Here is a 144,179-nt window from a genome sequence, read left to right as displayed (position 1 = left end):
GCGATATGACAAACGATATAGAGAGAGATGAGCTCAGAGAGAGACACAAGAAATGAGATAGAGAGAGGTCAGAGAGAGCTTAGCAAGGAAAGAAAGATGATAAACGAGAAAGAGATGAACTGAGAGAAGGAGAGGCGAGACGAGCTAGAGAGGGATAAGAGAGAGTCTAGGTACAAGAGAGACGGAGAGCCAAGAAACGAGAAAGAGAGAGAAGGGAGATATATGAGCTAAGAGAGAGGAGAGACCAGAAACGAGATAGAGGGAGACAATAGAGAGTTTAGCTGATAGATAGAGATATGAGAAATGAGAGAGATAAAAAAGAGATACAGAGAGAGAAAGGAGAACAGAGAGAGAGATTGTAAGAGAGAGAAAAGGAAGAAACAGAGAGAGAAGAGAAAGACGAGGAGAAGAAATTAAGTGCCGACGGCGGAGGCACCAAAATATTCGTCCGTATCTTTCGTCCATCATCCGAGGCCTCAGAACGGGACGTTTTTTCGTCCAAGTGCAGAAAAACCATCTCCTCCTTTCGCTCTATGACGAAGTTTTTGCCGTCTTCGTCCGACCTCGCGGACGGGACGATATTTTCATCCTGGGACGAAAAACCGTCCCTTCCGCGTCCCCGCACTATTGTTCTATCGGGCGTCGGGGCGTAGATTGAGGTTCCAAGGTACCCCGTCGGTGGTCGAAGCCACTCTTTACTCCGAACAAGATAAAGTCCTGAACGCGCGGATAAACCGATTGTTTGAAATGCACTATTTGGGTCAACACAAAGTATGAATTTCCCAACACGGTGAGCTCGGGACAGGAGATTTAGTCTAAATTTCTTGTCCCGTCGTTTATTGTGGGACCCTGGAAGGGTGAGCCTGTTCCTCAATTATTCGGCGTACAACACAAGCAAGAAGCCCAAAGTAGGCGCGCCTAGTAAGGTCGTTGGCCGACGTAGTTGCCGGGGACTGTAGTTGCAGGTGATAAGTATGGCTCCGCTGTTGCACCTGACGCGGGCGCAGCCGAGCCTCACAGAGTTACGCCAGACCACCTGAGTGTAGTGACCGCAGACTCTTCCCGGTGTGCAGGTATTTGTGGCGTAATTGTAGTCCTTGCGCTCGTTCACCCAGGACTGGACTGCCTCTCTGGCCGTCCACCTTGCCCGATCCCCAGAAGAGGTTCTCCCGTAGTTGCTTCCGGTGGAATGGACGAGCCTGCAGTCGGCGCGCCTCTGGTTGGCGTAGCTCTGGGCGTATGCCGCGACCTGTGCATCCCACACCATCGGACCCACCCCTACGGCGGCTCGGGCCGCGTTGTGCGCAGCCAAGTAGTCCTGAGGGGTGTTTTGCGCTTGGACCGAGCATGCAGCGGCAAACGCAAGGACGCAGGCGGCCAGTGCAAGGGGAAGACGTCGAGCCGCCATTTTCTGGCCTTGCGTCTAAAGCGTGTGCTAGATCTTGGCTGCGATGTAGCTCTACTCAAGGGGAGAAAGGCTCTTTGATGGTTTTGTGGGCGCCGGAGGAATGTTTTATACTGGATCAGAGCGGCAAGGTTCTCGCGGACCAGGTCGTATGGAGTATAGCTAATATCTAAGACAAGACTGGTTCTTAGCCGCCGCGGAGCATTTAGATTGATTGTTCATCGCCATGGGCGTGGTGTTGCAATACGGAAAACTTGTATTTTAATTGCCAAGTGGCTGGGGCCAAGCTTTCAACGACCGGATATTCCACGAAACCAAAACTCGAACGGGCGACTTGTGAGGATAAGATTGTTTCGACTTGTGAGAACTGGCGACTCGAACTGGCGACCAGGTCGTATGGAGTATTTGACTTATTCTCTCGGCCCTTTTGGATGGATTGTTTCGCGGGCTGAGTCTACCAAGAGAATCGTCTCACCCGCGTTCATCAAAGGAGCGTCTTCTGCGAATGTAGGGGCAGCGCAGATATCTTTCCCGTGTGAAGGGAGGCGCAAATCACTGAACGCACCCTCTGTGTTTGTCAAGGTGATGAACAAAATTATGCCCCGATTTTCTTACCAGCTCGTTGTGTTTAAGAAACTAATAAACTAATAACGAAGCTGTGTGGCTGGCCCCACGCCGGCTTGGACGAAGCCTCGAGCTCCCTCAGCAAAGAAGCAACGGACGACTGGAGGAAAGTTCCCGCCGCCTCGCCGATGTAACTGCTGGAAAGTTCTTGTTACATTCTCTTCGCTTTCTGTGATTTCGTCAAATCAGCCTGCTACCGGACGTTCGTGGGCGTGACAACCACATTTCTTGCGGTCTGAGCCCGAAGCCGCCGTGACTGTAGGCTAGGGAAAGCGGGCCATGTAGAATTCTGATTGTGATTGTTCCGTGTGATTGTTCCACGTCTAGTTTTGTTCGCGTCGCGACATGCAGAATTCTGAAATTTCATCAGCATGATGCCATACTTGTTCGTCTTCGCATGATGCCAGAGGACAGTAAATCACATCGCTTGGTTCCTTTTTGTGTAATAGACCAAGGTGGTTCGGCAGCGATACGATGTTCGTGCGAAGTATGCAATGCGCTTGACGATCCTGTGTTTTTTGCTCAGAACGCGAGAGAGCTGGCTCCCGACGGAGTTCGAAGAGTATATCTCCCTATCCGTTTAAATGGACCGTCAGAAATTAGTGTTCCACGGGTCTTAGAGGAAACGCACGTTGAACAGTGTCTCAGATCGAAAGGAGATTATGTTTGGGATGTCGACTAAATCCAGTTAGAGCAGATTTAGCGTACCAACGTCGTATTTTTTTATTGAGCGATTAGACTTTGTTTGGTATGTCATCCCACCTGCATCGCAGAGATCCTTTGGTGTTTCAAATATTGAAAAAGATTAAGCGAAGTCTAGTTTATAGACGTTTCAAGACGGTAAGTGTAGTTTCTTATTAAATACAATTAAGTGTAGTGTTCCATTGGTCCGCTTCATTGATCCAGGTTCATAGCTTGTAATACATATATAAGGGAAACATGCTGATGAATTTCAGAATTCTACATGTCGCGACGCGAACAAAACTAGACGTCCAAGTATTAGGAAAAATCGAGACACGATGCACAGATTTTACTTGTGAATTTATTAACGCCGACTTATCCTTGTTAATTTCGTGCGACCAACAAAACCCCCGTGCCTAACGGTTGTTATCCTTTCTGCCCTCTTAGCTGAATTATGCGGCGGCGTTATTCAGCCGACGAAATTGCCTCAATCCATGAAGAAGCGGCGCAAAGATCATTGTGGGATTGAAAAACGCGGTGTAGCGGGCGACAGAAAATCTATGAACCCTACGACTCCGCGGCGAAGTCTTTAACCAAACGTTCAAAGCACACTTTGGCCGGACGGTAATTTTTCAAAGGCGATGATGAATAAGCATGGATGGCCCCTTGAATTCTTGATTCTTGGACCCAACCTTTACCTTCGCCGGCAAAACGACACGCAAGAATGTGGTTGAGTTCCTCCTGCCTTTGGGTTAAACAGGTTGAGCCGCCGTAACTAGTTACCGTCTTAACTTGCCGTCGCGCCATTGAGCGCGCGGGAGAGAGACCGAGAGACAGATATAGAGCAAGCGAGAGCGAGAGAGAGAGAGAGAGAGACTGACACTCAAGCGAGCGACAGAGAGAGAGAGAAAGAGAGAAAGAGAGCGAGAGAGAGAGAAAGAGAGAGCGAGAGAGAGAGAGCGAGAGAAAGAGAAAGAGAGAGCGAGAGAGAGAGAAAGAGAGAGCGAGAGAGAGAGAGAAGGAGGGCGACTAAGAGAAAGAGAGAGAAGTAGAAACCAAGAGAAAGACGGAGACTCGGCGAGCGACGGAGAGAGAGACTAGGATAAAGAGAGAGAAAGAGAGAGACGGAAAGGAAAAGAGACTCAGCGAGGGAGAGTAAGAGAGACTGGGGGAAAGAGAGAGAAGGGGAGACGGAAAGGAAAAGGGACTCAGCGAGGGAGAGAAAGAGAGACTAGGAGAAAGAGAGAGAAAGAGACTCAGCAGAGAGGGTAAGAGAGACTAGGAGAAAGAGAGAGAAGTAGAGACGAAGAGAAAGGCGGAGCGAAAGAGAGACTCGGCGAGAGAAAGTAAGAGAGACTAGGAGAAAGAGAGAGGAGGGACGAAGAGAAAGACGGAGAGAAAAAGAGACTCCGCGAGAGAGAGTAAGAGAGACTAGAAGAAAGAGAGAGAAGGAGGGACGAAGAGAAAGACGGAGAGAAAAAGAGACTCAGCAAGAGAGAGTAAGAGAGACTAGAAGAAAGAGAGAGAAGGAGGGACGAAGAGAAAGACGGAGAGAAAAAGAGACTCAGCAAGAGAGAGTAAGAGAGACCAGAAGAAAGAGGGAGAAGGACAGACGGAGGGAAAGATGGAGAGAAGAAGAGACTCAGCGAACGATAGTAAGAGAGAGTTTTGTTCTTAACAGGCTGTCCTTTCCCACTTATGATACGTGGGGACACCTGACTTGTGAACACACTTGATTTCTGTTCTTTAAAAATTATGAATTATATATAATAATAATCCTAACAAGTGTTTTTTTAAGAGAGGAGAAAGAGGGAGAAGGAGAGACGAACATAAAGACGGACAGAAAAAGAGACTCAGCGAGAGAGAGTAAGAGAGACGAGAAGGAGAGAGAATGACAGACGAAGGGAAAGACGGGGAGGAAAAGAGACAGCGAGAGAGAAGGAGAGACGAAGAGAAAGACGGAGAGAAAAAGAGACTTAGCGAAAGAGGGTAGGAGAGACTAGGAGAAAGAGAGGGAAAGACGGAGAGAAGGAGAGAGTACGAGAGAGAGAGAGACGCTTGGAGAAAGAGAGACAAGGAGAGACGAAAAGAAACGCGGGTTGAAACTCTGAGAAAGAGAGAGAGAGAGACGCCCAGAATGTTATTTATAGATATGCCCCTCCGCTTCTCTCTCCTCTATATTTTCCCAAGTAAAACCATAGGAAAAACGAAATTAATTGGATAAGACCCTTTAAACATTTCTTAAAATTCATTTTTTCTTGCAATAAATTCGGAAAACATTGAATAAAATTCAAGAAAATCGAAAAGACTCGTAATTTATCCACACATTATGAAAAATTAATTTTTGTTTTCGAAACTGCCAATTTGATTTAAAGATAGCTATTCCAACCAGTAATAAATTCTATAAAATTCACAAGATAACCTAAAAGTTAGATTGACATCTTTATTGACTTGGAATAATGATTAACGTGTTACTAAAATACCATAAAAGGGATAAAAAAGAGCTAACTGCTTGGATTACTCGCTGAATTTACACTCGAATTTGAATTGGTACGACCTTCAAATAATGAAATAAACACTGAATCTACGAGAAAGAGAGGGAGAGAGAGACGAGTGTAAAACGGAGAGAGACGACGACCGAGATATAGAGAGAGATACGAAGAGAAAAACAGAGAGAGAGCGAGAGAGGGAGAGAGTAACTGTCTAAAGTTGATAGCAGTGAAGTGGTAATACAAACTCTCAAGGTTGGACGAGGAATGCATTGGAAAAATAAAATCAGGTCAGAGATCAGAACCATATTAAGGATTTGCAGCACTCCATCGGGTCTCAACCCAAGCCGCTTTAAAGTAAACACCTCAAACGCATCAGAGCATGTCAAGTAATGGTCAGTGTCAATGACCGTATGGCTTTGCGTGTGCTATTGTAAGGTTTTGTTGGTTTAACCTAGTCCAGTGTTCCCTAGGCAGCCGTGTGAGAGGACGCTGTGATACTTGGCTGTGGAGGGAGGGCCATTAATGGTACCTCATGACTAGCATATCCGGACTGCTTGGGTGACAAGGGGGGCGGCAACTAGGCACCCAATCAATCGCCATATCAGCATCAAAGGACCAAGAGGATTACGTAGCCAGGCGCAATACCAGCATTAGCAGCGCTATGGTTGCCAGGTAAAATTGAGTACGATTTGCTATGAGAATTAGTGGCCAGGAGACAACACGTGTTCAGAGGTAGGATTATATCTATATGACGAGGATCAAATGTAGACAGGAAAGAATGAAACGGCTATGATTAAGTCATAGAAACTACGTATTTTGTGTCTTCTATATATATTAGTTTATGTATACATCCCGAACTGTTTTAGATAAATTTTGTGGGTTAATGGAATCTATTCACTCCGTGGCCCTCACTCAGTTTCTCTCTGCTTCTCCGCTTATTTCTTAGTGTTCTTTAGCCAGTAATGCCTACTCTTTCACGGTATCAGTGCCGCGGCAAGCGTCAAGAGGAATGGAGGAAAATCTTATGCTGCTGCTTCTTGTCGGTCTTTCGATTTCTGTAGCAAGATCTGTATGGCAGCCGTGGGAAACGTCCCTATGGTAGCATCTATTGGACCTATTGCTCAAATGAAGCTCAACAATGACGACTATCACAACAGGAACATCGCAATGTCACCTCTTCTCAACAGTGATGATAGAATGGGGTTATTTAAAGAGTTTCTTCGGCCAATCTCAACCGCACATTATCAAGCAAACACAATCGAGAATCCTACATTGAGGGAATGGTTGATAACATACAGACAGCTCCATGGACTATCTCAACGGACAATTATAGAGTGTGTCGCACAGCACAACAACGAGGCATAATCAACGAGACAGGATTCGATTGTGTTCACGGCCCCCACAAGCGCAACTACCAAATGAGGCTTATATCGCGTTCACCTTGCTGAGTGAACACGAACCAACATACACTCAGCGCCAACAATTGGGAACTTGAAATTTGACAAAATTGTTGCCAACCTCAAAGCACACGATGCATTTCTTATGTTCCCCGTGAGAAAGACAAAGCCCCGTATCCACCTGCAGCCAACAATGGCCAAGCATTGATAGCTCAATCACCAAACTTTACCAATGAAGAGAGCACTGCCAGAACCGTGGATCTATTCAAAATATGTTTAATGAATTATTTTAAGGGTCCCAGCGCTACCTGCAGTAAAATCACTGGTACTCATCGTAAGTATGATTCCATATCGCTATTGGATCGTAACATTGTGATATTCAAATGCATGTCATCGGGCACCCCTAAAATACCGATGTATTAACTAACCTGATTAAGATTTCGGAATCAAAGTATCGAAGCACTTAGAAAAGTCTGTTACCGAAATACTTTCAGCGCCCATGCTAAGTGCAGTGCGATCACTGATACTCGTCGTAGGAGTTTGATAATATATATTTAGCCTATCCAATTATTTTGGCATCGCTTAAGAATATCATGTAAATAACGATGGATAGAAAGCATTGTTGAATAGTACCGATCATTGTACTGGGATCCTATCATAAGTCGCTTCTCGCATTGCCTGCCTTCGAAGACTTGCTTATACATCTCACATGGGTGTTAAAGAATATTGTCTATCTCGATGTACCGAAAGAAGCCAAAGGGCTGTGATTGGGTTGTCTCCCACACAATTTTATTGGAGCATGTTGATATCTTTTAACTCCGACTGTGCTTTGTTAACCCAGTCCCGAACGATGCCATGGACGTTGTGCGCATCAAGAGAACCACACCCCCGATGAAATCCTGAGAGCAGGAAATAGCAACATCAAAGAATCCTGATGCAATGTGAATAGCATTTCACATTTTATCCGTCCCGCAAAGTCTTTATTTACTGAGTGGCGATAGCCTCTGCTCTATTATGACTTAGATTATATCCTGAGTGTCCATAGTTCTATGATTGTTGGAACTGGGAAGTGCATGTCTCACTTACGAACGCAAATTTGTGAGACATAACTTTCTACGAAATGATAAATAAGTGGAAGGAGGAGAAATCGGTATGAGGTTGATATCCAGAATTGGCCCAGCACTTTTGATTGGAATAGATGTTAATTTTGACCATATGAATCACATGTCATCATTTTTTATGTTATTGATCTTAAATTATAAATTTGATTATATTTGTGGGCTGATTGCCTGAAAATTCTTCTATTTGCCCTCGGATTTGTGGATCCTAAACGATTGGACTTCTGGACGGATGAAATACCCTGGATCACCTGCATTAAAATAATTTACTAGTTTCAATATCTTCCTACGGAAGGAACCATCCTTTGCACGCGTTTGCGTATTTTTCTCAAGCGGGCAGAGTAAGTGACCCCTTTTTGGCTTGCTGTAACCAAAATCGTTTTAATAAAACTCTTTATCTGTTTATTACGAGAAACACAATAAAATGCCTCCATACTGTTTTAATAAGACATGTAATTTATCATCATTTGGCAACCGTAATGATTCACATAAGGCATCCTACCATTGATTTGATCAATGGGTACACTAGTGAGAAAACACTAGTGAAGCTATCCATTAATATGACGAGTGCTTGGGGTTGTTGTATAATTTTAATGGTTCAAAATTTGGATCTGATAAATATTGGTTTCTATTTCAAAACATATATACTTTTGTATCAGAATAATTATAATTGCTTATCTTGTGATTTCCGGCGCTTATTGGATATGTGCATTCGTTTGGCGAGCCCTGGACTGTTCTCTCTATAGTTCCGGACTGTCCGGGACAGGATGAAGGTTGTCCCGTCCGTATACTTCAGCTTCATCCGAACCGTCTCGTCCGGGGATTCGTCCAAGGTGAATAATTTTCGTCCACGTCCGGGGTCAGATCGATTCTTCCCGTCGAGTTATAATTGGTTCGTCCCCCATCGGGGATGAAAAAAATAGTTCATGAGGCTGCGACTCCTGCTTTATCTTACCCTCCGCGTTAGGAGTCATGTGCCCTGCCCTGTCCGAGTTGTCTCCTACCCTCTCCCTCCTCCGCACCCTCCAGCCAACCGCCGCCGGCCCTTTCATCCGTTCTCGTCGTCGAAGCCCGCTCCCCCGACGAGGAATGAGATAGAGAGATGGAAGAGAGTGTTTGGCAAGGAGAGAGAGAGAGAGAGGTGAGCTGAGAGAGAGAGACGAGAAACGACATATAAAGAGGTAAGAGACAGCTTAGCAACAAAAAAATATGAGGAACGAGAGAGAGAGAGAGATGAGCTGAAAGAGAGAGACTAGAAACGAGATAGAGAGAGGTAAGAGAGAGCTTAGCAAGGAAAGAGAGATGACAAACGAGAGAGAGATGAGCTGGGAGGGAGATAGACGAGAAACGACATATAAAGAGGTAAGAGACAGCTTAGCAACAAAAAATATGAGGAACGAGAGAGAGAGAGAGATGAGCTGAAAGAGAGAGACTAGAAACGAGATAGAGAGAGGTAAGAGAGAGCTTAGCAAGGAAAGAGAGATGACAAACGAGAGAGAGATGAGCTGGGAGGGAGATAGACGAGAAACGACATATAAAGAGGTAAGAGAGAGCTTAGCACGGAAAGAGAGATGACAAATGAGAGAGATAGACGCGCTGAGAAAGAGAGAGAGAGAGAGAGAGAGAGAGAGAGAGAGAGAGAGAGAGAGAGAGAGAGAGAGAGAGAGAGAGAGAGAGAGAGAGAGAGAGAGAGAGAGAGAGAGAGAGAGAGAGAGAGAGAGAGAGAGAGAGAGAGACGAGAAACGAGATAGAGAGAGGTAAGAGAGAGCTTCTGCAGGAAAAGAAAGATGACAAACGAGAGAGAGAGATAGAGATGAGCTTATAGAGAGAGAGACGAGAAACGAGATAGCGAGATGTAAGAGAGAGCTTAGCAGATAAAGAAAGATGACAAACGAGAGAGAGAGATAGAGATGAGCTCATAGAGAGAGAGACGAGAAACGAGATAGCGACATGTAAGAGAGAGCTTAGCAGATAAAGAAAGATGACAAACGAGAGAGAGAGAGAGAGGGAGAGAGAGAGACGAGAAACGAGATAGAGAGAGGTAAGAGAGAGTATAGCAAGGAAAGCGATATGACAAACGATATAGAGAGAGATGAGCTCAGAGAGAGACACAAGAAATGAGATAGAGAGAGGTCAGAGAGAGCTTAGCAAGGAAAGAAAGATGATAAACGAGAAAGAGATGAACTGAGAGAAGGAGAGGCGAGACGAGCTAGAGAGGGATAAGAGAGAGTCTAGGTACAAGAGAGACGGAGAGCCAAGAAACGAGAAAGAGAGAGAAGGGAGATATATGAGCTAAGAGAGAGGGAGAGACCAGAAACGAGATAGAGGGAGACAATAGAGAGTTTAGCTGATAGATAGAGATATGAGAAATGAGAGAGATAAAAAAAGAGATACAGAGAGAGAAAGGGAGAACAGAGAGAGAGATTGTAAGAGAGAGAAAAGGGAAGAAACAGAGAGAGAAGAGAAAGACGAGGGAGAAGAAATTAAGTGCCGACGGCGGAGGCACCAAAATATTCGTCCGTATCTTTTCGTCCATCATCCGAGGCCTCAGAACGGGACGTTTTTTTCGTCCAAGTGCAGAAAACCATCTCCTCCTTTCGCTCTATGACGAAGTTTTTGCCCGTCTTCGTCCGACCTCGCGGACGGGACGATATTTTCATCCTGGGACGAAAACCGTCCCTTCCGCGTCCCCGCACTATTGTTCTATCGGGCGTCGGGGCGTAGATTGAGGTTCCAAGGTACCCGTCGGTGGTCGAAGCCACTTTACTCCGAACAAGATAAAGTCCTGAACGCGCGGATAAACCGATTGTTTGAAATGCACTATTTGGGTCAACACAAAGTATGAATTTCCCAACACGGTGAGCTCGGGACAGGAGATTTAGTCTAAATTTCTTGTCCCGTCGTTTATTGTGGGACCCTGGAAGGGTGAGCCTGTTCCCTCAATTATTCGGCGTACAACACAAGCAAGAAGCCCAAAGTAGGCGCGCCTAGTAAGGTCGTTGGCCGACGTAGTTGCCGGGGACTGTAGTTGCAGGTGATAAGTATGGCTCCGCTGTTGCACCTGACGCGGGCGCAGCCGAGCCTCACAGAGTTACGCCAGACCACCTGAGTGTAGTGACCGCAGACTCTTCCCGGTGTGCAGGTATTTGTGGCGTAATTGTAGTCCTTGCGCTCGTTCACCCAGGACTGGACTGCCTCTCTGGCCGTCCACTCCTTGCCCGATCCCCAGAAGAGGTTCTCCCGTAGTTGCTTCCGGTGGAATGGACGAGCCTGCAGTCGGCGCGCCTCTGGTTGGCGTAGCTCTGGGCGTATGCCGCGACCTGTGCATCCCACACCATCGGACCCACCCCTACGGCGGCTCGGGCCGCGTTGTGCGCAGCCAAGTAGTCCTGAGGGGTGTTTTGCGCTTGACCGAGCATGCAGCGGCAAACGCAAGGACGCAGGCGGCCAGTGCAAGGGAAGACGTCGAGCCGCCATTTTCTGGCCTTGCGTCTAAAGCGTGTGCTAGATCTTGGCTGCGATGTAGCTCTACTCAAGGAGAAAGGCTCTTTGATGGTTTTGTGGGCGCCGGAGGGGAATGTTTTATACTGGATCAGAGCGGCAAGGTTCTCGCGGACCAGGTCGTATGGAGTATAGCTAATATCTAAGACAAGACTGGTTCTTAGCCGCCGCGGAGCATTTAGATTGATTGTTCATCGCCATGGGCGTGGTGTTGCAATACGGAAAACTTGTATTTTAATTGCCAAGTGGCTGGGGCCAAGCTTTCAACGACCGGATATTCCACGAAACCAAAACTCGAACGGGCGACTTGTGAGGATAAGATTGTTTCGACTTGTGAGAACTGGCGACTCGAACTGGCGACCAGGTCGTATGGAGTATTTGACTTATTCTCTCGGCCCTTTGGATGGATTGTTTCGCGGGCTGAGTCTACCAAGAGAATCGTCTCACCCGCGTTCATCAAAGGAGCGTCTTCTGCGAATGTAGGGGCAGCGCAGATATCTTTCCCGTGTGAAGGGAGGCGCAAATCACTGAACGCACCCTCTGTGTTTGTCAAGGTGATGAACAAAATTATGCCCCCGATTTTCTTACCAGCTCGTTGTGTTTAAGAAACTAATAAACTAATAACGAAGCTGTGTGGCTGGCCCCACGCCGGCTTGGACGAAGCCTCGAGCTCCCTCAGCAAAGAAGCAACGGACGACTGGAGGAAAGTTCCCGCCGCCTCGCCGATGTAACTGCTGGAAAGTTCTTGTTACATTCTCTTCGCTTTCTGTGATTTCGTCAAATCAGCCTGCTACCGGACGTTCGTGGGCGTGACAACCACATTTCTTGCGGTCTGAGCCCGAAGCCGCCGTGACTGTAGGCTAGGGAAAGCGGGCCATGTAGAATTCTGATTGTGATTGTTCCGTGTGATTGTTCCACGTCTAGTTTTGTTCGCGTCGCGACATGCAGAATTCTGAAATTTCATCAGCATGATGCCATACTTGTTCGTCTTCGCATGATGCCAGAGGACAGTAAATCACATCGCTTGGTTCCTTTTTGTGTAATAGACCAAGGTGGTTCGGCAGCGATACGATGTTCGTGCGAAGTATGCAATGCGCTTGACGATCCTGTGTTTTTTGCTCAGAACGCGAGAGAGCTGGCTCCTGACGGAGTTCGAAGAGTATATCTCCCTATCCGTTTAAATGGACCGTCAGAAATTAGTGTTCCACGGGTCTTAGAGGAAACGCACGTTGAACAGTGTCTCAGATCGAAAGGAGATTATGTTTGGGATGTCGACTAAATCCAGTTAGAGCAGATTTAGCGTACCAACGTCGTATTTTTTTATTGAGCGATTAGACTTTGTTTGGTATGTCATCCCACCTGCATCGCAGAGATCCTTTGGTGTTTCAAATATTGAAAAAGATTAAGCGAAGTCTAGTTTATAGACGTTTCAAGACGGTAAGTGTAGTTTCTTATTAAATACAATTAAGTGTAGTGTTCCATTGGTCCGCTTCATTGATCCAGGTTCATAGCTTGTAATACATATATAAGGGAAACATGCTGATGAATTTCAGAATTCTACATGTCGCGACGCGAACAAAACTAGACGTCCAAGTATTAGGAAAAATCGAGACACGATGCACAGATTTTACTTGTGAATTTATTAACGCCGACTTATCCTTGTTAATTTCGTGCGACCAACAAAACCCCCGTGCCTAACGGTTGTTATCCTTTCTGCCCTCTTAGCTGAATTATGCGGCGGCGTTATTCAGCCGACGAAATTGCCTCAATCCATGAAGAAGCGGCGCAAAGATCATTGTGGGATTGAAAACGCGGTGTAGCGGGCGACAGAAAATCTATGAACCCTACGACTCCGCGGCGAAGTCTTTAACCAAACGTTCAAAGCACACTTTGGCCGGACGGTAATTTTTCAAAGGCGATGATGAATAAGCATGGATGGCCCTTGAATTCTTGATTCTTGGACCCAACCTTTACCTTCGCCGGCAAAACGACACGCAAGAATGTGGTTGAGTTCCTCCTGCCTTTGGGTTAAACAGGTTGAGCCGCCGTAACTAGTTACCGTCTTAACTTGCCGTCGCGCCATTGAGCGCGCGGAGAGAGACCGAGAGACAGATATAGAGCAAGCGAGAGCGAGAGAGAGAGAGAGAGAGACTGACACTCAAGCGAGCGACAGAGAGAGAGAGAAAGAGAGAAAGAGAGCGAGAGAGAGAGAAAGAGAGAGCGAGAGAGAGAGAGCGAGAGAAAGAGAAAGAGAGAGCGAGAGAGAGAGAAGGAGAGAGCGAGAGAGAGAGAAGGAGGGCGACTAAGAGAAAGAGAGAGAAGTAGAAACCAAGAGAAAGACGGAGACTCATGAGCGACGGAGAGAGAGACTAGGATAAAGAGAGAGAAAGAGAGAGACGGAAAGGAAAAGAGACTCAGCGAGGGAGAGTAAGAGAGACTGGGGAAAGAGAGAGAGAAGGGGAGACGGAAAGGAAAAGGGACTCAGCGAGGGAGAGAAAGAGAGACTAGGAGAAAGAGAGAGAAAGAGACTCAGCAGAGAGGGTAAGAGAGACTAGGAGAAAGAGAGAGAAGTAGAGACGAAGAGAAAGGCGGAGCGAAAGAGAGACTCAGCGAGAGAAAGTAAGAGAGACTAGGAGAAAGAGAGAGGAGGGAGGAAGAGGAGGACGGAGAGGAGAAGAGACTCATGAGAGAGAGTAAGAGAGACTAGAAGAAAGAGAGAGAAGGAGGGACGAAGAGAAAGACGGAGAGAAAAAGAGACTCAGCAAGAGAGAGTAAGAGAGACTAGAAGAAAGAGAGAGAAGGAGGGACGAAGAGAAAGACGGAGAGAAAAAGAGACTCAGCAAGAGAGAGTAAGAGAGACCAGAAGAAAGAGGGAGAAGGACAGACGGAGGGAAAGATGGAGAGAAGAAGAGACTCAGCGAACGATAGTAAGAGAGAGTTTTGTTCTTAACAGGCTGTCCTTTCCCACTTATGATACGTGGGGACACCTGACTTGTGAACACACTTGATTTCTGTTCTTTAAAAATTATGAATTATATATAATAATAATCCTAACAAGTGTTTTTTTAAGAGAGGAGAAAGAGGGAGAAGGAGAGACGAACATAAAGACGGACAGAAAAAGAGACTCAGCGAGAGAGAGTAAGAGAGACGAGAAGGAGAGAGAATGACAGACGAAGGGAAAGACGGGGAGGAAAAGAGACAGCGAGAGAGAAGGAGAGACGAAGAGAAAGACGGAGAGAAAAAGAGACTTAGCGAAAGAGGGTAGGAGAGACTAGGAGAAAGAGAGGGAAAGACGGAGAGAAGGAGAGAGAGAGAGAGAGAGAGACGCTTGGAGAAAGAGAGACAAGGAGAGACGAAAAGAAACGCGGGTTGAAACTCCGAGAAAGAGAGAGAGAGAGACGCCCAGAATGTTATTTATAGATATGCCCCTCCGCTTCTCTCTCCTCTATATTTTCCCAAGTAAAACCATAGGAAAAACGAAATTAATTGGATAAGACCCTTTAAACATTTCTTAAAATTCATTTTTTCTTGCAATAAATTCGGAAAACATTGAATAAAATTCAAGAAAAATCGAAAAGACTCGGTAATTTATCCACACATTATGAAAAATTAATTTTTGTTTTCGAAACTGCCAATTTGATTTAAAGATAGCTATTCCAACCAGTAATAAATTCTATAAAATTCACAAGATAACCTAAAAGTTAGATTGACATCTTTATTGACTTGGAATAATGATTAACGTGTTACTAAAATACCATAAAAGGGATAAAAAAGAGCTAACTGCTTGGATTACTCGCTGAATTTACACTCACGAATTTGAATTGGTACGACCTTCAAATAATGAAATAAACACTGAATCTACGAAAGAGAGGAGAGAGAGAGACGGTGTAAAACGGAGAGAGACGACGACCGAGATATAGAGAGAGATACGAAGAGAAAAACAGAGAGAGAGCGAGAGAGGGAGAGAGTAACTGTCTAAAGTTGATAGCAGTGAAGTGGTAATACAAACTCTCAAGGTTGGACGAGGAATGCATTGGAAAAATAAAATCAGGTCAGAGATCAGAACCATATTAAGGATTTGCAGCACTCCATCGGTCTCAACCCAAGCCGCTTTAAAGTAAACACCTCAAACGCATCAGAGCATGTCGAAGTAATGGTCAGTGTCAATGACCGTATGGCTTTTGCGTGTGCTATTGTAAGGTTTTGTTGGTTTAACCTAGTCCAGTGTTCCCCTAGGCAGCCGTGTGAGAGGACGCTGTGATACTTGGCTGTGGAGGGAGGGCCATTAATGGTACCTCATGACTAGCATATCCGGACTGCTTGGGTGACAAGGGGGCGCAACTAGGCACCCAATCAATCGCCATATCAGCATCAAAGGACCAAGAGGATTACGTAGCCAGGCGCAATACCAGCATTAGCAGCGCTATGGTTGCCAGGTAAAATTGAGTACGTACTTGCTATGAGTATTAGTGGCTAGGAGACAACACGTGTTCAGAGGTAGGATTATATCTATATGACGAGGGTCAAATGTAGACAGGAAAGAGTGAAACGGCTGTGGTTCAGTGATAGAAACTACGATTTTGTGTCTTCTATATATATTAGTTTATGTATACATCCCGAACTGTTTTAGATAAATTTTGTGGGTTAATGGAATCTATTCACTCCGTGGCCCTCACTCAGTTTCTCTCTGCTTCTCCGCTTATTTCTTAGTGTTCTTTAGCCAGTAATGCCTACTCTTTCACGGTATCAGTGCGCGCAAGCGTCAAGAGGAATGGAGGAAAATCTTATGCTGCTGCTTCTTGTCGGTCTTTCGATTTCTGTAGCAAGATCTGTATGGCAGCCGTGGGAAACGTCCCTATGGTAGCATCTATTGGACCTATTGCTCAAATGAAGCTCAACAATGACGACTATCACAACAGGAACATCGCAATGTCACCTCTTCTCAACAGTGATGATAGAATGGGGTTATTTAAAGAGTTTCTTCGGCCAATCTCAACCGCACATTATCAAGCAAACACAATCGAGAATCCTACATTGAGGGAATGGTTGATAACATACAGACAGCTCCATGGACTATCTCAACGGACAATTATAGAGTGTGTCGCACAGCACAACAACGAGGCATAATCAACGAGACAGGATTCGATTGTGTTCACGGCCCCCACAAGCGCGCAACTACCAAATGAGGCTTATATCGCGTTCACCTTGCTGAGTGAACACGAACCAACATACACTCAGCGCCAACAATTGGGAACTTGAAATTTGACAAAATTGTTGCCAACCTCAAAGCACACGATGCATTTCTTATGTTCCCCGTGAGAAAGACAAAGCCCTCAGATTCCACCTGCAGCCAACAATGGCCAAGCATTGATAGCTCAATCACCAAACTTTACCAATGAAGAGAGCACTGCCAGAACCGTGGATCTATTCAAAATATGTTTAATGAATTATTTTAAGGGTCCCAGCGCTACCTGCAGTAAAATCACTGGTACTCATCGCGTAAGTATGATTCCATATCGCTATTGGATCGTAACATTGTGATATTCAAATGCATGTCATCGGGCACCCCTAAAATACCGATGTATTAACTAACCTGATTAAGATTTCGGAATCAAAGTATCGAAGCACTTAGAAAAGTCTGTTACCGAAATACTTTCAGCGCCCATGCTAAGTGCAGTGCGATCACTGATACTCGTAGGAGTTTGATAATATATATTTAGCCTATCCAATTATTTTGGCATCGTTTAAGAATATCATGTAAATAACGATGGATAGAAAGCATTGTTTAATACTACCGATCATTGTACTGGGATCCTATCATAAGTCGCTTCTCTCATTGCCTGCCTTCGAAGACTTGCTTATACATCTCACATGGGTGTTAAAGAATATTGTCTATCTCGATGTACCGAAAGAAGCCAAAGGGCTGTGATTGGGTTGTCTCCCACACAATTTTATTGGAGCATGTTGATATCTTTTAACTCCGACTGTGCTTTGTTAACCCAGTCCCGAACGATGCCATGGACGTTGTGCGCATCAAGAGAACCACACCCCCGATGAAATCCTGAGAGCAGGAAATAGCAACATCAAAGAATCCTGATGCAATGTGAATAGCATTTCACATTTTATCCGTCCCGCAAAGTCTTTATTTACTGAGTGGCGATAGCCTCTGCTCTATTATGACTTAGATTATATCCTGAGTGTCCATAGTTCTATGATTGTTGGAACTGGGAAGTGCATGTCTCACTTACTTAACGCAAATTTGTGAGACATAACTTTCTACGAAATGATAAATAAGTGGAAGGAGGAGAAATCGGTATGAGGTTGATATCCAGAATTGGCCCAGCACTTTGATTGGAATAGATGTTAATTTTGACCATATGAATCACATGTCATCATTTTTTATGTTATTGATCTTAAATTATAAATTTGATTATATTTGTGGGCTGATTGCCTGAAAATTCTTCTATTTGCCCTCGGATTTGTGGATCCTAAACGATTGGACTTCTGGACGGATGAAATACCCTGGATCACCTGCATTAAAATAATTTACTAGTTTCAATATCTTCCTACGGAAGGAACCATCCTTTGCACGCTTATGATTTTTCTCAAGCGGGCAGAGTAAGTGACCCTTTTGGCTTGCTGTAACCAAAATCGTTTTAATAAAACTCTTTATCTGTTTATTACGAGAAACACAATAAAATGCCTCCATACTGTTTTAATAAGACATGTAATTTATCATCATTTGGCAACCGTAATGATTCACATAAGGCATCCTACCATTGATTTGATCAATGGGTACACTAGTGAGAAAACACTAGTGAAGCTATCCATTAATATGACGAGTGCTTGGGGTTGTTGTATAATTTTAATGGTTCAAAATTTGGATCTGATAAATATTGGTTTCTATTTCAAAACATATATACTTTTGTATCAGAATAATTATAATTGCTTATCTTGTGATTTCCGGCGCTTATTGGATATGTGCATTCGTTTGGCGAGCCCTGGACTGTTCTCTCTATAGTTCCGGACTGTCCGGGACAGGATGAAGGTTGTCCTGTCCGTATACTTCAGCTTCATCCGAACCGTCTCGTCCGGGGATTCGTCCAAGGTGAATAATTTTCGTCCACGTCCGGGGTCAGATCGATTCTTCCCGTCGAGTTATAATTGGTTCGTCCCCCATCGGGGATGAAAAAAATAGTTCATGAGGCTGCGACTCCCTGCTTTATCTTACCCTCCGCGTTAGGAGTCATGTGCCCTGCCCTGTCCGAGTTGTCTCCCTACCCCTCTCCCTCTCCTCCGCACCCTCCAGCCAACCGCCGCCGGCCCTTTCATCCTGTTCTCGTCGTCGAAGCCTGCCTCTGACGAGGAATGAGATAGAGAGAGGGAAGAGAGTGTGTGGCAAGGAGAGAGAGAGAGAGAGGTGAGCTGAGAGAGAGAGACGAGAAACGACATATAAAGAGGTAAGAGACAGCTTAGCAACAAAAAAATATGAGGAACGAGAGAGAGAGAGAGATGAGCTGAAAGAGAGAGACTAGAAACGAGATAGAGAGAGGTAAGAGAGAGCTTAGCAAGGAAAGAGAGATGACAAACGAGAGAGAGATGAGCTGGGAGGGAGATAGACGAGAAACGACATATAAAGAGGTAAGAGACAGCTTAGCAACAAAAATATGAGGAAAGAGAGAGAGAGAGAGACGAGCTGAAAGAGAGAGACTAGAAACGAGATAGAGAGAGGTAAGAGAGAGCTTAGCAAGGAAAGAGAGATGACAAACGAGAGAGAGATGAGCTGGGAGGGAGATAGACGAGAAACGACATATAAAGAGGTAAGAGAGAGCTTAGCACGGAAAGAGAGATGACAAATGAGAGAGATAGACGCGCTGAGAAAGAGAGAGAGAGAGAGAGAGAGAGAGAGAGAGAGAGAGAGAGAGAGAGAGAGAGAGAGAGAGAGAGAGAGAGAGAGAGAGAGAGAGAGAGAGAGAGAGAGAGAGAGAGAGAGAGAGAGAGAGAGAGAGAGAGAGAGGAGAAGAGAGAGAGAGAGAGGAAAGAGAGAATCACAGAAAAAGAAAGATGACAAACGAGAGAGAGAGATAGAGATGAGCTTATAGAGAGAGAGACGAGAAACGAGATAGCGAGATGTAAGAGAGAGCTTAGCAGATAAAGAAAGATGACAAACGAGAGAGAGAGATAGAGATGAGCTCATAGAGAGAGAGACGAGAAACGAGATAGCGACATGTAAGAGAGAGCTTAGCAGATAAAGAAAGATGACAAACGAGAGAGAGAGAGAGAGGGAGAGAGAGAGACGAGAAACGAGATAGAGAGAGGTAAGAGAGAGTATAGCAAGGAAAGCGATATGACAAACGATATAGAGAGAGATGAGCTCAGAGAGAGACACAAGAAATGAGATAGAGAGAGGTCAGAGAGAGCTTAGCAAGGAAAGAAAGATGATAAACGAGAAAGAGATGAACTGAGAGAAGGAGAGGCGAGACGAGCTAGAGAGGGATAAGAGAGAGTCTAGGTACAAGAGAGACGGAGAGCCAAGAAACGAGAAAGAGAGAGAAGGGAGATATATGAGCTAAGAGAGAGGGAGAGACCAGAAACGAGATAGAGGGAGACAATAGAGAGTTTAGCTGATAGATAGAGATATGAGAAATGAGAGAGATAAAAAAAGAGATACAGAGAGAGAAAGGGAGAACAGAGAGAGAGATTGTAAGAGAGAGAAAAGGAAGAAACAGAGAGAGAAGAGAAAGACGAGGGAGAAGAAATTATGCCGACGGCGGAGGCACCAAAATATTCGTCCGTATCTTTCGTCCATCATCCGAGGCCTCAGAACGGGACGTTTTTTCGTCCAAGTGCAGAAAACCATCTCCTCCTTTCGCTCTATGACGAAGTTTTTGCCCTGTCTTCGTCCGACCTCGCGGACGGGACGATATTTTCATCCTGGGACGAAAACCGTCCCTTCCGCGTCCCCGCACTATTGTTCTATCGGGCGTCGGGGCGTAGATTGAGGTTCCAAGGTACCCGTCGGTGGTCGAAGCCACTCTTTACTCCGAACAAGATAAAGTCCTGAACGCGCGGATAAACCGATTGTTTGAAATGCACTATTTGGGTCAACACAAAGTATGAATTTCCCAACACGGTGAGCTCGGGACAGGAGATTTAGTCTAAATTTCTTGTCCCGTCGTTTATTGTGGACCCTGGAAGGGTGAGCCTGTTCCTCAATTATTCGGCGTACAACACAAGCAAGAAGCCCAAAGTAGGCGCGCCTAGTAAGGTCGTTGGCCGACGTAGTTGCCGGGGACTGTAGTTGCAGGTGATAAGTATGGCTCCGCTGTTGCACCTGACGCGGGCGCAGCCGAGCCTCACAGAGTTACGCCAGACCACCTGAGTGTAGTGACCGCAGACTCTTCCCGGTGTGCAGGTATTTGTGGCGTAATTGTAGTCCTTGCGCTCGTTCACCCAGGACTGGACTGCCTCTCTGGCCGTCCACCCTTGCCCGATCCCCAGAAGAGGTTCTCCCGTAGTTGCTTCCGGTGGAATGGACGAGCCTGCAGTCGGCGCGCCTCTGGTTGGCGTAGCTCTGGGCGTATGCCGCGACCTGTGCATCCCACACCATCGGACCCACCCCTACGGCGGCTCGGGCCGCGCCGTGCGCAGCCAAGTAGTCCTGAGGGGTGTTTTGCGCTTGACCGAGCATGCAGCGGCAAACGCAAGGACGCAGGCGGCCAGTGCAAGGGAAGACGTCGAGCCGCCATTTTCTGGCCTTGCGTCTAAAGCGTGTGCTAGATCTTGGCTGCGATGTAGCTCTACCAAGGAGAAAGGCTCTTTGATGGTTTTGTGGGCGCCGGAGGGGAATGTTTTATACTGGATCAGAGCGGCAAGGTTCTCGCGGACCAGGTCGTATGGAGTATAGCTAATATCTAAGACAAGACTGGTTCTTAGCCGCCGCGGAGCATTTAGATTGATTGTTCATCGCCATGGGCGTGGTGTTGCAATACGGAAAACTTGTATTTTAATTGCCAAGTGGCTGGGGCCAAGCTTTCAACGACCGGATATTCCACGAAACCAAAACTCGAACGGGCGACTTGTGAGGATAAGATGGTTTCGACTTGTGAGAACTGGCGGCTCGAACTGGCGACCAGGTCGTATGGAGTATTTGACTTATTCTCTCGGCCCTTTGGATGGATTGTTTCGCGGGCTGAGTCTACCAAGAGAATCGTCTCACCCGCGTTCATCAAAGGAGCGTCTTCTGCGAATGTAGGGCAGCGCAGATATCTTTCCCGTGTGAAGGGAGGCGCAAATCACTGAACGCACCCTCTGTGTTTGTCAAGGTGATGAACAAAATTATGCCCCCTGATTTTCTTACCAGCTCGTTGTGTTTAAGAAACTAATAAACTAATAACGAAGCTGTGTGGCTGGCCCCACGCCGGCTTGGACGAAGCCTCGAGCTCCCTCAGCAAAGAAGCAACGGACGACTGGAGGAAAGTTCCCGCCGCCTCGCCGATGTAACTGCTGGAAAGTTCTTGTTACATTCTCTTCGCTTTCTGTGATTTCGTCAAATCAGCCTGCTACCGGACGTTCGTGGGCGTGACAACCACATTTCTTGCGGTCTGAGCCCGAAGCCGCCGTGACTGTAGGCTAGGGAAAGCGGGCCATGTAGAATTCTGATTGTGATTGTTCCGTGTGATTGTTCCACGTCTAGTTTTGTTCGCGTCGCGACATGCAGAATTCTGAAATTTCATCAGCATGATGCCATACTTGTTCGTCTTCGCATGATGCCAGAGGACAGTAAATCACATCGCTTGGTTCCTTTTTGTGTAATAGACCAAGGTGGTTCGGCAGCGATACGATGTTCGTGCGAAGTATGCAATGCGCTTGACGATCCTGTGTTTTTTGCTCAGAACGCGAGAGAGCTGGCTCCCGACGGAGTTCGAAGAGTATATCTCCCTATCCGTTTAAATGGACCGTCAGAAATTAGTGTTCCACGGGTCTTAGAGGAAACGCACGTTGAACAGTGTCTCAGATCGAAAGGAGATTATGTTTGGGATGTCGACTAAATCCAGTTAGAGCAGATTTAGCGTACCAACGTCGTATTTTTTTATTGAGCGATTAGACTTTGTTTGGTATGTCATCCCACCTGCATCGCAGAGATCCTTTGGTGTTTCAAATATTGAAAAGATTAAGCGAAGTCTAGTTTATAGACGTTTCAAGACGGTAAGTGTAGTTTCTTATTAAATACAATTAAGTGTAGTGTTCCATTGGTCCGCTTCATTGATCCAGGTTCATAGCTTGTAATACATATATAAGGGAAACATGCTGATGAATTTCAGAATTTACATGTCGCGACGCGAACAAAACTAGACGTCCAAGTATTAGGAAAAATCGAGACACGATGCACAGATTTTACTTGTGAATTTATTAACGCCGACTTATCCTTGTTAATTTCGTGCGACCAACAAAACCCCCGTGCCTAACGGTTGTTATCCTTTCTGCCCTCTTAGCTGGATTATGCGGCGGCGTTATTCAGCCGACGAAATTGCCTCAATCCATGAAGAAGCGGCGCAAAGATCATTGTGGGATTGAAAACGCGGTGTAGCGGGCGACAGAAAATCTATGAACCCTACGACTCGCGGCGAAGTCTTTAACCAAACGTTCAAAGCACACTTTGGCCGGACGGTAATTTTTCAAAGGCGATGATGAATAAGCATGGATGGCCCCTTGAATTCTTGATTCTGGACCCAACCTTTACCTTCGCCGGCAAAACGACACGCAAGAATGTGGTTGAGTTCCTCCTGCCTTTGGGTTAAACAGGTTGAGCCGCCGTAACTAGTTACCGTCTTAACTTGCCGTCGCGCCATTGAGCGCGCGGGAGAGAGACCGAGAGACAGATATAGAGCAAGCGAGAGCGAGAGAGAGAGAGAGAGAGACTGACACTCAAGCGAGCGACAGAGAGAGAGAGAAAGAGAGAAAGAGAGCGAGAGAGAGAGAAAGAGAGAGCGAGAGAGAGAGAGCGAGAGAAAGAGAAAGAGAGAGCGAGAGAGAGAGAAAGAGAGAGCGAGAGAGAGAGAGAAGGAGGGCGACTAAGAGAAAGAGAGAGAAGTAGAAACCAAGAGAAAGACGGAGACTCGGCGAGCGACGGAGAGAGAGACTAGGATAAAGAGAGAGAAAGAGAGAGACAGAGAGAAAAAGAGACTCAGGGAGAGAGAGTAAGAGAGACTAGGACAAAGAGAGAGAAGGGGAGACGGAAAGGAAAAGAGACTCAGCGAGGGAGAGTAAGAGAGACTGGGGGAAAGAGAGAGAAGGGGAGACGGAAAGGAAAAGGGACTCAGCGAGGGAGAGAAAGAGAGACTAGGAGAAAGAGAGAGAAAGAGACTCAGCAGAGAGGGTAAGAGAGACTAGGAGAAAGAGAGAGAAGTAGAGACGAAGAGAAAGGCGGAGCGAAAGAGAGACTCATGAGAGAAAGGAAGAGAGACTAGGAAAAAGAGAAAAGAGGGACGAAGAGAAAGACGGAGAGAAAAAGAGACTCCGCGAGAGAGAGTAAGAGAGACAAGAAGAAAGAGAGAGAAGGAGGGACGAAGAGAAAGACGGAGAGAAAAAGAGACTCAGCAAGAGAGAGTAAGAGAGACTAGAAGAAAGAGAGAGAAGGAGGGACGAAGAGAAAGACGGAGAGAAAAAGAGACTCAGCAAGAGAGAGTAAGAGAGACCAGAAGAAAGAGGAGAAGGACAGACGGAGGGAAAGATGGAGAGAAGAAGAGACTCAGCGAACGATAGTAAGAGAGAGTTTTGTTCTTAACAGGCTGTCCTTTCCCACTTATGATACGTGGGGACACCTGACTTGTGAACACACTTGATTTCTGTTCTTTAAAAATTATGAATTATATATAATAATAATCCTAACAAGTGTTTTTTTAAGAGAGGAGAAAGAGGGAGAAGGAGAGACGAACATAAAGACGGACAGAAAAAGAGACTCAGCGAGAGAGAGTAAGAGAGACGAGAAGGAGAGAGAATGACAGACGAAGGGAAAGACGGGGAGGAAAAGAGACAGCGAGAGAGAAGGAGAGACGAAGAGAAAGACGGAGAGAAAAAGAGACTTAGCGAAAGAGGGTAGGAGAGACTAGGAGAAAGAGAGGGAAAGACGGAGAGAAGGAGAGAGTACGAGAGAGAGAGAGACGCTTGGAGAAAGAGAGACAAGGAGAGACGAAAAGAAACGCGGTTGAAACTCCGAGAAAGAGAGAGAGAGAGACGCCCAGAATGTTATTTATAGATATGCCCTCCGCTTCTCTCTCCTCTATATTTTCCCAAGTAAAACCATAGGAAAACGAAATTAATTGGATAAGACCCTTTAAACATTTCTTAAAATTCATTTTTTCTTGCAATAAATTCGGAAAACATTGAATAAAATTCAAGAAAAATCGAAAAGACTCGGTAATTTATCCACACATTATGAAAAATTAATTTTTGTTTTCGAAACTGCCAATTTGATTTAAAGATAGCTATTCCAACCAGTAATAAATTCTATAAAATTCACAAGATAACCTAAAAGTTAGATTGACATCTTTATTGACTTGGAATAATGATTAACGTGTTACTAAAATACCATAAAAGGGATAAAAAAGAGCTAACTGCTTGGATTACTCGCTGAATTTACACTCACGAATTTGAATTGGTACGACCCTTCAAATAATGAAATAAACACTGAATCTACGAGAAAGAGAGGAGAGAGAGAGACGGAGTGTAAAACGGAGAGAGACGCACGACCGAGATATAGAGAGAGATACGAAGAGAAAAACAGAGAGAGAGCGAGAGAGGAGAGAGTAACTGTCTAAAGTTGATAGCAGTGAAGTGGTAATACAAACTCTCAAGGTTGGACGAGGAATGCATTGGAAAAATAAAATCAGGTCAGAGATCAGAACCATATTAAGGATTTGCAGCACTCCATCGGGTCTCAACCCGGCCGCTTTAAAGTAAACACCTCAAACGCATCAGAGCATGTCAAGTAATGGTCAGTGTCAATGACCGTATGGCTTTGCGTGTGCTATTGTAAGGTTTTGTTGGTTTAACCTAGTCCAGTGTTCCCTAGGCAGCCGTGGTGAGAGGACGCCAGATACTTGGCTGTGGAGGGAGGGCCATTAATGGTACCTCATGACTAGCATATCCGGACTGCTTGGGTGACAAGGGGGCGGCAACTAGGCACCCAATCAATCGCCATATCAGCATCAAAGGACCAAGAGGATTACGTAGCCAGGCGCAATACCAGCATTAGCAGCGCTATGGTTGCCAGGTAAAATTGAGTACGATTTGCTATGAGAATTAGTGGCCAGGAGACAACACGTGTTCAGAGGTAGGATTATATCTATATGACGAGGATCAAATGTAGACAGGAAAGAATGAAACGGCTATGATTAAGTCATAGAAACTACGATTTTGTGTCTTCTATATATATTAGTTTATGTATACATCCCGAACTGTTTTAGATAAATTTTGTGGGTTAATGGAATCTATTCACTCCGTGGCCCTCACTCAGTTTCTCTCTGCTTCTCCGCTATTTCTTAGTGTTCTTTAGCCAGTAATGCCTACTCTTTCACGGTATCAGTGCCGCGCAAGCGCCAAGAGGAATGGAGGAAAATCTTATGCTGCTGCTTCTTGTCGGTCTTTCGATTTCTGTAGCAAGATCTGTATGGCAGCCGTGGGAAACGCCCCTATGGTAGCTTCTATTGACCTATTGCTCAAATGAAGCTCAACAATGACGACTATCACAACAGGAACATCGCAATGTCACCTCTTCTCAACAGTGATGATAGAATGGGGTTATTTAAAGAGTTTCTTCGCCAATCTCAGCCGCACATTATCAAGCAAACACAATCGAGAATCCTACATTGAGGGAATGGTTGATAACATACAGACAGCTCCATGGACTATCTCAACGGACAATTATAGAGTGTGTCGCACAGCACAACAACGAGGCATAATCAACGAGACAGGATTCGATTGTGTTCACGGCCCCCACAAGCGCAAGAACTACCAAATGAGGCTTATATCGCGTTCACCTTGCTGAGTGAACACGAACCAACATACACTCAGCGCCAACAATTGGGAACTTGAAATTTGACAAAATTGTTGCCAACCTCAAAGCACACGATGCATTTCTTATGTTCCCCGTGAGAAAGACAAAGCCTCAGATTCACCTGCAGCCAACAATGGCCAAGCATTGATAGCTCAATCACCAAACTTTACCAATGAAGAGAGCACTGCCAGAACCGTGGATCTATTCAAAATATGTTTAATGAATTATTTTAAGGGTCCCAGCGCTACCTGCAGTAAAATCACTGGTACTCATCGCGTAAGTATGATTCCATATCGCTATTGGATCGTAACATTGTGATATTCAAATGCATGTCATCGGGCACCCCTAAAATACCGATGTATTAACTAACCTGATTAAGATTTCGGAATCAAAGTATCGAAGCACTTAGAAAAGTCTGTTACCGAAATACTTTCAGCGCCCATGCTAAGTGCAGTGCGATCACTGATACTCGTCGAGGAGTTTGATAATATATATTTAGCCTATCCAATTATTTTGGCATCGTTTAAGAATATCATGTAAATAACGATGGATAGAAAGCATTGTTTAATACTACCGATCATTGTACTGGGATCCTATCATAAGTCGCTTCTCTCATTGCCTGCCTTCGAAGACTTGCTTATACATCTCACATGGGTGTTAAAGAATATTGTCTATCTCGATGTACCGAAAGAAGCCAAAGGGCTGTGATTGGGTTGTCTCCACACAATTTTATTGGAGCATGTTGATATCTTTTAACTCCGACTGTGCTTTGTTAACCCAGTCCCGAACGATGCCATGGACGCAGCGCATCAAGAGAACCACACCCCGATGAAATCCTGAGAGCAGGAAATAGCAACATCAAAGAATCCTGATGCAATGTGAATAGCATTTCACATTTTATCCGTCCGCAAAGTCTTTATTTACTGAGTGGCGATAGCCTCTGCTCTATTATGACTTAGATTATATCCTGAGTGTCCATAGTTCTATGATTGTTGAACTGGGAAGTGCATGTCTCACTTACGAACGCAAATTTGTGAGACATAACTTTCTACGAAATGATAAATAAGTGGAAGGAGGAGAAATCGGTATGAGGTTGATATCCAGAATTGGCCCAGCACTTTTGATTGGAATAGATGTTAATTTTGACCATATGAATCACATGTCATCATTTTTTATGTTATTGATCTTAAATTATAAATTTGATTATATTTGTGGGCTGATTGCCTGAAAATTCTTCTATTTGCCCTCGGATTTGTGGATCCTAAACGATTGGACTTCTGGACGGATGAAATACCCTGGATCACCTGCATTAAAATAATTTACTAGTTTCAATATCTTCCTACGGAAGGAACCATCCTTTGCACGCTGCTATGATTTTTCTCAAGCCGGCAGAGTAAGTGACCCTTTTGGCTTGTTGTAACCAAAATCGTTTTAATAACACTCATTATCTGTTTATTACGAGAAACACAATAAAATGCCTCCATACTGTTTTAATAAGACATGTAATTTATCATCATTTGGCAACCGTAATGATTCACATAAGGCATCCTACCATTGATTTGATCAATGGGTACACTAGTGAGAAAACACTAGTGAAGCTATCCATTAATATGACGAGTGCTTGGGGTTGTTGTATAATTTTAATGGTTCAAAATTTGGATCTGATAAATATTGGTTTCTATTTCAAAACATATATACTTTTGTATCAGAATAATTATAATTGCTTATCTTGTGATTTCCGGCGCTTATTGGATATGTGCATTCGTTTGGCGAGCCCTGGACTGTTCTCTCTATAGTTCCGGACTGTCCGGGACAGGATGAAGGTTGTCCTGTCCGTATACTTCAGCTTCATCCGAACCGTCTCGTCCGGGGATTCGTCCAAGGTGAATAATTTTCGTCCACGTCCGGGGTCAGATCGATTCTTCCCGTCGAGTTATAATTGGTTCGTCCCCCATCGGGGATGAAAAAAATAGTTCATGAGGCTGCGACTCCTGCTTTATCTTACCCTCCGCGTTAGGAGTCATGTGCCCTGCCCTGTCCGAGTTGTCTCCCTACCCTCTCCTCCTCCGCACCCTCCAGCCAACCGCCGCCGGCCCCTTTCATCCTGTTCTCGTCGTCGAAGCCTGCCCCTGACGAGGAATGAGATAGAGAGATGGAAGAGAGTGTTTGGCAAGGAGAGAGAGAGAGAGAGAGGTGAGCTGAGAGAGATAGACGACAAACGACACATACACAGGTCAGAGACAGCCTAGCAACAAAAAAATACGAGGAACGAGAGAGAGAGAGAGATGAGCTGAAAGAGAGAGACTAGAAACGAGATAGAGAGAGGTAAGAGAGAGCTTAGCAAGGAAAGAGAGATGACAAACGAGAGAGAGGTGAGCTGGGAGGAGATAGACGAGAAACGACATATAAAGAGGTAAGAGACAGCTTAGCAACAAAAAAATATGAGGAACGAGAGAGAGAGAGAGATGAGCTGAAAGAGAGAGACTAGAAACGAGATAGAGAGAGGTAAGAGAGAGCTTAGCAAGGAAAGAGAGATGACAAACGAGAGAGAGATGAGCTGGGAGGGAGATAGACGAGAAACGACATATAAAGAGGTAAGAGAGAGCTTAGCACGGAAAGAGAGATGACAAATGAGAGAGATAGACGCGCTGAGAAAGAGAGAGAGAGAGAGAGAGAGAGAGAGAGAGAGAGAGAGAGAGAGAGAGAGAGAGAGAGAGAGAGAGAGAGAGAGAGAGAGAGAGAGAGAGAGAGAGAGAGAGAGAGAGAGAGAGAGACGAGAAACGAGATAGAGAGAGGTAAGAGAGAGCTTGCAGGAAAAGAAAGAAGACAAACGAGAGAGAGAGATAGAGATGAGCTTATAGAGAGAGAGACGAGAAACGAGATAGCGAGATGTAAGAGAGAGCTTAGCAGATAAAGAAAGATGACAAACGAGAGAGAGAGATAGAGATGAGCTCATAGAGAGAGAGACGAGAAACGAGATAGCGACATGTAAGAGAGAGCTTAGCAGATAAAGAAAGATGACAAACGAGAGAGAGAGAGAGAGGGAGAGAGAGAGACGAGAAACGAGATAGAGAGAGGTAAGAGAGAGTATAGCAAGGAAAGTGATATGACAAACGATATAGAGAGAGATGAGCTCAGAGAGAGACACAAGAAATGAGATAGAGAGAGGTCAGAGAGAGCTTAGCAAGGAAAGAAAGATGATAAACGAGAAAGAGATGAACTGAGAGAAGGAGAGGCGAGACGAGCTAGAGAGGGATAAGAGAGAGTCTAGGTACAAGAGAGACGGAGAGCCAAGAAACGAGAAAGAGAGAGAAGGGAGATATATGAGCTAAGAGAGAGGGAGAGACCAGAAACGAGATAGAGGGAGACAATAGAGAGTTTAGCTGATAGATAGAGATATGAGAAATGAGAGAGATAAAAAAAGAGATACAGAGAGAGAAAGGGAGAACAGAGAGAGAGATTGTAAGAGAGAGAAAAGGGAAGAAACAGAGAGAGAAGAGAAAGACGAGGGAGAAGAAATTAAGTGCCGACGGCGGAGGCACCAAAATATTCGTCCGTATCTTTTCGTCCATCATCCGAGGCCTCAGAACGGGACGTTTTTTTCGTCCAAGTGCAGAAAACCATCTCCTCCTTTCGCTCTATGACGAAGTTTTGCCCTGTCTTCGTCCGACCTCGCGGACGGGACGATATTTTCATCCTGGGACGAAAACCGTCCCTTCCGCGTCCCCGCACTATTGTTCTATCGGGCGTCGGGGCGTAGATTGAGGTTCCAAGGTACCCCGTCGGTGGTCGAAGCCACTCTTTACTCCGAACAAGATAAAGTCCTGAACGCGCGGATAAACCGATTGTTTGAAATGCACTATTTGGGTCAACACAAAGTATGAATTTCCCAACACGGTGAGCTCGGGACAGGAGATTTAGTCTAAATTTCTTGTCCCGTCGTTTATTGTGGGACCCTGGAAGGGTGAGCCTGTTCCCTCAATTATTCGGCGTACAACACAAGCAAGAAGCCCAAAGTAGGCGCGCCTAGTAAGGTCGTTGGCCGACGTAGTTGCCGGGGGGACTGTAGTTGCAGGTGATAAGTATGGCTCCGCTGTTGCACCTGACGCGGGCGCAGCCGAGCCTCACAGAGTTACGCCAGACCACCTGAGTGTAGTGACCGCAGACTCTTCCCGGTGTGCAGGTATTTGTGGCGTAATTGTAGTCCTTGCGCTCGTTCACCCAGGACTGGACTGCCTCTCTGGCCGTCCACCTTGCCCGATCCCCAGAAGAGGTTCTCCCGTAGTTGCTTCCGGTGGAATGGACGAGCCTGCAGTCGGCGCGCCTCTGGTTGGCGTAGCTCTGGGCGTATGCCGCGACCTGTGCATCCCACACCATCGGACCCACCCCTACGGCGGCTCGGGCCGCGTTGTGCGCAGCCAAGTAGTCCTGAGGGGTGTTTTGCGCTTGGACCGAGCATGCAGCGGCAAACGCAAGGACGCAGGCGGCCAGTGCAAGGGGAAGACGTCGAGCCGCCATTTTCTGGCCTTGCGTCTAAAGCGTGTGCTAGATCTTGGCTGCGATGTAGCTCTACTCAAGGGGAGAAAGGCTCTTTGATGGTTTTGTGGGCGCCGGAGGGGAATGTTTTATACTGGATCAGAGCGGCAAGGTTCTCGCGGACCAGGTCGTATGGAGTATAGCTAATATCTAAGACAAGACTGGTTCTTAGCCGCCGCGGAGCATTTAGATTGATTGTTCATCGCCATGGGCGTGGTGTTGCAATACGGAAAACTTGTATTTTAATTGCCAAGTGGCTGGGGCCAAGCTTTCAACGACCGGATATTCCACGAAACCAAAACTCGAACGGGCGACTTGTGAGGATAAGATTGTTTCGACTTGTGAGAACTGGCGACTCGAACTGGCGACCAGGTCGTATGGAGTATTTGACTTATTCTCTCGGCCCTTTTGGATGGATTGTTTCGCGGGCTGAGTCTACCAAGAGAATCGTCTCACCCGCGTTCATCAAAGGAGCGTCTTCTGCGAATGTAGGGGCAGCGCAGATATCTTTCCCGTGTGAAGGGAGGCGCAAATCACTGAACGCACCCTCTGTGTTTGTCAAGGTGATGAACAAAATTATGCCCTGATTTTCTTACCAGCTCGTTGTGTTTAAGAAACTAATAAACTAATAACGAAGCTGTGTGGCTGGCCCCACGCCGGCTTGGACGAAGCCTCGAGCTCCCTCAGCAAAGAAGCAACGGACGACTGGAGGAAAGTTCCCGCCGCCTCGCCGATGTAACTGCTGGAAAGTTCTTGTTACATTCTCTTCGCTTTCTGTGATTTCGTCAAATCAGCCTGCTACCGGACGTTCGTGGGCGTGACAACCACATTTCTTGCGGTCTGAGCCCGAAGCCGCCGTGACTGTAGGCTAGGGAAAGCGGGCCATGTAGAATTCTGATTGTGATTGTTCCGTGTGATTGTTCCACGTCTAGTTTTGTTCGCGTCGCGACATGCAGAATTCTGAAATTTCATCAGCATGATGCCATACTTGTTCGTCTTCGCATGATGCCAGAGGACAGTAAATCACATCGCTTGGTTCCTTTTTGTGTAATAGACCAAGGTGGTTCGGCAGCGATACGATGTTCGTGCGAAGTATGCAATGCGCTTGACGATCCTGTGTTTTTTGCTCAGAACGCGAGAGAGCTGGCTCCCGACGGAGTTCGAAGAGTATATCTCCCTATCCGTTTAAATGGACCGTCAGAAATTAGTGTTCCACGGGTCTTAGAGGAAACGCACGTTGAACAGTGTCTCAGATCGAAAGGAGATTATGTTTGGGATGTCGACTAAATCCAGTTAGAGCAGATTTAGCGTACCAACGTCGTATTTTTTTATTGAGCGATTAGACTTTGTTTGGTATGTCATCCCACCTGCATCGCAGAGATCCTTTGGTGTTTCAAATATTGAAAAAGATTAAGCGAAGTCTAGTTTATAGACGTTTCAAGACGGTAAGTGTAGTTTCTTATTAAATACAATTAAGTGTAGTGTTCCATTGGTCCGCTTCATTGATCCAGGTTCATAGCTTGTAATACATATATAAGGGAAACATGCTGATGAATTTCAGAATTCTACATGTCGCGACGCGAACAAAACTAGACGTCCAAGTATTAGGAAAAATCGAGACACGATGCACAGATTTTACTTGTGAATTTATTAACGCCGACTTATCCTTGTTAATTTCGTGCGACCAACAAAACCCCCGTGCCTAACGGTTGTTATCCTTTCTGCCCTCTTAGCTGAATTATGCGGCGGCGTTATTCAGCCGACGAAATTGCCTCAATCCATGAAGAAGCGGCGCAAAGATCATTGTGGGATTGAAAACGCGGTGTAGCGGGCGACAGAAAATCTATGAACCCTACGACTCGCGGCGAAGTCTTTAACCAAACGTTCAAAGCACACTTTGGCCGGACGGTAATTTTTCAAAGGCGATGATGAATAAGCATGGATGGCCCCTTGAATTCTTGATTCTTGGACCCAACCTTTACCTTCGCCGGCAAAACGACACGCAAGAATGTGGTTGAGTTCCTCCTGCCTTTGGGTTAAACAGGTTGAGCCGCCGTAACTAGTTACCGTCTTAACTTGCCGTCGCGCCATTGAGCGCGCGGGAGAGAGACCGAGAGACAGATATAGAGCAAGCGAGAGCGAGAGAGAGAGAGAGAGAGACTGACACTCAAGCGAGCGACAGAGAGAGAGAGAAAGAGAGAAAGAGAGCGAGAGAGAGAGAAAGAGAGAGCGAGAGAGAGAGAGCGAGAGAAAGAGAAAGAGAGAGCGAGAGAGAGAGAAAGAGAGAGCGAGAGAGAGAGAGAAGGAGGGCGACTAAGAGAAAGAGAGAGAAGTAGAAACCAAGAGAAAGACGGAGACTCGGCGAGCGACGGAGAGAGAGACTAGGATAAAGAGAGAGAAAGAGAGAGACAGAGAGAAAAAGAGACTCAGGGAGAGAGAGTAAGAGAGACTAGGACAAAGAGAGAGAAGGGGAGACGGAAAGGAAAAGAGACTCAGCGAGGGAGAGTAAGAGAGACTGGGGGAAAGAGAGAGAAGGGGAGACGGAAAGGAAAAGGGACTCAGCGAGGGAGAGAAAGAGAGACTAGGAGAAAGAGAGAGAAAGAGACTCAGCAGAGAGGGTAAGAGAGACTAGGAGAAAGAGAGAGAAGTAGAGACGAAGAGAAAGGCGGAGCGAAAGAGAGACTCGGCGAGAGAAAGTAAGAGAGACTAGGAGAAAGAGAGAGGAGGGACGAAGAGAAAGACGGAGAGAAAAGAGACTCATGAGAGAGAAAGAGAGACAAGAAGAAAGAGAGAGAAGGAGGGACGAAGAGAAAGACGGAGAGAAAAAGAGACTCAGCAAGAGAGAGTAAGAGAGACTAGAAGAAAGAGAGAGAAGGAGGGACGAAGAGAAAGACGGAGAGAAAAAGAGACTCAGCAAGAGAGAGTAAGAGAGACCAGAAGAAAGAGGGAGAAGGACAGACGGAGGGAAAGATGGAGAGAAGAAGAGACTCAGCGAACGATAGTAAGAGAGAGTTTTGTTCTTAACAGGCTGTCCTTTCCCACTTATGATACGTGGGGACACCTGACTTGTGAACACACTTGATTTCTGTTCTTTAAAAATTATGAATTATATATAATAATAATCCTAACAAGTGTTTTTTTAAGAGAGGAGAAAGAGGGAGAAGGAGAGACGAACATAAAGACGGACAGAAAAAGAGACTCAGCGAGAGAGAGTAAGAGAGACGAGAAGGAGAGAGAATGACAGACGAAGGGAAAGACGGGGAGGAAAAGAGACAGCGAGAGAGAAGGAGAGACGAAGAGAAAGACGGAGAGAAAAAGAGACTTAGCGAAAGAGGGTAGGAGAGACTAGGAGAAAGAGAGGGAAAGACGGAGAGAAGGAGAGAGTACGAGAGAGAGAGAGACGCTTGGAGAAAGAGAGACAAGGAGAGACGAAAAGAAACGCGGGTTGAAACCTGAGAAAGAGAGAGAGAGAGACGCCCAGAATGTTATTTATAGATATGCCCTCCGCTTCTCTCTCCTCTATATTTTCCCAAGTAAAACCATAGGAAAACGAAATTAATTGGATAAGACCCTTTAAACATTTCTTAAAATTCATTTTTTCTTGCAATAAATTCGGAAAACATTGAATAAAATTCAAGAAAATCGAAAAGACTCGTAATTTATCCACACATTATGAAAAATTAATTTTTGTTTTCGAAACTGCCAATTTGATTTAAAGATAGCTATTCCAACCAGTAATAAATTCTATAAAATTCACAAGATAACCTAAAAGTTAGATTGACATCTTTATTGACTTGGAATAATGATTAACGTGTTACTAAAATACCATAAAAGGGATAAAAAAGAGCTAACTGCTTGGATTACTCGCTGAATTTACACTCCGAATTTGAATTGGTACGACCCTTCAAATAATGAAATAAACACTGAATCTACGAGAAAGAGAGGGAGAGAGAGACGAGTGTAAAACGGAGAGAGACGACGACCGAGATATAGAGAGAGATACGAAGAGAAAAACAGAGAGAGAGCGAGAGAGGGAGAGAGTAACTGTCTAAAGTTGATAGCAGTGAAGTGGTAATACAAACTCTCAAGGTTGGACGAGGAATGCATTGGAAAAATAAAATCAGGTCAGAGATCAGAACCATATTAAGGATTTGCAGCACTCCATCGGGTCTCAACCCGGCCGCTTTAAAGTAAACACCTCAAACGCATCAGAGCATGTCAAGTAATGGTCAGTGTCAATGACCGTATGGCTTTTGCGTGTGCTATTGTAAGGTTTTGTTGGTTTAACCTAGTCCAGTGTTCCCTAGGCAGCCGTGTGAGAGGACGCTGTGATACTTGGCTGTGGAGGAGGGCCATTAATGGTACCTCAGGACTAGCATATCCGGACTGCTTGGGTGACAAGGGGGGCGGCAACTAGGCACCCAATCAATCGCCATATCAGCATCAAAGGACCAAGAGGATTACGTAGCCAGGCGCAATACCAGCATTAGCAGCGCTATGGTTGCCAGGTAAAATTGAGTACGCATTGCTATGAGAATTAGTGGCCAGGAGACAACACGTGTTCAGAGGTAGGATTATATCTATATGACGAGGATCAAATGTAGACAGGAAAGAATGAAACGGCTATGATTAAGTCATAGAAACTACGATTTTGTGTCTTCTATATATATTAGTTTATGTATACATCCCGAACTGTTTTAGATAAATTTTGTGGGTTAATGGAATCTATTCACTCCGTGGCCCTCACTCAGTTTCTCTCTGCTTCTCCGCTTATTTCTTAGTGTTCTTTAGCCAGTAATGCCTACTCTTTCACGGTATCAGTGCCGCGCAAGCGCCAAGAGGAATGGAGGAAAATCTTATGCTGCTGCTTCTTGTCGGTCTTTCGATTTCTGTAGCAAGATCTGTATGGCAGCCGTGGGAAACGTCCCTATGGTAGCTTCTATTGGACCTATTGCTCAAATGAAGCTCAACAATGACGACTATCACAACAGGAACATCGCAATGTCACCTCTTCTCAACAGTGATGATAGAATGGGGTTATTTAAAGAGTTTCTTCGGCCAATCTCAACCGCACATTATCAAGCAAACACAATCGAGAATCCTACATTGAGGGAATGGTTGATAACATACAGACAGCTCCATGGACTATCTCAACGGACAATTATAGAGTGTGTCGCACAGCACAACAACGAGGCATAATCAACGAGACAGGATTCGATTGTGTTCACGGCCCCCACAAGCGCCAAGAACTACCAAATGAGGCTTATATCGCGCTCACCTTGCTGAGTGAACACGAACCAACATACACTCAGCGCCAACAATTGGGAACTTGAAATTTGACAAAATTGTTGCCAACCTCAAAGCACACGATGCATTTCTTATGTTCCCGTGAGAAAGACAAAGCCTCAGATTCACCTGCAGCCAACAATGGCCAAGCATTGATAGCTCAATCACCAAACTTTACCAATGAAGAGAGCACTGCCAGAACCGTGGATCTATTCAAAATATGTTTAATGAATTATTTTAAGGGTCCCAGCGCTACCTGCAGTAAAATCACTGGTACTCATCGCGTAAGTATGATTCCATATCGCTATTGGATCGTAACATTGTGATATTCAAATGCATGTCATCGGGCACCCCTAAAATACCGATGTATTAACTAACCTGATTAAGATTTCGGAATCAAAGTATCAAGCACTTAGAAAAGTCTGTTACAAATACTTTCAGCGCCCATGCTAAGTGCAGTGCGATCACTGATACTCGCCGAGGAGTTTGATAATATATATTTAGCCTATCCAATTATTTTGGCATCGTTTAAGAATATCATGTAAATAACGATGGATAGAAAGCATTGTTTAATACTACCGATCATTGTACTGGGATCCTATCATAAGTCGCTTCTCTCATTGCCTGCCTTCGAAGACTTGCTTATACATCTCACATGGGTGTTAAAGAATATTGTCTATCTCGATGTACCGAAAGAAGCCAAAGGGCTGTGATTGGGTTGTCTCCCACACAATTTTATTGGAGCATGTTGATATCTTTTAACTCCGACTGTGCTTTGTTAACCCAGTCCCGAACGATGCCATGGACGCAGCGCATCAAGAGAACCACACCCCCGATGAAATCCTGAGAGCAGGAAATAGCAACATCAAAGAATCCTGATGCAATGTGAATAGCATTTCACATTTTATCCGTCCCGCAAAGTCTTTATTTACTGAGTGGCGATAGCCTCTGCTCTATTATGACTTAGATTATATCCTGAGTGTCCATAGTTCTATGATTGTTGGAACTGGGAAGTGCATGTCTCACTTACGAACGCAAATTTGTGAGACATAACTTTCTACTTAAATGATAAATAAGTGGAAGGAGGAGAAATCGGTATGAGGTTGATATCCAGAATTGGCCCAGCACTTTTGATTGGAATAGATGTTAATTTTGACCATATGAATCACATGTCATCATTTTTTATGTTATTGATCTTAAATTATAAATTTGATTATATTTGTGGGCTGATTGCCTGAAAATTCTTCTATTTGCCCTCGGATTTGTGGATCCTAAACGATTGGACTTCTGGACGGATGAAATACCCTGGATCACCTGCATTAAAATAATTTACTAGTTTCAATATCTTCCTACGGAAGGAACCATCCTTTGCACGCGCTTATGATTTTTCAAGCGGGCAGAGTAAGTGACCCCTTTTTGGCTTGCTGTAACCAAAATCGTTTTAATAAAACTCTTTATCTGTTTATTACGAGAAACACAATAAAATGCCTCCATACTGTTTTAATAAGACATGTAATTTATCATCATTTGGCAACCGTAATGATTCACATAAGGCATCCTACCATTGATTTGATCAATGGGTACACTAGTGAGAAAACACTAGTGAAGCTATCCATTAATATGACGAGTGCTTGGGGTTGTTGTATAATTTTAATGGTTCAAAATTTGGATCTGATAAATATTGGTTTCTATTTCAAAACATATATACTTTTGTATCAGAATAATTATAATTGCTTATCTTGTGATTTCCGGCGCTTATTGGATATGTGCATTCGTTTGGCGAGCCCTGGACTGTTCTCTCTATAGTTCCGGACTGTCCGGGACAGGATGAAGGTTGTCCCGTCCGTATACTTCAGCTTCATCCGAACCGTCTCGTCCGGGGATTCGTCCAAGGTGAATAATTTTCGTCCACGTCCGGGGTCAGATCGATTCTTCCCGTCGAGTTATAATTGGTTCGTCCCCCATCGGGGATGAAAAAAATAGTTCATGAGGCTGCGACTCCCTGCTTTATCTTACCCTCCGCGTTAGGAGTCATGTGCCCTGCCCTGTCCGAGTTGTCTCCCTACCCCTCTCCCTCCTCCGCACCCTCCAGCCAACCGCCGCCGGCCCCTTTCATCCCGTTCTCGTCGTCGAAGCCCGCTCCCCCGACGAGGAATGAGATAGAGAGATGGAAGAGAGTGTTTGGCAAGGAGAGAGAGAGAGAGAGGTGAGCTGAGAGAGAGAGACGAGAAACGACATATAAAGAGGTAAGAGACAGCTTAGCAACAAAAAAATATGAGGAACGAGAGAGAGAGAGAGATGAGCTGAAAGAGAGAGACTAGAAACGAGATAGAGAGAGGTAAGAGAGAGCTTAGCAAGGAAAGAGAGATGACAAACGAGAGAGAGATGAGCTGGGAGGGAGATAGACGAGAAACGACATATAAAGAGGTAAGAGACAGCTTAGCAACAAAAAAATATGAGGAACGAGAGAGAGAGAGAGATGAGCTGAAAGAGAGAGACTAGAAACGAGATAGAGAGAGGTAAGAGAGAGCTTAGCAAGGAAAGAGAGATGACAAACGAGAGAGAGATGAGCTGGGAGGGAGATAGACGAGAAACGACATATAAAGAGGTAAGAGAGAGCTTAGCACGGAAAGAGAGATGACAAATGAGAGAGATAGACGCGCTGAGAAAGAGAGAGAGAGAGAGAGAGAGAGAGAGAGAGAGAGAGAGAGAGAGAGAGAGAGAGAGAGAGAGAGAGAGAGAGAGAGAGAGAGAGAGAGAGAGAGAGAGAGAGAGAGAGAGAGAGAGAGAGAGAGACGAGAAACGAGATAGAGAGAGGTAAGAGAGAGCTTCGCAGGAAAAGAAAGATGACAAACGAGAGAGAGAGATAGAGATGAGCTTATAGAGAGAGAGACGAGAAACGAGATAGCGAGATGTAAGAGAGAGCTTAGCAGATAAAGAAAGATGACAAACGAGAGAGAGAGATAGAGATGAGCTCATAGAGAGAGAGACGAGAAACGAGATAGCGACATGTAAGAGAGAGCTTAGCAGATAAAGAAAGATGACAAAAGAGAGAGAGAGAGAGAGAGAGAGAGAGAGACGAGAAACGAGATAGAGAGAGGTAAGAGAGAGTATAGCAAGGAAAGCGATATGACAAACGATATAGAGAGAGATGAGCTCAGAGAGAGACACAAGAAATGAGATAGAGAGAGGTCAGAGAGAGCTTAGCAAGGAAAGAAAGATGATAAACGAGAAAGAGATGAACTGAGAGAAGGAGAGGCGAGACGAGCTAGAGAGGGATAAGAGAGAGTCTAGGTACAAGAGAGACGGAGAGCCAAGAAACGAGAAAGAGAGAGAAGGGAGATATATGAGCTAAGAGAGAGGGAGAGACCAGAAACGAGATAGAGGAGACAATAGAGAGTTTAGCTGATAGATAGAGATATGAGAAATGAGAGAGATAAAAAAGAGATACAGAGAGAGAAAGGAGAACAGAGAGAGAGATTGTAAGAGAGAGAAAAGGAAGAAACAGAGAGAGAAGAGAAAGACGAGGGAGAAGAAATTAAGTGCCGACGGCGGAGGCACCAAAATATTCGTCCGTATCTTTCGTCCATCATCCGAGGCCTCAGAACGGGACGTTTTTTCGTCCAAGTGCAGAAAACCATCTCCTCCTTTCGCTCTATGACGAAGTTTTTGCCCTGTCTTCGTCCGACCTCGCGGACGGGACGATATTTTCATCCTGGGACGAAAACCGTCCCTTCCGCGTCCCCGCACTATTGTTCTATCGGGCGTCGGGGCGTAGATTGAGGTTCCAAGGTACCCCGTCGGTGGTCGAAGCCACTCTTTACTCCGAACAAGATAAAGTCCTGAACGCGCGGATAAACCGATTGTTTGAAATGCACTATTTGGGTCAACACAAAGTATGAATTTCCCAACACGGTGAGCTCGGGACAGGAGATTTAGTCTAAATTTCTTGTCCCGTCGTTTATTGTGGGACCCTGGAAGGGTGAGCCTGTTCCTCAATTATTCGGCGTACAACACAAGCAAGAAGCCCAAAGTAGGCGCGCCTAGTAAGGTCGTTGGCCGACGTAGTTGCCGGGGACTGTAGTTGCAGGTGATAAGTATGGCTCCGCTGTTGCACCTGACGCGGGCGCAGCCGAGCCTCACAGAGTTACGCCAGACCACCTGAGTGTAGTGACCGCAGACTCTTCCCGGTGTGCAGGTATTTGTGGCGTAATTGTAGTCCTTGCGCTCGTTCACCCAGGACTGGACTGCCTCTCTGGCCGTCCACCTTGCCCGATCCCCAGAAGAGGTTCTCCCGTAGTTGCTTCCGGTGGAATGGACGAGCCTGCAGTCGGCGCGCCTCTGGTTGGCGTAGCTCTGGGCGTATGCCGCGACCTGTGCATCCCACACCATCGGACCCACCCCTACGGCGGCTCGGGCCGCGCCGTGCGCAGCCAAGTAGTCCTGAGGGGTGTTTTGCGCTTGACCGAGCATGCAGCGGCAAACGCAAGGACGCAGGCGGCCAGTGCAAGGGAAGACGTCGAGCCGCCATTTTCTGGCCTTGCGTCTAAAGCGTGTGCTAGATCTTGGCTGCGATGTAGCTCTACTCAAGGGGAGAAAGGCTCTTTGATGGTTTTGTGGGCGCCGGAGGGGAATGTTTTATACTGGATCAGAGCGGCAAGGTTCTCGCGGACCAGGTCGTATGGAGTATAGCTAATATCTAAGACAAGACTGGTTCTTAGCCGCCGCGGAGCATTTAGATTGATTGTTCATCGCCATGGGCGTGGTGTTGCAATACGGAAAACTTGTATTTTAATTGCCAAGTGGCTGGGGCCAAGCTTTCAACGACCGGATATTCCACGAAACCAAAACTCGAACGGGCGACTTGTGAGGATAAGATTGTTTCGACTTGTGAGAACTGGCGACTCGAACTGGCGACCAGGTCGTATGGAGTATTTGACTTATTCTCTCGGCCCTTTTGGATGGATTGTTTCGCGGGCTGAGTCTACCAAGAGAATCGTCTCACCCGCGTTCATCAAAGGAGCGTCTTCTGCGAATGTAGGGGCAGCGCAGATATCTTTCCCGTGTGAAGGGAGGCGCAAATCACTGAACGCACCCTCTGTGTTTGTCAAGGTGATGAACAAAATTATGCCCCCGATTTTCTTACCAGCTCGTTGTGTTTAAGAAACTAATAAACTAATAACGAAGCTGTGTGGCTGGCCCCACGCCGGCTTGGACGAAGCCTCGAGCTCCCTCAGCAAAGAAGCAACGGACGACTGGAGGAAAGTTCCCGCCGCCTCGCCGATGTAACTGCTGGAAAGTTCTTGTTACATTCTCTTCGCTTTCTGTGATTTCGTCAAATCAGCCTGCTACCGGACGTTCGTGGGCGTGACAACCACATTTCTTGCGGTCTGAGCCCGAAGCCGCCGTGACTGTAGGCTAGGGAAAGCGGGCCATGTAGAATTCTGATTGTGATTGTTCCGTGTGATTGTTCCACGTCTAGTTTTGTTCGCGTCGCGACATGCAGAATTCTGAAATTTCATCAGCATGATGCCATACTTGTTCGTCTTCGCATGATGCCAGAGGACAGTAAATCACATCGCTTGGTTCCTTTTTGTGTAATAGACCAAGGTGGTTCGGCAGCGATACGATGTTCGTGCGAAGTATGCAATGCGCTTGACGATCCTGTGTTTTTTGCTCAGAACGCGAGAGAGCTGGCTCCCCGACGGAGTTCGAAGAGTATATCTCCCTATCCGTTTAAATGGACCGTCAGAAATTAGTGTTCCACGGGTCTTAGAGGAAACGCACGTTGAACAGTGTCTCAGATCGAAAGGAGATTATGTTTGGGATGTCGACTAAATCCAGTTAGAGCAGATTTAGCGTACCAACGTCGTATTTTTTTATTGAGCGATTAGACTTTGTTTGGTATGTCATCCCACCTGCATCGCAGAGATCCTTTGGTGTTTCAAATATTGAAAAAGATTAAGCGAAGTCTAGTTTATAGACGTTTCAAGACGGTAAGTGTAGTTTCTTATTAAATACAATTAAGTGTAGTGTTCCATTGGTCCGCTTCATTGATCCAGGTTCATAGCTTGTAATACATATATAAGGGAAACATGCTGATGAATTTCAGAATTCTACATGTCGCGACGCGAACAAAACTAGACGTCCAAGTATTAGGAAAAATCGAGACACGATGCACAGATTTTACTTGTGAATTTATTAACGCCGACTTATCCTTGTTAATTTCGTGCGACCAACAAAACCCCCGTGCCTAACGGTTGTTATCCTTTCTGCCCTCTTAGCTGAATTATGCGGCGGCGTTATTCAGCCGACGAAATTGCCTCAATCCATGAAGAAGCGGCGCAAAGATCATTGTGGGATTGAAAACGCGGTGTAGCGGGCGACAGAAAATCTATGAACCCTACGACTCCGCGGCGAAGTCTTTAACCAAACGTTCAAAGCACACTTTGGCCGGACGGTAATTTTTCAAAGGCGATGATGAATAAGCATGGATGGCCCCTTGAATTCTTGATTCTTGACCCAACCTTTACCTTCGCCGGCAAAACGACACGCAAGAATGTGGTTGAGTTCCTCCTGCCTTTGGGTTAAACAGGTTGAGCCGCCGTAACTAGTTACCGTCTTAATCTTGCCGTCGCGCCATTGAGCGCGGGAGAGAGACCGAGAGACAGATATAGAGCAAGCGAGAGCGAGAGAGAGAGAGAGAGAGACTGACACTCAAGGAGCGACAGAGAGAGAGAGAAAGAGAGAAAGAGAGCGAGAGAGAGAGAAAGAGAGAGCGAGAGAGAGAGAGCGAGAGAAAGAGAAAGAGAGAGCGAGAGAGAGAGAAAGAGAGAGCGAGAGAGAGAGAGAAGGAGGGCGACGAAGAGAAAGAGAGAGAAGGAGAAACCAAGAGAAAGACGGAGACTCAAGGAGCGACGGAGAGAGAGACTAGGATAAAGAGAGAGAAAGAGAGAGACAGAGAGAAAAAGAGACTCAGGGAGAGAGAGTAAGAGAGCCTAGGACAAAGAGAGAGAAGGGGAGACGGAAAGGAAAAGAGACTCAGCGAGGGAGAGTAAGAGAGACTGGGGGAAAGAGAGAGAAGGGGAGACGGAAAGGAAAAGGGACTCAGCGAGGGAGAGAAAGAGAGACTAGGAGAAAGAGAGAGAAAGAGACTCAGCAGAGAGGGTAAGAGAGACTAGGAGAAAGAGAGAGAAGTAGAGACGAAGAGAAAGGCGGAGCGAAAGAGAGACTCATGAGAGAAAGGAAGAGAGACTAGGAGAAAGAGAGAGGAGGGACGAAGAGAAAGACGGAGAGAAAAAGAGACTCCGCGAGAGAGAGTAAGAGAGACTAGAAGAAAGAGAGAGAAGGAGGGACGAAGAGAAAGACGGAGAGAAAAAGAGACTCAGCAAGAGAGAGTAAGAGAGACTAGAAGAAAGAGAGAGAAGGAGGGACGAAGAGAAAGACGGAGAGAAAAAGAGACTCAGCAAGAGAGAGTAAGAGAGACCAGAAGAAAGAGGGAGAAGGACAGACGGAGGGAAAGATGGAGAGAAGAAGAGACTCAGCGAACGATAGTAAGAGAGAGTTTTGTTCTTAACAGGCTGTCCTTTCCCACTTATGATACGTGGGGACACCTGACTTGTGAACACACTTGATTTCTGTTCTTTAAAAATTATGAATTATATATAATAATAATCCTAACAAGTGTTTTTTTAAGAGAGGAGAAAGAGGGAGAAGGAGAGACGAACATAAAGACGGACAGAAAAAGAGACTCAGCGAGAGAGAGTAAGAGAGACGAGAAGGAGAGAGAATGACAGACGAAGGGAAAGACGGGGAGGAAAAGAGACAGCGAGAGAGAAGGAGAGACGAAGAGAAAGAGGGAGAGAAAAAGGGAATTAGCGAAAGAGGGTAGGAGAGATGAGGAGAAAGAGAGGTAAAGACAGAGACAAAGAGAGAGTAAGAGAGAGAGAGAAACGCTTGGAGAAAGAGAGACAAGGAGAGACGAAAAGAAACGCGGGTTGAAACCTGAGAAAGAGAGAGAGAGAGACGCCCAGAATGTTATTTATAGATATGCCCCTCCGCTTCTCTCTCCTCTATATTTTCCCAAGTAAAACCATAGGAAAAACGAAATTAATTGGATAAGACCCTTTAAACATTTCTTAAAATTCATTTTTTCTTGCAATAAATTCGGAAAACATTGAATAAAATTCAAGAAAAATCGAAAAGACTCGGTAATTTATCCACACATTATGAAAAATTAATTTTTGTTTTCGAAACTGCCAATTTGATTTAAAGATAGCTATTCCAACCAGTAATAAATTCTATAAAATTCACAAGATAACCTAAAAGTTAGATTGACATCTTTATTGACTTGGAATAATGATTAACGTGTTACTAAAATACCATAAAAGGGATAAAAAAGAGCTAACTGCTTGGATTACTCGCTGAATTTACACTCACTAATTTGAATTGGTACGACCCTTCAAATAATGAAATAAACACTGAATCTACGAGAAAGAGAGGGAGAGAGAGAGACGGAGTGTAAAACGGAGAGAGACGACGACCGAGATATAGAGAGAGATACGAAGAGAAAAACAGAGAGAGAGCGAGAGAGGGAGAGAGTAACTGTCTAAAGTTGATAGCAGTGAAGTGGTAATACAAACTCTCAAGGTTGGACGAGGAATGCATTGGAAAAATAAAATCAGGTCAGAGATCAGAACCATATTAAGGATTTGCAGCACTCCATCGGGTCTCAACCCGGCCGCTTTAAAGTAAACACCTCAAACGCATCAGAGCATGTCAAGTAATGGTCAGTGTCAATGACCGTATGGCTTTTGGCGGTGCTATTGTAAGGTTTTGTTGGTTTAACCTAGTCCAGTGTTCCCTAGGCAGCCGTGGTGAGAGGACGCTGTGATACTTGGCTGTGGAGGGAGGGCCATTAATGGTACCTCATGACTAGCATATCCGGACTGCTTGGGTGACAAGGGGGGCGGCAACTAGGCACCCAATCAATCGCCATATCAGCATCAAAGGACCAAGAGGATTACGTAGCCAGGCGCAATACCAGCATTAGCAGCGCTATGGTTGCCAGGTAAAATTGAGTACGCATTTGCTATGAGAATTAGTGGCCAGGAGACAACACGTGTTCAGAGGTAGGATTATATCTATATGACGAGGATCAAATGTAGACAGGAAAGAATGAAACGGCTATGATTAAGTCATAGAAACTACGATTTTGTGTCTTCTATATATATTAGTTTATGTATACATCCCGAACTGTTTTAGATAAATTTTGTGGGTTAATGGAATCTATTCACCCGTGGGCCCTCACTCAGTTTCTCTCTGCTTCTCCGCTATTTCTTAGTGTTCTTTAGCCAGTAATGCCTACTCTTTCACGGTATCAGCCGCGCAAGCGCCAAGAGGAATGGAGGAAAATCTTATGCTGCTGCTTCTTGTCGGTCTTTCGATTTCTGTAGCAAGATCTGTATGGCAGCCGTGGGAAACGCCCCTATGGTAGCTTCTATTGACCTATTGCTCAAATGAAGCTCAACAATGACGACTATCACAACAGGAACATCGCAATGTCACCTCTTCTCAACAGTGATGATAGAATGGGGTTATTTAAAGAGTTTCTTCGCCAATCTCAACCGCACATTATCAAGCAAACACAATCGAGAATCCTACATTGAGGGAATGGTTGATAACATACAGACAGCTCCATGGACTATCTCAACGGACAATTATAGAGTGTCGCACAGCACAACAACGAGGCATAATCAACGAGACAGGATTCGATTGTGTTCACGGCCCCACAAGCGCCAAGAACTACCAAATGAGGCTTATATCGCGCTCACCTTGCTGAGTGAACACGAACCAACATACACTCAGCGCCAACAATTGGGAACTTGAAATTTGACAAAATTGTTGCCAACCTCAAAGCACACGATGCATTTCTTATGTTCCCGTGAGAAAGACAAAGCCTCAGATCCACCTGCAGCCAACAATGGCCAAGCATTGATAGCTCAATCACCAAACTTTACCAATGAAGAGAGCACTGCCAGAACCGTGGATCTATTCAAAATATGTTTAATGAATTATTTTAAGGGTCCCAGCGCTACCTGCAGTAAAATCACTGGTACTCATCGCGTAAGTATGATTCCATATCGCTATTGGATCGTGAACATTGTGATATTCAAATGCATGTCATCGGGCACCCCTAAAATACCGATGTATTAACTAACCTGATTAAGATTTCGAATCAAAGTATCAAGCACTTAGAAAAGTCTGTTACCGAAATACTTTCAGCGCGCCATGCTAAGTGCAGTGCGATCACTGATACTCGCCGAGGAGTTTGATAATATATATTTAGCCTATCCAATTATTTTGGCATCGCTTAAGAATATCATGTAAATAACGATGGATAGAAAGCATTGTTTAATACTACCGATCATTGTACTGGGATCCTATCATAAGTCGCTTCTCATTGCCTGCCTTCAAGACTTGCTTATACATCTCACATGGGTGTTAAAGAATATTGTCTATCTCGATGTACCGAAGAAGCCAAAGGGCTGTGATTGGGTTGTCTCACACAATTTTATTGGAGCATGTTGATATCTTTTAACTCCGACTGTGCTTTGTTAACCCAGTCCCGAACGATGCCATGGACGCGCGCATCAAGAGAACCACACCCCCGATGAAATCCTGAGAGCAGGAAATAGCAACATCAAAGAATCCTGATGCAATGTGAATAGCATTTCACATTTTATCCGGCCCGCAAAGTCTTTATGTACTGAGGGGCGATAGCCTCTGCTCTATGATGACTTAGATTATATCCTGAGGGGCCATAGGTCTATGATTGTTGAACTGGGAAGTGCATGTCTCACTTACTTAACGCAAATTTGTGAGACATAACTTTCTACTAAATGATAAATAAGTGGAAGGAGGAGAAATCGTATGAGGTTGATATCCAGAATTTGCCCAGCACTTTTGATTGGAATAGATGTTAATTTTGACCATATGAATCACATGTCATCATTTTTTATGTTATTGATCTTAAATTATAAATTTGATTATATTTGTGGGCTGATTGCCTGAAAATTCTTCTATTTGCCCTCGGATTTGTGGATCCTAAACGATTGGACTTCTGGACGGATGAAATACCCTGGATCACCTGCATTAAAATAATTTACTAGTTTCAATATCTTCCTACGGAAGGAACCATCCTTTGCACGCGCTTATGATTTTTCTCAAGCGGCAGAGTAAGTGACCCTTTTGGCTTGTTGTAACCAAAATCGTTTTAATAAAACTCTTTATCTGTTTATTACGAGAAACACAATAAAATGCCTCCATACTGTTTTAATAAGACATGTAATTTATCATCATTTGGCAACCGTAATGATTCACATAAGGCATCCTACCATTGATTTGATCAATGGGTACACTAGTGAGAAAACACTAGTGAAGCTATCCATTAATATGACGAGTGCTTGGGGTTGTTGTATAATTTTAATGGTTCAAAATTTGGATCTGATAAATATTGGTTTCTATTTCAAAACATATATACTTTTGTATCAGAATAATTATAATTGCTTATCTTGTGATTTCCGGCGCTTATTGGATATGTGCATTCGTTTGGCGAGCCCTGGACTGTTCTCTCTATAGTTCCGGACTGTCCGGGACAGGATGAAGGTTGTCCTGTCCGTATACTTCAGCTTCATCCGAACCGTCTCGTCCGGGGATTCGTCCAAGGTGAATAATTTTCGTCCACGTCCGGGGTCAGATCGATTCTTCCCGTCGAGTTATAATTGGTTCGTCTCATCGGGGATGAAAAAATAGTTCATGAGGCTGCGACTCCCTGCTTTATCTTACCCTCCGCGTTAGGAGTCATGTGCCCTGCCCTGTCCGAGTTGTCTCCCTACCCTCTCCCTCCTCCGCACCCTCCAGCCAACCGCCGCCGGCCCTTTCATCCTGTTCTCGTCGTCGAAGCCTGCCCCCGACGAGGAATGAGATAGAGAGATGGAAGAGAGTGTTTGGCAAGGAGAGAGAGAGAGAGAGAGAGGTGAGCTGAGAGAGAGAGACGAGAAACGACATATAAAGAGGTAAGAGACAGCTTAGCAACAAAAAAATATGAGGAACGAGAGAGAGAGAGAGATGAGCTGAAAGAGAGAGACTAGAAACGAGATAGAGAGAGGGAAGAGAGAGCTTAGCAAGGAAAGAGAGATGACAAACGAGAGAGAGATGAGCTGGGAGGAGATAGACGAGAAACGACATATAAAGAGGTAAGAGAGAGCTTAGCAAAAGAGAGATGACAAATGAGAGAGATAGACGAGAGAAAGAGAGAGAGAGAGAGAGAGAGAGAGAGAGAGAGAGAGAGAGAGAGTGGGAGAGAGAGAGGGGGCGCGAGAGAGGGGGAGAGAGAGAGCGGGAGAGAGAGAGCGAGTGGGAGAGAGAGACGAGAAACGAGATAGAGAGAGGTAAGAGAGAGCTTGCAGGAAAAGAAAGATGAAGGACGAGAGAGAGAGATAGAGATGAGCTTATAGAGAGAGAGACGAGAAACGAGATAGCGAGATGTAAGAGAGAGCTTAGCAGATAAAGAAAGATGACAAACGAGAGAGAGAGATAGAGATGAGCTCATAGAGAGAGAGACGAGAAACGAGATAGCGACATGTAAGAGAGAGCTTAGCAGATAAAGAAAGATGACAAACGAGAGAGAGAGAGAGAGGGAGAGAGAGAGACGAGAAACGAGATAGAGAGAGGTAAGAGAGAGTATAGCTAGGAAAGGAAGAGGGCAGAGGAGGGAGAGAGAGATGAGCTCAGAGAGAGACACAAGAAATGAGATAGAGAGAGGTCAGAGAGAGCTTAGCAAGGAAAGAAAGATGATAAACGAGAAAGAGATGAACTGAGAGAAGGAGAGGCGAGACGAGCTAGAGAGGGATAAGAGAGAGTCTAGGTACAAGAGAGACGGAGAGCCAAGAAACGAGAAAGAGAGAGAAGGGAGATATATGAGCTAAGAGAGAGGGAGAGACCAGAAACGAGATAGAGGGAGACAATAGAGAGTTTAGCTGATAGATAGAGATATGAGAAATGAGAGAGATAAAAAAAGAGATACAGAGAGAGAAAGGGAGAACAGAGAGAGAGATTGTAAGAGAGAGAAAAGGGAAGAAACAGAGAGAGAAGAGAAAGACGAGGAGAAGAAATTAAGTGCCGACGGCGGAGGCACCAAAATATTCGTCCGTATCTTTCGTCCATCATCCGAGGCCTCAGAACGGGACGTTTTTTCGTCCAAGTGCAGAAAACCATCTCCTCCTTTCGCTCTATGACGAAGTTTTTGCCCTGTCTTCGTCCGACCTCGCGGACGGGACGATATTTTCATCCTGGGACGAAAACCGTCCCTTCCGCGTCCCCGCACTATTGTTCTATCGGGCGTCGGGGCGTAGATTGAGGTTCCAAGGTACCCCGTCGGTGGTCGAAGCCACTTTACTCCGAACAAGATAAAGTCCTGAACGCGCGGATAAACCGATTGTTTGAAATGCACTATTTGGGTCAACACAAAGTATGAATTTCCCAACACGGTGAGCTCGGGACAGGAGATTTAGTCTAAATTTCTTGTCCCGTCGTTTATTGTGGACCCTGGAAGGGTGAGCCTGTTCCTCAATTATTCGGCGTACAACACAAGCAAGAAGCCCAAAGTAGGCGCGCCTAGTAAGGTCGTTGGCCGACGTAGTTGCCGGGGACTGTAGTTGCAGGTGATAAGTATGGCTCCGCTGTTGCACCTGACGCGGGCGCAGCCGAGCCTCACAGAGTTACGCCAGACCACCTGAGTGTAGTGACCGCAGACTCTTCCCGGTGTGCAGGTATTTGTGGCGTAATTGTAGTCCTTGCGCTCGTTCACCCAGGACTGGACTGCCTCTCTGGCCGTCCACCTTGCCCGATCCCCAGAAGAGGTTCTCCCGTAGTTGCTTCCGGTGGAATGGACGAGCCTGCAGTCGGCGCGCCTCTGGTTGGCGTAGCTCTGGGCGTATGCCGCGACCTGTGCATCCCACACCATCGGACCCACCCCTACGGCGGCTCGGGCCGCGTTGTGCAGCCAAGTAGTCCTGAGGGGTTTTGCGCTTGGACCGAGCATGCAGCGGCAAACGCAAGGACGCAGGCGGCCAGTGCAAGGAAGACGTCGAGCCGCCATTTTCTGGCCTTGCGTCTAAAGCGTGTGCTAGATCTTGGCTGCGATGTAGCTCTACTCAAGGGGAGAAAGGCTCTTTGATGGTTTTGTGGGCGCCGGAGGGGAATGTTTTATACTGGATCAGAGCGGCAAGGTTCTCGTGACCAGGTCGTATGGAGTATAGCTAATATCTAAGACAAGACTGGTTCTTAGCCGCCGCGGAGCATTTAGATTGATTGTTCATCGCCATGGGCGTGGTGTTGCAATACGGAAAACTTGTATTTTAATTGCCAAGTGGCTGGGGCCAAGCTTTCAACGACCGGATATTCCACGAAACCAAAACTCGAACGGGCGACTTGTGAGGATAAGATTGTTTCGACTTGTGAGAACTGGCGACTCGAACTGGCGACCAGGTCGTATGGAGTATTTGACTTATTCTCTCGGCCCTTTTGGATGGATTGTTTCGCGGGCTGAGTCTACCAAGAGAATCGTCTCACCCGCGTTCATCAAAGGAGCGTCTTCTGCGAATGTAGGGGCAGCGCAGATATCTTTCCCGTGTGAAGGGAGGCGCAAATCACTGAACGCACCCTCTGTGTTTGTCAAGGTGATGAACAAAATTATGCCCCTGATTTTCTTACCAGCTCGTTGTGTTTAAGAAACTAATAAACTAATAACGAAGCTGTGTGGCTGGCCCCACGCCGGCTTGACGAAGCCTCGAGCTCCCTCAGCAAAGAAGCAACGGACGACTGGAGGAAAGTTCCCGCCGCCTCGCCGATGTAACTGCTGGAAAGTTCTTGTTACATTCTCTTCGCTTTCTGTGATTTCGTCAAATCAGCCTGCTACCGGACGTTCGTGGGCGTGACAACCACATTTCTTGCGGTCTGAGCCCGAAGCCGCCGTGACTGTAGGCTAGGGAAAGCGGGCCATGTAGAATTCTGATTGTGATTGTTCCGTGTGATTGTTCCACGTCTAGTTTTGTTCGCGTCGCGACATGCAGAATTCTGAAATTTCATCAGCATGATGCCATACTTGTTCGTCTTCGCATGATGCCAGAGGACAGTAAATCACATCGCTTGGTTCCTTTTTGTGTAATAGACCAAGGTGGTTCGGCAGCGATACGATGTTCGTGCGAAGTATGCAATGCGCTTGACGATCCTGTGTTTTTTGCTCAGAACGCGAGAGAGCTGGCTCCTGACGGAGTTCGAAGAGTATATCTCCCTATCCGTTTAAATGGACCGTCAGAAATTAGTGTTCCACGGGTCTTAGAGGAAACGCACGTTGAACAGTGTCTCAGATCGAAAGGAGATTATGTTTGGGATGTCGACTAAATCCAGTTAGAGCAGATTTAGCGTACCAACGTCGTATTTTTTTATTGAGCGATTAGACTTTGTTTGGTATGTCATCCCACCTGCATCGCAGAGATCCTTTGGTGTTTCAAATATTGAAAAGATTAAGCGAAGTCTAGTTTATAGACGTTTCAAGACGGTAAGTGTAGTTTCTTATTAAATACAATTAAGTGTAGTGTTCCATTGGTCCGCTTCATTGATCCAGGTTCATAGCTTGTAATACATATATAAGGGAAACATGCTGATGAATTTCAGAATTCTACATGTCGCGACGCGAACAAAACTAGACGTCCAAGTATTAGGAAAATCGAGACACGATGCACAGATTTTACTTGTGAATTTATTAACGCCGACTTATCCTTGTTAATTTCGTGCGACCAACAAAACCCCCGTGCCTAACGGTTGTTATCCTTTCTGCCCTCTTAGCTGAATTATGCGGCGGCGTTATTCAGCCGACGAAATTGCCTCAATCCATGAAGAAGCGGCGCAAAGATCATTGTGGGATTGAAAACGCGGTGTAGCGGGCGACAGAAAATCTATGAACCCTACGACTCGCGGCGAAGTCTTTAACCAAACGTTCAAAGCACACTTTGGCCGGACGGTAATTTTTCAAAGGCGATGATGAATAAGCATGGATGGCCCCTTGAATTCTTGATTCTGGACCCAACCTTTACCTTCGCCGGCAAAACGACACGCAAGAATGTGGTTGAGTTCCTCCTGCCTTTGGGTTAAACAGGTTGAGCCGCCGTAACTAGTTACCGTCTTAACTTGCCGTCGCGCCATTGAGCGCGCGGAGAGAGACCGAGAGACAGATATAGAGCAAGCGAGAGCGAGAGAGAGAGAGAGAGAGACTGACACTCAAGCGAGCGACAGAGAGAGAGAGAGAGAGAAAGAGAGCGAGAGAGAGAGAAAGAGAGAGCGAGAGAGAGAGCGAGAGAAAGAGAAAGAGAGAGCGAGAGAGAGAGAAAGAGAGAGCGAGAGAGAGAGAGAAAGAGAGGGCGACTAAGAGAAAGAGAGAGAAGTAGAAACCAAGAGAAAGACGGAGACTCGGCGAGCGACGGAGAGAGAGACTAGGATAAAGAGAGAGAAAGAGAGAGACAGAGAGAAAAAGAGACTCAGGAGAGAGAGTAAGAGAGACTAGGACAAAGAGAGAGAAGGGAGACGGAAAGGAAAAGAGACTCAGCGAGGGAGAGTAAGAGAGACTAGGGGAAAGAGAGAGGAGGGGAGACGGAGAGGAAAAGGACTCAGGAGGGAGAGAAAGAGAGACTAGGAGAAAGAGAGAGAAAGAGACTCAGCAGAGAGGGTAAGAGAGACTAGGAGAAAGAGAGAGAAGTAGAGACGAAGAGAAAGGCGGAGCGAAAGAGAGACTCATGAGAGAAAGTAAGAGAGACTAGAAGAAAGAGAGAGGAGGGACGAAGAGAAAGACGGAGAGAAAAAGAGACTCAGCAAGAGAGAGTAAGAGAGACTAGAAGAAAGAGAGAGAAGGAGGGACGAAGAGAAAGACGGAGAGAAAAAGAGACTCAGCAAGAGAGAGTAAGAGAGACCAGAAGAAAGAGGGAGAAGGACAGACGGAGGGAAAGATGGAGAGAAGAAGAGACTCAGCGAACGATAGTAAGAGAGAGTTTTGTTCTTAACAGGCTGTCCTTTCCCACTTATGATACGTGGGGACACCTGACTTGTGAACACACTTGATTTCTGTTCTTTAAAAATTATGAATTATATATAATAATAATCCTAACAAGTGTTTTTTTAAGAGAGGAGAAAGAGGGAGAAGGAGAGACGAACATAAAGACGGACAGAAAAAGAGACTCAGCGAGAGAGAGTAAGAGAGACGAGAAGGAGAGAGAATGACAGACGAAGGGAAAGACGGGGAGGAAAAGAGACAGCGAGAGAGAAGGAGAGACGAAGAGAAAGACGGAGAGAAAAAGAGACTTAGCGAAAGAGGGTAGGAGAGACTAGGAGAAAGAGAGGGAAAGACGGAGAGAAGGAGAGAGTACGAGAGAGAGAGAGACGCTTGGAGAAAGAGAGACAAGGAGAGACGAAAAGAAACGCGGGTTGAAACTCCGAGAAAGAGAGAGAGAGAGACGCCCAGAATGTTATTTATAGATATGCCCTCCGCTTCTCTCCTCTATATTTTCCCAAGTAAAACCATAGGAAAACGAAATTAATTGGATAAGACCCTTTAAACATTTCTTAAAATTCATTTTTCTTGCAATAAATTCGGAAAACATTGAATAAAATTCAAGAAAAATCGAAAAGACTCGTAATTTATCCACACATTATGAAAAATTAATTTTTGTTTTCGAAACTGCCAATTTGATTTAAAGATAGCTATTCCAACCAGTAATAAATTCTATAAAATTCACAAGATAACCTAAAAGTTAGATTGACATCTTTATTGACTTGGAATAATGATTAACGTGTTACTAAAATACCATAAAAGGGATAAAAAAGAGCTAACTGCTTGGATTACTCGCTGAATTTACACTCGCGAATTTGAATTGGTACGACCTTCAAATAATGAAATAAACACTGAATCTACGAGAAAGAGAGGGAGAGAGAGAGACGAGTGTAAAACGGAGAGAGACGACGACCGAGATATAGAGAGAGATACGAAGAGAAAACAGAGAGAGAGCGAGAGAGGAGAGAGTAACTGTCTAAAGTTGATAGCAGTGAAGTGGTAATACAAACTCTCAAGGTTGGACGAGGAATGCATTGGAAAAATAAAATCAGGTCAGAGATCAGAACCATATTAAGGATTTGCAGCACTCCATCGGGTCTCAACCCGGCCGCTTTAAAGTAAACACCTCAAACGCATCAGAGCATGTCGAAGTAATGGTCAGTGTCAATGACCGTATGGCTTTTTGCGTGTGCTATTGTAAGGTTTTGTTGGTTTAACCTAGTCCAGTGTTCCCTAGGCAGCCGTGTGAGAGAGGACGCTGTGATACTTGGCTGTGGAGGGAGGGCCATTAATGGTACCTCATGACTAGCATATCCGGACTGCTTGGGTGACAAGGGGGCGCAACTAGGCACCCAATCAATCGCCATATCAGCATCAAAGGACCAAGAGGATTACGTAGCCAGGCGCAATACCAGCATTAGCAGCGCTATGGTTGCCAGGTAAAATTGAGTACGACTTGCTATGAGAATTAGTGGCCAGGAGACAACACGTGTTCAGAGGTAGGATTATATCTATATGACGAGGATCAAATGTAGACAGGAAAGAATGAAACGGCTATGATTAAGTCATAGAAACTACGATTTTGTGTCTTCTATATATATTAGTTTATGTATACATCCCGAACTGTTTTAGATAAATTTTGTGGGTTAATGGAATCTATTCACTCCGTGGGCCCTCACTCAGTTTCTCTCTGCTTCTCCGCTATTTCTTAGTGTTCTTTAGCCAGTAATGCCTACTCTTTCACGGTATCAGTGCCGCGCAAGCGCCAAGAGGAATGGAGGAAAATCTTATGCTGCTGCTTCTTGTCGGTCTTTCGATTTCTGTAGCAAGATCTGTATGGCAGCCGTGGGAAACGTCCCTATGGTAGCTTCTATTGGACCTATTGCTCAAATGAAGCTCAACAATGACGACTATCACAACAGGAACATCGCAATGTCACCTCTTCTCAACAGTGATGATAGAATGGGGTTATTTAAAGAGTTTCTTCGGCCAATCTCAACCGCACATTATCAAGCAAACACAATCGAGAATCCTACATTGAGGGAATGGTTGATAACATACAGACAGCTCCATGGACTATCTCAACGGACAATTATAGAGTGTGTCGACAGCACAACAACGAGGCATAATCAACGAGACAGGATTCGATTGTGTTCACGGCCCCACAAGCGCCAGAACTACCAAATGAGGCTTATATCGCGCTCACCTTGCTGGAGTGAACACGAACCAACATACACTCAGCGCCAACAATTGGGAACTTGAAATTTGACAAAATTGTTGCCAACCTCAAAGCACACGATGCATTTCTTATGTTCCCCGTGAGAAAGACAAAGCCCCGTATCCACCTGCAGCCAACAATGGCCAAGCATTGATAGCTCAATCACCAAACTTTACCAATGAAGAGAGCACTGCCAGAACCGTGGATCTATTCAAAATATGTTTAATGAATTATTTTAAGGGTCCCAGCGCTACCTGCAGTAAAATCACTGGTACTCATCGCGTAAGTATGATTCCATATCGCTATTGGATCGTAACATTGTGATATTCAAATGCATGTCATCGGGCACCCCTAAAATACCGATGTATTAACTAACCTGATTAAGATTTCGGAATCAAAGTATCGAAGCACTTAGAAAAGTCTGTTACCGAAATACTTTCAGCGCGCCCATGCTAAGTGCAGTGCGATCACTGATACTCGTCGTAGGAGTTTGATAATATATATTTAGCCTATCCAATTATTTTGGCATCGTTTAAGAATATCATGTAAATAACGATGGATAGAAAGCATTGTTTAATACTACCGATCATTGTACTGGGATCCTATCATAAGTCGCTTCTCTCATTGCCTGCCTTCGAAGACTTGCTTATACATCTCACATGGGTGTTAAAGAATATTGTCTATCTCGATGTACCGAAAGAAGCCAAAGGGCTGTGATTGGGTTGTTCCCACACAATTTTATTGGAGCATGTTGATATCTTTTAACTCCGACTGTGCTTTGTTAACCCAGTCCCGAACGATGCCATGGACGTTAGCGCATCAAGAGAACCACACCCGATGAAATCCTGAGAGCAGGAAATAGCAACATCAAAGAATCCTGATGCAATGTGAATAGCATTTCACATTTTATCCGTCCGCAAAGTCTTTATTTACTGAGTGGCGATAGCCTCTGCTCTATTATGACTTAGATTATATCCTGAGTGTCCATAGTTCTATGATTGTTGAACTGGGAAGTGCATGTCTCACTTACGAACGCAAATTTGTGAGACATAACTTTCTACGAAATGATAAATAAGTGGAAGGAGGAGAAATCGGTATGAGGTTGATATCCAGAATTGGCCCAGCACTTTTGATTGGAATAGATGTTAATTTTGACCATATGAATCACATGTCATCATTTTTTATGTTATTGATCTTAAATTATAAATTTGATTATATTTGTGGGCTGATTGCCTGAAAATTCTTCTATTTGCCCTCGGATTTGTGGATCCTAAACGATTGGACTTCTGGACGGATGAAATACCCTGGATCACCTGCATTAAAATAATTTACTAGTTTCAATATCTTCCTACGGAAGGAACCATCCTTTGCACGCTTGCGTGATTTTTCTCAAGCGGGCAGAGTAAGTGACCCCTTTTGGCTTGCTGTAACCAAAATCGCTTTAATAAAACTCTTTATCTGTTTATTACGAGAAACACAATAAAATGCCTCCATACTGTTTTAATAAGACATGTAATTTATCATCATGTGGCAACCGTAATGATTCACATAAGGCATCCTACCATTGATTTGATCAATGGGTACACTAGTGAGAAAACACTAGTGAAGCTATCCATTAATATGACGAGTGCTTGGGGTTGTTGTATAATTTTAATGGTTCAAAATTTGGATCTGATAAATATTGGTTTCTATTTCAAAACATATATACTTTTGTATCAGAATAATTATAATTGCTTATCTTGTGATTTCCGGCGCTTATTGGATATGTGCATTCGTTTGGCGAGCCCTGGACTGTTCTCTCTATAGTTCCGGACTGTCCGGGACAGGATGAAGGTTGTCCCGTCCGTATACTTCAGCTTCATCCGAACCGTCTCGTCCGGGGATTCGTCCAAGGTGAATAATTTTCGTCCACGTCCGGGGTCAGATCGATTCTTCCCGTCGAGTTATAGTTGGTTCGTCCCCCATCGGGGATGAAAAAAATAGTTCATGAGGCTGCGACTCCCTGCTTTATCTTACCCTCCGCGTTAGGAGTCATGTGCCCTGCCCTGTCCGAGTTGTCTCCTCCCCTCTCCTCCTCCGCACCCTCCAGCCAACCGCCGCCGGCCCCTTTCATCCCGTTCTCGTCGTCGAAGCCCGCTCCCCCGACGAGGAATGAGATAGAGAGATGGAAGAGAGTGTTTGGCAAGGAGAGAGAGAGAGAGAGGTGAGCTGAGAGAGAGAGACGAGAAACGACATATAAAGAGGTAAGAGACAGCTTAGCAACAAAAAAATATGAGGAACGAGAGAGAGAGAGAGATGAGCTGAAAGAGAGAGACTAGAAACGAGATAGAGAGAGGTAAGAGAGAGCTTAGCAAGGAAAGAGAGATGACAAACGAGAGAGAGATGAGCTGGGAGGGAGATAGACGAGAAACGACATATAAAGAGGTAAGAGAGAGCTTAGCACGGAAAGAGAGATGACAAATGAGAGAGATAGACGCGCTGAGAAAGAGAGAGAGAGAGAGAGAGAGAGAGAGAGAGAGAGAGAGAGAGAGAGAGAGAGAGAGAGAGAGAGAGAGAGAGAGAGAGAGAGAGAGAGAGAGAGAGAGAGAGAGAGAGAGAAGAGAGGAGAGAGGGGGGGGAGAGAGAGAGAAAGAGGACAAACGCGAGAGAGAGAGAGAGAGGAGCTGAGAGAGAGAGAGACGAGAAACGAGATAGCGAGATGTAAGAGAGAGCTTAGCAGATAAAGAAAGATGACAAACGAGAGAGAGAGATAGAGATGAGCTCATAGAGAGAGAGACGAGAAACGAGATAGCGACATGTAAGAGAGAGCTTAGCAGATAAAGAAAGATGACAAACGAGAGAGAGAGAGAGAGGAGAGAGAGAGACGAGAAACGAGATAGAGAGAGGTAAGAGAGAGTATAGCAAGGAAAGCGATATGACAAACGATATAGAGAGAGAGATGAGAGAGAGACACAAGAAATGAGATAGAGAGAGGTCAGAGAGAGCTTAGCAAGGAAAGAAAGATGATAAACGAGAAAGAGATGAACTGAGAGAAGGAGAGGCGAGACGAGCTAGAGAGGGATAAGAGAGAGTCTAGGTACAAGAGAGACGGAGAGCCAAGAAACGAGAAAGAGAGAGAAGGGAGATATATGAGCTAAGAGAGAGGGAGAGACCAGAAACGAGATAGAGGGAGACAATAGAGAGTTTAGCTGATAGATAGAGATATGAGAAATGAGAGAGATAAAAAAAGAGATACAGAGAGAGAAAGGGAGAACAGAGAGAGAGATTGTAAGAGAGAGAAGAAATTAAGTGCCGACGGCGGAGGCACCAAAATATTCGTCCGTATCTTTTCGTCCATCATCCGAGGCCTCAGAACGGGACGTTTTTTTCGTCCAAGTGCAGAAAAACCATCTCCTCCTTTCGCTCTATGACGAAGTTTTTGCCCCGTCTTCGTCCGACCTCGCGGACGGGACGATATTTTCATCCTGGGACGAAAAAACCGTCCCTTCCGCGTCCCCGCACTATTGTTCTATCGGGCGTCGGGGCGTAGATTGAGGTTCCAAGGTACCCCGTCGGTGGTCGAAGCCACTCTTTACTCCGAACAAGATAAAGTCCTGAACGCGCGGATAAACCGATTGTTTGAAATGCACTATTTGGGTCAACACAAAGTATGAATTTCCCAACACGGTGAGCTCGGGACAGGAGATTTAGTCTAAATTTCTTGTCCCGTCGTTTATTGTGGGACCCTGGAAGGGTGAGCCTGTTCCCTCAATTATTCGGCGTACAACACAAGCAAGAAGCCCAAAGTAGGCGCGCCTAGTAAGGTCGTTGGCCGACGTAGTTGCCGGGGGGACTGTAGTTGCAGGTGATAAGTATGGCTCCGCTGTTGCACCTGACGCGGGCGCAGCCGAGCCTCACAGAGTTACGCCAGACCACCTGAGTGTAGTGACCGCAGACTCTTCCCGGTGTGCAGGTATTTGTGGCGTAATTGTAGTCCTTGCGCTCGTTCACCCAGGACTGGACTGCCTCTCTGGCCGTCCACTCCTTGCCCGATCCCCAGAAGAGGTTCTCCCGTAGTTGCTTCCGGTGGAATGGACGAGCCTGCAGTCGGCGCGCCTCTGGTTGGCGTAGCTCTGGGCGTATGCCGCGACCTGTGCATCCCACACCATCGGACCCACCCCTACGGCGGCTCGGGCCGCGTTGTGCGCAGCCAAGTAGTCCTGAGGGGTGTTTTGCGCTTGGACCGAGCATGCAGCGGCAAACGCAAGGACGCAGGCGGCCAGTGCAAGGGGAAGACGTCGAGCCGCCATTTTCTGGCCTTGCGTCTAAAGCGTGTGCTAGATCTTGGCTGCGATGTAGCTCTACTCAAGGGGAGAAAGGCTCTTTGATGGTTTTGTGGGCGCCGGAGGAATGTTTTATACTGGATCAGAGCGGCAAGGTTCTCGCGGACCAGGTCGTATGGAGTATAGCTAATATCTAAGACAAGACTGGTTCTTAGCCGCCGCGGAGCATTTAGATTGATTGTTCATCGCCATGGGCGTGGTGTTGCAATACGGAAAACTTGTATTTTAATTGCCAAGTGGCTGGGGCCAAGCTTTCAACGACCGGATATTCCACGAAACCAAAACTCGAACGGGCGACTTGTGAGGATAAGATTGTTTCGACTTGTGAGAACTGGCGACTCGAACTGGCGACCAGGTCGTATGGAGTATTTGACTTATTCTCTCGGCCCTTTTGGATGGATTGTTTCGCGGGCTGAGTCTACCAAGAGAATCGTCTCACCCGCGTTCATCAAAGGAGCGTCTTCTGCGAATGTAGGGGCAGCGCAGATATCTTTCCCGTGTGAAGGAGGCGCAAATCACTGAACGCACCCTCTGTGTTTGTCAAGGTGATGAACAAAATTATGCCCCGATTTTCTTACCAGCTCGTTGTGTTTAAGAAACTAATAAACTAATAACGAAGCTGTGTGGCTGGCCCCACGCCGGCTTGGACGAAGCCTCGAGCTCCTCAGCAAAGAAGCAACGGACGACTGGAGGAAAGTTCCGCCGCCTCGCCGATGTAACTGCTGGAAAGTTCTTGTTACATTCTCTTCGCTTTCTGTGATTTCGTCAAATCAGCCTGCTACCGGACGTTCGTGGGCGTGACAACCACATTTCTTGCGGTCTGAGCCCGAAGCCGCCGTGACTGTAGGCTAGGAAAGCGGGCCATGTAGAATTCTGATTGTGATTGTTCCGTGTGATTGTTCCACGTCTAGTTTTGTTCGCGTCGCGACATGCAGAATTCTGAAATTTCATCAGCATGATGCCATACTTGTTCGTCTTCGCATGATGCCAGAGGACAGTAAATCACATCGCTTGGTTCCTTTTTGTGTAATAGACCAAGGTGGTTCGGCAGCGATACGATGTTCGTGCGAAGTATGCAATGCGCTTGACGATCCTGTGTTTTTGCTCAGAACGCGAGAGAGCTGGCTCCCCGACGGAGTTCGAAGAGTATATCTCCCTATCCGTTTAAATGGACCGTCAGAAATTAGTGTTCCACGGGTCTTAGAGGAAACGCACGTTGAACAGTGTCTCAGATCGAAAGGAGATTATGTTTGGGATGTCGACTAAATCCAGTTAGAGCAGATTTAGCGTACCAACGTCGTATTTTTATTGAGCGATTAGACTTTGTTTGGTATGTCATCCCACCTGCATCGCAGAGATCCTTTGGTGTTTCAAATATTGAAAAAGATTAAGCGAAGTCTAGTTTATAGACGTTTCAAGACGGTAAGTGTAGTTTCTTATTAAATACAATTAAGTGTAGTGTTCCATTGGTCCGCTTCATTGATCCAGGTTCATAGCTTGTAATACATATATAAGGAAACATGCTGATGAATTTCAGAATTCTACATGTCGCGACGCGAACAAAACTAGACGTCCAAGTATTAGGAAAAATCGAGACACGATGCACAGATTTTACTTGTGAATTTATTAACGCCGACTTATCCTTGTTAATTTCGTGCGACCAACAAAACCCCCGTGCCTAACGGTTGTTATCCTTTCTGCCCTCTTAGCTGAATTATGCGGCGGCGTTATTCAGCCGACGAAATTGCCTCAATCCATGAAGAAGCGGCGCAAAGATCATTGTGGGATTGAAAAACGCGGTGTAGCGGGCGACAGAAAATCTATGAACCCTACGACTCCGCGGCGAAGTCTTTAACCAAACGTTCAAAGCACACTTTGGCCGGACGGTAATTTTCAAAGGCGATGATGAATAAGCATGGATGGCCCCTTGAATTCTTGATTCTTGGACCCAACCTTTACCTTCGCCGGCAAAACGACACGCAAGAATGTGGTTGAGTTCCTCCTGCCTTTGGGTTAAACAGGTTGAGCCGCCGTAACTAGTTACCGTCTTAACTTGCCGTCGCGCCATTGAGCGCGCGGGAAGACCGAGAGACAGATATAGAGCAAGCGAGAGCGAGAGAGAGAGAGAGACTGACACTCAAGCGAGAGAGAGAGAGAGAGAGAGAGATTAAGAGAGAGAGAGGGAGAGAGGAAGAGAGAGCTAGAAAAGTGGAGAAAGAGAAAGAGAGAGAGAGAGAGAGGAAGAGAGAGCGAGAGAGAGAGAGAAGGAGGGCGACTAAGAGAAAGAGAGAGAAGTAGAAACCAAGAGAAAGACGGAGACTCGGCGAGCGACGGAGAGAGAGACTAGGATAAAGAGAGAGAAAGAGAGAGACAGAGAGAAAAAGAGACTCAGGAGAGAGAGTAAGAGAGACTAGGACAAAGAGAGAGAAGGGAGACGGAAAGGAAAAGAGACTCAGCGAGGGAGAGTAAGAGAGACTGGGGAAAGAGAGAGAAGGGGAGACGGAAAGGAAAAGGGACTCAGCGAGGAGAGAAAGAGAGACTAGGAGAAAGAGAGAGAAAGAGACTCAGCAGAGAGGGTAAGAGAGACTAGGAGAAAGAGAGAGAAGTAGAGACGAAGAGAAAGGCGGAGCGAAAGAGAGACTCGGCGAGAGAAAGTAGGAGAGACTAGGGGAAGGAGAGAGGAGGGACGAAGAGAAAGACGGAGAAAAAGAGACTCCATGAGAGAGTAAGAAAGACGAGAAGAAAGAGAGAGAAGGAGGGACGAAGAGAAAGACAGAGAAAAAAAGAGACCCAGCAAGAGAGAGTAAGAGAGACTAGAAGAAAGAGAGAGAAGGAGGGACGAAGAGAAAGACGGAGAGAAAAAGAGACTCAGCAAGAGAGAGTAAGAGAGACCAGAAGAAAGAGGAGAAGGACAGACGGAGGAAAGATGGAGAGAAGAAGAGACTCAGCGAACGATAGTAAGAGAGAGTTTTGTTCTTAACAGGCTGTCCTTTCCCACTTATGATACGTGGGGACACCTGACTTGTGAACACACTTGATTTCTGTTCTTTAAAAATTATGAATTATATATAATAATAATCCTAACAAGTGTTTTTAAGAGAGGAGAAAGAGGGAGAAGGAGAGACGAACATAAAGACGGACAGAAAAAGAGACTCAGCGAGAGAGAGTAAGAGAGACGAGAAGGAGAGAGAATGACAGACGAAGGAAAGACGGGGAGGAAAAGAGACAGCGAGAGAGAAGGAGAGACGAAGAGAAAGACGGAGAGAAAGAGACTTAGCGAAAGAGGGTAGGAGAGACTAGGAGAAAGAGAGGGAAAGACGGAGAGAAGGAGAGAGTACGAGAGAGAGAGAGACGCTTGGAGAAAGAGAGACAAGGAGAGACGAAAAGAAACGCGGGTTGAAACTCCGAGAAAGAGAGAGAGAGACGCCCAGAATGTTATTTATAGATATGCCCCTCCGCTTCTCTCTCCTCTATATTTTCCCAAGTAAAACCATAGGAAAAACGAAATTAATTGGATAAGACCCTTTAAACATTTCTTAAAATTCATTTTTTCTTGCAATAAATTCGGAAAACATTGAATAAAATTCAAGAAAAATCGAAAAGACTCGTAATTTATCCAAACATTATGAAAAATTAATTTTTGTGTTCGAAAATGCCAATTTGATTTAAAGATAGCTATTCCAACCAGTAATAAATTCTATAAAATTCACAAGATAACCTAAAAGTTAGATTGACATCTTTATTGACTTGGAATAATGATTAACGTGTTACTAAAATACCATAAAAGGGATAAAAAAGAGCTAACTGCTTGGATTACTCGCTGAATTTACACTACTTGAATTTGAATTGGTACGACCCTTCAAATAATGAAATAAACACTGAATCTACGAGAAAGAGAGGAGAGAGAGAGAGAGACGGAGTGTAAAAGCGGAGAGAGACGGCGACCGAGATATAGAGAGAGAGATCTGAGAGAAAAACAGAGAGAGCGAGAGAGGAGAGAGTAACTGTCTAAAGTTGATAGCAGTGAAGTGGTAATACAAACTCTCAAGGTTGGACGAGGAATGCATTGGAAAAATAAAATCAGGTCAGAGATCAGAACCATATTAAGGATTTGCAGCACTCCATCGGTCTCAACCCGAAGCGCTTAAAGTAAACACCTCAAACGCATCAGAGCATGTCGAAGTAGTGGTCAGTGTCAATGACCGTATGGCTTTTGCGTGTGCTATTGTAGGGTTTTGTTGGTTTAACCTGGTCCCGTGTTCCCCTAGGCAGCCGGGTGAGAGGGCGCTGTGATACTTGGCTGTGGAGGAGGGCCATTAATGGTACCTCATGACTAGCATATCCGGACTGCTTGGGTGACAAGGGGCGGCAACTAGGCACCCAATCAATCGCCATATCAGCATCAAAGGACCAAGAGGATTACGTAGCCAGGCGCAATACCAGCATTAGCAGCGCTATGGTTGCCAGGTAAAATTGAGTACGTACTTGCTATGAGAATTAGTGGCCAGGAGACAACACGTGTTCAGAGGTAGGATTATATCTATATGGCGACGCAGGATCAAATGTAGACAGGAAAGAATGAAACGGCTATGATTAAGTCATAGAAACTACGTATTTTGTGTCTTCTATATATATTAGTTTATGTATACATCCCGAACTGTTTTAGATAAATTTTGTGGGTTAATGGAATCTATTCACTCCGTGGCCTCACTCAGTTTCTCTCTGCTTCTCCGCTTATTTCTTAGTGTTCTTTAGCCAGTAATGCCTACTCTTTCACGGTATCAGTGCCGCGGCAAGCGTCAAGAGGAATGGAGGAAAATCTTATGCTGCTTCTTGTCGGTCTTTCGATTTCTGTAGCAAGATCTGTATGGCAGCCGTGGGAAACGTCCCTATGGTAGCTTCTATTGGACCTATTGCTCAAATGAAGCTCAACAATGACGACTATCACAACAGGAACATCGCAATGTCACCTCTTCTCAACAGTGATGATAGAATGGGGTTATTTAAAGAGTTTCTTGACCAATCTCAACCGCACATTATCAAGCAAACACAATCGAGAATCCTACATTGAGGAATGGTTGATAACATACAGACAGCTCCATGGACTATCTCAACGGACAATTATAGAGTGTGTCGCACAGCACAACAACGAGGCATAATCAACGAGACAGGATTCGATTGTGTTCACGGCCCCACAAGCGCGCAACTACCAAATGAGGCTTATATCGCGTTCACCTTGCTGAGTGAACACGAACCAACATACACTCAGCGCCAACAATTGGGAACTTGAAATTTGACAAAATTGTTGCCAACCTCAAAGCACACGATGCATTTCTTATGTTCCCGTGAGAAAGACAAAGCCCGTATCCACCTGCAGCCAACAATGGCCAAGCATTGATAGCTCAATCACCAAACTTTACCAATGAAGAGAGCACTGCCAGAACCGTGGATCTATTCAAAATATGTTTAATGAATTATTTTAAGGGTCCCAGAGCTACCTGCAGTAAAATCAATGGTACTCATCGCGTAAGTATGATTCCATATCGCTATTGGATCGTAACATTGTGATATTAAAATGCATGTCATCGGGCACCTAAAATACCGATGTATTAACTAACCTGATTAAGATTTGGAATCAAAGTATCAAGCACTTAGAAAAGTCTGTTACCGAAATACTTTCAGCGCCCATGCTAAGTGCAGTGCGATCACTGATACTAAATCGTAGGAGTTTGATAATATATATTTAGCCTATCCAATTATTTTGGCATCGTTTAAGAATATCATGTAAATAACGATGGATAGAAAGCATTGTTTAATACTACCGATCATTGTACTGGGATCCTATCATAAGTCGCTTCTCTCATTGCCTGCCTTCGAAGACTTGCTTATACATCTCACATGGGTGTTAAAGAATATTGTCTATCTCGATGTACGAAAGAAGCCAAAGGGCTGTGATTGGGTTGTCTCACACAATTTTATTGGAGCATGTTGATATCTTTTAACTCCGACTGTGCTTTGTTAACCCAGTCGAGCGATGCCATGGGCGTTGTGCGCATCAAGAGAACCACACCCCGATGAAATCCTGAGAGCAGGAAATAGCAACATCAAAGAATCCTGATGCAATGTGAATAGCATTTCACATTTTATCCGTCCATAAAGTCTTTATTTACTGAGTGGCGATAGCCTCTGCTCTATTATGACTTAGATTATATCCTGAGTGTCCATAGTTCTATGATTGTTGGAACTGGGAAGTGCATGTCTCACTTACGAGCATAAATTTGTGAGACATAACTTTCTGAAATGATAAATAAGTGGAAGGAGGAGAAATCGGTATGAGGTTGATATCCAGAATTGGCCCAGCACTTTTGATTGGAATAGATGTTAATTTTGACCATATGAATCACATGTCATCATTTTTTATGTTATTGATCTTAAATTATAAATTTGATTATATTTGTGGGCTGATTGCCTGAAAATTCTTCTATTTGCCCTCGGATTTGTGGATCCTAAGCGATTGGACTTCTGGACGGATGAAATACCCTGGATCACCTGCATTAAAATAATTTACTAGTTTCAATATCTTCCTACGGAAGGAACCATCCTTTGCAGCGTTTGCGTATTTTTCTCAAGCGGGCAGAGTAAGTGACCCTTTTGGCTTGCTGTAACCAAAATCGTTTTAATAAAACTCTTTATCTGTTTATTACGAGAAACACAATAAAATGCCTCCATACTGTTTTAATAAGACATGTAATTTATCATCATTTGGCAACCGTAATGATTCACATAAGGCATCCTACCATTGATTTGATCAATGGGTACACTAGTGAGAAAACACTAGTGAAGCTATCCATTAATATGACGAGTGCTTGGGGTTGTTGTATAATTTTAATGGTTCAAAATTTGGATCTGATAAATATTGGTTTCTATTTCAAAACATATATACTTTTGTATCAGAATAATTATAATTGCTTATCTTGTGATTTCCGGCGCTTATTGGATATGTGCATTCGTTTGGCGAGCCCTGGACTGTTCTCTCTATAGTTCCGGACTGTCCGGGACAGGATGAAGGTTGTCCCGTCCGTATACTTCAGCTTCATCCGAACCGTCTCGTCCGGGGATTCGTCCAAGGTGAATAATTTTCGTCCACGTCCGGGGTCAGATCGATTCTTCCCGTCGAGTTATAATTGGTTCGTCCCCCATCGGGGACGAAAAAATAGTTCATGAGGCTGCGACTCCCTGCTTTATCTTACCCTCCGCGTTAGGAGTCATGTGCCCTGCCCTGTCCGAGTTGTCTCCCTACCCCTCTCCCTCCTCCGCACCCTCCAGCCAACCGCCGCCGGCCCCTTTCATCCCGTTCTCGTCGTCGAAGCCCGCTCCCCCGACGAGGAATGAGATAGAGAGATGGAAGAGAGTGTTTGGCAAGGAGAGAGAGAGAGAGGTGAGCTGAGAGAGAGAGACGAGAAACGACATATAAAGAGGTAAGAGACAGCTTAGCAACAAAAAAATATGAGGAACGAGAGAGAGAGAGATGAGCTGAAAGAGAGAGACTAGAAACGAGATAGAGAGAGGTAAGAGAGAGCTTAGCAAGGAAAGAGAGATGACAAACGAGAGAGAGATGAGCTGGGAGGGAGATAGACGAGAAACGACATATAAAGAGGTAAGAGACAGCTTAGCACGGAAAGAGAGATGACAAATGAGAGAGATAGACGCGCTGAGAAAGAGAGAGAGAGAGAGAGAGAGAGAGAGAGAGAGAGAGAGAGAGAGAGAGAGAGAGAGAGAGAGAGAGAGAGAGAGAGAGAGAGAGAGAGAGAGAGAGAGAGAGAGAGAAAGAGAGAGAGAGAGAGAGAGAGAGAGAGAGAGAGAGAGAGAGAAAAAGAGAGAGAGAGAGAGAGAGAGAGTAAGAGAGAGCTTAGCAGATAAAGAAAGATGACAAACGAGAGAGAGAGATAGAGATGAGCTCATAGAGAGAGACGAGAAACGAGATAGCGACATGTAAGAGAGAGCTTAGCAGATAAAGAAAGATGACAAACGAGAGAGAGAGAGAGGGAGAGAGAGAGACGAGAAACGAGATAGAGAGAGGTAAGAGAGAGTATAGCAAGGAAAGCGATATGACAAACGATATAGAGAGAGATGAGCTCAGAGAGAGACACAAGAAATGAGATAGAGAGAGGTCAGAGAGAGCTTAGCAAGGAAAGAAAGATGATAAACGAGAAAGAGATGAACTGAGAGAAGGAGAGGCGAGACAGGCTAGAGAGGGATAAGAGAGAGTCTAGGTACAAGAGAGACGGAGAGCCAAGAAACGAGAAAGAGAGAGAAGGGAGATATATGAGCTAAGAGAGAGGAGAGACCAGAAACGAGATAGAGGAGACAATAGAGAGTTTAGCTGATAGATAGAGATATGAGAAATGAGAGAGATAAAAAAGAGATACAGAGAGAGAAAGGGAGAACAGAGAGAGAGATTGTAAGAGAAAGAAACAGAGAGAGAAGAGAAAGACGAGGGAGAAGAAATTAAGTGCCGACGGCGGAGGCACCAAAATATTCGTCCGTATCTTTTCGTCCATCATCCGAGGCCTCAGAACGGGACGTTTTTTTCGTCCAAGTGCAGAAAAACCATCTCCTCCTTTCGCTCTATGACGAAGTTTTTGCCCCGTCTTCGTCCGACCTCGCGGACGGGACGATATTTTCATCCTGGGACGAAAAAACCGTCCCTTCCGCGTCCCCGCACTATTGTTCTATCGGGCGTCGGGGCGTAGATTGAGGTTCCAAGGTACCCCGTCGGTGGTCGAAGCCACTCTTTACTCCGAACAAGATAAAGTCCTGAACGCGCGGATAAACCGATTGTTTGAAATGCACTATTTGGGTCAACACAAAGTATGAATTTCCCAACACGGTGAGCTCGGGACAGGAGATTTAGTCTAAATTTCTTGTCCCGTCGTTTATTGTGGGACCCTGGAAGGGTGAGCCTGTTCCCTCAATTATTCGGCGTACAACACAAGCAAGAAGCCCAAAGTAGGCGCGCCTAGTAAGGTCGTTGGCCGACGTAGTTGCCGGGGGGACTGTAGTTGCAGGTGATAAGTATGGCTCCGCTGTTGCACCTGACGCGGGCGCAGCCGAGCCTCACAGAGTTACGCCAGACCACCTGAGTGTAGTGACCGCAGACTCTTCCCGGTGTGCAGGTATTTGTGGCGTAATTGTAGTCCTTGCGCTCGTTCACCCAGGACTGGACTGCCTCTCTGGCCGTCCACTCCTTGCCCGATCCCCAGAAGAGGTTCTCCCGTAGTTGCTTCCGGTGGAATGGACGAGCCTGCAGTCGGCGCGCCTCTGGTTGGCGTAGCTCTGGGCGTATGCCGCGACCTGTGCATCCCACACCATCGGACCCCCCCCTACGGCGGCTCGGGCCGCGTTGTGCGCAGCCAAGTAGTCCGGAGGGTGTTTTGCGCTTGGACCGAGCATGCAGCGGCAAACGCAAGGACGCAGGCGGCCAGTGCAAGGGAAGACGTCGAGCCGCCATTTTCTGGCCTTGCGTCTAAAGCGTGTGCTAGATCTTGGCTGCGATGTAGCTCTCAAGGAGAAAGGCTCTTTGATGGTTTTGTGGGCGCCGGAGGAATGTTTTATACTGGATCAGAGCGGCAAGGTTCTCGCGGACCAGGTCGTATGGAGTATAGCTAATATCTAAGACAAGACTGGTTCTTAGCCGCCGCGGAGCATTTAGATTGATTGTTCATCGCCATGGGCGTGGTGTTGCAATACGGAAAACTTGTATTTTAATTGCCAAGTGGCTGGGGCCAAGCTTTCAACGACCGGATATTCCACGAAACCAAAACTCGAACGGGCGACTTGTGAGGATAAGATTGTTTCGACTTGTGAGAACTGGCGACTCGAACTGGCGACCAGGTCGTATGGAGTATTTGACTTATTCTCTCGGCCCTTTTGGATGGATTGTTTCGCGGGCTGAGTCTACCAAGAGAATCGTCTCACCCGCGTTCATCAAAGGAGCGTCTTCTGCGAATGTAGGGGCAGCGCAGATATCTTTCCCGTGTGAAGGAGGCGCAAATCACTGAACGCACCCTCTGTGTTTGTCAAGGTGATGAACAAAATTATGCCCCGATTTTCTTACCAGCTCGTTGTGTTTAAGAAACTAATAAACTAATAACGAAGCTGTGTGGCTGGCCACGCCGGCTTGGACGAAGCCTCGAGCTCCCTCAGCAAAGAAGCAACGGACGACTGGAGGAAAGTTCCCGCCGCCTCGCCGATGTAACTGCTGGAAAGTTCTTGTTACATTCTCTTCGCTTTCTGTGATTTCGTCAAATCAGCCTGCTACCGGACGTTCGTGGGCGTGACAACCACATTTCTTGCGGTCTGAGCCCGAAGCCGCCGTGACTGTAGGCTAGGGAAAGCGGGCCATGTAGAATTCTGATTGTGATTGTTCCGTGTGATTGTTCCACGTCTAGTTTTGTTCGCGTCGCGACATGCAGAATTCTGAAATTTCATCAGCATGATGCCATACTTGTTCGTCTTCGCATGATGCCAGAGGACAGTAAATCACATCGCTTGGTTCCTTTTTGTGTAATAGACCAAGGTGGTTCGGCAGCGATACGATGTTCGTGCGAAGTATGCAATGCGCTTGACGATCCTGTGTTTTTTGCTCAGAACGCGAGAGAGCTGGCTCCCCGACGGAGTTCGAAGAGTATATCTCCCTATCCGTTTAAATGGACCGTCAGAAATTAGTGTTCCACGGGTCTTAGAGGAAACGCACGTTGAACAGTGTCTCAGATCGAAAGGAGATTATGTTTGGGATGTCGACTAAATCCAGTTAGAGCAGATTTAGCGTACCAACGTCGTATTTTTATTGAGCGATTAGACTTTGTTTGGTATGTCATCCCACCTGCATCGCAGAGATCCTTTGGTGTTTCAAATATTGAAAAGATTAAGCGAAGTCTAGTTTATAGACGTTTCAAGACAGTAAGTGTAGTTTCTTATTAAATACAATTAAGTGTAGTGTTCCATTGGTCCGCTTCATTGATCCAGGTTCATAGCTTGTAATACATATATAAGGGAAACATGCTGATGAATTTCAGAATTCTACATGTCGCGACGCGAACAAAACTAGACGTCAAGTATTAGGAAAAATCGAGACACGATGCACAGATTTTACTTGTGAATTTATTAACGCCGACTTATCCTTGTTAATTTCGTGCGACCAACAAAACCCCGTGCCTAACGGTTGTTATCCTTTCTGCCCTCTTAGCTGAATTATGCGGCGGCGTTATTCAGCCGACGAAATGCCTCAATCCATGAAGAAGCGGCGCAAAGATCATTGTGGGATTGAAAAACGCGGTGTAGCGGGCGACAGAAAATCTATGAACCCTACGACTCCGCGGCGAAGTCTTTAACCAAACGTTCAAAGCACACTTTGGCCGGACGGTAATTTTCAAAGGCGATGATGAATAAGCATGGATGGCCTTGAATTCTTGATTCTTGGACCCAACCTTTACCTTCGCCGGCAAAACGACACGCAAGAATGTGGTTGAGTTCCTCCTGCCTTTGGGTTAAACAGGTTGAGCCGCCGTAACTAGTTACCGTCTTAACTTGCCGTCGCGCCATTGAGCGCGCGGGAGAGACCGAGAGACAGATATAGAGCAAGCGAGAGCGAGAGAGAGAGAGAGAGACTGACACTCAAGCGAGCGACAGAGAGAGAGAGAAAGAGAGAAAGAGAGAGAGAGAGAGAAAGAGAGAGCGAGAGAGAGCGAGAGAAAGAAAGAGAGAGAGCGAGAGAGAGAAAGAGAGAGCGAGAGAGAGAGAGAAGGAGGGCGACTAAGAGAAAGAGAGAGAAGTAGAAACCAAGAGAAAGACGGAGAGACGGCGAGCGACGGCGAGAGAGAGTAGGAGAGAGAGAGAGAAAGAGAGAGACAGAGAGAAAGAGAGACTCAGAGAGAGAGAGTAAGAGAGAGTAGGAGAAAGAGAGAGAGGGGGAGAGGGAGAGGGAGAGAGAGACAGCGAGAGAGAGTAAGAGAGACTGGGGAAAGAGAGAGAGAAGAGACTCAGCAGAGAGGAAGAGAGACTAGGAGAAGGAGAGAGAAGTAGAGACTAGGAGAAAGAGAGAAAGAGAGACTCAGCAGAGAAAGTAAGAGAGACTAGGAGAAAGAGAGAGGAGGGACGAAGAGAAAGACGGAGAGAAAAAGAGACTCGGCGAGAGAGAAGTAAGAGAGACTAGAAGAAAGAGAGAGAGAAGGAGGGACGAAGAGAAAGACGGAGAGAAAAAGAGACTCAGCAAGAGAGAGTAAGAGAGACTAGAAGAAAGAGAGAGAAGGAGGGACGAAGAGAAAGACGGAGAGAAAAAGAGACTCAGCAAGAGAGAGTAAGAGAGACCAGAAGAAAGAGGGAGAAGGACAGACGGAGGAAAGAAGGAGAGAAGAAGAGACTCAGCGAACGATAGTAAGAGAGAGTTTTGTTCTTAACAGGCTGTCCTTTCCCACTTATGATACGTGGGGACACCTGACTTGTGAACACACTTGATTTCTGTTCTTTAAAAATTATGAATTATATATAATAATAATCCTAACAAGTGTTTTTTTAAGAGAGGAGAAAGAGGGAGAAGGAGAGACGAACATAAAGACGGACAGAAAAAGAGACTCAGCGAGAGAGAGTAAGAGAGACGAGAAGGAGAGAATGACAGACGAAGGGAAAGACAGGGAGGAAAAGAGACAGCGAGAGAGAAGGAGAGACGAAGAGAAAGACGGAGAGAAAAAGAGACTTAGCGAAAGAGGGTAGGAGAGACTAGGAGAAAGAGAGGAAAGACGGAGAGAAGGAGAGAGTACGAGAGAGAGAGAGAGACGCTTGGAGAAAGAGAGACAAGGAGAGACGAAAAGAAACATGAGTTGAAACTCCGAGAAAGAGAGAGAGAGACGCCCAGAATGTTATTTATAGATATGCCCCTCCGCTTCTCTCTCCTCTATATTTTCCCAAGTAAAACCATAGGAAAAACGAAATTAATTGGATAAGACCCTTTAAACATTTCTTAAAATTCATTTTTCTTGCAATAAATTCGGAAAACATTGAATAAAATTCAAGAAAAATCGAAAAGACTCGTAATTTATCCACATTATGAAAAATTAATTTTTGTTTTGAAACTGCCAATTTGATTTAAAGATAGCTATTCCAACCAGTAATAAATTCTATAAAATTCACAAGATAACCTAAAAGTTAGATTGACATCTTTATTGACTTGGAATAATGATTAACGTGTTACTAAAATACCATAAAAGGGATAAAAAGAGCTAACTGCTTGGATTACTCGCTGAATTTACACTACTTGAATTTGAATTAGTACGACCCTTCAAATAATGAAATAAACACTGAATCTACGAGAAGAGAGGAGAGAGAGAGGCAGTGTAAAGCGGAGAGAGGCGGCGACCGAGATATAGAGAGAGATCTGAAGAGAAAAACAGAGAGAGAGAGAGAGAGGAGAGTAACTGTCTAAAGTTGATAGCAGTGAAGTGGTAATACAAGGTCTCAGGGTTGGGCGAGGAATGGATTGGAAAAATAGAATCAGGTCGGAGATGAGAAGCATATTAAGGATTTGCAGGACTCCATGGGGTCTCAACCCGAAGCGGCCTTAAAGTGAACACCTCAACGCATCAGAGCATGTCGAAGTAATGGTCAGTGTCAATGACCGTATGGCTTTTGCGTGTGCTATTGTAAGGTTTTGTTGGTTTAACCTAGTCAGTGTTCCCTAGGCAGCCGTGTGAGAGGGCGCTGTGATACTTGGCTGTGGAGGGACGGCCATTAATGGTACCTCATGACTAGCATATCCGGACTGCTTGGGCGACAAGGGGGGCGGCAACTAGGCACCCAATCAATCGCCATAACAGCATCAAAGGACCAAGAGGATTACGTAGCCAGGCGCAATACCAGCATTAGCAGCGCTATGGTTGCCAGGTAAAATTGAGTGCGTACTTGCTATGAGAATTAGTGGCCAGGAGACAACACGTGTTCAGAGGTAGGATTATATCTATATGGCGAGGATCAAATGTAGACAGGAAAGAATGAAACGGCTATGATTAAGTCATAGAAACTACGTATTTTGTGTCTTCTATATATATTAGTTTATGTATACATCCCGAACTGTTTTAGATAAATTTTGTGGGTTAATGGAATCTATTCACTCCGTGGCCCTCACTCAGTTTCTCTCTGCTTCTCCGCTTATTTCTTAGTGTTCTTTAGCCAGTAATGCCTACTCTTTCACGGTATCAGTGCGGCAAGCGTCAAGAGGAATGGAGGAAAATCTTATGCTGCTGCTTCTTGTCGGTCTTTCGATTTCTGTAGCAAGATCTGTATGGCAGCCGTGGGAAACGTCCTATGGTAGCTTCTATTGGACCTATTGCTCAAATGAAGCTCAACAATGGCGACTATCACAACAGGAACATCGCAATGTCACCTCTTCTCAACAGTGATGATAGAATGGGGTTATTTAAAGAGTTTCTTGACCAATCTCAACCGCACATTATCAAGCAAACACAATCGAGAATCCTACATTGAGGAATGGTTGATAACATACAGACAGCTCCATGGACTATCTCAACGGACAATTATAGAGTGTGTCGCACAGCACAACAACGAGGCATAATCAGCGAGGCAGGGTTCTATTGTGTTCACGGCCCCCACAAGCGCGCAACTACCAAATGAGGCTTATATCGCGTTCACCTTGCTGAGTGAACACGAACCAACATACACTCAGCGCCAACAATTGGGAACTTGAAATTTGACAAAATTGTTGCCAACCTCAAAGCACACGATGCATTTCTTATGTTCCCCGTGAGAAAGACAAAGCCCCGTATCCACCTGCAGCCAACAATGGCCAAGCATTGATAGCTCAATCACCAAACTTTACCAATGAAGAGAGCACTGCCAGAACCGTGGATCTATTCAAAATATGTTTAATGAATTATTTTAAGGGTCCCAGCGCTACCTGCAGTAAAATCACTGGTACTCATCGCGTAAGTATGATTCCATATCGCTATTGGATCGTAACATTGTGATATTCAAATGCATGTCATCGGGCACCCCTAAAATACCGATGTATTAACTAACCTGATTAAGATTTCGGAATCAAAGTATCGAAGCACTTAGAAAAGTCTGTTACCGAAATACTTTCAGCGCGCCCATGCTAAGTGCAGTGCGATCACTGATACTCGTCGTAGGAGTTTGATAATATATATTTAGCCTATCCAATTATTTTGGCATCGTTTAAGAATATCATGTAAATAACGATGGATAGAAAGCATTGTTTAATACTACCGATCATTGTACTGGGATCCTATCATAAGTCGCTTCTCTCATTGCCTGCCTTCGAAGACTTGCTTATACATCTCACATGGGTGTTAAAGAATATTGTCTATCTCGATGTACCGAAAGAAGCCAAAGGGCTGTGATTGGGTTGTCTCCACACAATTTTATTGGAGCATGTTGATATCTTTTAACTCCGACTGTGCTTTGTTAACCCAGTCCCGAGCGATGCCATGGGCGTTGTGCGCATCAAGAGAACCACACCCCGATGAAATCCTGAGAGCAGGAAATAGCAACATCAAAGAATCCTGATGCAATGTGAATAGCATTTCACATTTTATCCGTCCCATAAAGTCTTTATTTACTGAGTGGCGATAGCCTCTGCTCTATTATGACTTAGATTATATCCTGAGTGTCCATAGTTCTATGATTGTTGGAACTGGGAAGTGCATGTCTCACTTACGACATAAATTTGTGAGACATAACTTTCTCTGAAATGATAAATAAGTGGAAGGAGGAGAAATCGGTATGAGGTTGATATCCAGAATTGGCCCAGCACTTTTGATTGGAATAGATGTTAATTTTGACCATATGAATCACATGTCATCATTTTTTATGTTATTGATCTTAAATTATAAATTTGATTATATTTGTGGGCTGATTGCCTGAAAATTCTTGTATTTGCTCTCGGATTTGTGGATCCGAAGCGATTGGACTTCTGGGCGGATGAAATACCCTGGATCACCTGCATTAAAATAATTTACTAGTTTCAATATCTTCCCTACGGAAGGAACCATCCTTTGCAGCGTTTGCGTATTTTTCTCAAGCGGGCAGAGTAAGTGACCCCTTTTTGGCTTGCTGTAACCAAAATCGTTTTAATAAAACTCTTTATCTGTTTATTACGAGAAACACAATAAAATGCCTCCATACTGTTTTAATAAGACATGTAATTTATCATCATTTGGCAACCGTAATGATTCACATAAGGCATCCTACCATTGATTTGATCAATGGGTACACTAGTGAGAAAACACTAGTGAAGCTATCCATTAATATGACGAGTGCTTGGGGTTGTTGTATAATTTTAATGGTTCAAAATTTGGATCTGATAAATATTGGTTTCTATTTCAAAACATATATACTTTTGTATCAGAATAATTATAATTGCTTATCTTGTGATTTCCGGCGCTTATTGGATATGTGCATTCGTTTGGCGAGCCCTGGACTGTTCTCTCTATAGTTCCGGACTGTCCGGGACAGGATGAAGGTTGTCCCGTCCGTATACTTCAGCTTCATCCGAACCGTCTCGTCCGGGGATTCGTCCAAGGTGAATAATTTTCGTCCACGTCCGGGGTCAGATCGATTCTTCCCGTCGAGTTATAATTGGTTCGTCCCCCATCGGGGATGAAAAAAATAGTTCATGAGGCTGCGACTCCCTGCTTTATCTTACCCTCCGCGTTAGGAGTCATGTGCCCTGCCCTGTCGAGTTGTCTCCCTACCCCTCTCCTCCTCCGCACCCTCCAGCCAACCGCCGCCGGCCCCTTTCATCCCGTTCTCGTCGTCGAAGCCCGCTCCCCCGACGAGGAATGAGATAGAGAGATGGAAGAGAGTGTTTGGCAAGGAGAGAGAGAGAGAGAGGTGAGCTGAGAGAGAGACGAGAAACGACATATAAAGAGGTAAGAGACAGCTTAGCAACAAAAAAATATGAGGAACGAGAGAGAGAGAGAGATGAGCTGAAGAGAGAGACTAGAAACGAGATAGAGAGAGGTAAGAGAGCTTAGCAAGGAAGAGAGATGACAAACAGAGAGAGATGAGCTGGGAGGAGATAGACGAGAAACGACATATAAAGAGGTAAGAGAGGGCTTAGCACGGAAAGAGAGATGACAAATGAGAGAGAGAGAGAGCGCTGAAGAGAGAGAGAGAGAGAGAGAGAGAGAGAGAGAGAGAGAGAGAGAGAGAGAGAGAGAGAGAGAGAGAGAGAGAGAGAGAGAGAGAGAGAGAGAGAGAGAGAGAGAGAGAGAGAGAGAGAGAGAGGTAAGAGAGCTTCGCAGGAAAAGAAAGATGACAAACGAGAGAGAGAGATAGAGATGAGCTTATAGAGAGAGACGAGAAACGAGATAGCGAGATGTAAGAGAGCTTAGCAGATAAAGAAAGATGACAAACGAGAGAGAGAGATAGAGATGAGCTCATAGAGAGAGAGACGAGAAACGAGATAGCGACATGTAAGAGAGAGCTTAGCAGATAAAGAAAGATGACAAACGAGAGAGAGAGAGAGAGAGAGAGAGAGACGAGAAACGAGATAGAGAGAGGTAAGAGAGAGTATAGCAAGGAAAGCGATATGACAAACGATATAGAGAGAGATGAGCTCAGAGAGACACAAGAAATGAGATAGAGAGAGGTCAGAGAGAGCTTAGCAAGGAAAGAAAGATGATAAACGAGAAAGAGATGAACTGAGAGAAGGAGAGGCGAGACAGGCTAGAGAGGGATAAGAGAGAGTCTAGGTACAAGAGAGACGGAGAGCCAAGAAACGAGAAAGAGAGAGAAGGAGATATATGAGCTAAGAGAGAGGAGAGACCAGAAACGAGATAGAGGAGACAATAGAGAGTTTAGCTGATAGATAGAGATATGAGAAATGAGAGAGATAAAAAAGAGATACAGAGAGAAGGGAGAACAGAGAGAGAGATTGTAAGAGAGAGAAAAGGGAAGAAACAGAGAGAGAAGAGAAAGACGAGGGAGAAGAAATTAAGTGCCGACGGCGGAGGCACCAAAATATTCGTCCGTATCTTTTCGTCCATCATCCGAGGCCTCAGAACGGGACGTTTTTTTCGTCCAAGTGCAGAAAAACCATCTCCTCCTTTCGCTCTATGACGAAGTTTTTGCCCCGTCTTCGTCCGACCTCGCGGACGGGACGATATTTTCATCCTGGGACGAAAAAACCGTCCCTTCCGCGTCCCCGCACTATTGTTCTATCGGGCGTCGGGGCGTAGATTGAGGTTCCAAGGTACCCCGTCGGTGGTCGAAGCCACTCTTTACTCCGAACAAGATAAAGTCCTGAACGCGCGGATAAACCGATTGTTTGAAATGCACTATTTGGGTCAACACAAAGTATGAATTTCCCAACACGGTGAGCTCAGGACAGGAGATTTAGTCTAAATTTCTTGTCCCGTCGTTTATTGTGGGACCCTGGAAGGGTGAGCCTGTTCCCTCAATTATTCGGCGTACAACACAAGCAAGAAGCCCAAAGTAGGCGCGCCTAGTAAGGTCGTTGGCCGACGTAGTTGCCGGGGGGACTGTAGTTGCAGGTGATAAGTATGGCTCCGCTGTTGCACCTGACGCGGGCGCAGCCGAGCCTCACAGAGTTACGCCAGACCACCTGAGTGTAGTGACCGCAGACTCTTCCCGGTGTGCAGGTATTTGTGGCGTAATTGTAGTCCTTGCGCTCGTTCACCCAGGACTGGACTGCCTCTCTGGCCGTCCACCTTGCCCGATCCCCAGAAGAGGTTCTCCCGTAGTTGCTTCCGGTGGAATGGACGAGCCTGCAGTCGGCGCGCCTCTGGTTGGCGTAGCTCTGGGCGTATGCCGCGACCTGTGCATCCCACACCATCGGACCCACCCCTACGGCGGCTCGGGCCGCGTTGTGCGCAACCAAGTAGTCCTGAGGGGTGTTTTGCGCTTGGACCGAGCATGCAGCGGCAAACGCAAGGACGCAGGCGGCCAGTGCAAGGGGAAGACGTCGAGCCGCCATTTTCTGGCCTTGCGTCTAAAGCGTGTGCTAGATCTTGGCTGCGATGTAGCTCTACTCAAGGGGAGAAAGGCTCTTTGATGGTTTGTGGGCGCCGGAGGAATGTTTTATACTGGATCAGAGCGGCAAGGTTCTCGCGGACCAGGTCGTATGGAGTATAGCTAATATCTAAGACAAGACTGGTTCTTAGCCGCCGCGGAGCATTTAGATTGATTGTTCATCGCCATGGGCGTGGTGTTGCAATACGGAAAACTTGTATTTTAATTGCCAAGTGGCTGGGCCAAGCTTTCAACGACCGGATATTCCACGAAACCAAAACTCGAACGGGCGACTTGTGAGGATAAGATTGTTTCGACTTGTGAGAACTGGCGACTCGAACTGGCGACCAGGTCGTATGGAGTATTTGACTTATTCTCTCGGCCCTTTTGGATGGATTGTTTCGCGGGCTGAGTCTACCAAGAGAATCGTCTCACCCGCGTTCATCAAAGGAGCGTCTTCTGCGAATGTAGGGGCAGCGCAGATATCTTTCCCGTGTGAAGGGAGGCGCAAATCACTGAACGCACCCTCTGTGTTTGTCAAGGTGATGAACAAAATTATGCCCCCGATTTTCTTACCAGCTCGTTGTGTTTAAGAAACTAATAAACTAATAACGAAGCTGTGTGGCTGGCCCCACGCCGGCTTGGACGAAGCCTCGAGCTCCCTCAGCAAAGAAGCAACGGACGACTGGAGGAAAGTTCCCGCCGCCTCGCCGATGTAACTGCTGGAAAGTTCTTGTTACATTCTCTTCGCTTTCTGTGATTTCGTCAAATCAGCCTGCTACCGGACGTTCGTGGGCGTGACAACCACATTTCTTGCGGTCTGAGCCCGAAGCCGCCGTGACTGTAGGCTAGGGAAAGCGGGCCATGTAGAATTCTGATTGTGATTGTTCCGTGTGATTGTTCCACGTCTAGTTTTGTTCGCGTCGCGACATGCAGAATTCTGAAATTTCATCAGCATGATGCCATACTTGTTCGTCTTCGCATGATGCCAGAGGACAGTAAATCACATCGCTTGGTTCCTTTTAGTGTAATAGACCAAGGTGGTTCGGCAGCGATACGATGTTCGTGCGAAGTATGCAATGCGCTTGACGATCCTGTGTTTTTTGCTCAGAACGCGAGAGAGCTGGCTCCCCGACGGAGTTCGAAGAGTATATCTCCCTATCCGTTTAAATGGACCGTCAGAAATTAGTGTTCCACGGGTCTTAGAGGAAACGCACGTTGAACAGTGTCTCAGATCGAAAGGAGATTATGTTTGGGATGTCGACTAAATCCAGTTAGAGCAGATTTAGCGTACCAACGTCGTATTTTTATTGAGCGATTAGACTTTGTTTGGTATGTCATCCCACCTGCATCGCAGAAGATCCTTTGGTGTTTCAAATATTGAAAAGATTAAGCGAAGTCTAGTTTATAGACGTTTCAAGACAGTAAGTGTAGTTTCTTATTAAATACAATTAAGTGTAGTGTTCCATTGGTCCGCTTCATTGATCCAGGTTCATAGCTTGTAATACATATATAAAGGAAACATGCTGATGAATTTCAGAATTCTACATGTCGCGACGCGAACAAAACTAGACGTCAAGTATTAGGAAAAATCGAGACACGATGCACAGATTTTACTTGTGAATTTATTAACGCCGACTTATCCTTGTTAATTTCGTGCGACCAACAAAACCCCGTGCCTAACGGTTGTTATCCTTTCTGCCCTCTTAGCTGAATTATGCGGCGGCGTTATTCAGCCGACGAAATGCCTCAATCCATGAAGAAGCGGCGCAAAGATCATTGTGGGATTGAAAAACGCGGTGTAGCGGGCGACAGAAAATCTATGAACCCTACGACTCCGCGGCGAAGTCTTTAACCAAACGTTCAAAGCACACTTTGGCCGGACGGTAATTTTCAAAGGCGATGATGAATAAGCATGGATGGCCTTGAATTCTTGATTCTTGGACCCAACCTTTACCTTCGCCGGCAAAACGACACGCAAGAATGTGGTTGAGTTCCTCCTGCCTTTGGGTTAAACAGGTTGAGCCGCCGTAACTAGTTACCGTCTTAACTTGCCGTCGCGCCATTGAGCGCGCGGGAGAGACCGAGAGACAGATATAGAGCAAGCGAGAGCGAGAGAGAGAGAGAGACTGACACTCAAGCGAGCGACAGAGAGAGAGAGAAAGAGAGAAAGAGAGCGAGAGAGAGAAAGAGAGAGCGAGAGAGAGAGAGCGAGAGAAAGAGAAAGAGAGAGAGAGCGAGAGAGAGAGAGAGAGAGGGAGAGAGAAGGAGGGCGACTAAGAGAAAGAGAGAAGTAGAAACCAAGAGAAAGACGGAGACTCGGCGAGCGACGGAGAGAGAGACTAGGATAAAGAGAGAGAAAGAGAGAGACAGAGAGAAAAAGAGACTCAGGAGAGAGAGTAAGAGAGACTAGGACAAAGAGAGAGAAGGGGAGACGGAAAGGAAAGAGACTCAGCGAGGGAGAGTAAGAGAGACTGGGGAAAGAGAGAGAAGGGGAGACGGAAAGGAAAAGGACTCAGCGAGGAGAGAAAGAGAGACTAGGAGAAAGAGAGAGAAGAGACTCAGCAGAGAGGGTAAGAGAGACTAGGAGAAAGAGAGAGAAGTAGAGACGAAGAGAAAGGCGGAGCGAAAGAGAGACGCGGCGAGAGAAAGTAAGAGAGACTAGGAGAAAGAGAGAGGAGGGACGAGGGGAAAGACGAAGGGGAAAAGAGAATGCGCGAGGGAGAGTAGGAGAGACGAGAAGAAAGAGAGAGAAGGAGGGACGAAGAGAAAGACGGAGAGAAAAAGAGACTCAGCAAGAGAGAGTAAGAGAGACTAGAAGAAAGAGAGAGAGAGAAGGAGGGACGAAGAGAAAGACGGAGAGAAAAAGAGACTCAGCAAGAGAGAGTAAGAGAGACCAGAAGAAAGAGGAGAAGGACAGACGGAGGGAAAGATGGAGAGAAGAAGCGACTCAGCGAACGATAGTAAGAGAGAGTTTTGTTCTTAACAGGCTGTCCTTTCCCACTTATGATACGTGGGGACACCTGACTTGTGAACACACTTGATTTCTGTTCTTTAAAAATTATGAATTATATATAATAATAATCCTAACAAGTGTTTTTAAGAGAGGAGAAAGAGGGAGAAGGAGAGACGAACATAAAGACGGACAGAAAAAGAGACTCAGCGAGAGAGAGTAAGAGAGACGAGAAGGAGAGAGAATGACAGACAGAAGGGAAAGACAGGGAGGAAAAGAGACAGCGAGAGAGAAGGAGAGACGAAGAGAAAGACGGAGAGAAAAAGAGACTTAGCGAAAGAGGGTAGGAGAGACTAGGAGAAAGAGAGGGAAAGACGGAGAGAAGGAGAGAGTACGAGAGAGAGAGAGACGCTTGGAGAAAGAGAGACAAGGAGAGACGAAAAGAAACGCAGGTTGAAACTCCGAGAAAGAGAGAGAGAGAGACGCCCAGAATGTTATTTATAGATATGCCCTCCGCTTCTCTCTCCTCTATATTTTCCCAAGTAAAACCATAGGAAAAACAGAAATTAATTGGATAAGACCCTTTAAACATTTCTTAAAATTCATTTTCTTGCAATAAATTCGGAAAACATTGAATAAAATTCAAGAAAAATCGAAAAGACTCATTAATTTATCCACACATTATGAAAAATTAATTTTTGTTTTGAAACTGCCAATTTGATTTAAAGATAGCTATTCCAACCAGTAATAAATTCTATAAAATTCACAAGATAACCTAAAAGTTAGATTGACATCTTTATTGACTTGGAATAATGATTAACGTGTTACTAAAATACCATAAAAGGGATAAAAAGAGCTAACTGCTTGGATTACTCGCTGAATTTACACTCTTGAATTTGAATTAGTACGACCCTTCAAATAATGAAATAAACACTGAATCTACGAGAAAGAGAGGGAGAGAGAGAGAGCAGTGTAAAAGCGGAGAGAGGCGGCGACCGAGATATAGAGAGAGATCTGAAGAGAAAAACAGAGAGAGAGAGCGAGAGAGAGAGAGTAACTGTCTAAAGTTGATAGCAGTGAAGTGGTAATACAAACTCTCAAGGTTGGACGAGGAATGCATTGGAAAAATAAAATCAGGTCAGAGATCAGAACCATATTAAGGATTTGCAGCACTCCATCGGGTCTCAACCCGAAGCGCCTTAAAGTAAACACCTCAAGCGCATCAGAGCATGTCGAAGTAATGGTCAGTGTCAATGACCGTATGGCTTTGCGTGTGCTATTGTAAGGTTTTGTTGGTTTAACCTAGTCAGTGTTCCCCTAGGCAGCCGTGTGAGAGGGCGCTGTGATACTTGGCTGTGGAGGAGGGCCATTAATGGTACCTCATGACTAGCATATCCGGACTGCTTGGGTGACAAGGGGCGGCAACTAGGCACCCAATCAATCGCCATATCAGCATCAAAGGACCAAGAGGATTACGTAGCCAGGCGCAATACCAGCATTAGCAGCGCTATGGTTGCCAGGTAAAATTGAGTGCGTACTTGCTATGAGAATTAGTGGCCAGGAGACAACACGTGTTCAGAGGTAGGATTATATCTATATGGCGAGGATCAAATGTAGACAGGAAAGAATGAAACGGCTATGATTAAGTCATAGAAACTACGTATTTTGTGTCTTCTATATATATTAGTTTATGTATACATCCCGAACTGTTTTAGATAAATTTTGTGGGTTAATGGAATCTATTCACTCCGTGGCCCTCACTCAGTTTCTCTCTGCTTCTCCGCTTATTTCTTAGTGTTCTTTAGCCAGTAATGCCTACTCTTTCACGGTATCAGTGCGCGCAAGCGTCACGAGGAATGGAGGATCCTCCTATGCTGCTGCTTCTTGTCCGTCTTTCGATTTCTGTAGCAAGATCTGTATGGCAGCCGTGGGAAACGTCCCTATGCTATCTTCTCCTGGACCTATTGCCCAAATGAAGCTCAACAATGGCGACTATCACAACAGGAACATCGCAATGTCACCTCTTCTCAACAGTGATGATAGAATGGGGTTATTTAAAGAGTTTCTTGGCCAATCTCAACCGCACATTATCAAGCAAACACAATCGAGAATCCTACATTGAGGAATGGTTGATAACATACAGACAGCTCCATGGACTATCTCAACGGACAATTATAGAGTGTGTCGCACAGCACAACAACGAGGCATAATCAGCGAGACAGGATTCGATTGTGTTCACGGCCCCCACAAGCGCGCAACTACCAAATGAGGCTTATATCGCGTTCACCTTGCTGAGTGAACACGAACCAACATACACTCAGCGCCAACAATTGGGAACTTGAAATTTGACAAAATTGTTGCCAACCTCAAAGCACACGATGCATTTCTTATGTTCCCCGTGAGAAAGACAAAGCCCCGTATCCACCTGCAGCCAACAATGGCCAAGCATTGATAGCTCAATCACCAAACTTTACCAATGAAGAGAGCACTGCCAGAACCGTGGATCTATTCAAAATATGTTTAATGAATTATTTTAAGGGTCCCAGCGCTACCTGCAGTAAAATCACTGGTACTCATCGCGTAAGTATGATTCCATATCGCTATTGGATCGTAACATTGTGATATTCAAATGCATGTCATCGGGCACCTAAAATACCGATGTATTAACTAACCTGATTAAGATTTGGAATCAAAGTATCGAAGCACTTAGAAAAGTCTGTTACGAAATACTTTCAGCGCCCATGCTAAGTGCAGTGCGATCACTGATACTAAATCGTAGGAGTTTGATAATATATATTTAGCCTATCAATTATTTTGGCATCGTTTAAGAATATCATGTAAATAACGATGGATAGAAAGCATTGTTTAATACTACCGATCATTGTACTGGGATCCTATCATAAGTCGCTTCTCTCATTGCCTGCCTTCGAAGACTTGCTTATACATCTCACATGGGTGTTAAAGAATATTGTCTATCTCGATGTACCGAAAGAAGCCAAAGGGCTGTGATTGGGTTGTCTCCCACACAATTTTATTGGAGCATGTTGATATCTTTTAACTCCGACTGTGCTTTGTTAACCCAGTCCCGAGCGATGCCATGGGCGTTGTGCGCATCAAGAGAACCACACCCGATGAAATCCTGAGAGCAGGAAATAGCAACATCAAAGAATCCTGATGCAATGTGAATAGCATTTCACATTTTATCCGTCCATAAAGTCTTTATTTACTGAGTGGCGATAGCCTCTGCTCTATTATGACTTAGATTATATCCTGAGTGTCCATAGTTCTATGATTGTTGGAACTGGGAAGTGCATGTCTCACTTACGAGCATAAATTTGTGAGACATAACTTTCTCTGAAATGATAAATAAGTGGAAGGAGGAGAAATCGGTATGAGGTTGATATCCAGAATTTGCCCAGCACTTTTGATTGGTATAGATGGTAATTTTGACCATATGAATCACATGTCATCTTTTTTTATGTTCTTGATCTTAAATTATAAATTTGATTATATTTGTGGGCTGATTGCCTGAAAATTCTTCTATTTGCCCTCGGATTTGTGGATCCTAAGCGATTGGACTTCTGGCGGATGAAATACCCTGGATCACCTGCATTAAAATAATTTACTAGTTTCAATATCTTCCTACGGAAGGAACCATCCTTTACGCAGCGTTTGCGTATTTTTCTCAAGCGGGCAGAGTAAGTGACCCTTTTGGCTTGCTGTAACCAAAATCGTTTTAATAAAACTCTTTATCTGTTTATTACGAAACACAATAAAATGCCTCCATACTGTTTTAATAAGACATGTAATTTATCATCATTTGGCAACCGTAATGATTCACATAAGGCATCCTACCATTGATTTGATCAATGGGTACACTAGTGAGAAAACACTAGTGAAGCTATCCATTAATATGACGAGTGCTTGGGGTTGTTGTATAATTTTAATGGTTCAAAATTTGGATCTGATAAATATTGGTTTCTATTTCAAAACATATATACTTTTGTATCAGAATAATTATAATTGCTTATCTTGTGATTTCCGGCGCTTATTGGATATGTGCATTCGTTTGGCGAGCCCTGGACTGTTCTCTCTATAGTTCCGGACTGTCCGGGACAGGATGAAGGTTGTCCCGTCCGTATACTTCAGCTTCATCCGAACCGTCTCGTCCGGGGATTCGTCCAAGGTGAATAATTTTCGTCCACGTCCGGGGTCAGATCGATTCTTCCCGTCGAGTTATAATTGGTTCGTCCCCCATCGGGGGTGAAGGAAAGAGTTCATGAGGCTGCGACTCCCTGCTTTATCTTACCCTCCGCGTTAGGAGTCATGTGCCCTGCCCTGTCCGAGTTGTCTCCCTACCCCTCTCCCTCCTCCGCACCCTCCAGCCAACCGCCGCCGGCCCCTTTCATCCCGTTCTCGTCGTCGAAGCCCGCTCCCCCGACGAGGAATGAGATAGAGAGATGGAAGAGAGTGTTTGGCAAGGAGAGAGAGAGAGAGGTGAGCTGAGAGAGAGAGACGAGAAACGACATATAAAGAGGTAAGAGACAGCTTAGCAACAAAAAATATGAGGAACGAGAGAGAGAGAGATGAGCTGAAAGAGAGAGACTAGAAACGAGATAGAGAGAGGTAAGAGAGAGAGCTTAGCAAGGAAAGAGAGATGACAAACAGAGAGAGATGAGCTGGGAGGAGATAGACGAGAAACGACATATAAAGAGGTAAGAGAGCTTAGCACAAAAAAGATGAGGAACAGAGAGAGAGAGATGAGCTGAGAGAGAGAGAAGAGAGAGAGAGAGAGAGAGGAGAGAGAGAGAGAGAAAGAGAGATGACAAATGAGAGAGAGAGAGAGAGAGAGAAGCGGAAAGAAAGAGAGAGAGAGAGAGAGAGAGAGAGAGAGAGAGAGAGAGAGAGAGAGAGAGAGAGAGAGAGAGAGAGAGAGAGAGAGAGAGAGAGAGAGAGAGAGATAGAGATGAGCTTATAGAGAGAGACGAGAAACGAGATAGCGAGATGTAAGAGAGCTTAGCAGATAAAGAAAGATGACAAACGAGAGAGAGAGATAGAGATGAGCTCATAGAGAGAGAGACGAGAAACAGAGATAGCGACATGTAAGAGAGAGCTTAGCAGATAAAGAAAGATGACAAACGAGAGAGAGAGAGAGAGAGAGAGAGACGAGAAACGAGATAGAGAGAGGTAAGAGAGAGTATAGCAAGAAAGCGATATGACAAACGATATAGAGAGAGATGAGCTCAGAGAGAGACACAAGAAATGAGATAGAGAGAGGTCAGAGAGAGCTTAGCAAGGAAAGAAAGATGATAAACGAGAAAGAGATGAACTGAGAGAAGGAGAGGCGAGACAGGCTAGAGAGGGATAAGAGAGAGTCTAGGTACAAGAGAGACGGAGAGCCAAGAAACGAGAAAGAGAGAGAAGGGAGATATATGAGCTAAGAGAGAGGAGAGACCAGAAACGAGATAGAGGAGACAATAGAGAGTTTAGCTGATAGATAGAGATATGAGAAATGAGAGAGATAAAAAAGAGATACAGAGAGAGAAAGGAGAACAGAGAGAGATTGTAAGAGAGAGAAAAGGGAAGAAACAGAGAGAGAAGAGAAAGACGAGGAGAAGAAATTAAGTGCCGACGGCGGAGGCACCAAAATATTCGTCCGTATCTTTTCGTCCATCATCCGAGGCCTCAGAACGGGACGTTTTTTCGTCCAAGTGCAGAAAAACCATCTCCTCCTTTCGCTCTATGACGAAGTTTTGCCCCGTCTTCGTCCGACCTCGCGGACGGGACGATATTTTCATCCTGGGACGAAAAACCGTCCCTTCCGCGTCCCCGCACTATTGTTCTATCGGGCGTCAGGGCGTAGATTGAGGTTCCAAGGTACCCCGTCGGTGGTCGAAGCCACTCTTTACTCCGAACAAGATAAAGTCCTGAACGCGCGGATAAACCGATTGTTTGAAATGCACTATTTGGGTCAACACAAAGTATGAATTTCCCAACACGGTGAGCTCAGGACAGGAGATTTAGTCTAAATTTCTTGTCCGTCGTTTATTGTGGGACCCTGGAAGGGTGAGCCTGTTCCCTCAATTATTCGGCGTACAACACAAGCAAGAAGCCCAAAGTAGGCGCGCCTAGTAAGGTCGTTGGCCGACGTAGTTGCCGGGGGGACTGTAGTTGCAGGTGATAAGTATGGCTCCGCTGTTGCACCTGACGCGGGCGCAGCCGAGCCTCACAGAGTTACGCCAGACCACCTGAGTGTAGTGACCGCAGACTCTTCCCGGTGTGCAGGTATTTGTGGCGTAATTGTAGTCCTTGCGCTCGTTCACCCAGGACTGGACTGCCTCTCTGGCCGTCCACTCCTTGCCCGATCCCCAGAAGAGGTTCTCCCGTAGTTGCTTCCGGTGGAATGGACGAGCCTGCAGTCGGCGCGCCTCTGGTTGGCGTAGCTCTGGGCGTATGCCGCGACCTGTGCATCCCACACCATCGGACCCACCCCTACGGCGGCTCGGGCCGCGTTGTGCGCAACCAAGTAGTCCTGAGGGTGTTTTGCGCTTGGACCGAGCATGCAGCGGCAAACGCAAGGACGCAGGCGGCCAGTGCAAGGGAAGACGTCGAGCCGCCATTTTCTGGCCTTGCGTCTAAAGCGTGTGCTAGATCTTGGCTGCGATGTAGCTCTACTCAAGGGAGAAAGGCTCTTTGATGGTTTTGTGGGCGCCGGAGGAATGTTTTATACTGGATCAGAGCGGCAAGGTTCTCGCGGACCAGGTCGTATGGAGTATAGCTAATATCTAAGACAAGACTGGTTCTTAGCCGCCGCGGAGCATTTAGATTGATTGTTCATCGCCATGGGCGTGGTGTTGCAATACGGAAAACTTGTATTTTAATTGCCAAGTGGCTGGGGCCAAGCTTTCAACGACCGGATATTCCACGAAACCAAAACTCGAACGGGCGACTTGTGAGGATAAGATTGTTTCGACTTGTGAGAACTGGCGACTCGAACTGGCGACCAGGTCGTATGGAGTATTTGACTTATTCTCTCGGCCCTTTTGGATGGATTGTTTCGCGGGCTGAGTCTACCAAGAGAATCGTCTCACCCGCGTTCATCAAAGGAGCGTCTTCTGCGAATGTAGGGGCAGCGCAGATATCTTTCCCGTGTGAAGGAGGCGCAAATCACTGAACGCACCCTCTGTGTTTGTCAAGGTGATGAACAAAATTATGCCCCGATTTTCTTACCAGCTCGTTGTGTTTAAGAAACTAATAAACTAATAACGAAGCTGTGTGGCTGGCCCCACGCCGGCTTGGACGAAGCCTCGAGCTCCCTCAGCAAAGAAGCAACGGACGACTGGAGGAAAGTTCCCGCCGCCTCGCCGATGTAACTGCTGGAAAGTTCTTGTTACATTCTCTTCGCTTTCTGTGATTTCGTCAAATCAGCCTGCTACCGGACGTTCGTGGGCGTGACAACCACATTTCTTGCGGTCTGAGCCCGAAGCCGCCGTGACTGTAGGCTAGGGAAAGCGGGCCATGTAGAATTCTGATTGTGATTGTTCCGTGTGATTGTTCCACGTCTAGTTTTGTTCGCGTCGCGACATGCAGAATTCTGAAATTTCATCAGCATGATGCCATACTTATTCGTCTTCGCATGATGCCAGAGGACAGTAAATCACATCGCTTGGTTCCTTTTTGTGTAATAGACCAAGGTGGTTCGGCAGCGATACGATGTTCGTGCGAAGTATGCAATGCGCTTGACGATCCTGTGTTTTTTGCTCAGAACGCGAGAGAGCTGGCTCCCCGACGGAGTTCGAAGAGTATATCTCCCTATCCGTTTAAATGGACCGTCAGAAATTAGTGTTCCACGGGTCTTAGAGGAAACGCACGTTGAACAGTGTCTCAGATCGAAAGGAGATTATGTTTGGGATGTCGACTAAATCCAGTTAGAGCAGATTTAGCGTACCAACGTCGTATTTTTATTGAGCGATTAGACTTTGTTTGGTATGTCATCCCACCTGCATCGCAGAGATCCTTTGGTGTTTCAAATATTGAAAAGATTAAGCGAAGTCTAGTTTATAGACGTTTCAAGACAGTAAGTGTAGTTTCTTATTAAATACAATTAAGTGTAGTGTTCCATTGGTCCGCTTCATTGATCCAGGTTCATAGCTTGTAATACATATATAAGAAACATGCTGATGAATTTCAGAATTCTACATGTCGCGACGCGAACAAAACTAGACGTCAAGTATTAGGAAAAATCGAGACACGATGCACAGATTTTACTTGTGAATTTATTAACGCCGACTTATCCTTGTTAATTTCGTGCGACCAACAAAACCCCGTGCCTAACGGTTGTTATCCTTTCTGCCCTCTTAGCTGAATTATGCGGCGGCGTTATTCAGCCGACGAAATGCCTCAATCCATGAAGAAGCGGCGCAAAGATCATTGTGGGATTGAAAAACGCGGTGTAGCGGGCGACAGAAAATCTATGAACCCTACGACTCCGCGGCGAAGTCTTTAACCAAACGTTCAAAGCACACTTTGGCCGGACGGTAATTTTCAAAGGCGATGATGAATAAGCATGGATGGCCTTGAATTCTTGATTCTTGGACCCAACCTTTACCTTCGCCGGCAAAACGACACGCAAGAATGTGGTTGAGTTCCTCCTGCCTTTGGGTTAAACAGGTTGAGCCGCCGTAACTAGTTACCGTCTTAACTTGCCGTCGCGCCATTGAGCGCGCGGGAGAAGACCGAGAGACAGATATAGAGCAAGCGAGAGCGAGAGAGAGAGAGAGACTGACACTCAAGCGAGCGACAGAGAGAGAGAGAAAGAGAGAAAGAGAGCGAGAGAGAGAGAAAGAGAGAGAGAGAGAGAGAGAGAGAGAGAGAGAAAGAGAGCGAGAGAGAGAAAGAGAGAGAGAGAGAGAGAAGGAGGGCGACTAAGAGAGAGAAGTAGAAACCAAGAGAAAGACGGAGACTCGGCGAGCGACGGAGAGAGAGACTAGGATAAAGAGAGAGAAAGAGAGAGACAGAGAGAAAAAGAGACTCAGGGAGAGAGAGTAAGAGAGACTAGGACAAAGAGAGAGAAGGGGAGACGGAAAGGAAAAGAGACTCAGCGAGGGAGAGTAAGAGAGACTGGGGGAAAGAGAGAGAAGGGGAGACGGAAAGGAAAAGGGACTCAGCGAGGGAGAGAAAGAGAGACTAGGAGAAAGAGAGAGAAAGAGACTCAGCAGAGAGGGTAAGAGAGACTAGGAGAAAGAGAGAGAAGTAGAGACGAAGAGAAAGGCGGAGCGAAAGAGAGACTCGGCGAGAGAAAGTAAGAGAGACTAGGAGAAAGAGAGAGGAGGGACGAAGAGAAAGACGGAGAGAAAAAGAGACTCCGCGAGAGAGAGTAAGAGAGACTAGAAGAAAGAGAGAGAAGGAGGGACGAAGAGAAAGACGGAGAGAAAAAGAGACTCAGCAAGAGAGAGTAAGAGAGACTAGAAGAAAGAGAGAGAAGGAGGGACGAAGAGAAAGACGGAGAGAAAAAGAGACTCAGCAAGAGAGAGTAAGAGAGACCAGAAGAAAGAGGGAGAAGGACAGACGGAGGGAAAGATGGAGAGAAGAAGAGACTCAGCGAACGATAGTAAGAGAGAGTTTTGTTCTTAACAGGCTGTCCTTTCCCACTTATGATACGTGGGGACACCTGACTTGTGAACACACTTGATTTCTGTTCTTTAAAAATTATGAATTATATATAATAATAATCCTAACAAGTGTTTTTTTAAGAGAGGAGAAAGAGGGAGAAGGAGAGACGAACATAAAGACGGACAGAAAAAGAGACTCAGCGAGAGAGAGTAAGAGAGACGAGAAGGAGAGAGAATGACAGACGAAGGGAAAGACGGGGAGGAAAAGAGACAGCGAGAGAGAAGGAGAGACGAAGAGAAAGACGGAGAGAAAAAGAGACTTAGCGAAAGAGGGTAGGAGAGACTAGGAGAAAGAGAGGGAAAGACGGAGAGAAGGAGAGAGTACGAGAGAGAGAGACGCTTGGAGAAAGAGAGACAAGGAGAGACGAAAAGAAACGCGGGTTGAAACTCCGAGAAAGAGAGAGAGAGAGACGCCCAGAATGTTATTTATAGATATGCCCCTCCGCTTCTCTCTCCTCTATATTTTCCCAAGTAAAACCATAGGAAAAACGAAATTAATTGGATAAGACCCTTTAAACATTTCTTAAAATTCATTTTTTCTTGCAATAAATTCGGAAAACATTGAATAAAATTCAAGAAAAATCGAAAAGACTCGGTAATTTATCCACACATTATGAAAAATTAATTTTTGTTTTCGAAACTGCCAATTTGATTTAAAGATAGCTATTCCAACCAGTAATAAATTCTATAAAATTCACAAGATAACCTAAAAGTTAGATTGACATCTTTATTGACTTGGAATAATGATTAACGTGTTACTAAAATACCATAAAAGGGATAAAAAAGAGCTAACTGCTTGGATTACTCGCTGAATTTACACTCTTGAATTTGAATTAGTACGACCCTTCAAATAATGAAATAAACACTGAATCTACGAGAAAGAGAGGGAGAGAGAGAGACGGAGTGTAAAAGCGGAGAGAGGCGACCGAGATATAGAGAGAGATATCTGAAGAAAAACAGAGAGAGAGCGAGAGAGGGAGAGAGTAACTGTCTAAAGTTGATAGCAGTGAAGTGGTAATACAAACTCTCAAGGTTGGACGAGGAATGCATTGGAAAAATAAAATCAGGTCAGAGATCAGAACCATATTAAGGATTTGCAGCACTCCATCGGGTCTCAACCGAAGCCGCCTTAAAGTAAACACCTCAAGCGCATCAGAGCATGTCGAAGTAATGGTCAGTGTCAATGACCGTATGGCTTTGCGTGTGCTATTGTAAGGTTTTGTTGGTTTAACCTAGTCAGTGTTCCCCTAGGCAGCCGTGTGAGAGGCGCTGTGATACTTGGCTGTGGAGGAGGGCCATTAATGGTACCTCATGACTAGCATATCCGGACTGCTTGGGTGACAAGGGGGGCGGCAACTAGGCACCCAATCAATCGCCATATCAGCATCAAAGGACCAAGAGGATTACGTAGCCAGGCGCAATACCAGCATTAGCAGCGCTATGGATGCCAGGTAAAATTGAGTACGTACTTGCTATGAGAATTAGTGGCCAGGAGACAACACGTGTTCAGAGGTAGGATTATATCTATATGGCGAGGATCAAATGTAGACAGGAAAGAATGAAACGGCTATGATTAAGTCATAGAAACTACGTATTTTGTGTCTTCTATATATATTAGTTTATGTATACATCCCGAACTGTTTTAGATAAATTTTGTGGGTTAATGGAATCTATTCACTCCGTGGCCCTCACTCAGTTTCTCTCTGCTTCTCCGCTTATTTCTTAGTGTTCTTTAGCCAGTAATGCCTACTCTTTCACGGTATCAGTGCCGCGGCAAGCGTCAAGAGGAATGGAGGAAAATCTTATGCTGCTGCTTCTTGTCGGTCTTTCGATTTCTGTAGCAAGATCTGTATGGCAGCCGTGGGAAACGTCCTATGGTAGCTTCTATTGGACCTATTGCTCAAATGAAGCTCAACAATGGCGACTATCACAACAGGAACATCGCAATGTCACCTCTTCTCAACAGTGATGATAGAATGGGGTTATTTAAAGAGTTTCTTGCCAATCTCAACCGCACATTATCAAGCAAACACAATCGAGAATCCTACATTGAGGAATGGTTGATAACATACAGACAGCTCCATGGACTATCTCAACGGACAATTATAGAGTGTGTCGCACAGCACAACAACGAGGCATAATCAGCGAGACAGGATTCGATTGTGTTCACGGCCCCACAAGCGCGCAACTACCAAATGAGGCTTATATCGCGTTCACCTTGCTGAGTGAACACGAACCAACATACACTCAGCGCCAACAATTGGGAACTTGAAATTTGACAAAATTGTTGCCAACCTCAAAGCACACGATGCATTTCTTATGTTCCCGTGAGAAAGACAAAGCCCGTATCCACCTGCAGCCAACAATGGCCAAGCATTGATAGCTCAATCACCAAACTTTACCAATGAAGAGCACTGCCAGAACCGTGGATCTATTCAAAATATGTTTAATGAATTATTTTAAGGGTCCCAGCGCTACCTGCAGTAAAATCACTGGTACTCATCGCGTAAGTATGATTCCATATCGCTATTGGATCGTAACATTGTGATATTCAAATGCATGTCATCGGGCACCTAAAATACCGATGTATTAACTAACCTGATTAAGATTTCGGAATCAAAGTATCGAAGCACTTAGAAAAGTCTGTTACCGAAATACTTTCAGCGCGCCCATGCTAAGTGCAGTGCGATCACTGATACTCGTCGTAGGAGTTTGATAATATATATTTAGCCTATCAATTATTTTGGCATCGTTTAAGAATATCATGTAAATAACGATGGATAGAAAGCATTGTTTAATACTACCGATCATTGTACTGGGATCCTATCATAAGTCGCTTCTCTCATTGCCTGCCTTGAAGACTTGCTTATACATCTCACATGGGTGTTAAAGAATATTGTCTATCTCGATGTACCGAAGAAGCCAAAGGGCTGTGATTGGGTTGTCTCACACAATTTTATTGGAGCATGTTGATATCTTTTAACTCCGACTGTGCTTTGTTAACCCAGTCGAGCGATGCCATGGGCGTTGTGCGCATCAAGAGAACCACACCCGATGAAATCCTGAGAGCAGGAAATAGCAACATCAAAGAATCCTGATGCAATGTGAATAGCATTTCACATTTTATCCGTCCATAAAGTCTTTATTTACTGAGTGGCGATAGCCTCTGCTCTATTATGACTTAGATTATATCCTGAGTGTCCATAGTTCTATGATTGTTGGAACTGGGAAGTGCATGTCTCACTTACGAGCATAAATTTGTGAGACATAACTTTCTGAAATGATAAATAAGTGGAAGGAGGAGAAATCGGTATGAGGTTGATATCAGAATTGGCCCAGCACTTTTGATTGGAATAGATGTTAATTTTGACCATATGAATCACATGTCATCATTTTTATGTTATTGATCTTAAATTATAAATTTGATTATATTTGTGGGCTGATTGCCTGAAAATTCTTCTATTTGCCCTCGGTTTGTGGATCCTAAGCGATTGGACTTCTGGGCGGATGAAATACCCTGGATCACCTGCATTAAAATAATTTACTAGTTTCAATATCTTCCCTACGGAAGGAACCATCCTTTGCACGCGTTTGCGTATTTTTCTCAAGCGGGCAGAGTAAGTGACCCTTTTGGCTGTAACCAAAATCGTTTTAATAAAACTCTTTATCTGTTTATTACGAGAAACACAATAAAATGCCTCCATACTGTTTTAATAAGACATGTAATTTATCATCATTTGGCAACCGTAATGATTCACATAAGGCATCCTACCATTGATTTGATCAATGGGTACACTAGTGAGAAAACACTAGTGAAGCTATCCATTAATATGACGAGTGCTTGGGGTTGTTGTATAATTTTAATGGTTCAAAATTTGGATCTGATAAATATTGGTTTCTATTTCAAAACATATATACTTTTGTATCAGAATAATTATAATTGCTTATCTTGTGATTTCCGGCGCTTATTGGATATGTGCATTCGTTTGGCGAGCCCTGGACTGTTCTCTCTATAGTTCCGGACTGTCCGGGACAGGATGAAGGTTGTCCCGTCCGTATACTTCAGCTTCATCCGAACCGTCTCGTCCGGGGATTCGTCCAAGGTGAATAATTTTCGTCCACGTCCGGGGTCAGATCGATTCTTCCCGTCGAGTTATAATTGGTTCGTCCCCCATCGGGGATGAAAAAAATAGTTCATGAGGCTGCGACTCCCTGCTTTATCTTACCCTCCGCGTTAGGAGTCATGTGCCCTGCCCTGTCCGAGTTGTCTCCCTACCCTCTCCCTCCTCCGCACCCTCCAGCCAACCGCCGCCGGCCCCTTTCATCCCGTTCTCGTCGTCGAAGCCCGCTCCCCCGACGAGGAATGAGATAGAGAGATGGAAGAGAGTGTTTGGCAAGGAGAGAGAGAGAGAGAGGTGAGCTGAGAGAGAGACGAGAAACGACATATAAAGAGGTAAGAGACAGCTTAGCAACAAAAAATATGAGGAACGAGAGAGAGAGAGATGAGCTGAAAGAGAGAGACTAGAAACGAGATAGAGAGAGGTAAGAGAGAGCTTAGCAAGGAAAGAGAGATGACAAACGAGAGAGAGATGAGCTGGGAGGAGATAGACGAGAAACGACATATAAAGAGGTAAGAGACAGCTTAGCAACAAAAAATATGAGGAACGAGAGAGAGAGAGATGAGCTGAAAGAGAGAGACTAGAAACGAGATAGAGAGAGGAGAGAGAGCTTAGCAAGGAAAGAGAGATGACAAACGAGAGAGATGAGCTGGGAGGGAGATAGACGAGAAACGACATATAAAGAGAGAGAGAGAGAGAGAGAGAGAGAGAGAGAGAGAGAGAGAGAGAGAGAGAGAGAGAGAGAGAGAGAGAGAGAGAGAGAGAGAGAGAGAGAGAGAGAGAGAGAAACGAGATAGAGAGAGGTAAGAGAGAGCTTCAGGAAAGAAAGATGACAAACGAGAGAGAGAGATAGAGATGAGCTTATAGAGAGAGAGACGAAACAGAGATAGCGAGATGTAAGAGAGCTTAGCAGATAAAGAAAGATGACAAACGAGAGAGAGAGATAGAGATGAGCTCATAGAGAGAGAGAAACGAGATAGCGACATGTAAGAGAGAGCTTAGCAGATAAAGAAAGATGACAAACGAGAGAGAGAGAGAGAGAGAGAGAGACGAGAAACGAGATAGAGAGAGGTAAGAGAGTATAGCAAGAAGCGATATGACAAACGATATAGAGAGAGATGAGCTCAGAGAGAGACACAAGAAATGAGATAGAGAGAGGTCAGAGAGAGCTTAGCAAGGAAAGAAAGATGATAAACGAGAAAGAGATGAACTGAGAGAAGGAGAGGCGAGACAGGCTAGAGAGGGATAAGAGAGAGTCTAGGTACAAGAGAGACGGAGAGCCAAGAAACGAGAAAGAGAGAGAAGGGAGATATATGAGCTAAGAGAGAGGAGAGACCAGAAACGAGATAGAGGAGACAATAGAGAGTTTAGCTGATAGATAGAGATATGAGAAATGAGAGAGATAAAAAAGAGATACAGAGAGAGAAAGGAGAACAGAGAGAGAGATTGTAAGAGAGAAAAGGAAGAAACAGAGAGAGAAGAGAAAGACGAGGAGAAGAAATTAAGTGCCGACGGCGGAGGCACCAAAATATTCGTCCGTATCTTTTCGTCCATCATCCGAGGCCTCAGAACGGGACGTTTTTTCGTCCAAGTGCAGAAAAACCATCTCCTCCTTTCGCTCTATGACGAAGTTTTGCCCGTCTTCGTCCGACCTCGCGGACGGGACGATATTTTCATCCTGGGACGAAAAAACCGTCCCTTCCGCGTCCCCGCACTATTGTTCTATCGGGCGTCAGGGCGTAGATTGAGGTTCCAAGGTACCCCGTCGGTGGTCAAGCCACTCTTTACTCCGAACAAGATAAAGTCCTGAACGCGCGGATAAACCGATTGTTTGAAATGCACTATTTGGGTCAACACAAAGTATGAATTTCCCAACACGGTGAGCTCAGGACAGGAGATTTAGTCTAAATTTCTTGTCCCGTCGTTTATTGTGGGACCCTGGAAGGGTGAGCCTGTTCCCTCAATTATTCGGCGTACAACACAAGCAAGAAGCCCAAAGTAGGCGCGCCTAGTAAGGTCGTTGGCCGACGTAGTTGCCGGGGGGACTGTAGTTGCAGGTGATAAGTATGGCTCCGCTGTTGCACCTGACGCGGGCGCAGCCGAGCCTCACAGAGTTACGCCAGACCACCTGAGTGTAGTGACCGCAGACTCCTCCCGGTGTGCAGGTATTTGTGGCGTAATTGTAGTCCTTGCGCTCGTTCACCCAGGACTGGACTGCCTCTCTGGCCGTCCACTCCTTGCCCGATCCCCAGAAGAGGTTCTCCCGTAGTTGCTTCCGGTGGAATGGACGAGCCTGCAGTCGGCGCGCCTCTGGTTGGCGTAGCTCTGGGCGTATGCCGCGACCTGTGCATCCCACACCATCGGACCCACCCCTACGGCGGCTCGGGCCGCGTTGTGCGCAGCCAAGTAGTCCTGAGGTGTTTTGCGCTTGGACCGAGCATGCAGCGGCAAACGCAAGGACGCAGGCAGCCAGTGCAAAGGGAAGACGTCGAGCCGCCATTTTCTGGCCTTGCGTCTAAAGCGTGTGCTAGATCTTGGCTGCGATGTAGCTCTACTCAAGGAGAAAGGCTCTTTGATGGTTTTGTGGGCGCCGGAGGAATGTTTTATACTGGATCAGAGCGGCAAGGTTCTCGCGGACCAGGTCGTATGGAGTATAGCTAATATCTAAGACAAGACTGGTTCTTAGCCGCCGCGGAGCATTTAGATTGATTGTTCATCGCCATGGGCGTGGTGTTGCAATACGGAAAACTTGTATTTTAATTGCCAAGTGGCTGGGGCCAAGCTTTCAACGACCGGATATTCCACGAAACCAAAACTCGAACGGGCGACTTGTGAGGATAAGATTGTTTCGACTTGTGAGAACTGGCGACTCGAACTGGCGACCAGGTCGTATGGAGTATTTGACTTATTCTCTCGGCCCTTTTGGATGGATTGTTTCGCGGGCTGAGTCTACCAAGAGAATCGTCTCACCCGCGTTCATCAAAGGAGCGTCTTCTGCGAATGTAGGGGCAGCGCAGATATCTTTCCCGTGTGAAGGAGGCGCAAATCACTGCACGCACCCTCTGTGTTTGTCAAGGTGATGAACAAAATTATGCCCCCGATTTTCTTACCAGCTCGTTGTGTTTAAGAAACTAATAAACTAATAACGAAGCTGTGTGGCTGGCCCCACGCCGGCTTGGACGAAGCCTCGAGCTCCCTCAGCAAAGAAGCAACGGACGACTGGAGGAAAGTTCCGCCGCCTCGCCGATGTAACTGCTGGAAAGTTCTTGTTACATTCTCTTCGCTTTCTGTGATTTCGTCAAATCAGCCTGCTACCGGACGTTCGTGGGCGTGACAACCACATTTCTTGCGGTCTGAGCCCGAAGCCGCCGTGACTGTAGGCTAGGAAAGCGGGCCATGTAGAATTCTGATTGTGATTGTTCCGTGTGATTGTTCCACGTCTAGTTTTGTTCGCGTCGCGACATGCAGAATTCTGAAATTTCATCAGCATGATGCCATACTTGTTCGTCTTCGCATGATGCCAGAGGACAGTAAATCACATCGCTTGGTTCCTTTTTGTGTAATAGACCAAGGTGGTTCGGCAGCGATACGATGTTCGTGCGAAGTATGCAATGCGCTTGACGATCCTGTGTTTTTGCTCAGAACGCGAGAGAGCTGGCTCCCCGACGGAGTTCGAAGAGTATATCTCCCTATCCGTTTAAATGGACCGTCAGAAATTAGTGTTCCACGGGTCTTAGAGGAAACGCACGTTGAACAGTGTCTCAGATCGAAAGGAGATTATGTTTGGGATGTCGACTAAATCCAGTTAGAGCAGATTTAGCGTACCAACGTCGTATTTTTATTGAGCGATTAGACTTTGTTTGGTATGTCATCCCACCTGCATCGCAGAGATCCTTTGGTGTTTCAAATATTGAAAAGATTAAGCGAAGTCTAGTTTATAGACGTTTCAAGACAGTAAGTGTAGTTTCTTATTAAATACAATTAAGTGTAGTGTTCCATTGGTCCGCTTCATTGATCCAGGTTCATAGCTTGTAATACATATATAAGGAAACATGCTGATGAATTTCAGAATTCTACATGTCGCGACGCGAACAAAACTAGACGTCAAGTATTAGGAAAAATCGAGACACGATGCACAGATTTTACTTGTGAATTTATTAACGCCGACTTATCCTTGTTAATTTCGTGCGACCAACAAAACCCCCGTGCCTAACGGTTGTTATCCTTTCTGCCCTCTTAGCTGAATTATGCGGCGGCGTTATTCAGCCGACGAAATTGCCTCAATCCATGAAGAAGCGGCGCAAAGATCATTGTGGGATTGAAAAACGCGGTGTAGCGGGCGACAGAAAATCTATGAACCCTACGACTCCGCGGCGAAGTCTTTAACCAAACGTTCAAAGCACACTTTGGCCGGACGGTAATTTTCAAAGGCGATGATGAATAAGCATGGATGGCCTTGAATTCTTGATTCTTGGCCCCAACCTTTACCTTCGCCGGCAAAACGACACGCAAGAATGTGGTTGAGTTCCTCCTGCCTTTGGGTTAAACAGGTTGAGCCGCCGTAACTAGTTACCGTCTTAACTTGCCGTCGCGCCATTGAGCGCGCGGGAGAGACCGAGAGACAGATATAGAGCAAGCGAGAGCGAGAGAGAGAGAGAGAGACTGACACTCAAGCGAGCGACAGAGAGAGAGAAAGAGAGAAAGAGAGCGAGAGAGAGAGAGAGAGAGAGAGAGAGAGAGCGAGAGAAAGAGAAAGAGAGAGCGAGAGAGAGAGAAGAGAGAGAGAGAGAGAGAGAGAGGGCGACTAAGAGAAAGAGAGAGAAGTAGAAACCAAGAGAAAGACGGAGACTCGGCGAGCGACGGAGAGAGAGACTAGGATAAAGAGAGAGAAAGAGAGAGACAGAGAGAAAAAGAGACTCAGGGAGAGAGAGTAAGAGAGCCTAGGACAAAGAGAGAGAAGGGGAGACGGAAAGGAAAAGAGACTCAGCGAGGGAGAGTAAGAGAGACTGGGGGAAAGAGAGAGAAGGGGAGACGGAAAGGAAAAGGGACTCAGCGAGGGAGAGAAAGAGAGACTAGGAGAAAGAGAGAGAAAGAGACTCAGCAGAGAGGGTAAGAGAGAATAGAAGCAAGAGAGAGACACAGAGCCGAAGAGAAAGGCGGAGAGAAAGAGAGACTCGGCGAGAGAAAGTAAGAGAGACTAGGAGAAAGAGAGAGGAGGGACGAAGAGAAAGACGGAGAGAAAAAGAGACTCCGCGAGAGAGAGTAAGAGAGACTAGAAGAAAGAGAGAGGAGGGACGAAGAGAAAGACGGAGAGAAAAAGAGACTCAGCAAGAGAGAGTAAGAGAGACGAGAAGAAAGAGAGAGAAGGAGGGACGAAGAGAAAGACGGAGAGAAAAAGAGACTCAGCAAGAGAGAGTAAGAGAGACCAGAAGAAAGAGGGAGAAGGACAGACGGAGGGAAAGATGGAGAGAAGAAGAGACTCAGCGAACGATAGTAGTAAGAGAGAGTTTTGTTCTTAACAGGCTGTCCTTTCCCACTTATGATACGTGGGGACACCTGACTTGTGAACACACTTGATTTCTGTTCTTTAAAAATTATGAATTATATATAATAATAATCCTAACAATTATTTAGAAAAGAGAGGAGAAAGAGACAGAAGGAGAGAAGAACAGACAGGCGGACAGAAAAAGAGACTCCGCGAGAGAGAGTAAGAGAGACGAGAAGGAGAGAGAATGACAGACAGAAGGGAAAGACAGGAGGAAAAGAGACAGCGAGAGAGAAGGAGGGACGAAGAGAAAGACGGAGAGAAAAAGAGACTTAGCGAAAGAGGGTAGGAGAGACTAGGAGAAAGAGAGGGAAAGACGGAGAGAAGGAGAGAGTACGAGAGAGAGAGAGACGCTTGGAGAAAGAGAGACAAGGAGAGACGAAAAGAAACATGGGTTGAAACTCCGAGAAAGAGAGAGAGAGAGACGCCCAGAATGTTATTTATAGATATGCCCCTCCGCTTCTCTCTCCTCTATATTTTCCCAAGTAAAACCATAGGAAAAACGAAATTAATTGGATAAGACCCTTTAAACATTTCTTAAAATTCATTTTTTCTTGCAATAAATTCGGAAAACATTGAATAAAATTCAAGAAAAATCGAAAAGACTCGGTAATTTATCCACACATTATGAAAAATTAATTTTTGTTTTCGAAACTGCCAATTTGATTTAAAGATAGCTATTCCAACCAGTAATAAATTCTATAAAATTCACAAGATAACCTAAAAGTTAGATTGACATCTTTATTGACTTGGAATAATGATTAACGTGTTACTAAAATACCATAAAAGGGATAAAAAAGAGCTAACTGCTTGGATTACTCGCTGAATTTACACTCGCCGAATTTGAATTGGTACGACCCTTCAAATAATGAAATAAACACTGAATCTACGAGAAAGAGAGGGAGAGAGAGAGACGGAGTGTAAAGGGGAGAGAGGCGGAGACCGAGATAGAGAGAGAGATACGAAGAGAAAAACAGAGAGAGAGCGAGAGAGGGAGAGAGTAACTGTCTAAAGTTGATAGCAGTGAAGTGGTAATACAAACTCTCAAGGTTGGACGAGGAATGCATTGGAAAAATAAAATCAGGTCAGAGATCAGAACCATATTAAGGATTTGCAGCACTCCATCGGGTCTCAACCCGAAGCCGCCTTAAAGTAAACACCTCAAACGCATCAGAGCATGTCGAAGTAATGGTCAGTGTCAATGACCGTATGGCTTTTGCGTGTGCTATTGTAAGGTTTTGTTGGTTTAACCTAGTCCAGTGTTCCCCTAGGCAGCCGTGTGAGAGGACGCTGTGATACTTGGCTGTGGAGGGAGGGCCATTAATGGTACCTCATGACTAGCATATCCGGACTGCTTGGGTGACAAGGGGGGCGGCAACTAGGCACCCAATCAATCGCCATATCAGCATCAAAGGACCAAGAGGATTACGTAGCCAGGCGCAATACCAGCATTAGCAGCGCTATGGTTGCCAGGTAAAATTGAGTACGTACTTGCTATGAGAATTAGTGGCCAGGAGACAACACGTGTTCAGAGGTAGGATTATATCTATATGACGAGGATCAAATGTAGACAGGAAAGAATGAAACGGCTATGATTAAGTCATAGAAACTACGTATTTTGTGTCTTCTATATATATTAGTTTATGTATACATCCCGAACTGTTTTAGATAAATTTTGTGGGTTAATGGAATCTATTCACTCCGTGGCCCTCACTCAGTTTCTCTCTGCTTCTCCGCTTATTTCTTAGTGTTCTTTAGCCAGTAATGCCTACTCTTTCACGGTATCAGTGCCGCGGCAAGCGTCAAGAGGAATGGAGGAAAATCTTATGCTGCTGCTTCTTGTCGGTCTTTCGATTTCTGTAGCAAGATCTGTATGGCAGCCGTGGGAAACGTCCCTATGGTAGCTTCTATTGGACCTATTGCTCAAATGAAGCTCAACAATGACGACTATCACAACAGGAACATCGCAATGTCACCTCTTCTCAACAGTGATGATAGAATGGGGTTATTTAAAGAGTTTCTTGACCAATCTCAACCGCACATTATCAAGCAAACACAATCGAGAATCCTACATTGAGGAATGGTTGATAACATACAGACAGCTCCATATACTATCTCAACGGACAATTATAGTGTGTCGCACAGCACAACAACGAGGCATAATCAACGAGACAGGATTCGATTGTGTTCACGGCCCCCACAAGCGCGCAACTACCAAATGAGGCTTATATCGCGTTCACCTTGCTGAGTGAACACGAACCAACATACACTCAGCGCCAACAATTGGGAACTTGAAATTTGACAAAATTGTTGCCAACCTCAAAGCACACGATGCATTTCTTATGTTCCCGTGAGAAAGACAAAGCCCGTATCCACCTGCAGCCAACAATGGCCAAGCATTGATAGCTCAATCACCAAACTTTACCAATGAAGAGCACTGCCAGAACCGTGGATCTATTCAAAATATGTTTAATGAATTATTTTAAGGGTCCCAGCGCTACCTGCAGTAAAATCACTGGTACTCATCAGCGTAAGTATGATTCCATATCGCTATTGGATCGTAACATTGTGATATTCAAATGCATGTCATCGGGCACCTAAAATACCGATGTATTAACTAACCTGATTAAGATTTCGTAATCAAAGTATCGAAGCACTTAGAAAAGTCTGTTACCGAAATACTTTCAGCGCGCCCATGCTAAGTGCAGTGCGATCACTGATACTCGTCGTAGGAGTTTGATAATATATATTTAGCCTATCCAATTATTTTGGCATCGTTTAAGAATATCATGTAAATAACGATGGATAGAAAGCATTGTTTAATACTACCGATCATTGTACTGGGATCCTATCATAAGTCGCTTCTCTCATTGCCTGCCTTCGAAGACTTGCTTATACATCTCACATGGGTGTTAAAGAATATTGTCTATCTCGATGTACGAAAGAAGCCAAAGGGCTGTGATTGGGTTGTCTCACACAATTTTATTGGAGCATGTTGATATCTTTTAACTCCGACTGTGCTTTGTTAACCCAGTCCCGAGCGATGCCATGGGCGTTGTGCGCATCAAGAGAACCACACCCCGATGAAATCCTGAGAGCAGGAAATAGCAACATCAAAGAATCCTGATGCAATGTGAATAGCATTTCACATTTTATCCGTCCCATAAAGTCTTTATTTACTGAGTGGCGATAGCCTCTGCTCTATTATGACTTAGATTATATCCTGAGTGTCCATAGTTCTATGATTGTTGGAACTGGGAAGTGCATGTCTCACTTACGAGCAAATTTGTGAGACATAACTTTCTACGAAATGATAAATAAGTGGAAGGAGGAGAAATCGGTATGAGGTTGATATCCAGAATTGGCCCAGCACTTTTGATTGGAATAGATGTTAATTTTGACCATATGAATCACATGTCATCATTTTTATGTTATTGATCTTAAATTATAAATTTGATTATATTTGTGGGCTGATTGCCTTAAAATTCTGCTATTTGCCCGCGGATTTGTGGATCCTAAGCGATTGGACTTCTGGACGGATAAAATACCCTTGATCAGCTGCATTGAAATAATTTACTAGTTTCAATATCTTCCTACGGAAGGAACCATCCTTTGCACGTTTGCGTATTTTTCTCAAGCGGGCAGAGTAAGTGACCCCTTGGCTTGCTGTAACCAAAATCGTTTTAATAAAACTCTTTATCTGTTTATTACGAGAAACACAATAAAATGCCTCCATACTGTTTTAATAAGACATGTAATTTATCATCATTTGGCAACCGTAATGATTCACATAAGGCATCCTACCATTGATTTGATCAATGGGTACACTAGTGAGAAAACACTAGTGAAGCTATCCATTAATATGACGAGTGCTTGGGGTTGTTGTATAATTTTAATGGTTCAAAATTTGGATCTGATAAATATTGGTTTCTATTTCAAAACATATATACTTTTGTATCAGAATAATTATAATTGCTTATCTTGTGATTTCCGGCGCTTATTGGATATGTGCATTCGTTTGGCGAGCCCTGGACTGTTCTCTCTATAGTTCCGGACTGTCCGGGACAGGATGAAGGTTGTCCCGTCCGTATACTTCAGCTTCATCCGAACCGTCTCGTCCGGGGATTCGTCCAAGGTGAATAATTTTCGTCCACGTCCGGGGTCAGATCGATTCTTCCCGTCGAGTTATAATTGGTTCGTCCCCCATCGGGGATGAAAAAAATAGTTCATGAGGCTGCGACTCCTGCTTTATCTTACCCTCCGCGTTAGGAGTCATGTGCCCTGCCCTGTCCGAGTTGTCTCCCTACCCCTCTCCCTCCTCCGCACCCTCCAGCCAACCGCCGCCGGCCTTTCATCCCGTTCTCGTCGTCGAAGCCCGCTCCCCCGACGAGGAATGAGATAGAGAGATGGAAGAGAGTGTTTGGCAAGGAGAGAGAGAGAGAGAGGTGAGCTGAGAGAGAGAGACGAGAAACGACATATAAAGAGGTAAGAGACAGCTTAGCAACAAAAAATATGAGGAACGAGAGCGAGAGAGAGATGAGCTGAAAGAGAGAGACTAGAAACGAGATAGAGAGAGGTAAGAGAGAGCTTAGCAAGGAAAGAGAGATGACAAACGAGAGAGAGATGAGCTGGGAGGGAGATAGACGAGAAACGACATATAAAGAGGTAAGAGAGAGCTTAGCACGGAAAGAGATGACAAATGAGAGAGATAGACAGCTGAGAAAGAGAGAGAGAGAGAGAGAGAGAGAGAGAGAGAGAGAGAGAGAGAGAGAGAGAGAGAGAGAGAGAGAGAGAGAGAGAGAGAGAGAGAGAGAGAGAGAGAGAGAGAGAGAGAGAGAGAGAGAGAGAGAGAGAGAGAGAGAGAGAGAGAGAGAGAGAGAGAGAGAGAGAGAGAGAGAGAGAGAGAGAGCTTCGCAGAGAAAGAAAGATGACAAACGAGAGAGAGAGATAGAGATGAGCTTATAGAGAGAGAGACGAGAAACGAGATAGCGAGATGTAAGAGAGAGCTTAGCAGATAAAGAAAGATGACAAACGAGAGAGAGATAGAGATGAGCACATAGAGAGAGAGACGAGAAAGGAGATAGCGACATGGAAGAGAGAGCTTAGCAGATAAAGAAAGATGACAAACGAGAGAGAGAGCGAGAGAGAGAGAGAGAGAGAGAGAGAGAGAAGTAAAAGAGAGAATAGTAAGGAAAGAGATAAGACAAAAGATATAGAGAGAGATGAGACCAGAGAGAGACACAAGAAACGAGATAGAGAGAAGTCAGAGAGAGCTTAGCAAGGAAAGAAAGATGATAAACGAGAAAGAGCTGAACTGAGAGAAGGAGAGGCGAGACGAGCTAGAGAGGGATAAGAGAGAGTCTAGGTACAAGAGAGACGGAGAGCCAAGAAACGAGAAAGAGAGAGAAGGGAGATATATGAGCTAAGAGAGAGGAGAGACCAGAAACGAGATAGAGGAGACAATAGAGAGTTTAGCTGATAGATAGAGATATGAGAAATGAGAGAGATAAAAAAGAGATACAGAGAGAGAAAGGAGAACAGAGAGAGAGATTGTAAGAGAGAGAAAGGGAAGAAACAGAGAGAGAAGAGAAAGACGAGGGAGAAGAAATTAAGTGCCGACGGCGGAGGCACCAAAATATTCGTCCGTATCTTTTCGTCCATCATCCGAGGCCTCAGAACGGAACGTTTTTTTCGCCCAAGTGCAGAAAAACCAACGCCTCCTTTCGCTCTCTGACGAAGTTTTGCCCCGTCTTCGTCCGACCTCGCGGACGGGACGATATTTTCATCCTGGGACGAAAAACCGTCCCTTCCGCGTCCCCGCACTATTGTTCTATCGGGCGTCGGGGCGTAGATTGAGGTTCCAAGGTACCCCGTCGGTGGGCGAAGCCACTCTTTACTCCGAACAAGATAAAGTCCTGAACGCGCGGATAAACCGATTGTTTGAAATGCACTATTTGGGTCAACACAAAGTATGAATTTCCCAACACGGTGAGCTCAGGAAAGGAGATTTAGTCTAAATTTCTTGTCCCGTCGTTTATTGTGGGACCCTGGAAGGGTGAGCCTGTTCCCTCAATTATTCGGCGTACAACACAAGCAAGAAGCCCAAAGTAGGCGCGCCTAGTAAGGTCGTTGGCCGACGTAGTTGCCGGGGGGACTGTAGTTGCAGGTGATAAGTATGGCTCCGCTGTTGCACCTGACGCGGGCGCAGCCGAGCCTCACAGAGTTACGCCAGACCACCTGAGTGTAGTGACCGCAGACTCTTCCCGGTGTGCAGGTATTTGTGGCGTAATTGTAGTCCTTGCGCTCGTTCACCCAGGACTGGACTGCCTCTCTGGCCGTCCACTCCTTGCCCGATCCCCAGAAGAGGTTCTCCCGTAGTTGCTTCCGGTGGAATGGACGAGCCTGCAGTCGGCGCGCCTCTGGTTGGCGTAGCTCTGGGCGTATGCCGCGACCTGTGCATCCCACACCATCGGACCCACCCCTACGGCGGCTCGGGCCGCGTTGTGCGCAGCCAAGTAGTCCTGAGGGTGTTTTGCGCTTGGACCGAGCATGCAGCGGCAAACGCAAGGACGCAGGCGGCCAGTGCAAGGGAAGACGTCGAGCCGCCATTTTCTGGCCTTGCGTCTAAAGCGTGTGCTAGATCTTGGCTGCGATGTAGCTCTACTCAAGGGAGAAAGGCTCTTTGATGGTTTTGTGGGCGCCGGAGGAATGTTTTATACTGGATCAGAGCGGCAAGGTTCTCGCGGACCAGGTCGTATGGAGTATAGCTAATATCTAAGACAAGACTGGTTCTTAGCCGCCGCGGAGCATTTAGATTGATTGTTCATCGCCATGGGCGTGGTGTTGCAATACGGAAAACTTGTATTTTAATTGCCAAGTGGCTGGGGCCAAGCTTTCAACGACCGGATATTCCACGAAACCAAAACTCGAACGGGCGACTTGTGAGGATAAGATTGTTTCGACTTGTGAGAACTGGCGACTCGAACTGGCGACCAGGTCGTATGGAGTATTTGACTTATTCTCTCGGCCCTTTTGGATGGATTGTTTCGCGGGCTGAGTCTACCAAGAGAATCGTCTCACCCGCGTTCATCAAAGGAGCGTCTTCTGCGAATGTAGGGGCAGCGCAGATATCTTTCCCGTGTGAAGGAGGCGCAAATCACTGAACGCACCCTCTGTGTTTGTCAAGGTGATGAACAAAATTATGCCCCCGATTTTCTTACCAGCTCGTTGTGTTTAAGAAACTAATAAACTAATAACGAAGCTGTGTGGCTGGCCCCACGCCGGCTTGGACGAAGCCTCGAGCTCCCTCAGCAAAGAAGCAACGGACGACTGGAGGAAAGTTCCGCCGCCTCGCCGATGTAACTGCTGGAAAGTTCTTGTTACATTCTCTTCGCTTTCTGTGATTTCGTCAAATCAGCCTGCTACCGGACGTTCGTGGGCGTGACAACCACATTTCTTGCGGTCTGAGCCCGAAGCCGCCGTGACTGTAGGCTAGGAAAGCGGGCCATGTAGAATTCTGATTGTGATTGTTCCGTGTGATTGTTCCACGTCTAGTTTTGTTCGCGTCGCGACATGCAGAATTCTGAAATTTCATCAGCATGATGCCATACTTGTTCGTCTTCGCATGATGCCAGAGGACAGTAAATCACATCGCTTGGTTCCTTTTTGTGTAATAGACCAAGGTGGTTCGGCAGCGATACGATGTTCGTGCGAAGTATGCAATGCGCTTGACGATCCTGTTTTTTGCTCAGAACGCGAGAGAGCTGGCTCCCCGACGGAGTTCGAAGAGTATATCTCCCTATCCGTTTAAATGGACCGTCAGAAATTAGTGTTCCACGGGTCTTAGAGGAAACGCACGTTGAACAGTGTCTCAGATCGAAAGGAGATTATGTTTGGGATGTCGACTAAATCCAGTTAGAGCAGATTTAGCGTACCAACGTCGTATTTTAGTATTGAGCGATAAGACTGTGTTTGGTATATAATACAACCTGCATCGCAGAGATCCTTTGGTGTTTCAAATATTGAAAAGATTAAGCGAAGTCTAGTTTATAGACGTTTCAAGACGGTAAGTGTAGTTTCTTATTAAATACAATTAAGTGTAGTGTTCCATTGGTCCGCTTCATTGATCCAGGTTCATAGCTTGTAATACATATATAAGGGAAACATGCTGATGAATTTCAGAATTCTACATGTCGCGACGCGAACAAAACTAGACGTCCAAGTATTAGGAAAAATCGAGACACGATGCACAGATTTTACTTGTGAATTTATTAACGCCGACTTATCCTTGTTAATTTCGTGCGACCAACAAAACCCCCGTGCCTAACGGTTGTTATCCTTTCTGCCCTCTTAGCTGAATTATGCGGCGGCGTTATTCAGCCGACGAAATTGCCTCAATCCATGAAGAAGCGGCGCAAAGATCATTGTGGGATTGAAAAACGCGGTGTAGCGGGCGACAGAAAATCTATGAACCCTACGACTCCGCGGCGAAGTCTTTAACCAAACGTTCAAAGCACACTTTGGCCGGACGGTAATTTTTCAAAGGCGATGATGAATAAGCATGGATGGCCCCTTGAATTCTTGATTCTTGGACCCAACCTTTACCTTCGCCGGCAAAACGACACGCAAGAATGTGGTTGAGTTCCTCCTGCCTTTGGGTTAAACAGGTTGAGCCGCCGTAACTAGTTACCGTCTTAACTTGCCGTCGCGCCATTGAGCGCGCGGGAGAGAGACCGAGAGACAGATATAGAGCAAGCGAGAGCGAGAGAGAGAGAGAGAGACTGACACTCAAGCGAGCGACAGAGAGAGAGAGAAAGAGAGAAAGAGAGCGAGAGAGAGAGAAAGAGAGAGCGAGAGAGAGAGAGCGAGAGAAAGAGAAAGAGAGAGCGAGAGAGAGAGAAAGAGAGAGCGAGAGAGAGAGAGAAGGAGGGCGACTAAGAGAAAGAGAGAGAAGTAGAAACCAAGAGAAAGACGGAGACTCGGCGAGCGACGGAGAGAGAGACTAGGATAAAGAGAGAGAAAGAGAGAGACAGAGAGAAAAAGAGACTCAGGGAGAGAGAGTAAGAGAGACTAGGACAAAGAGAGAGAAGGGGAGACGGAAAGGAAAAGAGACTCAGCGAGGGAGAGTAAGAAAGACACGGCGAACGAGGAAAACGACGAGACGGAAAGGAAAAGGGACGCAGCGAGGGAGAGAAAGAGAGACTAGGAGAAAGAGAGAGAAAGAGACTCAGCAGAGAGGGTAAGAGAGACTAGGAGAAAGAGAGAGAAGTAGAGACGAAGAGAAAGGCGGAGCGAAAGAGAGACTCGGCGAGAGAAAGTAAGAGAGACTAGGAGAAAGAGAGAGGAGGGACGAAGAGAAAGACGGAGAGAAAAAGAGACTCCGCGAGAGAGAGTAAGAGAGAGAGAAGAAAGAGAGAAGAGAGGACAAGAGAAGACGGAGAGAGAAAGAGACTCAGCAGAGAGAGTAAGAGAGACTAGAAGAAAGAGAGAGAAGGAGGGACGAAGAGAAAGACGGAGAGAAAAAGAGACTCAGCAAGAGAGAGTAAGAGAGACCAGAAGAAAGAGGGAGAAGGACAGACGGAGGGAAAGATGGAGAGAAGAAGAGACTCAGCGAACGATAGTAAGAGAGAGTTTTGTTCTTAACAGGCTGTCCTTTCCCACTTATGATACGTGGGGACACCTGACTTGTGAACACACTTGATTTCTGTTCTTTAAAAATTATGAATTATATATAATAATAATCCTAACAAGTGTTTTTTTAAGAGAGGAGAAAGAGGGAGAAGGAGAGACGAACATAAAGACGGACAGAAAAGAGACTCAGCGAGAGAGAGTAAGAGAGACGAGAAGGAGAGAGAATGACAGACGAAGGGAAAGACGGGGAGGAAAAGAGACAGCGAGAGAGAAGGAGAGACGAAGAGAAAGACGGAGAGAAAAAGAGACTTAGCGAAAGAGGGTAGGAGAGACTAGGAGAAAGAGAGGGAAAGACGGAGAGAAGGAGAGAGTACGAGAGAGAGAGAGACGCTTGGAGAAAGAGAGACAAGGAGAGACGAAAAGAAACGCGGGTTGAAACTCCGAGAAAGAGAGAGAGAGACGCCCAGAATGTTATTTATAGATATGCCCCTCCGCTTCTCTCTCCTCTATATTTTCCCAAGTAAAACCATAGGAAAAACGAAATTAATTGGATAAGACCCTTTAAACATTTCTTAAAATTCATTTTTTCTTGCAATAAATTCGGAAAACATTGAATAAAATTCAAGAAAAATCGAAAAGACTCGGTAATTTATCCACACATTATGAAAAATTAATTTTTGTTTTCGAAACTGCCAATTTGATTTAAAGATAGCTATTCCAACCAGTAATAAATTCTATAAAATTCACAAGATAACCTAAAAGTTAGATTGACATCTTTATTGACTTGGAATAATGATTAACGTGTTACTAAAATACCATAAAAGGGATAAAAAAGAGCTAACTGCTTGGATTACTCGCTGAATTTACACTCGCTAATTTGAATTGGTACGACCCTTCAAATAATGAAATAAACACTGAATCTACGAGAAAGAGAGGGAGAGAGAGAGACGGAGTGTAAAACGGAGAGAGACGACGACCGAGATATAGAGAGAGATACGAAGAGAAAAACAGAGAGAGAGCGAGAGGGGGAGAGTAACTGTCTAAAGTTGATAGCAGTGAAGTGGTAATACAAACTCTCAAGGTTGGACGAGGAATGCATTGGAAAAATAAAATCAGGTCAGAGATCAGAACCATATTAAGGCTTTGCAGCACTCCATCGGGTCTCACCCCGAAGACGCCTTAAAGTAAACACCTCAAACGCATCAGAGCATGTCGAAGTAATGGTCAGTGTCAATGACCGTATGGCTTTTGCGTGTGCTATTGTAAGGTTTTGTTGGTTTAACCTAGTCCAGTGTTCCCTAGGCAGCCGTGTGAGAGGACGCTGTGATACTTGGCTGTGGAGGAGGGCCATTAATGGTACCTCATGACTAGCATATCCGGACTGCTTGGGTGACAAGGGGCGGCAACTAGGCACCCAATCAATCGCCATATCAGCATCAAAGGACCAAGAGGATTACGTAGCCAGGCGCAATACCAGCATTAGCAGCGCTATGGTTGCCAGGTAAAATTGAGTACGCATTGCTATGAGAATTAGTGGCCAGGAGACAACACGTGTTCAGAGGTAGGATTATATCTATATGACGAGGATCAAATGTAGACAGGAAAGAATGAAACGGCTATGATTAAGTCATAGAAACTACGTATTTTGTGTCTTCTATATATATTAGTTTATGTATACATCCCGAACTGTTTTAGATAAATTTTGTGGGTTAATGGAATCTATTCACTCCGTGGCCCTCACTCAGTTTCTCTCTGCTTCTCCGCTTATTTCTTAGTGTTCTTTAGCCAGTAATGCCTACTCTTTCACGGTATCAGTGCCGCGGCAAGCGTCAAGAGGAATGGAGGAAAATCTTATGCTGCTGCTTCTTGTCGGTCTTTCGATTTCTGTAGCAAGATCTGTATGGCAGCCGTGGGAAACGTCCCTATGGTAGCTTCTATTGGACCTATTGCTCAAATGAAGCTCAACAATGACGACTATCACAACAGGAACATCGCAATGTCACCTCTTCTCAACAGTGATGATAGAATGGGGTTATTTAAAGAGTTTCTTCGCCAATCTCAACCGCACATTATCAAGCAAACACAATCGAGAATCCTACATTGAGGAATGGTTGATAACATACAGACAGCTCCATGGACTATCTCAACGGACAATTATAGAGTGTGTCGCACAGCACAACAACGAGGCATAATCAACGAGACAGGATTCGATTGTGTTCACGGCCCCCACAAGCGCGCAACTACCAAATGAGGCTTATATCGCTCACCTTGCTGAGTGAACACGAACCAACATACACTCAGCGCCAACAATTGGGAACTTGAAATTTGACAAAATTGTTGCCAACCTCAAAGCACACGATGCATTTCTTATGTTCCCCGTGAGAAAGACAAAGCCCCGTATCCACCTGCAGCCAACAATGGCCAAGCATTGATAGCTCAATCACCAAACTTTACCAATGAAGAGAGCACTGCCAGAACCGTGGATCTATTCAAAATATGTTTAATGAATTATTTTAAGGGTCCCAGCGCTACCTGCAGTAAAATCACTGGTACTCATCGCGTAAGTATGATTCCATATCGCTATTGGATCGTAACATTGTGATATTCAAATGCATGTCATCGGGCACCCTAAAATACCGATGTATTAACTAACCTGATTAAGATTTCGGAATCAAAGTATCGAAGCACTTAGAAAAGTCTGTTACCGAAATACTTTCAGCGCGCCCATGCTAAGTGCAGTGCGATCACTGATACTCGTCGTAGGAGTTTGATAATATATATTTAGCCTATCCAATTATTTTGGCATCGTTTAAGAATATCATGTAAATAACGATGGATAGAAAGCATTGTTTAATACTACCGATCATTGTACTGGGATCCTATCATAAGTCGCTTCTCTCATTGCCTGCCTTCGAAGACTTGCTTATACATCTCACATGGGTGTTAAAGAATATTGTCTATCTCGATGTACCGAAAGAAGCCAAAGGGCTGTGATTGGGTTGTCTCCCACACAATTTTATTGGAGCATGTTGATATCTTTTAACTCCGACTGTGCTTTGTTAACCCAGTCCCGAACGATGCCATGGACGTTGTGCGCATCAAGAGAACCACACCCCCGATGAAATCCTGAGAGCAGGAAATAGCAACATCAAAGAATCCTGATGCAATGTGAATAGCATTTCACATTTTATCCGTCCCGCAAAGTCTTTATTTACTGAGTGGCGATAGCCTCTGCTCTATTATGACTTAGATTATATCCTGAGTGTCCATAGTTCTATGGTTGTTGAACTGGAAGTGCATGTCTCACTTACGAACGCAAATTTGTGAGACATAACTTTCTACGAAATGATAAATAAGTGGAAGGAGGAGAAATCGGTATGAGGTTGATATCCAGAATTGGCCCAGCACTTTTGATTGGAATAGATGTTAATTTTGACCATATGAATCACATGTCATCATTTTTTATGTTATTGATCTTAAATTATAAATTTGATTATATTTGTGGGCTGATTGCCTGAAAATTCTTCTATTTGCCCTCGGATTTGTGGATCCTAAACGATTGGACTTCTGGACGGATGAAATACCCTGGATCACCTGCATTAAAATAATTTACTAGTTTCAATATCTTCCTACGGAAGGAACCATCCTTTGCACGCTGCGTATGATTTTTCTCAAGCGGCAGAGTAAGTGACCCCTTTTTGGCTTGCTGTAACCAAAATCGTTTTAATAAAACTCTTTATCTGTTTATTACGAGAAACACAATAAAATGCCTCCATACTGTTTTAATAAGACATGTAATTTATCATCATTTGGCAACCGTAATGATTCACATAAGGCATCCTACCATTGATTTGATCAATGGGTACACTAGTGAGAAAACACTAGTGAAGCTATCCATTAATATGACGAGTGCTTGGGGTTGTTGTATAATTTTAATGGTTCAAAATTTGGATCTGATAAATATTGGTTTCTATTTCAAAACATATATACTTTTGTATCAGAATAATTATAATTGCTTATCTTGTGATTTCCGGCGCTTATTGGATATGTGCATTCGTTTGGCGAGCCCTGGACTGTTCTCTCTATAGTTCCGGACTGTCCGGGACAGGATGAAGGTTGTCCCGTCCGTATACTTCAGCTTCATCCGAACCGTCTCGTCCGGGGATTCGTCCAAGGTGAATAATTTTCGTCCACGTCCGGGGTCAGATCGATTCTTCCCGTCGAGTTATAATTGGTTCGTCCCCCATCGGGGATGAAAAAAATAGTTCATGAGGCTGCGACTCCTGCTTTATCTTACCCTCCGCGTTAGGAGTCATGTGCCCTGCCCTGTCCGAGTTGTCTCCCTACCCCTCTCCCTCCTCCGCACCTCCAGCCAACCGCCGCCGGCCCCTTTCATCCCGTTCTCGTCGTCGAAGCCCGCTCCCCCGACGAGGAATGAGATAGAGAGATGGAAGAGAGTGTTTGGCAAGGAGAGAGAGAGAGAGAGGTGAGCTGAGAGAGAGAGACGAGAAACGACATATAAAGAGGTAAGAGACAGCTTAGCAACAAAAAATATGAGGAACGAGAGAGAGAGAGAGATGAGCTGAAAGAGAGAGACTAGAAACGAGATAGAGAGAGGTAAGAGAGAGCTTAGCAGGAAAAGAGAGATGACAAACGAGAGAGAGATGAGCTGGGAGGAGATAGACGAGAAACGACATATAAAGAGGTAAGAGAGAGCTTAGCAGGGAAAGAGAGATGACAAATGAGAGAGATAGACGCGCTGAGAAAGAGAGAGAGAGAGAGAGAGAGAGAGAGAGAGAGAGAGAGAGAGAGAGAGAGAGAGAGAGAGAGAGAGAGAGAGAGAGAGAGAGAGAGAGAGAGAGAGAGAAAGGGAGAGAGACGAGAGACGAGATAGAGACATGTAAGAGAGAGCTTCTGCAGGAAAAGAAAGATGACAAACGAGAGAGAGAGATAGAGATGAGCTTATAGAGAGAGAGACGAGAAACGAGATAGCGAGATGTAAGAGAGAGCTTAGCAGATAAAGAAAGATGACAAACGAGAGAGAGAGATAGAGATGAGCTCATAGAGAGAGAGACGAGAAACGAGATAGCGACATGTAAGAGAGAGCTTAGCAGATAAAGAAAGATGACAAACGAGAGAGAGAGAGAGAGGGAGAGAGAGAGACGAGAAACGAGATAGAGAGAGGTAAGAGAGAGTATAGCAAGGAAAGCGATATGACAAACGATATAGAGAGAGATGAGCTCAGAGAGAGACACAAGAAATGAGATAGAGAGAGGTCAGAGAGAGCTTAGCAAGGAAAGAAAGATGATAAACGAGAAAGAGATGAACTGAGAGAAGGAGAGGCGAGACGAGCTAGAGAGGGATAAGAGAGAGTCTAGGTACAAGAGAGACGGAGAGCCAAGAAACGAGAAAGAGAGAGAAGGGAGATATATGAGCTAAGAGAGAGGGAGAGACCAGAAACGAGATAGAGGGAGACAAATGAGAGTTTAGCTGATAGATAGAGATATGAGAAATGAGAGAGATAAAAAAAGAGATACAGAGAGAGAAAGGGAGAACAGAGAGAGAGATTGTAAGAGAGAGAAAAGGGAAGAAACAGAGAGAGAAGAGAAAGACGAGGGAGAAGAAATTAAGTGCCGACGGCGGAGGCACCAAAATATTCGTCCGTATCTTTTCGTCCATCATCCGAGGCCTCAGAACGGGACGTTTTTTTCGTCCAAGTGCAGAAAAACCATCTCCTCCTTTCGCTCTATGACGAAGTTTTTGCCCCGTCTTCGTCCGACCTCGCGGACGGGACGATATTTTCATCCTGGGACGAAAACCGTCCCTTCCGCGTCCCCGCACTATTGTTCTATCGGGCGTCGGGGCGTAGATTGAGGTTCCAAGGTACCCCGTCGGTGGTCGAAGCCACTTTACTCCGAACAAGATAAAGTCCTGAACGCGCGGATAAACCGATTGTTTGAAATGCACTATTTGGGTCAACACAAAGTATGAATTTCCCAACACGGTGAGCTCGGGACAGGAGATTTAGTCTAAATTTCTTGTCCCGTCGTTTATTGTGGGACCCTGGAAGGGTGAGCCTGTTCCCTCAATTATTCGGCGTACAACACAAGCAAGAAGCCCAAAGTAGGCGCGCCTAGTAAGGTCGTTGGCCGACGTAGTTGCCGGGGGGACTGTAGTTGCAGGTGATAAGTATGGCTCCGCTGTTGCACCTGACGCGGGCGCAGCCGAGCCTCACAGAGTTACGCCAGACCACCTGAGTGTAGTGACCGCAGACTCTTCCCGGTGTGCAGGTATTTGTGGCGTAATTGTAGTCCTTGCGCTCGTTCACCCAGGACTGGACTGCCTCTCTGGCCGTCCACCCTTGCCCGATCCCCAGAAGAGGTTCTCCCGTAGTTGCTTCCGGTGGAATGGACGAGCCTGCAGTCGGCGCGCCTCTGGTTGGCGTAGCTCTGGGCGTATGCCGCGACCTGTGCATCCCACACCATCGGACCCACCCCTACGGCGGCTCGGGCCGCGTTGTGCGCAGCCAAGTAGTCCTGAGGGGTGTTTTGCGCTTGGACCGAGCATGCAGCGGCAAACGCAAGGACGCCGGCGGCCAGTGCAAGGAAGACGTCGAGCCGCCATTTTCTGGCCTTGCGTCTAAAGCGTGTGCTAGATCTTGGCTGCGATGTAGCTCTACTCAAGGAGAAAGGCTCTTTGATGGTTTTGTGGGCGCCGGAGGAATGTTTTATACTGGATCAGAGCGGCAAGGTTCTCGCGGACCAGGTCGTATGGAGTATAGCTAATATCTAAGACAAGACTGGTTCTTAGCCGCCGCGGAGCATTTAGATTGATTGTTCATCGCCATGGGCGTGGTGTTGCAATACGGAAAACTTGTATTTTAATTGCCAAGTGGCTGGGGCCAAGCTTTCAACGACCGGATATTCCACGAAACCAAAACTCGAACGGGCGACTTGTGAGGATAAGATTGTTTCGACTTGTGAGAACTGGCGACTCGAACTGGCGACCAGGTCGTATGGAGTATTTGACTTATTCTCTCGGCCCTTTGGATGGATTGTTTCGCGGGCTGAGTCTACCAAGAGAATCGTCTCACCCGCGTTCATCAAAGGAGCGTCTTCTGCGAATGTAGGGCAGCGCAGATATCTTTCCCGTGTGAAGGAGGCGCAAATCACTGAACGCACCTCTGTGTTTGTCAAGGTGATGAACAAAATTATGCCCCCGATTTTCTTACCAGCTCGTTGTGTTTAAGAAACTAATAAACTAATAACGAAGCTGTGTGGCTGGCCCCACGCCGGCTTGGACGAAGCCTCGAGCTCCCTCAGCAAAGAAGCAACGGACGACTGGAGGAAAGTTCCCGCCGCCTCGCCGATGTAACTGCTGGAAAGTTCTTGTTACATTCTCTTCGCTTTCTGTGATTTCGTCAAATCAGCCTGCTACCGGACGTTCGTGGGCGTGACAACCACATTTCTTGCGGTCTGAGCCCGAGGCCGCCGTGACTGGAGGCTAGGAAAGCGGGCCATGTAGAATTCTGATTGTGATTGTTCCGTGTGATTGTTCCACGTCTAGTTTTGTTCGCGTCGCGACATGCAGAATTCTGAAATTTCATCAGCATGATGCCATACTTGTTCGTCTTCGCATGATGCCAGAGGACAGTAAATCACATCGCTTGGTTCCTTTTTGTGTAATAGACCAAGGTGGTTCGGCAGCGATACGATGTTCGTGCGAAGTATGCAATGCGCTTGACGATCCTGTTTTTTGCTCAGAACGCGAGAGAGCTGGCTCCCCGACGGAGTTCGAAGAGTATATCTCCCTATCCGTTTAAATGGACCGTCAGAAATTAGTGTTCCACGGGTCTTAGAGGAAACGCACGTTGAACAGTGTCTCAGATCGAAAGGAGATTATGTTTGGGATGTCGACTAAATCCAGTTAGAGCAGATTTAGCGTACCAACGTCGTATTTTTTTATTGAGCGATTAGACTTTGTTTGGTATGTCATCCCACCTGCATCGCAGAGATCCTTTGGTGTTTCAAATATTGAAAAGATTAAGCGAAGTCTAGTTTATAGACGTTTCAAGACGGTAAGTGTAGTTTCTTATTAAATACAATTAAGTGTAGTGTTCCATTGGTCCGCTTCATTGATCCAGGTTCATAGCTTGTAATACATATATAAGGGAAACATGCTGATGAATTTCAGAATTCTACATGTCGCGACGCGAACAAAACTAGACGTCCAAGTATTAGGAAAAATCGAGACACGATGCACAGATTTTACTTGTGAATTTATTAACGCCGACTTATCCTTGTTAATTTCGTGCGACCAACAAAACCCCCGTGCCTAACGGTTGTTATCCTTTCTGCCCTCTTAGCTGAATTATGCGGCGGCGTTATTCAGCCGACGAAATTGCCTCAATCCATGAAGAAGCGGCGCAAAGATCATTGTGGGATTGAAAAACGCGGTGTAGCGGGCGACAGAAAATCTATGAACCCTACGACTCCGCGGCGAAGTCTTTAACCAAACGTTCAAAGCACACTTTGGCCGGACGGTAATTTTTCAAAGGCGATGATGAATAAGCATGGATGGCCCCTTGAATTCTTGATTCTTGGACCCAACCTTTACCTTCGCCGGCAAAACGACACGCAAGAATGTGGTTGAGTTCCTCCTGCCTTTGGGTTAAACAGGTTGAGCCGCCGTAACTAGTTACCGTCTTAACTTGCCGTCGCGCCATTGAGCGCGCGGGAGAGAGACCGAGAGACAGATATAGAGCAAGCGAGAGCGAGAGAGAGAGAGAGAGAGACTGACACTCAAGCGAGCGACAGAGAGAGAGAGAAAGAGAGAAAGAGAGCGAGAGAGAGAGAAAGAGAGAGCGAGAGAGAGAGAGCGAGAGAAAGAGAAAGAGAGAGCGAGAGAGAGAGAAAGAGAGAGCGAGAGAGAGAGAAAGAGAGGGCGACTAAGAGAAAGAGAGAGAAGTAGAAACCAAGAGAAAGACGGAGACTCGGCGAGCGACGGAGAGAGAGACTAGGATAAAGAGAGAGAAAGAGAGAGACAGAGAGAAAAAGAGACTCAGGGAGACAGAGTAAGAGAGACTAGGCCAAAGAGAGAGAAAGGGAGACGGAAAGGAAAAGAGACTCAGGGAGGGAGAGAAAGAGAGACTGGGAGAAAGAGAGAGAAGGGGAGAGGGAAAGGAAAAGGGACTCAGCGAGGGAGAGAAAGAGAGACTAGGAGAAAGAGAGAGAAAGAGACTCAGCAGAGAGGGTAAGAGAGACTAGGAGAAAGAGAGAGAAGTAGAGACGAAGAGAAAGGCGGAGCGAAAGAGAGACTCGGCGAGAGAAAGGAAGAGAGACGAGGAGAAAGAGAGAGAGGAGGGACGAAGAGAAAGACGGAGAGAAAAAGAGACTCCATGAGAGAGTAAGAGAGAATAGAAGAAAGAGAGAGAAGGAGGGACGAAGAGAAAGACGGAGAGAAAAAGAGACTCAGCAAGAGAGAGTAAGAGAGACCAGAAGAAAGAGGGAGAAGGACAGACGGAGGGAAAGATGGAGAGAAGAAGAGACTCAGCGAACGATAGTAAGAGAGAGTTTTGTTCTTAACAGGCTGTCCTTTCCCACTTATGATACGTGGGGACACCTGACTTGTGAACACACTTGATTTCTGTTCTTTAAAAATTATGAATTATATATAATAATAATCCTAACAAGTGTTTTTTTAAGAGAGGAGAAAGAGGGAGAAGGAGAGACGAACATAAAGACGGACAGAAAAAGAGACTCAGCGAGAGAGAGTAAGAGAGACGAGAAGGAGAGAGAATGACAGACGAAGGGAAAGACGGGGAGGAAAAGAGACAGCGAGAGAGAAGGAGAGACGAAGAGAAAGACGGAGAGAAAAAGAGACTTAGCGAAAGAGGGTAGGAGAGACTAGGAGAAAGAGAGGGAAAGACGGAGAGAAGGAGAGAGTACGAGAGAGAGAGAGACGCTTGGAGAAAGAGAGACAAGGAGAGACGAAAAGAAACGCGGGTTGAAACTCCGAGAAAGAGAGAGAGAGAGACGCCCAGAATGTTATTTATAGATATGCCCCTCCGCTTCTCTCCTCTATATTTTCCCAAGTAAAACCATAGGAAAAACGAAATTAATTGGATAAGACCTTTAAACATTTCTTAAAATTCATTTTTCTTGCAATAAATTCGGAAAACATTGAATAAAATTCAAGAAAAATCGAAAAGACTCGTAATTTATCCACACATTATGAAAAATTAATTTTTTTTTAAACTGCCAATTTGATTTAAAGATAGCTATTCCAACCAGTAATAAATTCTATAAAATTCACAAGATAACCTAAAAGTTAGATTGACATCTTTATTGACTTGGAATAATGATTAACGTGTTACTAAAATACCATAAAAGGGATAAAAAAGAGCTAACTGCTTGGATTACTCGCTGAATTTACACTCGCCGAATTTGAATTGGTACGACCCTTCAAATAATGAAATAAACACTGAATCTACGAGAAAGAGAGGGAGAGAGAGAGACGGAGTGTAAAACGGAGAGAGACGACGACCGAGATATAGAGAGAGATACGAAGAGAAAAACAGAGAGAGAGCGAGAGAGGGAGAGAGTAACTGTCTAAAGTTGATAGCAGTGAAGTGGTAATACAAACTCTCAAGGTTGGACGAGGAATGCATTGGAAAAATAAAATCAGGTCAGAGATCAGAACCATATTAAGGATTTGCAGCACTCCATCGGGTCTCAACCCGAAGCCGCCTTAAAGTAAACACCTCAAACGCATCAGAGCATGTCGAAGTAATGGTCAGTGTCAATGACCGTATGGCTTTTGCGTGTGCTATTGTAAGGTTTTGTTGGTTTAACCTAGTCCAGTGTTCCCCTAGGCAGCCGTGTGAGAGGACGCTGTGATACTTGGCTGTGGAGGGAGGGCCATTAATGGTACCTCATGACTAGCATATCCGGACTGCTTGGGTGACAAGGGGGGCGGCAACTAGGCACCCAATCAATCGCCATATCAGCATCAAAGGACCAAGAGGATTACGTAGCCAGGCGCAATACCAGCATTAGCAGCGCTATGGTTGCCAGGTAAAATTGAGTACGATTTGCTATGAGAATTAGTGGCCAGGAGACAACACGTGTTCAGAGGTAGGATTATATCTATATGACGAGGATCAAATGTAGACAGGAAAGAATGAAACGGCTATGATTAAGTCATAGAAACTACGTATTTTGTGTCTTCTATATATATTAGTTTATGTATACATCCCGAACTGTTTTAGATAAATTTTGTGGGTTAATGGAATCTATTCACTCCGTGGCCCTCACTCAGTTTCTCTCTGCTTCTCCGCTTATTTCTTAGTGTTCTTTAGCCAGTAATGCCTACTCTTTCACGGTATCAGTGCCGCGGCAAGCGTCAAGAGGAATGGAGGAAAATCTTATGCTGCTGCTTCTTGTCGGTCTTTCGATTTCTGTAGCAAGATCTGTATGGCAGCCGTGGGAAACGTCCCTATGGTAGCTTCTATTGGACCTATTGCTCAAATGAAGCTCAACAATGACGACTATCACAACAGGAACATCGCAATGTCACCTCTTCTCAACAGTGATGATAGAATGGGGTTATTTAAAGAGTTTCTTCGGCCAATCTCAACCGCACATTATCAAGCAAACACAATCGAGAATCCTACATTGAGGGAATGGTTGATAACATACAGACAGCTCCATGGACTATCTCAACGGACAATTATAGAGTGTGTCGCACAGCACAACAACGAGGCATAATCAACGAGACAGGATTCGATTGTGTTCACGGCCCCCACAAGCGCGCAACTACCAAATGAGGCTTATATCGCGTTCACCTTGCTGAGTGAACACGAACCAACATACACTCAGCGCCAACAATTGGGAACTTGAAATTTGACAAAATTGTTGCCAACCTCAAAGCACACGATGCATTTCTTATGTTCCCCGTGAGAAAGACAAAGCCCCGTATCCACCTGCAGCCAACAATGGCCAAGCATTGATAGCTCAATCACCAAACTTTACCAATGAAGAGAGCACTGCCAGAACCGTGGATCTATTCAAAATATGTTTAATGAATTATTTTAAGGGTCCCAGCGCTACCTGCAGTAAAATCACTGGTACTCATCGCGTAAGTATGATTCCATATCGCTATTGGATCGTAACATTGTGATATTCAAATGCATGTCATCGGGCACCCCTAAAATACCGATGTATTAACTAACCTGATTAAGATTTCGGAATCAAAGTATCGAAGCACTTAGAAAAGTCTGTTACCGAAATACTTTCAGCGCGCCCATGCTAAGTGCAGTGCGATCACTGATACTCGTCGTAGGAGTTTGATAATATATATTTAGCCTATCCAATTATTTTGGCATCGTTTAAGAATATCATGTAAATAACGATGGATAGAAAGCATTGTTTAATACTACCGATCATTGTACTGGGATCCTATCATAAGTCGCTTCTCTCATTGCCTGCCTTCGAAGACTTGCTTATACATCTCACATGGGTGTTAAAGAATATTGTCTATCTCGATGTACCGAAAGAAGCCAAAGGGCTGTGATTGGGTTGTCTCCCACACAATTTTATTGGAGCATGTTGATATCTTTTAACTCCGACTGTGCTTTGTTAACCCAGTCCCGAACGATGCCATGGACGTTGTGCGCATCAAGAGAACCACACCCCCGATGAAATCCTGAGAGCAGGAAATAGCAACATCAAAGAATCCTGATGCAATGTGAATAGCATTTCACATTTTATCCGTCCCAAAGTCTTTATTTACTGAGTGGCGATAGCCTCTGCTCTATTATGACTTAGATTATATCCTGAGTGTCCATAGTTCTATGATTGTTGGAACTGGGAAGTGCATGTCTCACTTACGAACGCAAATTTGTGAGACATAACTTTCTACGAAATGATAAATAAGTGGAAGGAGGAGAAATCGGTATGAGGTTGATATCCAGAATTGGCCCAGCACTTTTGATTGGAATAGATGTTAATTTTGACCATATGAATCACATGTCATCATTTTTTATGTTATTGATCTTAAATTATAAATTTGATTATATTTGTGGGCTGATTGCCTGAAAATTCTTCTATTTGCCCTCGGATTTGTGGATCCTAAACGATTGGACTTCTGGACGGATGAAATACCCTGGATCACCTGCATTAAAATAATTTACTAGTTTCAATATCTTCCTACGGAAGGAACCATCCTTTGCACGCGTTTGCGTATTTTTCTCAAGCGGGCAGAGTAAGTGTCCCTTTTGGCTTGTTGTAACCAAAATCGTTTTAATAAAACTCTTTATCTGTTTATTACGAGAAACACAATAAAATGCCTCCATACTGTTTTAATAAGACATGTAATTTATCATCATTTGGCAACCGTAATGATTCACATAAGGCATCCTACCATTGATTTGATCAATGGGTACACTAGTGAGAAAACACTAGTGAAGCTATCCATTAATATGACGAGTGCTTGGGGTTGTTGTATAATTTTAATGGTTCAAAATTTGGATCTGATAAATATTGGTTTCTATTTCAAAACATATATACTTTTGTATCAGAATAATTATAATTGCTTATCTTGTGATTTCCGGCGCTTATTGGATATGTGCATTCGTTTGGCGAGCCCTGGACTGTTCTCTCTATAGTTCCGGACTGTCCGGGACAGGATGAAGGTTGTCCCGTCCGTATACTTCAGCTTCATCCGAACCGTCTCGTCCGGGGATTCGTCCAAGGTGAATAATTTTCGTCCACGTCCGGGGTCAGATCGATTCTTCCCGTCGAGTTATAATTGGTTCGTCCCCCATCGGGGATGAAAAAATAGTTCATGAGGCTGCGACTCCTGCTTTATCTTACCCTCCGCGTTAGGAGTCATGTGCCCTGCCCTGTCCGAGTTGTCTCCCTACCCCTCTCCTCCTCCGCACCCTCCAGCCAACCGCCGCCGGCCCTTTCATCCCGTTCTCGTCGTCGAAGCCCGCTCCCCGACGAGGAATGAGATAGAGAGATGGAAGAGAGTGTTTGGCAAGGAGAGAGAGAGAGAGAGGTGAGCTGAGCTGAGAGAGAGAGAGACGAGAAACGACATATAAAGAGGTAAGAGACAGCTGAGCAACAAAAAAAAATGAGGAACGAGAGAGAGAGAGAGACGCGGTGAAAGAGAGAGACTGGAAACGAGATAGAGAGAGGTAAGAGAGAGCTTAGCAAGGAAAGAGAGATGACAAACGAGAGAGAGATGAGCTGGGAGGAGATAGACGAGAAACGACATATAAAGAGGTAAGAGAGAGCTTAGCACGGAAAGAGAGATGACAAATGAGAGAGATAGACGCGCTGAGAAAGAGAGAGAGAGAGAGAGAGAGAGAGAGAGAGAGAGAGAGAGAGAGAGAGAGAGAGAGAGAGAGAGAGAGAGGGAGAGAGAGAGACGAGAAACGAGATAGAGAGAGGTAAGAGAGAGCTTCTGCAGGAAAAGAGAGATGACAAACGAGAGAGAGAGATAGAGATGAGCTTATAGAGAGAGAGACGAGAAACGAGATAGCGAGATGTAAGAGAGAGCTTAGCAGATAAAGAAAGATGACAAACGAGAGAGAGAGATAGAGATGAGCTCATAGAGAGAGAGACGAGAAACGAGATAGCGACATGTAAGAGAGAGCTTAGCAGATAAAGAAAGATGACAAACGAGAGAGAGAGAGAGAGGGAGAGAGAGAGACGAGAAACGAGATAGAGAGAGGTAAGAGAGAGTATAGCAAGGAAAGCGATATGACAAACGATATAGAGAGAGATGAGCTCAGAGAGAGACACAAGAAATGAGATAGAGAGAGGTCAGAGAGAGCTTAGCAAGGAAAGAAAGATGATAAACGAGAAAGAGATGAACTGAGAGAAGGAGAGGCGAGACGAGCTAGAGAGGGATAAGAGAGAGTCTAGGTACAAGAGAGACGGAGAGCCAAGAAACGAGAAAGAGAGAGAAGGGAGATAGATGAGCTAAGAGAGAGGAGAGACCAGAAACGAGATAGAGGGAGACAATAGAGAGTTTAGCTGATAGATAGAGATATGAGAAATGAGAGAGATAAAAAAGAGATACAGAGAGAGAAAGGAGAACAGAGAGAGAGATTGTAAGAGAGAGAAAGGAAGAAACAGAGAGAGAAGAGAAAGACGAGGGAGAAGAAATTAAGTGCCGACGGCGGAGGCACCAAAATATTCGTCCGTATCTTTTCGTCCATCATCCGAGGCCTCAGAACGGGACGTTTTTTTCGTCCAAGTGCAGAAAAACCATCTCCTCCTTTCGCTCTATGACGAAGTTTTTGCCCCGTCTTCGTCCGACCTCGCGGACGGGACGATATTTTCATCCTGGGACGAAAAACCGTCCTTCCGCGTCCCCGCACTATTGTTCTATCGGGCGTCGGGGCGTAGATTGAGGTTCCAAGGTACCCCGTCGGTGGTCGAAGCCACTTTACTCCGAACAAGATAAAGTCCTGAACGCGCGGATAAACCGATTGTTTGAAATGCACTATTTGGGTCAACACAAAGTATGAATTTCCCAACACGGTGAGCTCGGGACAGGAGATTTAGTCTAAATTTCTTGTCCCGTCGTTTATTGTGGGACCCTGGAAGGGTGAGCCTGTTCCCTCAATTATTCGGCGTACAACACAAGCAAGAAGCCCAAAGTAGGCGCGCCTAGTAAGGTCGTTGGCCGACGTAGTTGCCGGGGACTGTAGTTGCAGGTGATAAGTATGGCTCCGCTGTTGCACCTGACGCGGGCGCAGCCGAGCCTCACAGAGTTACGCCAGACCACCTGAGTGTAGTGACCGCAGACTCTTCCCGGTGTGCAGGTATTTGTGGCGTAATTGTAGTCCTTGCGCTCGTTCACCCAGGACTGGACTGCCTCTCTGGCCGTCCACTTGCCCGATCCCCAGAAGAGGTTCTCCCGTAGTTGCTTCCGGTGGAATGGACGAGCCTGCAGTCGGCGCGCCTCTGGTTGGCGTAGCTCTGGGCGTATGCCGCGACCTGTGCATCCCACACCATCGGACCCACCCCTACGGCGGCTCGGGCCGCGTTGTGCGCAGCCAAGTAGTCCTGAGGGGTGTTTTGCGCTTGACCGAGCATGCAGCGGCAAACGCAAGGACGCAGGCGGCCAGTGCAAGGGAAGACGTCGAGCCGCCATTTTCTGGCCTTGCGTCTAAAGCGTGTGCTAGATCTTGGCTGCGATGTAGCTCTACTCAAGGAGAAAGGCTCTTTGATGGTTTTGTGGGCGCCGGAGGGGAATGTTTTATACTGGATCAGAGCGGCAAGGTTCTCGCGGACCAGGTCGTATGGAGTATAGCTAATATCTAAGACAAGACTGGTTCTTAGCCGCCGCGGAGCATTTAGATTGATTGTTCATCGCCATGGGCGTGGTGTTGCAATACGGAAAACTTGTATTTTAATTGCCAAGTGGCTGGGGCCAAGCTTTCAACGACCGGATATTCCACGAAACCAAAACTCGAACGGGCGACTTGTGAGGATAAGATTGTTTCGACTTGTGAGAACTGGCGACTCGAACTGGCGACCAGGTCGTATGGAGTATTTGACTTATTCTCTCGGCCCTTTGGATGGATTGTTTCGCGGGCTGAGTCTACCAAGAGAATCGTCTCACCCGCGTTCATCAAAGGAGCGTCTTCTGCGAATGTAGGGGCAGCGCAGATATCTTCCCGTGTGAAGGGAGGCGCAAATCACTGAACGCACCCTCTGTGTTTGTCAAGGTGATGAACAAAATTATGCCCTGATTTTCTTACCAGCTCGTTGTGTTTAAGAAACTAATAAACTAATAACGAAGCTGTGTGGCTGGCCCCACGCCGGCTTGGACGAAGCCTCGAGCTCCCTCAGCAAAGAAGCAACGGACGACTGGAGGAAAGTTCCCGCCGCCTCGCCGATGTAACTGCTGGAAAGTTCTTGTTACATTCTCTTCGCTTTCTGTGATTTCGTCAAATCAGCCTGCTACCGGACGTTCGTGGGCGTGACAACCACATTTCTTGCGGTCTGAGCCCGAAGCCGCCGTGACTGTAGGCTAGGGAAAGCGGGCCATGTAGAATTCTGATTGTGATTGTTCCGTGTGATTGTTCCACGTCTAGTTTTGTTCGCGTCGCGACATGCAGAATTCTGAAATTTCATCAGCATGATGCCATACTTGTTCGTCTTCGCATGATGCCAGAGGACAGTAAATCACATCGCTTGGTTCCTTTTTGTGTAATAGACCAAGGTGGTTCGGCAGCGATACGATGTTCGTGCGAAGTATGCAATGCGCTTGACGATCCTGTGTTTTTTGCTCAGAACGCGAGAGAGCTGGCTCCCCGACGGAGTTCGAAGAGTATATCTCCCTATCCGTTTAAATGGACCGTCAGAAATTAGTGTTCCACGGGTCTTAGAGGAAACGCACGTTGAACAGTGTCTCAGATCGAAAGGAGATTATGTTTGGGATGTCGACTAAATCCAGTTAGAGCAGATTTAGCGTACCAACGTCGTATTTTTTTATTGAGCGATTAGACTTTGTTTGGTATGTCATCCCACCTGCATCGCAGAGATCCTTTGGTGTTTCAAATATTGAAAAAGATTAAGCGAAGTCTAGTTTATAGACGTTTCAAGACGGTAAGTGTAGTTTCTTATTAAATACAATTAAGTGTAGTGTTCCATTGGTCCGCTTCATTGATCCAGGTTCATAGCTTGTAATACATATATAAGGCAAACATACTCATGAATTTCAGAATTCTACATGTCGCGACGCGAACAAAACTAGACGTCCAAGTATTAGGAAAAATCGAGACACGATGCACAGATTTTACTTGTGAATTTATTAACGCCGACTTATCCTTGTTAATTTCGTGCGACCAACAAAACCCCCGTGCCTAACGGTTGTTATCCTTTCTGCCCTCTTAGCTGAATTATGCGGCGGCGTTATTCAGCCGACGAAATTGCCTCAATCCATGAAGAAGCGGCGCAAAGATCATTGTGGGATTGAAAAACGCGGTGTAGCGGGCGACAGAAAATCTATGAACCCTACGACTCCGCGGCGAAGTCTTTAACCAAACGTTCAAAGCACACTTTGGCCGGACGGTAATTTTTCAAAGGCGATGATGAATAAGCATGGATGGCCCCTTGAATTCTTGATTCTGGACCCAACCTTTACCTTCGCCGGCAAAACGACACGCAAGAATGTGGTTGAGTTCCTCCTGCCTTTGGGTTAAACAGGTTGAGCCGCCGTAACTAGTTACCGTCTTAACTTGCCGTCGCGCCATTGAGCGCGCGGGAGAGAGACCGAGAGACAGATATAGAGCAAGCGAGAGCGAGAGAGAGAGAGAGAGAGACTGACACTCAAGGAGCGACAGAGAGAGAGAGAGAGAGAAAGAGAGCGAGAGAGAGAGAAAGAGAGAGCGAGAGAGAGAGAGCGAGAGAAAGAGAAAGAGAGAGCGAGAGAGAGAGAGAGAGAGAGAGAGAGAGAGAGAGAAAGAGAGCGAGAGAGAGAGAAAGAGAGAGAGAGAGAGAAACCAAGAGAAAGAGAGAGTCAGAGAGAGAGAGAGAGAGAGAGAGAGAAAGAGAGGCGACTAAGAGAAAGAGAGAGAAGTAGAAACCAAGAGAAAGACGGAGACTCAGGAGAGAGAGAGAGAGACTAGGATAAAGAGAGAGAAGAGAGAGACGGAAAGGAAAAGAGACTCAGCGAGGAGAGTAAGAGAGACTGGGGGAAAGAGAGAGAAGGGGAGACGGAAAGGAAAAGGGACTCAAAGGAGGAGAGAAAGAGAGACTAGGAGAAAGAGAGAGAAAGAGACTCAGCAGAGAGGGTAAGAGAGACTAGGAGAAAGAGAGAGAAGTAGAGACGAAGAGAAAGGCGGAGCGAAAGAGAGACTCATGAGAGAAAGTAAGAGAGACTAGGAGAAAGAGAGAGGAGGGACGAAGAGAAAGACGGAGAGAAAAAGAGACTCCGCGAGAGAGAGTAAGAGAGACTAGAAGAAAGAGAGAGAAGGAGGGACGAAGAGAAAGACGGAGAGAAAAAGAGACTCAGCAAGAGAGAGTAAGAGAGACTAGAAGAAAGAGAGAGAAGGAGGGACGAAGAGAAAGACGGAGAGAAAAAGAGACTCAGCAAGAGAGAGTAAGAGAGACCAGAAGAAAGAGGGAGAAGGACAGACGGAGGGAAAGATGGAGAGAAGAAGAGACTCAGCGAACGATAGTAAGAGAGAGTTTTGTTCTTAACAGGCTGTCCTTTCCCACTTATGATACGTGGGGACACCTGACTTGTGAACACACTTGATTTCTGCTCTTTAAAAAGTATGAATGATATAAAAGAATAATCCTAACATGTATTATACGAAGAGAGGAGAAAGAGGGAGAAGGAGAGACGAACATAAAGACGGACAGAAAAAGAGACTCAGCGAGAGAGAGTAAGAGAGACGAGAAGGAGAGAGAATGACAGACGAAGGGAAAGACGGGGAGGAAAAGAGACAGCGAGAGAGAAGGAGAGACGAAGAGAAAGACGGAGAGAAAAGAGACTTAGCGAAAGAGGGTAGGAGAGACTAGGAGAAAGAGAGGGAAAGACGGAGAGAAGGAGAGAGTACGAGAGAGAGAGAGACGCTTGGAGAAAGAGAGACAAGGAGAGACGAAAAGAAACGCGGGTTGAAACTCCGAGAAAGAGAGAGAGAGAGACGCCCAGAATGTTATTTATAGATATGCCCCTCCGCTTCTCTCTCCTCTATATTTTCCCAAGTAAAACCATAGGAAAAACGAAATTAATTGGATAAGACCCGTTAAACATGTCTTAAAATTCATTTTTTCTGCAATAAATTCGGAAAACATTGAATAAAATTCAAGAAAATCGAAAAGACTCGTAATTTATCCACACATTATGAAAAATTAATTTTTGTTTTCGAAACTGCCAATTTGATTTAAAGATAGCTATTCCAACCAGTAATAAATTCTATAAAATTCACAAGATAACCTAAAAGTTAGATTGACATCTTTATTGACTTGGAATAATGATTAACGTGTTACTAAAATACCATAAAAGGGATAAAAAGAGCTAACTGCTTGGATTACTCGCTGAATTTACACTCACGAATTTGAATTGGTACGACCCTTCAAATAATGAAATAAACACTGAATCTACGAGAAAGAGAGGGAGAGAGAGAGACGAGTGTAAAACGGAGAGAGACGACGACCGAGATATAGAGAGAGATACGAAGAGAAAACAGAGAGAGAGCGAGAGAGGGAGAGAGTAACTGTCTAAAGTTGATAGCAGTGAAGTGGTAATACAAACTCTCAAGGTTGGACGAGGAATGCATTGGAAAAATAAAATCAGGTCAGAGATCAGAACCATATTAAGGATTTGCAGCACTCCATCGGGTCTCAACCCAAGCCGCTTTAAAGTAAACACCTCAAACGCATCAGAGCATGTCAAGTAATGGTCAGTGTCAATGACCGTATGGCTTTTGCGTGTGCTATTGTAAGGTTTTGTTGGTTTAACCTAGTCCAGTGTTCCCTAGGCAGCCGTGTGAGAGGACGCTGTGATACTTGGCTGTGGAGGAGGGCCATTAATGGTACCTCATGACTAGCATATCCGGACTGCTTGGGTGACAAGGGCGGCAACTAGGCACCCAATCAATCGCCATATCAGCATCAAAGGACCAAGAGGATTACGTAGCCAGGCGCAATACCAGCATTAGCAGCGCTATGGTTGCCAGGTAAAATTGAGTACGTATTGCTATGAGAATTAGTGGCCAGGAGACAACACGTGTTCAGAGGTAGGATTATATCTATATGACGAGGATCAAATGTAGACAGGAAAGAATGAAACGGCTATGATTAAGTCATAGAAACTACGATTTTGTGTCTTCTATATATATTAGTTTATGTATACATCCCGAACTGTTTTAGATAAATTTTGTGGTTAATGGAATCTATTCACCCGTGGCCCTCACTCAGTTTCTCTCTGCTTCTCCGCTTATTTCTTAGTGTTCTTTAGCCAGTAATGCCTACTCTTTCACGGTATCAGTGCGCGGCAAGCGTCAAGAGGAATGGAGGAAAATCTTATGCTGCTGCTTCTTGTCGGTCTTCGATTTCTGTAGCAAGATCTGTATGGCAGCCGTGGGAAACGCGTCCTATGGTAGCTTCTATTGGACCTATTGCTCAAATGAAGCTCAACAATGACGACTATCACAACAGGAACATCGCAATGTCACCTCTTCTCAACAGTGATGATAGAATGGGGTTATTTAAAGAGTTTCTTCGGCCAATCTCAACCGCACATTATCAAGCAAACACAATCGAGAATCCTACATTGAGGGAATGGTTGATAACATACAGACAGCTCCATGGACTATCTCAACGGACAATTATAGAGTGTGTCGCACAGCACAACAACGAGGCATAATCAACGAGACAGGATTCGATTGTGTTCACGGCCCCCACAAGCGCAACTACCAAATGAGGCTTATATCGCGTTCACCTTGCTGAGTGAACACGAACCAACATACACTCAGCGCCAACAATTGGGAACTTGAAATTTGACAAAATTGTTGCCAACCTCAAAGCACACGATGCATTTCTTATGTTCCCCGTGAGAAAGACAAAGCCCCGTATCCACCTGCAGCCAACAATGGCCAAGCATTGATAGCTCAATCACCAAACTTTACCAATGAAGAGAGCACTGCCAGAACCGTGGATCTATTCAAAATATGTTTAATGAATTATTTTAAGGGTCCCAGCGCTACCTGCAGTAAAATCACTGGTACTCATCGCGTAAGTATGATTCCATATCGCTATTGGATCGTAACATTGTGATATTCAAATGCATGTCATCGGGCACCCTAAAATACCGATGTATTAACTAACCTGATTAAGATTTGGAATCAAAGTATCAAGCACTTAGAAAAGTCTGTTACCAAATACTTTCAGCGCGCCCATGCTAAGTGCAGTGCGATCACTGATACTCGTCGTAGGAGTTTGATAATATATATTTAGCCTATCCAATTATTTTGGCATCGTTTAAGAATATCATGTAAATAACGATGGATAGAAAGCATTGTTTAATACTACCGATCATTGTACTGGGATCCTATCATAAGTCGCTTCTCTCATTGCCTGCCTTCGAAGACTTGCTTATACATCTCACATGGGTGTTAAAGAATATTGTCTATCTCGATGTACCGAAAGAAGCCAAAGGGCTGTGATTGGGTTGTCTCCCACACAATTTTATTGGAGCATGTTGATATCTTTTAACTCCGACTGTGCTTTGTTAACCCAGTCCCGAACGATGCCATGGACGTTAGCGCATCAAGAGAACCACACCCGATGAAATCCTGAGAGCAGGAAATAGCAACATCAAAGAATCCTGATGCAATGTGAATAGCATTTCACATTTTATCCATCCGCAAAGTCTTTATTTACTGAGTGGCGATAGCCTCTGCTCTATTATGACTTAGATTATATCCTGAGTGTCCATAGTTCTATGATTGTTGGAACTGGGAAGTGCATGTCTCACTTACGAACGCAAATTTGTGAGACATAACTTTCTACGAAATGATAAATAAGTGGAAGGAGGAGAAATCGGTATGAGGTTGATATCCAGAATTGGCCCAGCACTTTGATTGGAATAGATGTTAATTTTGACCATATGAATCACATGTCATCATTTTTTATGTTATTGATCTTAAATTATAAATTTGATTATATTTGTGGGCTGATTGCCTGAAAATTCTTCTATTTGCCCTCGGATTTGTGGATCCTAAACGATTGGACTTCTGGACGGATGAAATACCCTGGATCACCTGCATTAAAATAATTTACTAGTTTCAATATCTTCCTACGGAAGGAACCATCCTTTGCACGCTTTGCGTATTTTTCTCAAGCGGGCAGAGTAAGTGACCCTTTTGGCTTGCTGTAACCAAAATCGTTTTAATAAAACTCTTTATCTGTTTATTACGAGAAACACAATAAAATGCCTCCATACTGTTTTAATAAGACATGTAATTTATCATCATTTGGCAACCGTAATGATTCACATAAGGCATCCTACCATTGATTTGATCAATGGGTACACTAGTGAGAAAACACTAGTGAAGCTATCCATTAATATGACGAGTGCTTGGGGTTGTTGTATAATTTTAATGGTTCAAAATTTGGATCTGATAAATATTGGTTTCTATTTCAAAACATATATACTTTTGTATCAGAATAATTATAATTGCTTATCTTGTGATTTCCGGCGCTTATTGGATATGTGCATTCGTTTGGCGAGCCCTGGACTGTTCTCTCTATAGTTCCGGACTGTCCGGGACAGGATGAAGGTTGTCCCGTCCGTATACTTCAGCTTCATCCGAACCGTCTCGTCCGGGGATTCGTCCAAGGTGAATAATTTTCGTCCACGTCCGGGGTCAGATCGATTCTTCCCGTCGAGTTATAATTGGTTCGTCCCCCATCGGGGATGAAAAAATAGTTCATGAGGCTGCGACTCCTGCTTTATCTTACCCTCCGCGTTAGGAGTCATGTGCCCTGCCCTGTCCGAGTTGTCTCCTACCCTCTCCCTCCTCCGCACCCTCCAGCCAACCGCCGCCGGCCCTTTCATCCTGTTCTCGTCGTCGAAGCCCGCTCCCCGACGAGGAATGAGATAGAGAGATGGAAGAGAGTGTTTGGCAAGGAGAGAGAGAGAGAGGTGAGCTGAGAGAGAGAGACGAGAAACGACATATAAAGAGGTAAGAGACAGCTTAGCAACAAAAAAATATGAGGAACGAGAGAGAGAGAGATGAGCTGAAAGAGAGAGACTAGAAACGAGATAGAGAGAGGTAAGAGAGAGCTTAGCAAGAAAGAGAGATGACAAACGAGAGAGAGATGAGCTGGGGGAGATAGACGAGAAACGACATATAAAGAGGTAAGAGACAGCTTAGCAACAAAAATATGAGGAACGAGAGAGAGAGAGATGAGCTGAAAGAGAGAGACTAGAAACGAGAGAGAGAGGTAAGAGAGAGCTTAGCAAGGAAAGAGAGATGACAAACGAGAGAGAGATGAGCTGGGAGGAGATAGACGAGAAACGACATATAAAGAGGTAAGAGAGAGCTTAGCACGGAGAGAGAGAGAGATGAGAGAGAGAGAGAGAGAGAGAGAGAGAGAGAGAGAGAGAGAGAGAGAGAGAGAGAGAGAGAGAGAGAGAGAGAGACGAGAAACGAGAGAGAGAGAGGGGAGAGAGAGCATAGCAGGAAAAGAGAGATGACAAAAGAGAGAGAGAGAGAGAGAGGGGGAGAGAGAGAGAGAGAAGGGAAGCGAGAGAGCGAGATGTAAGAGAGAGCTTAGCAGATAAAGAAAGATGACAAACGAGAGAGAGATAGAGAGGAGGAGAAAGAGAGAGAGACGAGAAACGAGATAGCGACATGTAAGAGAGAGCTTAGCAGATAAAGAAAGATGACAAACGAGAGAGAGAGAGAGAGGGAGAGAGAGAGACGAGAAACGAGATAGAGAGAGGTAAGAGAGAGTATAGCAAGGAAAGCGATATGACAAACGATATAGAGAGAGATGAGCTCAGAGAGAGACACAAGAAATGAGATAGAGAGAGGTCAGAGAGAGCTTAGCAAGGAAAGAAAGATGATAAACGAGAAAGAGATGAACTGAGAGAAGGAGAGGCGAGACGAGCTAGAGAGGGATAAGAGAGAGTCTAGGTACAAGAGAGACGGAGAGCCAAGAAACGAGAAAGAGAGAGAAGGGAGATATATGAGCTAAGAGAGAGGAGAGACCAGAAACGAGAGAGAGGGAGACAATAGAGAGTTTAGCTGATAGATAGAGATCTGAGAAATGAGAGAGATAAAAAAAGAGATACAGAGAGAGAAAGGGAGAACAGAGAGAGAGATTGTAAGAGAGAGAAAAGGGAAGAAACAGAGAGAGAAGAGAAAGACGAGGGAGAAGAAATTAAGTGCCGACGGCGGAGGCACCAAAATATTCGTCCGTATCTTTTCGTCCATCATCCGAGGCCTCAGAACGGGACGTTTTTTTCGTCCAAGTGCAGAAAACCATCTCCTCCTTTCGCTCTATGACGAAGTTTTGCCCCGTCTTCGTCCGACCTCGCGGACGGGACGATATTTTCATCCTGGGACGAAAAACCGTCCCTTCCGCGTCCCCGCACTATTGTTCTATCGGGCGTCGGGGCGTAGATTGAGGTTCCAAGGTACCCCGTCGGTGGTCGAAGCCACTTTACTCCGAACAAGATAAAGTCCTGAACGCGCGGATAAACCGATTGTTTGAAATGCACTATTTGGGTCAACACAAAGTATGAATTTCCCAACACGGTGAGCTCGGGACAGGAGATTTAGTCTAAATTTCTTGTCCCGTCGTTTATTGTGGGACCCTGGAAGGGTGAGCCTGTTCCCTCAATTATTCGGCGTACAACACAAGCAAGAAGCCCAAAGTAGGCGCGCCTAGTAAGGTCGTTGGCCGACGTAGTTGCCGGGGACTGTAGTTGCAGGTGATAAGTATGGCTCCGCTGTTGCACCTGACGCGGGCGCAGCCGAGCCTCACAGAGTTACGCCAGACCACCTGAGTGTAGTGACCGCAGACTCTTCCCGGTGTGCAGGTATTTGTGGCGTAATTGTAGTCCTTGCGCTCGTTCACCCAGGACTGGACTGCCTCTCTGGCCGTCCACCTTGCCCGATCCCCAGAAGAGGTTCTCCCGTAGTTGCTTCCGGTGGAATGGACGAGCCTGCAGTCGGCGCGCCTCTGGTTGGCGTAGCTCTGGGCGTATGCCGCGACCTGTGCATCCCACACCATCGGACCCACCCCTACGGCGGCTCGGGCCGCGGTGTGCGCAGCCAAGTAGTCCTGAGGGGCGTTTTGCGCTTGACCGAGCATGCAGCGGCAAACGCAAGGACGCAGGCGGCCAGTGCAAGGGAAGACGTCGAGCCGCCATTTTCTGGCCTTGCGTCTAAAGCGTGTGCTAGATCTTGGCTGCGATGTAGCTCTACTCAAGGGGAGAAAGGCTCTTTGATGGTTTTGTGGGCGCCGGAGGGGAATGTTTTATACTGGATCAGAGCGGCAAGGTTCTCGCGGACCAGGTCGTATGGAGTATAGCTAATATCTAAGACAAGACTGGTTCTTAGCCGCCGCGGAGCATTTAGATTGATTGTTCATCGCCATGGGCGTGGTGTTGCAATACGGAAAACTTGTATTTTAATTGCCAAGTGGCTGGGGCCAAGCTTTCAACGACCGGATATTCCACGAAACCAAAACTCGAACGGGCGACTTGTGAGGATAAGATTGTTTCGACTTGTGAGAACTGGCGACTCGAACTGGCGACCAGGTCGTATGGAGTATTTGACTTATTCTCTCGGCCCTTTTGGATGGATTGTTTCGCGGGCTGAGTCTACCAAGAGAATCGTCTCACCCGCGTTCATCAAAGGAGCGTCTTCTGCGAATGTAGGGGCAGCGCAGATATCTTTCCCGTGTGAAGGGAGGCGCAAATCACTGAACGCACCCTCTGTGTTTGTCAAGGTGATGAACAAAATTATGCCCCGATTTTCTTACCAGCTCGTTGTGTTTAAGAAACTAATAAACTAATAACGAAGCTGTGTGGCTGGCCCCACGCCGGCTTGGACGAAGCCTCGAGCTCCTCAGCAAAGAAGCAACGGACGACTGGAGGAAAGTTCCCGCCGCCTCGCCGATGTAACTGCTGGAAAGTTCTTGTTACATTCTCTTCGCTTTCTGTGATTTCGTCAAATCAGCCTGCTACCGGACGTTCGTGGGCGTGACAACCACATTTCTTGCGGTCTGAGCCCGAAGCCGCCGTGACTGTAGGCTAGGAAAGCGGGCCATGTAGAATTCTGATTGTGATTGTTCCGTGTGATTGTTCCACGTCTAGTTTTGTTCGCGTCGCGACATGCAGAATTCTGAAATTTCATCAGCATGATGCCATACTTGTTCGTCTTCGCATGATGCCAGAGGACAGTAAATCACATCGCTTGGTTCCTTTTGTGTAATAGACCAAGGTGGTTCGGCAGCGATACGATGTTCGTGCGAAGTATGCAATGCGCTTGACGATCCTGTGTTTTTGCTCAGAACGCGAGAGAGCTGGCTCCCCGACGGAGTTCGAAGAGTATATCTCCCTATCCGTTTAAATGGACCGTCAGAAATTAGTGTTCCACGGGTCTTAGAGGAAACGCACGTTGAACAGTGTCTCAGATCGAAAGGAGATTATGTTTGGGATGTCGACTAAATCCAGTTAGAGCAGATTTAGCGTACCAACGTCGTATTTTTTTATTGAGCGATTAGACTTTGTTTGGTATGTCATCCCACCTGCATCGCAGAGATCCTTTGGTGTTTCAAATATTGAAAAGATTAAGCGAAGTCTAGTTTATAGACGTTTCAAGACGGTAAGTGTAGTTTCTTATTAAATACAATTAAGTGTAGTGTTCCATTGGTCCGCTTCATTGATCCAGGTTCATAGCTTGTAATACATATATAAGGGAAACATGCTGATGAATTTCAGAATTCTACATGTCGCGACGCGAACAAAACTAGACGTCCAAGTATTAGGAAAAATCGAGACACGATGCACAGATTTTACTTGTGAATTTATTAACGCCGACTTATCCTTGTTAATTTCGTGCGACCAACAAAACCCCCGTGCCTAACGGTTGTTATCCTTTCTGCCCTCTTAGCTGAATTATGCGGCGGCGTTATTCAGCCGACGAAATTGCCTCAATCCATGAAGAAGCGGCGCAAAGATCATTGTGGGATTGAAAAACGCGGTGTAGCGGGCGACAGAAAATCTATGAACCCTACGACTCCGCGGCGAAGTCTTTAACCAAACGTTCAAAGCACACTTTGGCCGGACGGTAATTTTTCAAAGGCGATGATGAATAAGCATGGATGGCCCCTTGAATTCTTGATTCTTGGACCCAACCTTTACCTTCGCCGGCAAAACGACACGCAAGAATGTGGTTGAGTTCCTCCTGCCTTTGGGTTAAACAGGTTGAGCCGCCGTAACTAGTTACCGTCTTAACTTGCCGTCGCGCCATTGAGCGCGCGGGAGAGAGACCGAGAGACAGATATAGAGCAAGCGAGAGCGAGAGAGAGAGAGAGAGAGACTGACACTCAAGGAGCGACAGAGAGAGAGAGAAAGAGAGAAAGAGAGCGAGAGAGAGAGAAAGAGAGAGCGAGAGAGAGAGAGCGAGAGAAAGAGAAAGAGAGAGCGAGAGAGAGAAAGAGAGAGCGAGAGAGAGAGAGAAGAGAGAGGCGACTAAGAGAAAGAGAGAGAAGTAGAAACCAAGAGAAAGACGGAGACTCAAGAGCGAGGGAGAGAGAGACGAAGATACAGAGAGAGAAAGAGAGAGACAGAGAGAAAAAGAGACTCAGGGAGAGAGAGTAAGAGAGCCTAGGACAAAGAGAGAGAAGGGGAGACGGAAAGGAAAAGAGACTCAGCGAGAGAGAGTAAGAGAGACAGGGGAAAGAGAGAGAAGAGAAGACAAAAAGAAAAAAGGACACAGCGAGAGAGAGAAAGAGAGACTAGGAGAAAGAGAGAGAAAGAGACTCAGCAGAGAGGGTAAGAGAGACTAGGAGAAAGAGAGAGAAGTAGAGACGAAGAGAAAGGCGGAGCGAAAGAGAGACTCGGCGAGAGAAAGTAAGAGAGACTAGGAGAAAGAGAGAGAGGGGGGACGAAGAGAAAGACGGAGAGAAAAAGAGACTCCGCGAGAGAGAGTAAGAGAGACTAGAAGAAAGAGAGAGAAGGAGGGACGAAGAGAAAGACGGAGAGAAAAAGAGACTCAGCAAGAGAGAGTAAGAGAGACCAGAAGAAAGAGGGAGAAGGACAGACGGAGGGAAAGATGGAGAGAAGAAGAGACTCAGCGAACGATAGTAAGAGAGAGTTTTGTTCTTAACAGGCTGTCCTTTCCCACTTATGATACGTGGGGACACCTGACTTGTGAACACACTTGATTTCCGTTCATTAAAAATTATGAATTATATATAATAATAATCCTAAGAGGGGGTAAGAGAAGAGAGGAGAAAGAGGGAGAAGGAGAGACGAACATAAAGACGGACAGAAAAAGAGACTCAGCGAGAGAGGAAGAGAGACGAGAAGGAGAGAGAATGACAGACGAAGGGAAAGACGGGGAGGAAAAGAGACAGCGAGAGAGAAGGAGAGACGAAGAGAAAGACGGAGAGAAAAAGAGACTTAGCGAAAGAGGGTAGGAGAGACTAGGAGAAAGAGAGGGAAAGACGGAGAGAAGGAGAGAGTACGAGAGAGAGAGAGACGCTTGGAGAAAGAGAGACAAGGAGAGACGAAAAGAAACGCGGGTTGAAACTCCGAGAAAGAGAGAGAGAGAGACGCCCAGAATGTTATTTATAGATATGCCCCTCCGCTTCTCTCTCCTCTATATTTTCCCAAGTAAAACCATAGGAAAACGAAATTAATTGGATAAGACCCTTTAAACATTTCTTAAAATTCATTTTTTCTTGCAATAAATTCGGAAAACATTGAATAAAATTCAAGAAAAATCGAAAAGACTCGTAATTTATCCACACATTATGAAAAATTAATTTTGTTTTCAAACTGCCAATTTGATGTAAAGATAGCTGTTCCAGCGAGTAATGAATTCTATAAAATTCACAAGGTAACCTAAAAGTTAGATTGACATCTTTATTGACTTGGAATAATGATTAACGTGTTACTAAAATACCATAAAAGGGATAAAAAAGAGCTAACTGCTTGGATTACTCGCTGAATTTACACTCGCCGAATTTGAATTGGTACGACCCTTCAAATAATGAAATAAACACTGAATCTACGAAAGAGAGAGGAGAGAGAGACGGAGTAAAACGGAGAGAGACGACGACCGAGATATAGAGAGAGATACGAAGAGAAAAACAGAGAGAGAGCGAGAGAGGAGAGAGTAACTGTCTAAAGTTGATAGCAGTGAAGTGGTAATACAAACTCTCAAGGTTGGACGAGAATGCATTGGAAAAATAAAATCAGGTCAGAGATCAGAACCATATTAAGGATTTGCAGCACTCCATCGGGTCTCAACCCGAAGCCGCCTTAAAGTAAACACCTCAAACGCATCAGAGCATGTCGAAGTAATGGTCAGTGTCAATGACCGTATGGCTTTTGCGTGTGCTATTGTAAGGTTTTGTTGGTTTAACCTAGTCCAGTGTTCCCCTAGGCAGCCGTGTGAGAGGACGCTGTGATACTTGGCTGTGGAGGGAGGGCCATTAATGGTACCTCATGACTAGCATATCCGGACTGCTTGGGTGACAAGGGGGGCGGCAACTAGGCACCCAATCAATCGCCATATCAGCATCAAAGGACCAAGAGGATTACGTAGCCAGGCGCAATACCAGCATTAGCAGCGCTATGGTTGCCAGGTAAAATTGAGTACGTACTTGCTATGAGAATTAGTGGCCAGGAGACAACACGTGTTCAGAGGTAGGATTATATCTATATGACGAGGATCAAATGTAGACAGGAAAGAATGAAACGGCTATGATTAAGTCATAGAAACTACGTATTTTGTGTCTTCTATATATATTAGTTTATGTATACATCCCGAACTGTTTTAGATAAATTTTGTGGGTTAATGGAATCTATTCACTCCGTGGCCCTCACTCAGTTTCTCTCTGCTTCTCCGCTTATTTCTTAGTGTTCTTTAGCCAGTAATGCCTACTCTTTCACGGTATCAGTGCCGCGGCAAGCGTCAAGAGGAATGGAGGAAAATCTTATGCTGCTGCTTCTTGTCGGTCTTTCGATTTCTGTAGCAAGATCTGTATGGCAGCCGTGGGAAACGTCCCTATGGTAGCTTCTATTGGACCTATTGCTCAAATGAAGCTCAACAATGACGACTATCACAACAGGAACATCGCAATGTCACCTCTTCTCAACAGTGATGATAGAATGGGGTTATTTAAAGAGTTTCTTCGGCCAATCTCAGCCGCACATTATCAAGCAAACACAATCGAGAATCCTACATTGAGGGAATGGTTGATAACATACAGACAGCTCCATGGACTATCTCAACGGACAATTATAGAGTGTGTCGCACAGCACAACAACGAGGCATAATCAACGAGACAGGATTCGATTGTGTTCACGGCCCCCACAAGCGCGCAACTACCAAATGAGGCTTATATCGCTCACCTTGCTGAGTGAACACGAACCAACATACACTCAGCGCCAACAATTGGGAACTTGAAATTTGACAAAATTGTTGCCAACCTCAAAGCACACGATGCATTTCTTATGTTCCCGTGAGAAAGACAAAGCCCAGATCCACCTGCAGCCAACAATGGCCAAGCATTGATAGCTCAATCACCAAACTTTACCAATGAAGAGAGCACTGCCAGAACCGTGGATCTATTCAAAATATGTTTAATGAATTATTTTAAGGGTCCCAGCGCTACCTGCAGTAAAATCACTGGTACTCATCGCGTAAGTATGATTCCATATCGCTATTGGATCGTAACATTGTGATATTCAAATGCATGTCATCGGGCACCCCTAAAATACCGATGTATTAACTAACCTGATTAAGATTTCGGAATCAAAGTATCAAGCACTTAGAAAAGTCTGTTACCGAAATACTTTCAGCGCCCATGCTAAGTGCAGTGCGATCACTGATACTCGTCGAGGAGTTTGATAATATATATTTAGCCTATCCAATTATTTTGGCATCGTTTAAGAATATCATGTAAATAACGATGGATAGAAAGCATTGTTTAATACTACCGATCATTGTACTGGGATCCTATCATAAGTCGCTTCTCTCATTGCCTGCCTTCGAAGACTTGCTTATACATCTCACATGGGTGTTAAAGAATATTGTCTATCTCGATGTACCGAAAGAAGCCAAAGGGCTGTGATTGGGTTGTCTCCACACAATTTTATTGGAGCATGTTGATATCTTTTAACTCCGACTGTGCTTTGTTAACCCAGTCCCGAACGATGCCATGGACGTTGTGCGCATCAAGAGAACCACACCCGATGAAATCCTGAGAGCAGGAAATAGCAACATCAAAGAATCCTGATGCAATGTGAATAGCATTTCACATTTTATCCGTCCGCAAAGTCTTTATTTACTGAGTGGCGATAGCCTCTGCTCTATTATGACTTAGATTATATCCTGAGTGTCCATAGTTCTATGATTGTTGAACTGGGAAGTGCATGTCTCACTTACTTAACGCAAATTTGTGAGACATAACTTTCTACGAAATGATAAATAAGTGGAAGGAGGAGAAATCGGTATGAGGTTGATATCCAGAATTGGCCCAGCACTTTTGATTGGAATAGATGTTAATTTTGACCATATGAATCACATGTCATCATTTTTTATGTTATTGATCTTAAATTATAAATTTGATTATATTTGTGGGCTGATTGCCTGAAAATTCTTCTATTTGCCCTCGGATTTGTGGATCCTAAACGATTGGACTTCTGGACGGATGAAATACCCTGGATCACCTGCATTAAAATAATTTACTAGTTTCAATATCTTCCTACGGAAGGAACCATCCTTTGCACGCGTTTGCGTATTTTTCTCAAGCGGGCAGAGTAAGTGACCCTTTGGCTTGCTGTAACCAAAATCGTTTTAATAAAACTCTTTATCTGTTTATTACGAGAAACACAATAAAATGCCTCCATACTGTTTTAATAAGACATGTAATTTATCATCATTTGGCAACCGTAATGATTCACATAAGGCATCCTACCATTGATTTGATCAATGGGTACACTAGTGAGAAAACACTAGTGAAGCTATCCATTAATATGACGAGTGCTTGGGGTTGTTGTATAATTTTAATGGTTCAAAATTTGGATCTGATAAATATTGGTTTCTATTTCAAAACATATATACTTTTGTATCAGAATAATTATAATTGCTTATCTTGTGATTTCCGGCGCTTATTGGATATGTGCATTCGTTTGGCGAGCCCTGGACTGTTCTCTCTATAGTTCCGGACTGTCCGGGACAGGATGAAGGTTGTCCCGTCCGTATACTTCAGCTTCATCCGAACCGTCTCGTCCGGGATTCGTCCAAGGTGAATAATTTTCGTCCACGTCCGGGGTCAGATCGATTCTTCCCGTCGAGTTATAATTGGTTCGTCCCCATCGGGGATGAAAAATAGTTCATGAGGCTGCGACTCCTGCTTTATCTTACCCTCCGCGTTAGGAGTCATGTGCCCTGCCCTGTCCGAGTTGTCTCCCCCCTCTCCCTCCTCCGCACCCTCCAGCCAACCGCCGCCGGCCCCTTTCATCCCGTTCTCGTCGTCGAAGCCCGCTCCCCCGACGAGGAATGAGATAGAGAGATGGAAGAGAGTGTTTGGCAAGGAGAGAGAGAGAGAGAGGGGAGCTGAGAGAGAGAGACGAGAAACGACATATAAAGAGGTAAGAGACAGCTT

General features: G+C 45.3%; 1 protein-coding gene and 14 pseudogenes across 1 annotated transcript; all 15 read right to left on the bottom strand.

Moving 5' to 3' along the window:
- Positions 1-732: 732 nt before the first annotated feature.
- Positions 733-1,501, bottom strand: LOC144706714 (pathogenesis-related protein PR-1 type-like; annotated as a pseudogene).
- A 9,016-nt stretch (positions 1,502-10,517) lies between these two features.
- LOC144700770 (pathogenesis-related protein PR-1 type pseudogene) lies at positions 10,518-11,419 on the bottom strand (annotated as a pseudogene).
- A 9,016-nt stretch (positions 11,420-20,435) lies between these two features.
- On the bottom strand, positions 20,436-22,355 carry LOC144700694 (pathogenesis-related protein PR-1 type pseudogene; annotated as a pseudogene).
- A 7,760-nt stretch (positions 22,356-30,115) lies between these two features.
- LOC144706706 (pathogenesis-related protein PR-1 type-like) lies at positions 30,116-30,896 on the bottom strand. Its single transcript, XM_078579708.1, has one exon. The coding sequence runs from the start codon at positions 30,792-30,794 to the stop codon at positions 30,303-30,305; it is 492 nt and encodes a 163-aa protein (XP_078435834.1). The 5' UTR covers positions 30,795-30,896; the 3' UTR covers positions 30,116-30,302.
- A 9,203-nt stretch (positions 30,897-40,099) lies between these two features.
- On the bottom strand, positions 40,100-40,720 carry LOC144706698 (pathogenesis-related protein PR-1 type-like; annotated as a pseudogene).
- A 9,013-nt stretch (positions 40,721-49,733) lies between these two features.
- Positions 49,734-50,339, bottom strand: LOC144706689 (pathogenesis-related protein PR-1 type-like; annotated as a pseudogene).
- Positions 50,340-59,088: 8,749 nt separating this feature from the next.
- On the bottom strand, positions 59,089-59,860 carry LOC144706679 (pathogenesis-related protein PR-1 type pseudogene; annotated as a pseudogene).
- An 8,774-nt stretch (positions 59,861-68,634) lies between these two features.
- Positions 68,635-69,328, bottom strand: LOC144706660 (pathogenesis-related protein PR-1 type pseudogene; annotated as a pseudogene).
- An 8,902-nt stretch (positions 69,329-78,230) lies between these two features.
- LOC144706669 (pathogenesis-related protein PR-1 type pseudogene) lies at positions 78,231-78,912 on the bottom strand (annotated as a pseudogene).
- An 8,848-nt stretch (positions 78,913-87,760) lies between these two features.
- LOC144706650 (pathogenesis-related protein PR-1 type pseudogene) lies at positions 87,761-88,455 on the bottom strand (annotated as a pseudogene).
- Positions 88,456-97,507: 9,052 nt separating this feature from the next.
- LOC144706641 (pathogenesis-related protein PR-1 type pseudogene) lies at positions 97,508-98,164 on the bottom strand (annotated as a pseudogene).
- An 8,997-nt stretch (positions 98,165-107,161) lies between these two features.
- Positions 107,162-107,778, bottom strand: LOC144706627 (pathogenesis-related protein PR-1 type-like; annotated as a pseudogene).
- An 8,952-nt stretch (positions 107,779-116,730) lies between these two features.
- LOC144706636 (pathogenesis-related protein PR-1 type pseudogene) lies at positions 116,731-117,423 on the bottom strand (annotated as a pseudogene).
- Positions 117,424-126,280: 8,857 nt separating this feature from the next.
- Positions 126,281-127,179, bottom strand: LOC144700614 (pathogenesis-related protein PR-1 type pseudogene; annotated as a pseudogene).
- An 8,847-nt stretch (positions 127,180-136,026) lies between these two features.
- On the bottom strand, positions 136,027-136,791 carry LOC144706619 (pathogenesis-related protein PR-1 type-like; annotated as a pseudogene).
- Between the last annotated feature and the right edge of the window lie 7,388 nt (positions 136,792-144,179).

Source organism: Wolffia australiana, chromosome 1 (assembly GCF_029677425.1).
Source record: "Wolffia australiana isolate 7733 chromosome 1, ASM2967742v1".
Classification (NCBI taxonomy): Eukaryota; Viridiplantae; Streptophyta; class Magnoliopsida; order Alismatales; family Araceae; genus Wolffia; species Wolffia australiana.
This window is presented reverse-complemented; position numbering and strand designations above follow the sequence as displayed.

Bases quoted from the DNA above. Each gene is read 5' to 3' on its own strand.
- LOC144706706 (XM_078579708.1), bottom strand. From the start codon at position 30,794: ATGGCGGCTCGACGTCTTCCCCTTGCACTGGCCGCCTGCGTCCTTGCG.